Source organism: Triticum dicoccoides, chromosome 6B, assembly GCF_002162155.2.
Source record: "Triticum dicoccoides isolate Atlit2015 ecotype Zavitan chromosome 6B, WEW_v2.0, whole genome shotgun sequence".
Lineage (NCBI taxonomy): Eukaryota > Viridiplantae > Streptophyta > Magnoliopsida > Poales > Poaceae > Triticum > Triticum dicoccoides.
The window spans coordinates 580,919,537-581,063,715 of record NC_041391.1 but is presented as its reverse complement, the minus strand read 5'-3'; the positions used below and the strand labels follow the sequence as shown (position 1 = coordinate 581,063,715).

At 47.7% G+C, this 144,179-nt stretch overlaps 1 protein-coding gene across 1 annotated transcript; it reads left to right on the top strand.

Moving 5' to 3' along the window:
- The first annotated feature begins 26,095 nt into the window (after positions 1 to 26,095).
- LOC119326220 (probable trehalose-phosphate phosphatase 4) lies at positions 26,096 to 29,040 on the top strand. Its single transcript, XM_037599912.1, has 9 exons — positions 26,096 to 26,573; positions 26,694 to 26,834; positions 26,968 to 27,039; positions 27,164 to 27,241; positions 27,341 to 27,394; positions 27,530 to 27,631; positions 27,786 to 27,863; positions 27,977 to 28,046; positions 28,221 to 29,040. Exons 1-9 carry the CDS (start codon positions 26,307 to 26,309, stop codon positions 28,460 to 28,462), a joined length of 1,104 nt encoding a protein of 367 aa, XP_037455809.1. The 5' UTR covers positions 26,096 to 26,306; the 3' UTR covers positions 28,463 to 29,040.
- The last annotated feature ends 115,139 nt before the right edge of the window (positions 29,041 to 144,179 follow it).

The following is a 144,179-nucleotide window of genomic DNA, read 5'->3' as shown; positions in this document are numbered from 1 at the left end:
AAGGTGAAGATGGACAAAAGGAGGACAGAGTTGGGATGAATGTGGAGCACATGGAGGCCATAATGTTGGAGAACAGCATAGAAGAAGCGGGAGAAGGGAGGAATCATCCCTAAGCAGACGCTGTGTAGGAAGAAGTGACAAAAGGTACTGTTTGCGTATCTGGCACGGCGGAGGCGACCCGGAGCATCGTCTTCCCCCATTCGCTGTCATCGCTCGCCATTAGGAGAAGCGCGGTCTGGAGCTTCTCCTCGGTAACGGAGAGTGTGATCAGCGCTGGCTCAAACAAGGCGAGGCCGGCAGCCAGGGCTGGTGAGGGAGTCTTTGATTAAGGAGTCCTCGGGCGTCCGGATTATGTGACATGGGCCGGGCTGATGGGCTATGAAGATACAAGACAGAAGACTTCTTCCCGTGTCCGGATGGGACTCTACTTGGCGTGGAAGGCAAGCTTGGCATTCGGATATGAAGATTCCTTTCTCTTTAACCGACTTTGTACAACCCTAGTCCCCTCCGGTGTCTATATAAACCGGAGGGTTTAGTCTGTAGGACATCATCATAATCATACATGCTAGACTTCTAGGGTTTTAGCCATTACAATCTCATGGTAGATCAACTCTTGTAATACTCATATTCATTAAGATCAATCAAGCAGGAAGTAGGGTATTACCTCCATAGAGAGGGCCCGAACCTGGGTAAACATCGTGTCCCCCGTCTCCTGTTACCATCAACCTTAGACGCACAGTTCGGGACCCCCTACCCGAGGTCCGCCGGTTTTGACACCGGCATTGGTGCTTTCGTTGAGAGTTCTGCTGCGTCTTCACCAGAAGGTTTGATGGCTCTATCAATCATCTACAACAATACAGCCCAGGGGGAGATTTTCCTCCCCGAACAGATCTTCGTATTCGGCGGCTTCACACTATGGGCCAACTTGCTTGGCCATCTAGAGCAGATCGACAGCTATGCCCTTGGCCATCAGGTCAGGTTTGGAAGCTTCAATTATGTTGCTGATATCCGCGGGGACTTGATCTTCGATGGATTCGAGCTAGTGACGGACGCTCCCTGCCACCACAATGAACATGACTTAAATCTGTCATCGGACCATGCTCAGGAGATAGCGCATGTAACTGCTCTGCCTCTAGACCCGGAGCAGATTGCGCTGTCTGAGGACGGGAAGCTCAATCCCACCATGGAAGCTGCAGACTTAGCGGCATTGGAGTCGCACACAGACCCAACCTCGAGCGGGGCCTGTGTCACCGGAACCTCGGATTCGTCTCCGGCCATAGGTTCCAGACTGTGTGCATCCGCGCCCATCGAACCTGATTGGGCGCTGATCTTCGAGTTCAGCTCCGCGGACATCTTCTGGTACTCACCTCTAGGCGATGTATTAAACTCATTAAAATCCCTCTCCTTGTCAGAGGACTCTTAGCCGAACTATGTCCGGCTTAAATTGGAAGTGGATGACGAAAAATTCCGCTTCATAGCCACTATTGAAGATTTAAACGATCTACTTGACTACGCCTCCGAAGACTTCGAAGGGATGGACCTCTAAGCCGGAGAAAATATAGACCAAAACCCACCCGTAATAGAGCGATGGACGGCTACGTCCTCATATGATATATATATGGTGGACACACTTAAAGAGAAGGAGGCCGACGATGATAATCATAAGCCCGTCGATGAACCTCCCAAGCATTAGCGTCAGAAGCACCGGTCTCGATCCGGCAAGGGAAAAAATAGCAACATTGTCACTGACGATGGTGATAATCCGGACCAAGCCGAAGACCCTCTAGATCCAGCGATTGAGCGGGAAAAGCGATAGGACGGCGAGCACAGTCCGGGGCCGTTGTCCGACCACAGCGACGCCGAAGATAACAATTATCAACCTGTCTCCGAAGAGGAGATCAGCTTGGGCGACGATGAATTCTTCATCCCAGAAGAACCCTTAGAACAAGAACACCTCCATCGAAGGCTCATCGCCACCGCAAGGAACCTGAAGAAGCAAAAGCAGCGGCTTAAAGCCGCACAGGATACGCTCAATGATAAATGGAACAAAGTGCTAGATGCTGAGGAAAAATATGGCTGTAATCGCCAAACAAAGGGCTATCCTAAGCATAAACTGCTGCTCGAATTCACTGATGAGGCTATTGCGCCCATACCACCGAAGAACAATACCGCTGACAAGATGGGCCGACCACCTCATGGACGGGACAGAGTGGCTAGCAATGGCGTACACAAGCCCGCACCCCCTCCCCGTAAATGAAGAGAGGCCGCGGCTTAGGGCCACAAACACGATCTACGTGAGGACCTGAACGAAAAGGCTGGCAAGGCCAGATCCATCTACAGAATCCAGGGACCATGCCCCCACGCGGGACTGTGGTTATCAAGCCAAATATGCCGGTCATATACCAGTTCGGAGCCGATACCGAACATCACAACCATCGGACTCACGCCACGACACAGCCAAATACAGGGGTGCCTCACAGCCCCTGTCCTTCACCGATGAGGTGCTGGAACACAAATTTCTAGAAGGGTTTAAACCCGTAAATATCGAGGCATATGATGGAACAAGGGACCCTGCAGTCTGGATAGAATACTTTATTCTTCACATCCACATGGCTCGCGGAGATGATCTCCACGCCATCAAATACTTAACCCTTAAGCTGAAAGGACTAGCTCGGCACTGGCTGAAAAGCCTCCCTGAAAACTCCACTGGAAGCTGGGAAGAACTTGAGGATGCTTTTCAGGCCAATTTTCATGGGACCTATGTCCGGCCCCCGGATGCGAATGATCTAAGTCACATAATCCAACAACTCGGGGAATCAACCCATAAGCTTTGGAATCGGTTTCTCACTAAGAAGAACCAAATCGTTGATTGTCCGGACGCCGAAGCCTTAGAAGCCTTCAAGCACAGTGTCCGGGATGAATGGCTAGCTAGACACCTCGGCCAGGAAAATCCAAGGACAATGGAAGCCCTAACTACACTCATGGCCCATTTTTGCGCGGGTGAGGACAGCTGGTTAGCCCGTAGCATCACTAGCGATCCTGGCACATACGAACTCAGGGATGGCAATGGAAATCCATGACGCAAGAAAAACAAACGTTGAAACAATGAAGGAAGCCCAGATGATATAGCGGTAAACGCCGGATTCAGTGGCCCCATACCTTGTCAATGGAAGAAGCCATTTAAAGGCAATAAAGACGGTCCATCCAGCCTGGACAAAATTTTAGACAGGCCCTGTCAGATCCATGGCACCCCCACTAAACCTGCGAACCATACCAACCGCAGCTGTTGGGTCTTCAAGCAGGCCGGCAAACTCACCGCCGAACACAAGGGGAAGGGAACTTAGAGCAAAGACAAGGATGAATCTCGCCAACCAAACACTGGGGGACATAAGAAATTTCCACGGGAGATCAAAACAGTGAACATGATCTATGTCACTCACATCCCAAAGAGGGAGCGCAAACGCGCACTCCGGATGTCTATGCTGTTGAGCCCGTTGCCCCCAAATTCAACCCATGGTCGGCCTGTCTGATCACCTTTGATCGCAGGGATCATCCGACTAGTATCCTTCACGGGGGTTCGGCTGCCCTAGTGCTCGATCCAATAATTGATGGATACGACCTCACTCGAGTCCTTATGGACGGCGGCACCAGTCTCAATTTGATATATCAGGACACTGTCCGCAAGATGGGGATAGACCCGTCAAGAATCAAGCCAAGCAGCATGACCTTTAAAGGAGTTATACCGGGCATAGAAGCCTGCTGCACGGGCTCTTTAACATTGGAGGTCGTATTTGGCTCTCCCGATAACTTTCGAAGCAAAGAGCTAATCTTCGACATAGCTCCGTTCTGAAGTGGCTATCATGCACTACTCGGAAGAACAACCTTCGCCCACTTCAATGCAATCCCGCATTATGCTTATTTAAAGCTCAAACTGCCTGGACCGCGCTGCATCATCACGGTCAATGCAAATATGGAGCGCTCTCTTCGCACGGAGGAGTACACTGCGGCCCTAGCAGCCGAAGTCCAAAACGGCCTATTCAAGCCGAATAGCTCATCGGTCGTTAAGACCGCGGACACAGCTAAACGTGTTTGGCGCACGCCTCAGTGCGGTAGCTCAGATAAATCCAAGCTCGATTAGCAGTTACGCCCCCATCGACTGCCCCATAAGGTGATAGCATACGTGCCTCATGTACACGAGAATACCCTTAAAATTCCTTGGGTGGCGTTGGGGGCACACTACATACAAATAGTCCATAGTTTGGCTCGACCCTATTCGTACTCTAGAAATTATCTTTCAAGGTTCATCAAACGAACCAGCTCTATTTACGGCCACACTGGATTCCTTTTTATAGATTTTTTCTTTTTTATAGCTGGCCATCACAACCCCCCCCCCCTTTAAGGACACATCACAAAGGAGAAACGGTGCAGATGTGCAGCAGGGCCCCGCTCTAAGGTTTCTTTTTATATTAATTGTGTAAACCTTTTATCTCTTTTTGTTTTATACTTTTATGGCATGTAAAATGTCCAAATAAGCTATCGGCATTATTTGTAAGTAAACGGCTCGCCGTACTAGAAAGGGGTATTACAGAAGCAGCTTGGTTCACATTGTATTTGGAGTTCTATTCTCTCACCACCTCCGTTCTCTCCTCGTGTCACATTGCCACACGTGCCTTGATACCAGGGTCCATTACCAGGGGCTGTATTCAGCCCGGTATATGTTAAGAAGTCCAAACACCTATAGGGAGAGTTCGGCGTCACAAGTTTGGCCTTATATGCATCGGCTTCGAATCATGTCTTTGGTCAATAGTTGGGTTTCCCGGCTCCTATGCTTACTACCTTACATTCCGCTCAATTGGCTAGGGTAGTAAAGGGAGAACTGCTGCGATTGTGTCCTGGTTCATCCGGATGAGCACCTCAGTAGAGAAAGCCAAAAACTGACTGTCATGATGCGGCGAGAGCTGGTCAACCACTCGATGACTCAGCGGAATCTTTGCGATTCCTTCTGCATTAACGAATGACTGTTCTTCCGGTCACGTATGTAAACCCACCGTATTCAGATAACCGTGTATGTACCACGGGCTATATCGTAGACCCACCGTCAAACTCCTATGGCTAAGTGAAAGTGTTAAAGCCCTATAGTCCGATTGCCTGGTTCGCCGCATTGAAACCTCCTTAATGGACCAAGACGTCGGATCAAGAGTGATCAAATGCTTTTCCGAACACCCCCGTGTTATACGCGGGGGGGACGAAGCCGACAACTGGTAAACTTTCAGATTATACAAAAACAGCCGCACAGGAGGCACCAAAAACTTTTTAGGCAAAAGTATAAAAAACATAGCCTTAATATATATCATAATATTGTTTTTACAATTCCAGTACACTTCACTCGAACATAATATCTTTCGAGCACTGACCCTCTATCAAGCGGGCACCCTCTAGGACATCTTCAAAATAATGTTCTGGTGTGTGATGGTCCTTGCCCTCGGGTGACTTTTGTTGCAATATCGGTGGCCATCATCTTCGCCCCAGTACGTCTTGACATGGGCAAGGGCCATCCGCGCACCTTCTATGCACGTTGACCGCTTAACAGCGTCAATACACGGCGCCGTATCAACAAGTCGCCGCATCAAACCGAAATAACTATTTGGAATTGGCTCAGTCGGCCACAGACGGACTACGACGTCCTTCATGGCAGATCCGGATAGCTTGTGGAGCTCGGCCCACAGGGTCATCTGTTCGTTTAGCAACAATGGATGCTTTGGCATGCTGAATTGCGACCAGAAAAGCTTTTCTGTCGCATGTCCTTCTTGCGCTTAGAAAAACCATCGGAGACACTCTTCGGCAAGTCCAAAAATGCGTCTGGAGAACTCCACACCTGATTAAGCAGGGCATACTTCGGATCACTGAATTTAGTTTGCAATAAGAAGGGCTTACCAGCCGTGATCTCCCCAGCCTGTCGGATCTCCTCCCATGCTGCCTCCTGGAGCTTTAGCTTTCTCGGCAGCCATCGGGCGAAAGCTTGGTGGGGAGGATCGGCAGATCTGGAGGATTTTTTCGGTGTTGGGAGAAGGGGATCTGGAGCAAGACGAAGAGAAGGCAATGAAGGCTCGGCGGTAGGTGTCAGCCCTTTTATCAGGCGGAAACGGTTGTCAAGGCAGTGATAACCCACAAGTATAGGAGATCAATTGTAGCCTCTTCCGATAAGTAAGAGTGTCGAACCCAACGAGGAGCTAAAGGTAGAACAAATATTCCCTCAAGTTCTATCGACCATCGATACAACTCTACATACGCTTAACGTTCGCTATACCTAGAACAAGTATGAAACTAGAAGGACTTTGTAGGTGTTGTTGGATAGGTTTGCAAGAATATAAAGAGCACGTAAATAAAAAATAGGGGCTGTTTAGATAAAGAAGCAATAAAGTTAGTATAGCGAGTGTAGAAAAGTGGTGGTAGGAGTTGTGAAATTGTCCCTAAGCAATTGACTACTTTACTAGACCGATTGCAAGTTTTATGTGGGAGAGGCCACTACTAGCATGTCATCCCTGACTTGGAATTCTATGCACTTATGATTGGAACTAGTAGCAAGAATCTGCAACTACTAACATTCACTAAGGTAAAACCCAACCATAGCATTAAGATATATTAGTCCCCCTTCAATCCTGTATGCATCAATTTATATGATAGGCTGAAGCTTCTGTCACTCTTGCCCTCCAATACATAGTCCTATCAACATACAACTAACCCTATGGTGTGATCCACGCACACGCTCATATGATGGGAACCAAAGGACAACAACATAACCACAAGCAAATTAAACCAATCATAGCAATTCACCCATTACCGAAAGGACAACGAAAATCTACTCAGACATCATAGGATGGCAACACATCATTCGATAATAATATGAAGCATAAAGCACCATGTTCAAGTAGAGGGTACAACAGGTTGCGGGAGAGTGGACCGCTGAATATAGATGGGGGAAGGTGATGGAGATGTTGGTGAAGATGATAGTGGTGTTGGTGTAGATCACGGTGATGATGATCGCCCCCGGCGGCATTCCGGTGCCATCGGAAGCGAGGGGGAGAGATCCCCCTTCTTCTTCTTCTTCCTTGACCTTCTCCCTAGATGGGAGAAGGGTTTCCCCTCTGGTCCATGGTCTCTATGGCCTTCGAGGGGCGAGAGCTCCTCCGAGATTGGATCTGTCTCTCTGTCTCTCTTTCTATTTCTGCGTTCCTGATTCTGCCCTTTCATCATTTCTTACATATCCGGAGATCCGTAACTCCGATTGGATTGAAACCTTTGCCAAGATTTTTTTCCAAAAATTAGTTTTCTTGCGGCCAAAGAAGAGCAGCAACCGCCTTATGGGGTGCCCATGAGGGTCAGGGGCGTGCCCCCCTGCCTCGTGGCCCCCTCGGGCACCATCTCGCGTTGATTCTTCTTCCCAAATATCACAAATATTCCAAAAATATTCTCCGTCCATTTTTATCACGTTTGGACTTTGTTTGATATGGGGTTTCTGCGAAGCATAAAACATGCAACAAACAGGAACTGGCACTGGGCACTAGAACAATATGTTAGTCATAAAAATAGTATAAAAAGTTGCCAAAAGTATGTGAAAGTTGAATAATATTGGCATGAAACAATCAAAAATTATAGATAAGACGGAGACGTATCAGCATCCCCAAGCTTAATTCATGCTCGTCCTCGAGTAGGTAAATGATAAAAAAGATAATTTTTGATGTGGAATGCTACCTAGCATAATCTTGATCATGTAATCTAATCATGGCATGAATATTAAGACACGAGTGATTCAAGGCAATAATCTATCATTTGACATAAAAACAATAATACTTCGGGCATCCCAACAAACAATCATGTCTTTCAAAATACCAATGCTTCAGAACATTATCCCTACAAAATCATATAGTCTTGTATGCTCCCTTTTCGTAACACAAGGTATCCCTCATGCTTATCCCAGTGTCAGCCAAGCAATTGGTTCATACTTTTTAACGCGCTTCAGCTTTTTCAACCCTCACACAATACATGAGCGCAAGCCATGGATATAGCACTATAGGTGGAATAGAGTATGATGGTGGAGGTTTATGTGGAGAAGACAAAAAGGGAGAAAGTCTCACATCGACGCGGCTAATCAACGGGCTATGGAGATGCCCATCAATTGATGTCAATGCGAGGAGTAGGGATTACCATGCAACGGATGCACTAGAGCTATAAGTGTATGAAAGCTCAAACTGAAAACTAGGTGGGTGTGCATCCAACTTGCTTGCTCATGAATACCTCAGGCATTTGAGGAAGCCCATCATCAGAATATACAAGCCAAGTTCTATAATGAAAATTCCCGCTAGTATATGAAAGTGATAATATATGAGACTCTCTATATGAAGAACATGGTGCTATTTGAAGACGCATCCCTACTTGAGGGGTAATCATAGTCTCCATCGTCCTTTCCTCACTGGGGCAATGCTCTAATAATGATGACCATCACACTTTTATTTACTTACAACTCAATATTACAACTCGATACTAGAACAAAAATATGACTCTATATGAATGCCTCCGGCGGTGTACCGGGATGTGCAATGATCTAGTGTAGCAAAGATATCAAAAAATGGACAAGCCATGAAAACATCATGCTAGCTATCTTACGATCATGCAAAGCAATATGACAATGAATGCTCAAGTCATGTATACGATGATGATGGAAGTTGCATGGCAATATATCTCGGAATGGCTATGGAAATGCCATAATAGGTAGGTATGGTGGCTATTTTGAGGAAGATATAAGGAGGCTTATGTGTGATAGAGCGTATCGTATCACGGGGTTTGGATGCACTGGCGAAGTTTGCACCAACTCTCGAGGTGAGAAAGGGCAATGCACGGTACCGAAGAGGCTAGCAATGATGGAAGGGTGAGAGTGCGTATAATCCATGGACTCACATTAGTCATAAATAACTCATATACTTATTGCAAAAGTTTATTAGCCCTCGAAGCAAAGTACTACTACGCATGCTCCTAGGGGGGAGGTTGGTAGGAGTTAACCATCGTGCGCCCCGTCCTTCACGCAAAGATAAACAATCAAAATACAATGCGCACCAATTTGGTTACATAGTTAGGAGACCATACGTGCATGCTTCGGGAATCACAAACCTTAACACCAATATCCTTACTAGACACAACCATTTACTAGTACCTCCCACATATTATCATCTCTATACCGCAAAACTATTGCAAGGAATCAAACATATCATATTCAGTGATGTACAAGTTTTATGTAGGATTTTATGACTAACCATGTGAATGACCAATTCCTGCCATCTCTCTAAATTGATATAAGTGAAGTAAGAGAGTTTAATTATTTCTACAAAAGATATGCCCACGCTCTAACAAATATAAGTGAAGCAAAAGAGCATTCTACAAATGGCGGTTTTCTATGTGAAGAGAAACAGGCAATCCAAACTTCAAATGATATAAGTGAAGAACATGAAGCATTCTATAAAGCCATACTCAAAAGATTTAAGAGAATCAGAATTGTTTGATGTTCCAGTAAAAAATGTAAAATCGCGCACTACAGCCAATGTTTCTGCCCTGCACCGCACAAACCAACAAGCATTGTAAACATCCTAAAGGCAAACCTTGGAACATTATTTCTACAATACAATCGAATTGTACAAGGGGATAATTATTTTTGATGAAAAGTTTCTCTAATTAAGATTCACAAAGTTTCCGTGAGCATGAACAAAGTTCAAGGAGCTCCCCCACTTCAATAATGCTTGTCTTTCTCACTTTCACTTTCCTATTTGAAAAATTTTGGGTTCCCCTCTTTATTTTTTTGTGTTTAAACTTTATGAAAGCACAAAACAGAAATAATGACTCTCTAAAACTTCTGGATTGTCTCCCTGGCAGCACTTTCTTTAAAGCCATTAATCTAGGCATATAGTGCTCAAGTAATGAATCCACCTGGATCCCAGGGTATATCAAAGCCAATTTTAATTAACAATGATTTGTGATTTAGTGGTGAGCACAAAGTAACATATATCATGCAACAATGAAGTCTAACTCTCTTCCTATGCATCGGCATGTCATAAAAGAACAATTCATGCACACCAAGTAAAGGCCAATGCATAGTATAAGCAATTGCTTGCAATTCTATCGTGTTGGAAACATAAAGAGGCAGAGATATAGTTCCTCTCTCATAATAATTGCAAGTAGGAGCAGCAAGAACATGCATATTACATTCATCAAAATTATCATGTGCAACGATAAAAGGCAACCCATCAGTATAATCCTTAATAAGCACAAACTTCTCCGATATAGTGTGGTTTGGAGAATTCAAAAAGATAATAGGACTATCATGCGTGGGTGCAATAGAAACAATTTTGTCGGCGTTCTGGGAATGGGGGTCCCCAGACTTGCCTGCCTGCGGCCCGCAGCGTGGCTCAATCGGTGGCCCTGTGCGGCCCATCTCCATCAACCAAATCACTCAAGACCCTCGCGAGGGGCCAAGCCTCGTGGGGCGGATGGCACAAGGCCTCCTCAGGAGTGGCCTCACCAGGCAGGCTCACGAGGAGGCGGAGAGATCAAGGCAATGGGTACCTCGCGAGGTGCCCATGATGCAAGCCATGACGATCAAGGCCAGGCGGGCATCAGGCGGGCGCCTGCCCGCGCACTGTCCTTGTTTCCCCTTTGGTGCAAAGGGGGCAAGCGCAGGCGCGGAGTACCGAGGCATCAGGAAAAGGTTTCCATATCGGTGCAACGAGACCAAGACCAGCAGAGCGGCAGGATGGAGGTCACTGTGGAGCCCAAGATGGCGTCAGCACCAGCAACTTTGGCAGATGAAGACCACCTTTAGTCAGGATAGCTTGTACTAGTTGTCCCTTTCGAAATGGCCGTTGTTGGATCCCTTCCCGCTCCATATTTGGGAAGAGGACCAGGGCCTCTATAAATAGGGCTAGACACCATAGCAGGAAGGGGGGATCCTTCCCAAGCAGAACAACACACCACCACAAGAACACCTCTCCTCGCGAGGCTGTTCTTCCCCTGTACTGTTCATCATCAGCCCAAGAGGCAATCCACCACACCACACTAGAGTAGGGTATTACACCACGATAGTGGCCCGAACCTGTATAAATCTTGTGTCTCTTGTGCTGTGAGTTCATCGATCTAGTTTAGGAATCGCGGCGAGGCTGGTGGCATGAATCGGTAGGAGGAGATCTTCATACGCACCCCAGAGTTTGAACCTTAAGGGTTTTTCCGGAACCCAATATCCGACATTTGGCGCACCAGGTAGTGGGGCGCCAAAATCTTCCTTCCGCCGATCTGCGTTCCACCGCTTCACCGCATCCATGTCCGGCGACCCGGCAGCTAACACCGACTGCTGGGCGGCACGGCCAGCCCGTGCCATGTCGCCTGCCTAGGGTGACCTCAATCCCGCACCATAGGCAGCCCGTGCACCGCAAAACACTATGGGGCGCGAGCGACGCGGTCAAGCGCCGCCTGCCCTTACTCTGCGGCAGGTGCGATCAGCCGCAAGGGCCTCAAGCCATGCCGCAGCCACGGCGCCGCACACCCGGCGAGAGCAAGCGAATATGAGGGCCGCCCTCACTGTGGCTCGGGAGCTGCTGCAGTGCAGGTTGCAGGAGGGCGACCGAGACGTGTTGCTGGAGCGCGTTGCTGAGCTACTGGATGCCGCGGCCTCGGGGGCGCCGCCCTTCTACTTCCAGCTTCCACCCCAGGCCCCGGCCGAACCACGCAGCGAAACCCTCCGCGCTCGCGCGCCATCAAGCGCACCACAAGGCTTCATTGACATCAGCTCAGCCATCGGCGCCGGGCGTCAAGCTGCACCAGCACCACCTCCGATGAGTGAGGGCATGCGCATCGCCGCCTACGGCCCAGGCGGGCCGTTGCCCTACCATCCTCAAGATGGCATTGGGGCGGACCACATGGAGCGTGGGGCACTATGGCGAGGTCTTCGAGGCGGCGACCTTGGAGGCTTATGTACCCTGCATGGTGGATCGAGAGTACGCGTTGGAAGACGACCCTGGCTCGTTCCTCGGACCAGGCTGGGAGGAGGAGACGCCAGAGGTCGAGCCTTTTCAGGAGCATCAAGGAAGCCTCACCAACCGCGCAGGCAGCAGCAGCTACCGAGTATCGCTAATTCCTCAAGAGCAAGCTTATGCTAACCATGGGTCGTAGGAGGTTTAGGTCACTGCAGCGGAAGGCTGCCCCAGCTCAGCAGCCTCCCTTCCGCCGGGAGGAGTGCACTAGGGGCTGTAGGAGAGGGGCCGGGAGCCAGGCCCCTCCCCACGGTGCATGGAGCAAGGCATTCCTCAGAGGTAGGCCCTCTACCGGGGAGGTGCTGCAAAGCCTACCCCCGGTAGAGGACCCGTGGTCGCCGAGGGAACCGCTGGCGTCCCCTTTGCCCCATTGGCGTCGTCCTTGGTCTCGGCCACCGTCAATGGTGGTCGAGGGTGGCGCAAGGCGGGGCCCTCATCTGGCGATATGAAGCAAGGCCCGGTGCCTGTGAAGAAGGCCCAGTGCCTGTGAAGCTCGCCACCCGTGACACTCTCACGTAATAATGAGTTGGGGATGTACACGCCCCGGAGTCTCCGGAGAGCCGCCCTCGGGCCTCGGGGGCTCCCTCCCACGACCAGTGGCAGCACTTAGCTCCGCGCTGGTGAGAAGACGTCAAAGACTAGACTAGGTGCCGGATGCAGCCTTTTGCTTTTTGCCTCCTTTTCCGTGGTTGAGCTTCCTTGATTTGGATTTAAGTTGAAATTGAGTTTGAATTTGCGTGTGGGGGGTGTTTTGTCTCGCTCGTGTGATTTCTTGTGTTCTTGTTTCTGCCTTAGTTTGGAGTTCGCACTAGCCGCCTCCCCCTCAAGAGCCTCTCACGGACGGGGCTGGGCGAAACGCACGCGTGCTGCTCGCATGCCGTCCCACGGCCGGCACTCGCTCTCGCGAGGCTCTCACAACCTGGTCAACAGGCCCCTCAGGGGACCCTCAAAGGCTCACGGCCTCGCGAGCCCATTCAAGACTCATCCTGGCTAAAGGTAAACCATAACAACAAGCTCGCCTCAGGGCCCATAGGATCATGGAGGCACATGTTCAGCATCATTCCTAAAAGCATATGGGCGGTAATCTTTTTACATGAGGGGCTTCCCCTCTCAAAATGCTCTTACAACCTTTGGGGCCACGCCCGAGATTTTGTATGCAGGATACACAGCAAAGAAACACAAGATCAGTCAGATATATCGCTCACCGCACCCTCCTGGTCGCCTTCAGAAGCATCACTGCCGCCGCTGTCATTATCACTGGCATCACCATCACCATCATTGGCGCTGCCGCCACCACCATTGACCACGTCGCCACCATCTGCCGCAACTACCACCCCGTCATTATCGGAAGCGAAGGCCCTAACAAGCGCATCCACGTTGTCCTCCACCCACCATGCCAGGTCACCTCGGATGGCCTCGAGCACCGGGGCGATGACGGCGTTGAAGTCAAAGTGGCGGTCGATGTTCTAGAGATGGCTGAAGATGCAGGGAAATGCACGCCCAAGCAGGGTGCGACTCCTCTCTTCGACAAGTTGGCGAGCCCTCTTAGAGCGGTTCTCCAGGCGCGTCACCACATCAGTGAAGGAGCGGAGATGACTGGCATAGTTGGTCACGTGAGGATGCGGGGCGTCCACGTCATAGATATGGCCCAGGGCCGTGTTGGCCCTGTTCCTGAGCTCTTGGAGCATGGGGCCATGCATGTGCTCCAGCGTCTGCCGTTCAAGAACTTCCTCTTTGTTCTGTCGCGCAATGGAATCGGCGTCTTCGACCCGCTGTCGAAGAAGAAGCAACTTGGCACGGGTGGAGGACAACTCAGTCTGTGCCGAAACCAAGGTGGCTGCGGTGGCCTCCGTGCACTGCTCCGTTTTAGTCAACTTGGACCTAAGGGCGGCAGTCCTGCCCGCAGCCTCGACCTCAACCATCTCCAGCTTCAAGTCATACCTTCTCACGAGATCCACGCAAGCCCTACCACGCATTGGCCAACCTCCTCTTGGATCCGAACCTCGCGCGTGCCAACATCTTCCTCCGCCTGGGTGACCTGGTGCTCCCTCGTCTCCAACCGCTCAAGGTCAAGATTGCGCTCAGCGGCCTCCAGCGTCAGCGCATCCTCACACCTCCGGAGCTCCTCCTTCTCGACAGGCGTCCCCTTCAGCGATGCAAGGGTGGCCTAGCGTAGCTCCACTTGCTTCTCCAGGGAGGCGCTCCAGGCTTGGAGCTCCCACGCGCGCTTCTCCGCGATCTCGTGATGATAATTTGCTTCCCGAGCATCCTTCAGAGCGCAGGAGCAGGCCTCTCATGAGGCTATAAGGGATGCCTCGGCCTTCACGTTATCAAGCTCGTGCTGGTGGCGCGCGAGGTTGATGGCCACCTTCAGCTTGCGTCATTCCTCGATCAGTCGCAGGCCCTCAGCTTCAAGGTGCGTCCACATCGTCAAGCTCTCCACCAAGCTGACCCATCACGTCCATCGCCTTTCAAAAGAACTCGTGGCGGACAATGCTTCGTTCGCGCGTGAGCTTGAGCGCGCTGCTGATGTCGTCCTCCGTTGCTGGCGCCATCGGTGGGCCCAGAGACGATTCGCCCCCTCGTGACAGGGGGCTGGGGGCTGGCACCCCCACGATCGCTGGTCGGGCCTCGCAAGAGACCCAAACCAGCGCAGGCTCACCCCTTGAAGAGGAGCCCAGGGTGGATGCCAACCAGCTATCGTCCATGATCAAAGGAGGAGCCCTGGGCAGGCTGGCCATGCTCCAAGCAGGCTCGCGAAGGAAAGGCGGCAAGGGTACGGGCTCAAGACACCTTGCGGGCACACGTGCATCTCCAGCTGGCCCCGCGTCGGGGGCAGCATGCAGGCTCGGGGCGCTCAAGACCAGCGATGAAGGCAAGACCGGATGGGGTCGCTTCTTAGACTCCGCAGGCTTGACAGGGGGGATCCTGAAGAGTCACAATCAGGAAAGGGAGCAGCAAGTGCAGAATTACAAGGTTGAGGTACTTACTCGTCTATGGCGAAGTACTTCCTATGCTTCAATGGTCGGAAAGTGCAGCCACAGCAACTCGAAGACTCCTTCCTATTACGGAGTGCGGCGAAGTCCACGCGGAATCGACCCAGGCGCTTGACATGAGGACTAGCGTATGGCGCGGATGGAGAAGCACCCAGGCAGCCGACCTCAGGAGCGCCAAGCTGGGAGGAGCAATCAGGCGCCACCCCCTGATGGCATGTCGGGGCCTCAGGAGCTTCGGCATCAGGAGCCACGGGCTGCATTCTCCCATCGGCAACCACCTCAAGGCGGGCTTCACGAGCCCCAAAAGACGAGCTTCAAGAGCCCCATGCGGCGTCGGCGCCACGACACCCGAGCCTCCAGTCTCGTGCGATGCTTGCCCCCCTGCGCCCACTCTTGGGGCAAGGTCTATGCTGGCAGCGAGGAAGGGAGCCACGGCGATAGGATTCTAACGAGGCCCCACGAGGCCAAGCGGGTGCAACCCCCATTCGTCGAAGAGAGGCATTTGTCCCGCGAACTCAGCCCTGTTCGAGCAGAGATACAAGAGGCTACCCCCGTGCCAAATATCGCCCGGCGAGGGGTCGCCAGTCAGGACCTCAAGCACCGTCCTCAGCATTTCGGGTGCAAGTTCTGTCTCCTGAAGCCTCATGCGGTCCCGGTCGCCGGTCAGGGCCCACATCGGTCGGGAATGGCGCTGGAGAGGAGCAATGCGACATTGGAGGAACTCCTTCACCACCCGGGGCGTAGTCACACTGAGATCTCTCAACCTCCTCAGTTGGTACCAGACAAAGGAGAGCTGAGGGCTCATGAATCTCTCGTGGCCCCAGCCGGGATTGGGGACAACGGGCAATTACGGAGGAGATAGCATAGGGCTAAGCACTCCGACATCCACATAAAGCCACCGCGTTTGGAACCCGCTCGTGGACGACGGGAGGCTAAAATCAATCCCCAAGGCGGCTGTCTCTGCCACGGCCTAGAAGCTCACGCACCCCGAGCACTACAAGGGGTCGGTCAAGCACAGCGAGAAAAAGTGGCGCCAGAGGGCGACGGAAGAAGCGATGCCCACCATGGCTTCGCAAACAAAGGCGAAGACGGCGAGAAGGGCAACAGATTGGGGATCGAGATGCATCATATGGATCTGATAATGGGAAAGCACTGCATTGAAGAAGGCGGAGAAAGGGGGAACCAGGCCAGCCCACAGGGCGTCAGCAAAGAATCGAACCTCAGTGACTGTCCTGTCAATGTACGTGTGGGACGCGGGCCAAGCCTTCGTCTTTCCACACTCGTTGAAGCTGGAGGCGAGCGCATGATAGACCTTGCCCATGGCCTCTAGATTGAGCACCAGCGACCGGTCGATGGCGGGCTCGATTGCCGGGGCGAATTCGTTGAAGATAGAGGCTTCTTCCCTTTCTGTTTGCTAGTTGGCACCATGGCAATGGAGGGAGTAAAGCTCAGGTCAGGATGGGAGCGGAAGAAGGGGGAATAGGGAGCACGCTGCTAGCAGGGAGGAAATAACTATGTAAGGCGACGTGGCCGCCTAGCCAGGCGGATATTGGGGCAGCGTAGGGAAGAGAAGACGCCCACGTCCAATCAGTCGCCATGCGTCGATGAAGGCCGTGGGCTGTTGGGGATCGCGGCGCTCCGCACTTCCCTTTGGCTTCGTCGTTAAGCCAAGTCCGAGCATGCCTTGGGCCCGGGGGCTACTGTCGGCGTTCTAGGAACGGGGTTCCCTAGACTTGCCTCAATCGGTGGCCCAGTGCGGCCCATCTCCATCAACCAAAGCACTCAAGACCCTCGCGAGGGGCCAAGCCTCGCGGGGTGGACGACACAAGGCCTCCTCAGGACTAGCCTCACCAGGCAGGCTCGCGAGAAGGCAGAGAGATTAAGGCAAGGGGTACCTCGAGAGGTGCCCATGACGCAAGCCATGATGATCAAGGCCAGGCAGGCGTCAGGCGGGCACCTGCCCGCGTAGTGTCCTCGTTTCCCCTTTGTTGCAAAGGGGGCAAGCGCAGGCACGGAGTACTGAGGCATCACGCAAAGGTTTCCATATCGGTTCAACGAGACCAAGACCAGCAGAGCGGCAGGACGGAAGTCACCGTGGAGCCCAAGACGGCGTCATCTCCAGCACCTTTGGCAGATGAAGACCACCTTTAGTAAGGATAGCTTGTACTAGCTGTCCCCTTTCAAAATGGCCGTTGTTGGATCCCTTCCCGCTCAATATTTGGGAAGAGGACCAGGGCCTCTATAAATAGGGTTAGACACCATAGCAGGAACGGGGGATCCTTCCCAAGCAGAACAACACACCACCACAAGAACACCTCTCCTCGCGAGGCTGTTCTTTCCTTATACTGTTCATCATCAGCCAAAGAGGCAATCCACCACACCACACTGGAGTAGGGTATTACACCACGACGGTGGCCCGAACCAGTATAAGTCTTGTGTCTCTTGTGCTGTGAGTTCATCGATCTAGTTTAGGAATCGCGGTGAGGCTGAGGGCGTGAATCGGTAGGAGGAGATCTTCGTACGCACCCCAGAGTTTGAACCTTAAGGGTTTTGCCGGAAACCGATATCCGACAAACTTCATGTTTAACATAAGGAACTATAGCAAGTTCATCTCCATAAGCATAATTCATATTGGCATCTTGTCCACAAGCATAGCAAGCATAATTAAAAAGGGATATTTCAAGAGAATCAATGGGATTATAACAATCATCATAGCAATCATCCTTCGGTAAGGACGAAGGGAAATTAAACAATGTATGAGTTGAAGAGTTACTCTCATTAGAAGGTGGGCACGAGTAGCTAATCTGCTCTTCCTCCTTTTGTTCTTCGCTCTCCTCACCATCTTTTTCATCCAATCAGCTCACAGTTTCATCAATTCCTTCTTCCATAGACTCCTGCAAAATATTAGTCTCTTCTTGGACAGCGGAGACTTTCTCAATAAATGCATCAATATCGGAATTGTATTCAAAATTCTCATAACAATATTTAAGTATAACAAAATTTTCAGGTCTGTAAACAGCATCATTAAGATTTTCACACTCTTTAAACAAAGATTCAATTTCATAAGCACCCATAAGAGCAACGGATTCTTCTATTTGTTCCACATCATAGTAGTCATAGATAGCATTATCATAAGAATCCAAGGTTTCATCATCATTAAATTTGCATGAAAAGGGAAGGTGTGGAACCTTCATCCTAGAGCAACAAGTATAATCATATCTCAAGCATAGTTACCTAGCATACCAATGCAACATATCAATTTGATCCCATAATAGTTTCCCTTTTTGAGTCAAGCGATAATCCCTAAAGTATTCACGTTGATCCAACGTGTCTCCCATAACATAATTGAATGGGGTTTTCTCAGGATTATCAAAGTATACATAATATTTTTCACATAACCAACATCGAGGGTTTTAGGAGGTTCCCCATCTCCATGAGTAGCAAGTACACCTAATTTTTTTTGGTATTTTGTGTTCCATATCCATAACTAAAGATAGAGAACAACTTAGAACAACAAATAAAATCTACTTAGTGATAAAGCAAACAAGCACACACGAGAATATTCACCCCACGCTATGACTCCCCGGCAACGCCGCCAGAAAAAGATCTTGATAACCCACAAGTATAGGGGATCAATTGTAGCCTCTTTCGATAAGTAAGAGTGTCGAACCCAACGAGGAGCTAAAGGTAGAACAAATATTCCCTCAAGTTCTATCGACCATCGATACAACTCTACGTACGCTTAACGTTTGCTTTACCTAGAACAAGTATGGAACTAGAAGGACTTTGTAGGTGTTGTTGGATAGGTTTGCAAGAATATAAAGAGCACGTAAATAAAAACTAGGGGTTGTTTAGATAAAGAAGCAATAAAGTTAGTATAGCGAGTGTGGAAAAGTGGTGGTAGGAGTTGACAAATTGTCCGTAAGCAATTGGCAACTTTACTAGACCGATAACAAGTTTTATGTGGGAGAGGCCACTGCTAGCATGTCATCCCTGACTTGGAATTCTATGCACTTATGATTGGAACTATTAGCAAGCATCCACAACTACTAACATTCATTAAGGTAAAACCCAACCATAACATTAAGATATATTGGTCCCCCTTCAATCCCGTATTTATCAATTTCTATGCTAGGCTGAAGCTTCTGTCACTCTTGCCCTCCAATACATAGTCCTATCAACATACAACTAACCATATGGTGTGATCCACGTGCGCGCTCATATGATGGGCACCAAAGGACAGCAACATAACCACAAGCTAATTAGACCAATTATAGCAATTCACCAATTACCGAAAGGACAACGCAAATCTACTCAGACATCATAGGATGGCAACACATCATTGGATAATAATATGAAGCATAAAGCACCATGTTCAAGTAGAGGGTACATTGGGTTGCGGGAGAGTGGACCGCTGAATATAGATGGGGGAGATGATGGAGATGTTGGTGAAGATGACGGCGGTGTTGGTGTAGATCGCGGTGATGATGATGGCCCCCGGCGGCGTCCGGTGCCACCGGAAGCGAGGGGGAGAGAGCCCCCCCTTCTTATTCTTCTTCCTTGACCTTCTCCCTAGATGGGAGAAGGGTTTACCCTCTAGTCCATGGTCTCCATGGCGTGGGAGGGGCGAGAGCCCCTCTGAGATTGGATCTGTCTCTCTGTCTCTCTTTGTTTCTACGTTCCTGATTCTGCCCTTTCACCGTTTCTTATATATCCGAAGATCCGTAACTCCGATTGGATTGAAACCTTCGCCAAGATTTTTTTTCCTTAAAATTAGCTTTCTTGCGGCCAAAGAAGAGCAGCAACTGCCTTACGAGGTGCCCACGAGGATCAGGGGCATGCCCCCTGCCTCGTGGCCCCCTCGGGCACCGTCTCGCGTTGATTCTTCTTCCCAAATATCACAAATATTCCAAAAAATATTCTCCGTCCGTTTTTATCCCATTTGGACTTCGTTTAATATGGGGTTTCTGCAAAACATAAAACATGCAACAAATAGGAACTGGCACTGGGCACTGGATCAATATGTTAGTCCCAAAAATAGTATAAAAGTTGCCCAAAGTATGTGAAAGTTGAATAATATTGGCATGGAACAATCAAAAATTATAGATATGATGGAGACGTATCAGGCAGCGTGGGGAAGTGGAGACACCCATGTCCCATCATTCGCCATGCTCGTTCAAGGCTGCATGCGGTTAGGGCCCGCGGCGCTCCGCACTTGCCCCTTGGCTTCGCCTAAAAGCCAAGTCCGAGCGTGCCTTGGGCCCGGGGGCTACTGTAGGAGATCGAGATGCATCATATGGATGTGATAATGGGAAAGCACTGCATTGAAGAAGGCGGAGAAAGGGGGAACCAGGCCAGCCCACAGGGCGTCGGCAAAGAATCGAACCTCAGTGACGGTCATACCAATGGAGGCGTGGGACATGGGCCAATCCATCGTCTTTCCACAGTCGTTGAACCTGGAGGCGAGCGCAGGAGAGACCTTGCCCATGACCTCCAGATTGAGCACCAGCAATCGACCGACGGCGGGCTCGATTGCCGGGTGCGAATTGGTTGAAGACAGAGGCTTCTTCCCTTTCTCTTCGCTAGTTGGCGCCATGGCAATGGAGGGAGTAAAGCTCAGGTTAGGATGGGAGCAGAAGCAGAAACTCGAGGAAGAAGGTGGAATAGGGAGCACGCTGTCGGCCGAAAGGAAATAACTGTGTAAGGCGAAGTGGCCGCCTAGCTAGGCAGATATTGGGGCAGCGTGGGGAAGCAGAGACGCCCATGTCCAATCAGTCGCCATGCGTCGATCAAGGCCGCAGGCTGTTAAGGCCTGTGGTGCTCCGCACTTGCCCTTGGGCTTCGCCGTTAAGCCAAGTCCGAGCACGCCTTGGGCTCGGGGGCTACTGTCGGTGTTCTAAGAACGGGGGTCCCCAGACTTGCCTGCCTGCGGCCTGTAGTGTGGCTCAATAGGTGGCCCAGTGCGGCCCATCTCCATCAACCAAAGCACTCAAGACCCTCGCGAGGGGCCAAGCCTCACCGGGCGGACGACACAAGGCCTCCTCAGGAGTGGCCTCACTAGGCAGGCTCGCGAGGAAGCGGAGAGATCAAGGCAAGGGGTACCTCGCGAGGTGCCCATGACGCAAGCCATGACGATCAAGGCCAGGCGGGCGTCAGGCGGGCGCCTGCCCGCGCAGTGTGCTCGTTTCCCCTTTGGTGCAAAGGGGGCAAGCGCAGGCGCGGAGTACCAAGGCATCAGGCAAAGGTTTCCATATCGGTGCAACGAGACCAAGACCAGCAGAGCGGCGGGACAGAGGTCACCGTGGAGCCCACCATCACCAGCACCTTTGGCAGACGAAGACCACCTGTAGTTAGGATAGCTTGTACTAGTTGTCCCCTTTCGAAATGGTTGTTGTTGGATCCCTTCCCGCTCATTATTTGGGAAGAGGACCAGGGCCTCTATAAATAGGGCTAGCCACCATAGCAGGAAGGGGTGATCCTTCCCAAGCAGAACAACACACCACCACAAGAACACCTCTCCTCGCGAGGCTGTTCTTTCCTTATACTGTTCATCATCAGCCCAAGAGGCAATCCACCACACCACACTGGAGTAGGGTATTACACCACGACGGTGGCCCGAACCAGTATAAGTCTTGTGTCGCTTGTGCTGTGAGTTCATCGATCTAGTTTAGGAATCACGGCGAGGCTGAGGGCATGAATCGGTAGGAGGAGATCTTCGTACGCAGCCCAGAGTTCTAACCTTAAGGGTTTTGCCGGAACCCGATACCCGACAAATTTCATGTTTAACATAAGGAACTATAGCAAGTTCATCTCCATAAGCATAATTCATATTGGCATCTTGGCCACAAGCATAGCAAGCATCATCAAAAAGGGATATTTCAAGAGAATCAACGGGATTATAACAATCATCATAGCAATCATCTTTCGGTAAGCACGAAGGGAAATTAAACAATGTAGTAGTTGAAGAGTTACTCTCATTAGAAGGTGGGCACGGGTAGCTAATCCGCTCTTCCTCCTTTTGTTCTTCGCTCTCCTCATCATCTTTTTCATCCAATGAGCTCACAGTTTCATCAATTCCTTCTTCCATAGACTCCTGCAAAATATTAGTCGCTTCTTGGACAGCGGGGACTTTCTCAATAAATGCATCAATATCGGAATTGTATTCAAAATTCTCATAACAATATTTAAGTATAACAAAATTTTCAGGTCTGTAAACATTATCATCAAGATTTTCACACACTTTAAACAAAGATTCAATTTCATAAGCACCCATAAGAGCAACGAATTCTTCTATTTGTTCCACATTATAGTAATCATAGATATCATTAGCATAAGAATCCAAGGTTTTATCATCATTAAATTTGCATGAAAAGGGAAGGTGTGGAACCTTCATCCTAGAGCAACAAGTATAATCATATCTCAAGCATAGTGGCCTAGCATACCAATGCAACATATCAATTTGGTCCCATAATAGTTTCCCTTTTTGAGTGAAGGGATAATCCCTAAAGTATTCACGTTGATCCAACGTGTCTCCCATAACATAATTGAATGGGGTTTTCTCAGGATTATCAAAGTATACATAATATTTTTCACATAACCAACATCGAGGGTTTTAGGAGGTTCCCCATCTCCGTGAGTAGCAAGTACACCTAATTTTTTTGGTTTTTTGTGTTCCATATCCATAACTAAAGATAGAGAACAACTTAGAACAGCAAATAAAATCTACTTAGTGATAAAGCAAACAAGCACACACGAGAATATTCACCCCACGCTATGACTCACCGGCAACGGTGCGAGAAAAAGGTCTTGATAACCCACAAGTATAGGGATCAATTGTAGCCTCTTTCAATAAGTAAGAGTGTCGAACCCAACGAGGAGCTAAAGGTAGAACAAATATTCCCGATACAACTCTACGTATGCTTACCGTTCGCTTTACCTAGAACAAGTATGAAACTAGAAGGACTTTGTAGGTGTTGTTGGATAGGTTTGCAACTATATAAAGAGCACGTAAATAAAAACTAGGGGCTGTTTAGATAAAGAAGCAATAAAGTTAGTATAGAGAGTGTGGAAAAGTGGTGGTAGGAGTTGAGAAATTGTCCCTAAGCAATTGACTACTTTACTAGACCGATAGCAAGTTTTATGTGGGACAGGCCACTGCTAGCATGTCATCCCTGACTTGGAATTTTATGCACTTATGATTGGAACTATTAGCAAGCATCGGCAACTACTAACGTTCATTAAGGTAAAAGCCAACCATAACATTAAGATATATTGGTCCCCCTTCATTCCCGTATGCATCAATTTCTATGCTCGGCTGAAGCTTCTGTCACTCTTGCCCTCCAATACATAGTCCTATCAACATACAACTAACCCTATGGTGTGATCCACGCGCGCGCTCATATGATGGGCACCAAAGGACAGCAACATAACCACAAGCAAATTAAACCAATCATAGCAATTCACCAATTACCGAAAGGACAACGCAAATCTACTCAGACATCATAGGATGACAACACATCATTGGATAATAATATGAAGCATAAAGCACATGTTCAAGTAGAGGGTACTGCGGGTTGCGGGATAGTGGACCGCTGAATATAGATGGGGGAAGGTGATGGAGATGTTGGTGAAGATGACGGCGGTGTTGGTGTAGATCGCGGTGATGATGATGGCCCCCGGCGGCGTTCCGGTGCCACCGGAAGCGAGGGGGAGAGAGCCCCCCTTCTTCTTCTTCTTCCTTGGCCTTCTCCCTAGATGGGAGAAGGGTTTCCTCTCTGGTCCATGATCTCCATGGCGTGAGAGGGGCGAGAGCCCCTCCGAGATTGGATCTGTCTCTCTATCTCTCTGTCTCTCTCTGTTTCTACGTTCCTGATTCTGCCCTTTCACCGTTTCTTATATATCCGTAGATCCGTAACTCCAATTGGATTGAAACCTTCACCAAGATTTTTTTTCCGAAAATTAGCTTTCTTGCGATCAAAGAAGAGTAGCAACCGCCTGACGAGGTGCCCACGAGGGTCAGGGGCGCGCCCACCCCCCTGGGGTGCGCCCTCTGCCTCGTGGCCCCCTCGGGCACCGTCTCGTGTTGATTCTTCTTCGCAAATATCACAAATATTCCAAAAATATTCTCCTTCCGTTTTTATCCCATTTGGACTTCGTTTAATATGGGGTTTCTGCAAAACATAAAACATGCAACAAACAGGAACTGGCACTGGGCACTGGATCAGTATGTTAGTCCTAAAAATAGTATAAAAAGTTGCCCAAAGTATGTGAAAGTTGAATAATATTGGCATGAAACAATCAAAAATTATAGATACGGCGGAGACGTATCAGGCAACGTGAGGAAGTGGAGACGCCCATGTCCCATCAATCGCCACACTCGTTCAAGGCCGCAGGCGGTTAGGGCCCGCGGCGCTCCGCACTTGCCCCTTGGCTTCGCCTAGAAGCCAAGTCCGAGCGCGCCTTGGGCCCGGGGGCTACTATCGGCGTTTTGTATATGGGGGTACCCAGACTTGCATGCCTACGGCCCACTGCGTGGCTCCATCGACGGCCTGGTACGGCTCAGCTTCAGCAGCAGCAGCTCAAGACCCTTGCGAGGCGGACGACACCAAGACCTCTAAGGGGATCAACCTCCTCAGGCTGGCTCCCGAGGAGCAGAGACTTCTATGCAAGGTGCACCTCACGAGGCTCAGCTGACATGGGCCATGACGACCAAGGCCAGGCGGGCGCCATCGGGCGCAGAGTACCAGTTTCCTCTTTGGTGTAAAGGAGGCAAGCAACAGGTGCGGAGTCCCGAAGGATCAGCTAATGGTTTCTATTATCGTGCAACAACACCAAGACCGCCAGGACGGCAGGACGGATGTCATCGCCGAGCCTACCGCAGCGTCACGACCAGAGGCTTTTGCAGGCGAAGACCAGTTTAGTCAGGATATGGTGTACTTCTTGTCCCCCTTCAAATCTTCCCGTTGTGGGATCTCTTTCCGCCAATATTTCGGAAGAGGAACAAGCCACTATAAATAGGACTTAGCCACCACCAAAGAAGAGGACGGATCCGAACGGAGCGAAGCCATTCCTCCTTCATCAGCTCACCCGAGCTCAAGAACACCTCATCTCTTGAGGCTGTTCATCCACTGTACTAGTTCATCCTCAGCCCCTCGAGGCAATCCACCAAAAGGCTGGAGTAGGGTATTACACCGCAAGGTGGCCCGAACCAGGATAAACTGTTGTGTCTCTCTGTCTCTTTGAGCTCACGCGCTAGGCTGTGAGGATCGCGAGTAGGCAGGCTGGGTAGGTTGAGATCTCCACACGCACCCGAGTGTTCGAACCTCTGAAGGGTTTGCGGAACACGAAATCCGACAGTACGTGTTGAGTTCATAGGGATGAGTGTATGTGAGCATCTACATTTGCACTGATACTAAAAAAATACACAAGTTAGTTTTTGCGTATGCCCTAACAAAACAATTAGATAGAAACTTAATTAGCCCTACATGTGTAAAAATATAAAATTTTAAAAACTTGTAGCCGTGGATTTTCTGTCCCGTGTTTGGTTACAGCGGGCCCGGGGCCCGTAATCAGATTACGATTTCCCAACCTTTATATCCCTTCTTTTTACTGTCACCCGTGTCGAAATTTCACCAACCTTCACTGCATCAATCATGGACGCCTTCTGCTTTCCAAAAATCGGCCTAAACTGCGTGTCGATGATATAACATGCTAGTTCAAAGATTCTCCCTTCACTTTGCGTACACGTACACTTCACAATTTTGGTGCCAAAAAGACTCCCGTCGCCTCTTTTGGCCCAACGACGGCACAGGCCTCGGCTGCGCATGTGAGGAAAGCACGAAAACCACCATGGACCCGGCGCACACGGACCTTTCCACGGCATGGAGAACGATCGTCGGGCAGGCGGCGCCACACGTAGGCTCCGCATGGGATCCCACGGGCAGGCCCCACGTGCCCCTACCGCGCCCGCCCCTCGAGCTATAAGTACCCGCGCTTATCCCACTCCGGTTCCACCCACCTTAAGCTCTGAGAAGCTACCACACACACACACACACGCACCGCGCACGAACGCACGCGCGCACCCCCTGAAGGCCAGCTGCTTGTGCCCGTGCGCCGTCTCGCCGGAGCTTGGCGTTGGAACGAGACCGGGAGCTTGCGGGCTTCGCGTACGTTACACGAGCTCTCAGCTGGTTCTCCGGCCGGGCTTGCTTGTTTGGCCGTGCGCAGCGCGCCGAGTGACATGACGACGAGCCAGGACGTGGTTGTTTCGGAGATGGGCATTGGGCCGGGTGGGGCGGCCATGCCGGGCTCCGGCGCCGCGGGCCTCTTCGCGTGCCGCAGCGCCGCCAGCGCCGGAGCCATGTCCATGGGGCAGACGTACCGCGACCTCGCCGCCGCCGCCTCGCGCTCCGCGAACTGCACATGGGCCGAGCTCGAGGCCATGCGCGCCGCCTCGCCCACCCGCTCCCGCCCCGGCACCGACGTCGACGAGCTCACGGCCTGGATGGTCAGTCCTGCTCATCCCTCCTGCCTCCACGGCGCGCGTCGTTTTTTCACGGTGCATGGCTGTTGCCTCCAGGCCGGTGGTGATTCTAACCTTTCTTTGGTTCTCTTGTGCTCTGAGCAGAGGAAGCACCCGTCGGCGCTAGGCAAGTTCGAGCAAATCGCCAGCGCGTCCAAGGGGAAGAAGATCGTCATGTTCCTGGACTACGACGGCACCCTCTCGCCCATCGTCGCCAACCCCGACGCCGCCTACATGAGCGACGCGGTAAGTCACTCCCCGCCCCTGCAACATACAACGTTTCCACGGCCGTCCGGCCAGCCTGAAAGAAAAATAAAACCAAGGCTATGTTTGCTGATCGATGTCGTCTCCCCGGCCTCGTGGTGCTGTATTTGTGCAGATGAGGGAGGCGGTGCGCGACGTTGCCAAGCACTTCCCGACGGCGATCGTGAGCGGGCGGTGCCGCGACAAGGTACATTCCCCGGGCCACTTCACCTCTCTCTCTCTCTCTCTCTCTCTCTCTCTGCCGAATCAAGCGACTAGCCCGTGAGTGCGCGTGATGATTGAACTCTGGCTTTGTTCTCGCGGCGGTGCAGGTGCACAACTTCGTCGGCCTCTCCGAGCTGTACTACGCCGGCAGCCACGGCATGGACATCAAGGGGCCAGGCTCCAATGTATGCCCATTCCCCCTTCATCGCCGTATATAACATCTACTCTCTACGACGATCCTTAATTAACCCTTTTGATTAATCTCACCTCATGCCAATCTGCAGCCGGAGTCTGTGCTGTGCCAACCTGCAAGCGAGTTCCTCCCCATGATCGATGAGGTACTTAATTACACTAGCAGCCACTTGAATCAATTTACCTTACAAATGAGGAGAAGAACACATGTCCATTCGTGTTTATCTAGCCGGTGGTGCACGAGGAGGCTAGCTAATGATGGTGAATCACATTTTTGTCAGGTGTACAAGGTGCTTGTGGAAAAGACGAAGTCCACACCTGGAGCCAAGGTGGAGAACAACAAGTTCTGCCTGTCCGTCCACTTCAGATGTGTGGATGAAAAGGTAGGCGAGCCTTACTCTACCTTGGGAAACCCAACCACTTCGCCACTTAATTAACAGGCATGCCGCATCATGTGCGGTTAGTTTAGTTACCATCCGTCCTCGATCGTCGTCTCGTCTGAAGTCTGAACTAACCACTCTCCTCCCCTGCATGCAGAGATGGAACTTCTTGGCTGAGCAGGTCAAGGCCGTGATCAAGGACTACCCCATGCTGAAGCTCACCCAAGGGAGGAAGGTGAGTTATTGTTTAATGCCTTGCTGCCGATGAACTCGGCCATGACCACAGCATTAGTTGACCTTTCCCTCGTGAAGATCTTGATCAAGATTGGGACCTCCATTTGTTTACAGGTCTTCGAGCTCCGGCCCAGCATTATGTGGGACAAGGGCAAGGCGCTGGAGTTCTTGCTTGAATCGCTAGGTACGCACGCAACGACGACTCCACATACTTATATATCTTCCGTTCGTGTCAGTGTCACGACAGTCGTTTTCGGTCCCGGTTTCTTTCTGTTCACTTGCGTTTCACACCACTGTCGTTTCGTAAATTTTTTAAAAGAAACCGTGCGCTGACAGACACCCTGCCCCATCTCTCCAGGATTCGCCAGCTGCAGCGACGTCCTGCCGGTGTACATCGGCGACGACCGCACCGACGAGGACGCCTTCAAGGTGCTGAGGAAGAGGGGCCAGGGCGTGGGGATCCTGGTGTCCAAGTGCGCCAAGGAGACCAGCGCGTCCTACTCGCTGCAGGACCCGGCGGAGGTCATGGAGTTCCTGCTCCGGCTGGTGGACTGGAAGCGGAGGTCGTCGGCGCCGCCCATGGTCCGGCCGCGGGTGTAACCCCGGCCGGCCCACCAGCTATAGCCTAGCACAGATCCAAGACGCCGGTCGGGTCGACCACCGGTCAATCCAGCTCGTCGCGATCGGTGTCCCGTCATGCCAACACTACCCCACCCCCACCCCACCCCACCCCGCCCAAGTTTTCTCTGATGGTTCTCTGGTGGCCTCCGGAGCAGACCCTGCGGTGGTTACGTGCATGTTCTTCGGTCGAGCCCCCGTGGAAAACGATCGGAGGCCCACGCAGCTCGCTCGCTCGCTTGCTCCCGAACTGCACGCCTTGTGCTGGGGGCTGCAGCAGCTACAATATAACACAGTGACCGACCGACCGTGTCTACCTAGGCACTACTGCTGGTCTACTAGTACTCTACTGTACTCCCTTGTTGTTTTTTGTCCCACGGGCTCGGAAGGCACATGCAAAGCTACCTGCCGTTCCCAGACCCGGCCGGCCTTGACGAGAAAGAAGGTTCTCCGTGTTATTCACCCATGTAACTAGCTAGGATCGCCCTCTGTCCAGCGTTCAATTGTCATCTCTGTAAAATGCAGTAATGGAATCAGTTAACAGTGATTATTTCCTACTACATCATGTGCATGCATGGGTGTCAGCTTGTCTAATCTCTCGCTTTGAATATGATCTCGTTCGTTCGCTGCGGTAAAGATATAAACTACACGTCTACACACATACGTACGTACACTGATGGATGTGACCATGAGCGAACGGTAAGAAAAAGAAAGGTTGCACCGTACAGCGTACAACACCCTCTCCAGGAGGCATGTGAAGGGCCTGTTGCGTGATCTCCCTGCAGGATCACCTGCCGCTTCTTACCGCGACAGGCGGCTCCGGTTAATCTCGTAGAATACTTTTCCAATATGGCTCCTGATTCGTGTCAAGCTGCCAGCCGTGCTTAGTGGCCGCGCATAACCGCATTGCTTGTGCGAGCTCGTGATGCTACTGTACAGCTAGCTAGCAGGGGAGAGCTTGTGTTTGTTTTTTCAGCCTGTATTGTACTGTACTACGGGAACAGCGAATAAAGATGGTCATTTGTACTATAAATACTATACAAGTACTGTGTATCAGATGATGAGATCTACACGCAGCCACATATACAAACTCGTGCTGTGGATTCGTCCATGATTCCGTGATCGGGACAAACCATAGGCGGCCGGCCGGCCGGCTCGTCCAGCCATGCACGCCGATGCTGTGGTCCTGGCTACCTAGCAGCTTAGCTTTGCTGCTTGCTGCTCAGTGACAGTGTGCACGCGAGTATTGTATACACCATGAATGCATCTTTGAATATTCAGGGCAAGTTCTAGAGATGATCAGATTGGCCGGTAACCTGGCACGCTATTAGGCGCATCCGTAATTAACAATCCCTGTAGCTTGTGGACTTGATTAGGCCGCAACTCGCCTTGGGCGATCACTCATTAGTATAGCTCAATCATGATTAATCAATCACTTAAGTCAGTGATGAAGCCATCCTCTAGCTAGCTGCTCCCTGCCCAGATGATTCCTCATGCACAATGATTCGGTGCATATTCTCATGTGGCCGCACGGCCGTATAGTACATTTCCAGAGCACTATAGCTCATGTTCTGGCGCTGAAAAGGGCCGCTAGCTAGGACTACTGCTGCTGCTCGAAATGTTTGCCTTTTTATTAGTATAGGAAATCATATGGATGCAAAGCCAAGAGAGTTGACTGTTGGGGACCGCCGGCATATCATTGGTGCGGTGTTACTGACAGGCATCCATCAACTTTTTTTCCCTGCCCCAAAAGAAGGTTTCTATGACACCAAAGGAGCAAATGCAGCTGCAAATCGAAGCACTGCCAATCGGACGCGCACAATAATGCGCCTTCTCTGGGTCTGGGTCTCGGCTGATATTATTTGTAGGGTTCCTCACCTGTTTGTCCTCCTGCATGCATGCGTAGCACATAGTACATACATATATGACTGTATCAGTGACTCTGCACACAATAGAGTACTATACAGTAGTGCTGCTGGAGCCAGCAAGGCCATTAGTGGTTACTGCTCTACATATACATTCTGATGGATGCAGTTTATGGTTGGCCGCCACTGTGGTCTGCATCTTTTTTGCGTTTTTAAATGAAATTCAGTTGGCAGTTCAGCGCATCTGATACTACTGTAGCTAGAAACATCCACCAACAACCGATCGAAACACTTGGAATTGAATACTGCATCGCTATCAAGCCCGCGGTCACCGCAGCCAACCAGAAAGCACCTACGCATCCCCTCTCCCTCCCATCGAACGAGCCGCAGAAACCCATCGTGCTCGATCTGCAGTCTTTGATGGTCACAGCAGCTAGCTCAAGGGTATAGTGGCACTGTGGCAGTAGGGTTTGGACCCCCGCCTTTGATCCTAAGAAAAGCTGTTCCGAGTGGCCTCGTCAGTCGTACTTTACTATGTCTTATTTTTGCCTTAATAATTGGGAGGATGCACCCCATTGGCTCGGCTCAGCAGCACAAGTGTATTTTCCTAGCTGCTCTAAAACCAGCAGGTGATAAAAATATGCTACTGGCTACTGCTGCTGGTATCCTGCACCGACGACAGCGAGGAGAGCTGCTGCATTGCGACGGCGATGTTGATGCGTATGCATATGGCGTTTTCGGTGTCGTGTTCATCATACATATGACCGAGCCATTGTTACTGCGCTGTCACCATCTTATCTCTCCCTGCAGCTAGCTAGCTATATATATATATATATAGGAAAAATGCATCCTACTACCGGGTGTAGATACACCCATTTCTCATATACTATCATGTGGTAGTATATACTATACTTTATTATTTTTAGTATGTTCATATACTATATCTAAGATACTCCAAAGTGAGTCATGTGAAAAAATTGCAAGTGAGCTCATGGTTTATTGTATTTGTGAAATACATACATATTTATACGCGAAAGAGAGTATTCATAAAATATGATACATACTACCAAAAAAGTAGCATGTATACCACATAAACATTCTTATATACTATATACTACGCCTACATACTCTCTAATATGATAGATACTACCTAAAACGTATGATACACCCGGTAGTAGGATGCATTTTCCCTATATATATATATATATATATATATATATATATATATATATATATATATATATAGAGAGAGAGAGAGAGAGAGAGAGAGAGAGAGAGAGAGAGAGCATGATGTCCAAAAAAAGCTACCTATATAGCAAAAAAGAAGAAGAAAATGCAAGCGGTGGGAGTAACAGAAAATGCCCAAAGAGCGACTAATCTCAGGTCCCTGCGCGCATGCATGATGATCGATCCACGACTGATCACGAGGTATACAGCTAATTGCCCACGCTGTTTCCTATGTTCCTACACTACAACCCAAGCCAACATGCCACTACTAAACCCACATAAACACATTGAGATCCCCCATTTAGCCCAAAACCCCACGGCTAAGTTAACAAGAGGGAGGATCGGCGCCAATAGAATACGGGATGCAACCATTATAGGGTGCAGGGAAACAATGCTAGTTTATACGGATCCAAGCTGCTTTGCGTGGACGTATATTTTACGCGCGCCAAAGGCCTTGGAGGAGAAAGCTGGCTGCTGCCCTTGAACGGAGGGACATCGGCGAGCCCCACATGGCTCCCAGGTGGAGAGGAGAGATCTCTACCCGGTAGTACCTGCCTGCCTGCTGCTATTCGCCTAATTAAACAATCTTGTAGTACACTTCATATCATGGGCACCAGCACGCTATATAGTTTCACAAGCTTCAGTATATATTGTTGCACTACGCCTACGCCAGCTGGTTAATTACATGGACTGCTTCGGTAGTTGAGTGAGCTTGTCAACTGTAGCGGAGTTCCATGCAAAAAAAAAAACTATAGTGGAGTTGAGTAAGTGCGTTTAGATCACTATTACAGAGGGAATAATTATTAATTTCCACACTTCGGAGGTTAATTTACATGTGTTGTTTGTGTTGCTACTAGTATCCTTTTGCAACGTTTCAATTCCACAATGGAGTTGGAGTGTGGAAGTAAGATCTTGTTGGCAAGAAAAAGGGTTGAAAGCAAGATCACAGACGAGAACAAAGGGAGTCGAGAAAAAGGAGCAATTTATGTTTGAGTGATACTGCCCTACTACTACTAATATGCCTTTTTTAGGTAGATCAAAAGGAGGGTGGTGACTGGCGATCGAGGCACAAATTATGTGTAAAGGAATCTGATGGTTGAGAAGGGAGTTGGAATCCATTAAAGGCACGGTGCTTTTTCTCTTCTCTGCAGCAACACCTGCGGGCTAAGTCTATATAGACTAGAGACATTTGACAAGTGTCCCCCCAGCTCACACTAATTTTGCCTCCTTTCCTATGTGGAAAGCTGCAGAGTCCACTGTGCTTTATAGCTCATGATTGGTGGATGCCTAATCCCCGTATAAAAATAACTAACCCTAGATGGCCCTCATTATTGGTGCATATGCCGCCTGGCCCTCGCGCCTGGCAGTAGTAGTACGTTCGAGTAATCGGGTTGAGTTACGCTTGACGAGTCAGTCCATTGCTTCCTTGAGCTTCAACTCAACCTACTAACTCTGTCCTGGTTTATTAGTCCTCCTCTAGTTTGAATCAAATTTTGACCTCTGATTTAACTATCAAAAAACAAGTTATATACCTTAAAAATAACATTATTGAAAATCTCTTTCAAATATGAATCCAACAATATAAGTTTTGTGACATACAAGTTATAATTTGTTAGCCAAATCTACGGTCAAAGTTTTACACATAATACGAAGGTCATTTGTTAGCCAATAAACCCGGACGGAAGAAGTACAGTAGGCAAGAATGCATGCAATGCAAGCACAGCGCCCGAGAATCTAGTGGCTGCCAATGATGGACCTAATCTACGTACGTAGCCAGGTGTTCCCGCCAATGCCAGATCTTTTTATCCCCATGCTCGCGTGCCGGCAGCCTTCTGCATTACTACTATACTAGCTTATGCTACCAACTTGCTCCAAAAGCTTTGGCAAACGTACAAACCCAGGCTCGGCCCCGGTCTATAGCCTTGCATAAGTTGATACTCCATACCGGTTAGCTAGCTAGCTATAGCAAGCTAGCCCCACTGTACGTGGCAATGTAGCATAGCATGCATAGATCAAATCTTGCATATATGCAAGAGTGATAGTGGATAGTGTATCGAACCTAGATGAAATGATGCGTGGATTATTATAGTTGGCTTTGGCTAGTGGTATAAAATTACCACGCGCGTGCGTTTGCATTGGTTCCTCTCGTGCGTGCGTTGCTTGCAAGCCTCTCGAACTGTCCATCTACCGGAGAAAGAAAGGAAGAAAAGTGGCAGCGGCGTGCATGGGCTTGAGTTGACGACAACTACTGTGCCCGCGGCTTTGGCGCCGGCGTGCCGGCCCTGAACTCACGCGCGGGAGCGCAGCTTTTGGTTGGGAGGGGGGCCGTGCGGCGTCAGATGTGTCGCGCGCTCGCATCGCATGTGGCCGCGGCCTGCATGCAGGGGCCTCGCATCGCATCGCATCGAGTTAATTGCACAGAAGTACCACAATTCGGGCATCACATGTAGATTGGTACCACGATTGCTAATTTTTACGTGTCAGTATCAACATTCGTCCAATTTTTTACAAATTAGACTAAAACGCGTATTTATACGTATTGACAGTGTATCTGACCGTTGGGGCCCGTCAGGTGCCGACGTGGCATATTTTTTGCAGAAAACCCCTTGGCTTTATATTTCGCATAAATGCCCAATTTTTCGCAGGAAAACCGCCATTGAGAGGGACTTTTATTTCGTTCGCGAGTTTTTCGCGGACTTGTTCGAAAGTTTCCGGCGAATTGAACAAATAAATATCCGGAACGAAAAATCAGGTGCCGACGTGGCATATTTTTTGCAGAAAACCCCTTGGTTTTATATTTCGCATAAATGCCCAATTTTTCGCAGGAAAACCGCCATTGAGAGGGACTTTTATTTCGTTCGCGAGTTTTTCGCGGACTTGTTCGAAAGTTTCCAGCGAATTGAACAAATAAATATCCGGAACGAAAAAACGGGCGCGCGCGCGATTCGAACCCGCGACCTGCAGGTGTGCCGCCGGGCACGCTAGCCACTACGCCACAGCGACGCTGCTGACTTGATACAGGCGAAAGTTTTATTATACTAGCACACACACGCTGGGCCGGCAGCCGGGCCAAGCAAAGCCTGCAATATTTTATGAAAATCCATCATGTCTAAGAAAATGTTCACCATAAATTACAAGAAATTCACCTTGCATTATGTCAAATATATTCATCATATCTTTAGAAAATTGTTCAACGTATTTAAAAAAATGTTCAGCATAAACAAATAAAATGAAGGAAAAATGCACATCATCAGCAGGTTTCGAACCTGCGACCAGCAACACGCAAGCGGAGAGCTCTAGCCACCAGGCCACAGGTGTGCTCTCTTTCAAAGGCGGGCAGTACCTCTTTATACAAACAATAAGACGCTGGACCGGTGGTTGGGCCAACCGAGGCCTGTAATAATTTTTGCGTTTTGCTGGGGCTCGTTCGTTGCCCAGGTTTCTTTTCGTTTCTTCATCTTTTTTCATTCAATGAAATTGATCATTTTTGTAATATATGTTGAACAATTTTCTTAATATATGTTACCAAAATTATTCAACATATATTAAGATTTTTTAACTTATATTGATCATTTTTGTAATAAATATTCACCGTGCATTATGTAAAAAAATTAATAGATGCAAAATGATCATAACATTTTTTAAGTTTATAGTGAACTTTTTATTCTGCGATATTTTTTTGTAAATAAACACTAAACATTGAACATTTTTTTATATACAATGATTTTATATAAATATTCGATGAACTTTTTTTGTATTATAAAACCATTTGTCACCTATATACTGAACTTTTTTAAAACGATGAAAGTTTCAATCTCGGGTTCATATTTCTATTTGTCAAAAAATAACACATGTAGTAATCTGCATGTTTACCAAACTAATATTTTTCTCAAAGATAATGCTATTAATACAGCCTGTGTAAAAATAAGAAAAAATGATCATTTTGCATCTATTAAAAAAATGATCATTTTGCATCTACTAAATTATTTGTAAAATAATATTGCAGGCTTTGCTTGGCCCAGCTGCCGGCCCAGCGTGGGTGTGCTAGTATAATAAACATTTCGCCTGTATATGGTTAACAGTGTTGCTGTGGCGTAGTGTCTAGCGCGCCCGGCGGCAGACCTGCAGGTCGCGGGTTCGAATTGCGCGCGGGCCTGTTTTTTCGTTCCGGTTATTTATTTGTTCAATTCGCCGGAAACTTTCGAACAAGTCCGCGAAAAACTCGCGAACGAAAAAATAATCCCTCTCACTGGCGGTTCTCCTGCGGAAAAATGGGCATTTATGTGATTACATATAAAGCCAAGGGGTTTTCTGTAAAAAATATGCCACGTCGGCACCTGACGAACGGGCCCCAACGGTCAGATACACTGTCAATACGTATGAATACGTGTTTTAGTCTAATTTGCAAAAATTTAGACGAATGTTGGTACTGACACGCAAAAATAAGCAATCGTGGTACCAATCTGCATATGATGCCCGAATTGTGGTATTTCTGTGCAATTAACTCCATCGCATCGCATGCATGGCTTTTTCCGCGCGCGGGGGAAAGCTAGGAGAGAGTCGACACGGACGTCGGGTCGACCACCGATTGATCGGCTTATTAGGCTAGGCCCCGGCGCGCGGTGCTGGCTGGCCGGCCGGGTCCAAAAGCTAGCGGCCGCGCGGCATGGGGAGGACACGGTCGGTCGTCACGTACGTACGCCGACGCGTGGCGTGTCGCCGGCGGGGGCCTCCACACGGTCGACTCGTACGTGTCGTCTCGGCCGTGGCGGCTGCGGGTGGGCACCTGACCGTGACTGATGCGTCCGCCGCCCCAACCACGAGGTGGTAAGGTCGGACGCCGGCCGCGGTTTGCCGGGGCGTACCGGTGGTTTTCTCTGAGCCGAGCACGAGCAGCCAGGGTTGCATGATGGGTCGCTCACCCTCTTGCCTGTTCTTTTCCTGGGAGATCTTCGCGTCGTATACTAGTAAACTTAAGCGGTTGACTCATTGACTGGTAGTCTAGCTAGTAAACTCGATGGGCGACGAGCACGGCCGGCAGGCTGCATGCGCGCGAGCATGTGCGTGATCCGGTTGTCTCTCCAACGCGATCGGTTGTGCGCGCGCCGTGCGTACGTGAAGATTCGTCGTGTGAATTTGTTTATGCGCGCGCGCAGATAGGGGCGGCGTGCTCGCACAGATCGACGCGCGTACGTGTTGGCTCGCCATAGGGGCCGTAGCATTAGCATGCATGTGACTACTCCACAGGTTTATCCATCTGATGAGCCATCCTAGCTGATAATTGTGCGTACAGTACGTGCCTCCGCCTGATGGTACCCGCCCGAGTCCTACCTGTGTGCTTGTCTTGCCCTAGTTTCTGCTTCCTAGCTAATCGCCCAAATATAGATAGGATTCTGGTGTACAATCGACCATTTTTCTTATAGTACACACCCAAAGTCATGTGGGGTGTCGTTTAAAAAGAATTTTCCCTACTGCACGATCATGTGTAGTGGACAGGTCACATGAGTTGTTGATATTGGCTTCCTTTTTTTTTTTGCGAAGAGATATTGGAAAAACATGCAATTGTAATCTCTGTTGGTGACTATTGGAAACTAGCACACGCTTAATGATGATCTGAAACACTGAAGCGAAAATGTAGTAACTTTAGCACCACCCTCTATATACTAATTAACTCACGGGTTGTTGCTCAATCATGGAAGGAAACATATGCAGCTGCATATCTGGAGTAAGTTTTCCTAGACAAAACTTAATACTTGTCTTCAGTTTCTCCAGCGCCGCGATGCACTTCAAACATCCGTCTCAGAGGTGTATGGTGCCAAGCGAAATCACACATAACAGCAGCAGAAAATTAGCAGAGATGAACACCTGTATTTTTATATGGAAAACCCTCCAACTTAGGCTAAAAAAACACGGGCCTGTCAGTGTTGGAGATATGCCCTAGAGGCAATAACAAAGTGGTTATTATTATATTTCCTTGTTCATGATAATCATTTATTATCCATGCTATAATTGTATTGACCGAAAACTCAAATACATGTGTGGATACATAGACAACAACATGTCCCTAGTAAGCCTCTACCGGACTAGCTCGTTGATCAAAGATGACTATGGTTTCCTAGCCATGGACATGAGTTGTCATTTGATAACGGGATCACATCATTAGGGAATGATGTGATGGACAAGACCCAAACTATGAACGTAGCATATGATCGTGTCAAGTTTATTGCTATTGTTTTTTGCATGTCAAGTATATGTTCCTATGACCATGAGATCATGCAACTCACTGACATCGTAGGAGTACCTTATGTGTACCAAACGTCGCAATGTAACTGGGTGACTATAAAGGTGCTCTACAGGTATCTCCGAGGATGTTTGTTGAGTTGGCAAGGATTAAGACTGGGATTTGTCACTACGTATGACGGAGAGGTATCTCAAGGCCCACTCGGTAATACAGCAACACAATGAGCTTGCAAGCCATGTGACCAATGAGTTAGTCACGGGATCTTGTATTACAGAACGAGTAAAGAGACTTGCCGGTAACGAGATTGAACTAGGTATGGAGATACTGACGATTGAATCTCGGGCAAGTAACATAATGATAGACAAAGGAAACTACATACGGGATTAGCTGAATCCTTGACATCGAGGTTCGACCGATAAGATCTTCGTAGAATATATAGGAACCAATATGGGCATCCAGGTCTCGCTATTGGTTATTGACCGTAAAGGTGTCTCGGTCATGTCTGCATAGTTCTGGAATCCACAGGGTCTACACACTTAACGTTTGGTGACGATATAAATATAGTTTAGTCATTATGGTGGTTACCGAAGTTTGTTTGGAGTCCCAGATGAGATCCCGGACATAGCGAGGAACTCCAGAATGGCCCGGAGGTGAAGATTGATATATTGGATGAAGGGTATTGAAGTCCGGAATTGTTCCGGGGGTACCGGGTGATGACCAGCATGACCGAAAGAGGTTTCGGGGGCCTCAACAAGTGTTGGGGGCCTCATGGGCCTAGAAGAGGGGGCACACCAGCCCACTAAATGGCTGAGCACCCCCCTCACCCCATCTCATGTAACCAGGAGGGGTGGGGGCGCCCCCTAGGGCTGCCCACCACTTTGGCTTGGGGGCCAAGTCTCCTAGGGGGAAAACCCATCTAGGGTTTCCCTGTTGTGGCCGCCGGCCCTAGATGGGATCCACTAGGGGCGCCCCTCTCCCCCTTCCTTCTATATATATATAGAGAGAGAGAGGTAGAGAGAGGGTAGTCACACACTTCCACGCCACGGCGCTGCCCCTCCTCTCCCTCATAGCCCTCTTCCTCTCTGAAGCGCTTAGCGAAGCTCTCCTGAGATTCCACCACCACCACCGCCACCACGTCGTCGTGCTACCGGAGGACTCGAGCTACTACTTCACCATCACTCGCTGGATCGATGAAGTGAAGGCGTCATCAAGCCGTATGTGTGTTGAACATGGAGGTGCCATTCGTTCGGCACTTGGATTGGAGTTTGCGGGACGGGCCATAATTGGATCGCGAAGACGTTCGACTACATCAACCGCGTTTCTTAACGCTTCCGCTTAGCGCTCTACAAGGGTATGTAGATCCAATCTCTCCTCTCGTAGACGGTCATCTCCTAGATTGGATCTTGGTGACCGTAGGAAATTTTTTGTTTCCCATGCAACGTTCCCTAAAAGTGGCATCGTGAGCTAGGTCTATGCGTAGATGACATCACGGGTAGAACACAAAGGAGTTTGCGGGCGTTCATATTCAATTGCTTCCTTCCTTGGTATTTTCCTGATTCGGCGGTATTGTGGGATGAAGCGGCCCGGTGCAACTTTACATGTCCACGTACATGAGACCGGTTCCATCCACAGACATGTGACTTTGTTGCATAAAGATGGCTGGCGGGTGTCTGTCTCTCCCACATTAGTTGAATCGGATTTGACAAAGGCGGTCCTTGTAGAAGGTTAAATAGCAACTTGCATATCACCTTGTGGCTTTGCGTAGGTAAGAATCATTCTTGCTAGATACCCATAGCAGCCACGTAAAACATGCAACAACAATTAGAGGATGTCTAACTTGTTTTTGCATGGTATGTTGTGATATGATATGGCCAAAGACATGATAAAATGTATTTGATGTATGAGATGATCATGTTTGTAATAGTTTATATCGACTTGCATGTCCATGCATACGGCAACCGGCAGGAGCCATAGGGTTCTTTTTAATTATTGTATGACCTGCATGTTAATCATTAAGCGCTATGTGATGCTTTACTTTATCGCTAAGCGGTAGCAATAGTAGTAGTAGCATGGTTGTCCTGACAACCCCGACGGCGACACGATGATGGAGATCATGTAGGTGCTTTGGAGATGGAGATCAAAAGCACGAGTTGATGGCCATATCATGTCACTTATGATTTGCTTGTGATGTTAATCCTTTTATGCATCTTATTTTTCTTAAGATGATGGTAGCATTATAACGCGACCCCTCACAAAAATTTCAAGATAAAATTGTGTTCTCCCCAAGTGTGCACCGTTGCGGAAGTTCGTCGTTTCAAAGCACTGCGTGCTGATCGGGTGTGATAGACTCTACGTTCGCATACAATGGTGCAAGCCAGTTTTACACATGCAGAACACTTGGGTTAAACTTGACGAGCCTAGCATGTATAGACATGGCCTCGGAACACAAGAGACTGAAAGGTCAAACATGATTCATATAGTTGATATGATCAACATGGAGATGTTCACCATTGAAACCACCTCATCTCACGTGATGATCGGACTTGGGTTGGTGAATTTGGATCGTGTTACACTCGGACAACCGGAGGGATGTTGATTTGAGTGGGAGTTCTTAGGTAATATGATTAATTGAACTCATTTATCATGAACAATAGTCTAAGTTATCTTTGCAAATTTATGTTGTAGATCAATGGCCCGCGAAGTAGCTCCCCTGTATTTTAATCTGTCCCTAGAGAAAGCTAAGCTGAAAGATGATGGAAGTAACTTGGTGGGCTGGGCCCGTAATATGAGGATTATCCTCACGGCTGCCCAAAAGGCTTATGTCCTTAATGCATCGCTTGGTGCGCCACCCCCTTCAGCGACTGTGGGTGTTGTGAACGCCTGGCAGTCGTGTGTTGATGACTACTCAATAGTTCAGTGTGCCATGTTGTATGGCTTAGAGCCGGGAATTCAAAGGAGTTCTGAACGTCATGGAGCATATGAGATGTTCCAGGAGTTGAAGTTTATCTTTGAGAAGAATGCCCGGATCGAGAGGTATGAGACCTCCGATAAGTTCTATGTCTGCAAGATGGAGGAGAACAACTCTGTTAGTGAGCACATACTCAGAATGTTTGGGTACTACAACCGTCTGGCTGAGTTGGGAGTTGAGCTCCCTCCAGAGGCTGTCAGGGACAGAGTTCTTCAATCGCTACCACCTAGCTACAAGAGCTTTATGTTGAACTATAACATGCAAGGGATGAACAAGTCAGTCTCCGAGCTGTTCGCGGTGCTAAAATTCGCTGAGTCAGACATCCAGAAGGAGCATCAAGTGTTGATAGTGAATAAAACCACTAGTTTCAAGAAAGGCAAGGGAAAGAAGGGAAACTTCAAGAAAGGTGGCAAAGCACTTTCTCCTCCCATGAAGACACCCAAGGCTGGACCCAAGCCGGAGACTGAGTGCTTCTATTGCAAGGAAACTAGTCAGTGTAAGCAGAACTGCCTCAAGTATTTGGCTGACAAGAAGGGGGCCAATGTCAACAAAGGTATACATGATATACATGTTATTGATGTGTACCTTACCAACTCTCGTTGTAGTGCCTGGGTATTTGATACCAGTTCAGTTGCTCACATTTGCAACTCAAAGCAGGAACTACGGAATAGAAAGAGGCTAGTGAAGGACGAAGTGACGATGCACGTGGGAAATGTTTCCAAGGTTGATGTGATAGTCGTCGGCATGCTCGCTCTTTGATTACCATCGGGATTAGTGATGAACCTTAATAATTGTTATTTAGTGCCTGCATTGAGCATGGACATTATATCTGGGTCTTGTTTAATGCAAGACGGTCACTCATTTAAATCAAAGAATAATGGTTGTTCTATTTATATGGGTAATATCTTTTATGGTCATGCACCCATTGTAAGGGGTTTATACTTATTGAATCTCAATAGTGATGATACACATGTTCATAACATTGATGCCAAAAGATGTAGAGTTGATAATGATAGTACCACTTTCTTGTGGCACTGCCGCTTGGGGTCATATTGGTGTAAAGCGCATGAAGAAACTCCATGCTGATGGACTTTTGGAGTCACTTGATTTTGAATCACTTGACACATGCGAACCATGCCTCATGGGCAAGATGACTAAGACCCCCTTTCCGGAACAATGGAACGGGCAAGTGACTTGTTGGAAATCATACATACTGATGTGTGTGGTCCAATGACCATTGAAGCGCATGGTGGATATCGTTACTTTCTCACCTTCACCGATGACTTGAGTAGATATGGGTATATTTACTTAATGAAGCATAAGTCTGAAATGTTTGAAAACTTCAAGCAATTTCAGAGTGAAGTTGAGAATCATCATAACAAGAAGATCAAGATCCTAGGATATGATCAAGGGGAGAGTATCTGAGTTATGAGTTTGGTAATCACTTAAGACAATGTGGAATCGTTTCATAGTTGATGCCACCTAGAACACCACAGCGTAATGGTGTGTACGAACGTCGTAATCGAACCTTATTGGATATGGTGCATTCTATGCTGTCTCTTGCCGATCTGCCACTATCGTTTTGGGGTTATGTGTTAGAGACAGCTGCATTCACTTTAAGTAGGGCACCATCTAAGTCCGTGGAGACGAAACCGTATGAATTGTGGTTTGGCAAGAAACATAAGTTGTCATTTCTTAAGGTTTGGGGTTGTGATGCTTATGTCAGAAGGCTTCAGCCGAAAAAGCTCGAACCCAAAGCGGACAAATGTGTCTTCATAGGATACGCAAAAGAGACAGTTGGGTATACCTTCTATCTCAGATCCGAAGGCAAAGTGTTTGTCGCTAAGAGCTGGTCCTTTCTCGAGAAGGAGTTTCTCTCGAAAGAATTGAGTGGGAGGGAGATAGAACTTGATGAGGTTGTTGAACCTTTACTTCAACCAGTGAGTAGTGCAGCGCAGAAAGATGTTTCTGTCACACCTACATCAGTTGATGAGGAAGCTAATGATAGTGATCATGAAGTTTCAGATCAAGTTACTATCAAATCGTAGGTCGACAAGGGTACGTACAGCTCCTGAGTGGTATGGTAACCCTGTCTTAGAGGTCATGTTGTTGGACAACGATGAACCTACGAGCTATGGAGAAGCGATGGTAGTCCCGGATTCCGACAAATGATTAGAGGCCATGAAATCCGAGATGTGATCAATGTATGAAAATAAAGTATGGACTTTGGAAGTATTACCCGAAGGGCGAAAGGCCATTCAGTTCTAAGCGGAGCAGCGTGACAGGATCTACAGGTGAAGTGGAGTACACGCTGCTTCGGAAGCAGCGCATGAAGTGAAGGAAATATGCCCTAGAGGCAACAATAAAGTTGTTATTTATATTTCCTTATATCATGATAAATGTTTATTATTCATGCTAGAATTGTATTAACCGGAAACTTAGTACATGTGTGAATACATAGACAAAACATAGTGTCTCTAGTATGCCTCTACTTGACTAGCTCGTTAATCAAAGATGGTTATGTTTCCTAACTATAGACATGTTTTGTGATTTGATGAACAAGATCACATCATTAGGAGAATGATGTGATGGACAATACCCATCCGTTAGCTTAGCATTATGATTGTTACAGTTTCATTGCTACTGCTTTCTTCATGACTTATACATGTTCCTCAGACTATGAGATTATGCAACTCCCCAATACCGGAGGAACACCTTGTGTGCTATCAAACGTTACAACGTAACTGGGTGATTATAAAGATGCTCTACAGGTTTCTCCGAAGGTTTTTGTTGGGTTGGCATAGATCGAGATTATGATTTGTCACTCCGTGTTTCGGAGAGATATCTCTGGGCCCTATCGGTAATGCTCATCACTATAAGCCCTCCAAGCAATGTAACTAATGAGTTAGTTGCAGGATGAAGTATTACAGAATGAGTAAAGAGACTTGCCGGTAATGAGATTAAACTAGGTATGATGATACCAACGATCGAATCTCGGGCAAGTAACATACCGATGACAAAGGGAACAACGTATGTTGTTATGCGGTTTGACTGATAAAGATATTCATAGAATATGGAGGAGCCAATATGATCATCCAGGTTCCGCTATTGGTTATTGATCAGAGGTGTTTCTCGATCATGTCTACATAGTTCTCAAACCCGTAGGGTCCGCATGCTTAACGTTCGATAACGATTGTATTATGAGTTATGTGTTTTTGATGACCGAAGTTTGTTCGGAGTCCCGGATGATATCACGGACATGACGAGGAGTCTCGAAATGGTCTAGACATAAAGATTGATATATTGGAAGGCTATGTTTGGACACCAGAAAGGTTTTGAAAGAGTTCGGCCATTTTTCGGAGTACCGGGAGGTTACCGGAACCCGCCGGGGGATTAATGGGCCTTATGGGCTTTAGTGGAAAAAGGAGAGGAGGGCCGCAGGGTGGCCGCACGCCCCCCCATGGCTGGTCCAAATTGGACTAGGAGGGGCGGCGCCCCCCCCCCCTCTTTCCTTCTCCCTCTCCACTTCTTTCCCTCTCTCCCTCTCTTGGAAAAGGAAGGGGACTCCAACTAGGATTGGGAATCCTAGTTGGACTCCCCCTATAGGCGCGCCCCTCCTAGGCCGGCCTCCTCCTCCTCCCTCTTTTATATACGGTGGCTGGGGGGCACCCCAAAGCACAACAGTTGTTCTCTTAGCCGTGTCTGGTGCCCCCGTCCATAGTTTAACACCTCGGTCATAACGTTGTAGTGCTTAGGCAAAGCCCTGCGCCGGTAACATCATCAACACCGTCACCATACCATCGTGCTGACAGGACTCTCCCTCGTCCTCAACTGGATCAAGAGCTCGAGGGACGTCATCATGCTGAACGTGTGCTGAACACGGAGGTGCTGTGCGTTTGGTACTTGGATTGGTTGGATTGTGAAGACGTTTGACTACATCAACCACGTTACTAAATGCTTCCGCTTTCGGTATATGAGGGTACATGGACACAATCTCCCATCTTGTTGCTATGCATCTCCTAGATAGATCTTGCGTGATCGTAGGAAATATTTTGAATTACTACGTTCCCCAACAGTGGCATCCGAGCCAGGTCTATGCGTAGATGATATATGCACGAGTAGAACACATAGAGTTGTGGGCGATAATAGACATACTGCTTACCACCAACGTCTTACTTTGATTCGGCGGTATTGTTGGATGAGCGGCCCGGACCCACATTACATGACCACGTTTGTGAGACTGGTCCTACCGATGTGCTTCACACACAGATGGCTGGCGGGTGTCTGTTTCTCCAACTTTAGTTGAATCAAGTTTGATTATGGCCAATCCTTGTTGAAGGTTAAAATAGCACACTTGACGAAAAATCATTGTGGTTTTGATGCACAGGTAAGAACGGTTCTTGCTAGAAGCCCGCAGGAGCCACGTAAAACTTACAACAACAAAGTAGAGGACGTCTAACTTGTTTTTGCAGGGCATGTTGTGATGTGGTCAAGACATGATGTGATATACGTTATTGTATGAGATGATCATGTTTCGTAGAAGTTATCGGCAACTGGACAGAGCCTTAAGCCGGTGATGATGGAGATCATGACGGTGCTTTGTAGATGGAGATCAAAGGCACAAGATGATAATGGCCATATCATGTCACATATTTTGTTTCATGTGATGTTTATCTTTTATGCTTTTTATTTTGCTTAGTGCGGTAGCATTATAAGATGATCCCTTACTAAAATTTCAAGGTATAAGTGTTCTCATTGAGTATGCACTGTTGCGACAGTTCTTCGTGCCGAGGCACCAGATGATGATCGGGTGTGATAGGCTCTACGTTCACATACAATGGGTGCAAGCCAGTTTTGCATATGCAGAATACTCGGGTTAAACTTGACGAGCCTAGCATATGCAGATATGGCCTCGGAACACTGGAGACCGAAGGTCGAGCGTGAATCATATAGTAGATATGATCAACATAGAGATGTTCACCATTGAAAACTACTCCATCTCACGTGATGATCAGACATGGTTTAGTTGATATGGATCACGTGATCATTTAGATGACTAGAGGGATGCCTATATAAGTGGTAGTTCTTAAGTAATATGATTAATTGAACTTTAGTTTATCATGAACTTAGTCCTGATAGTATTTTGCAAATTATGTTGTAGATCAATAGCTCGCATTGTAGCTTCCCTATGTTTTTTTATATGTTCCTAGAGAAAACAAAGTTGAAACATGATAGTAGCAATGATGCAGACTGGGTCCGTGATCTGAGGTTTATCCTCATTGCTGCACAAAAGAATTATGTCCTTGATGCACCGCTAGGTGACAGACCTATTGCAGGAGCAGATGCATATGTTATGAATGTTTGGCTAGCTCAATATGATGACTACTTGATAGTTTAGTGCACCATGCTTTACGGCTTAGAACCGGAACTTCAAAAATGTTTTGAACGCCATGGATCATATGAGATGTTCCAAGAGCTGAAATTGGTATTTCAGACTCATGCCCGAATTGAGAGGTATGAGACCTCTAACAAGTACTTTGCCTAAAAGATGGAGGAGAATTTTTCAGCTAGTGAGCATGTACTCGGGATGTCCGGGTACTACAATCGCTTGAATCAAGTGGGAGTTAATCTTCCAGATAAGATAGTGATTGACAGAGTTCTCTAGTCACCATCACCAGATATTGGAACTTCGTGATGAACTATAATATGCAAGGGATGACGGAAGCAATTCCCGAGCTCTTCGTGATGCTAAAATCGACGAAGGTAGAAATCAAGAAAAGGCATCAAGTGTTGATGATTAAACAAGACCACTAGTTTCAAGAAAAGGGCAAACGGAAAGAAAGGGAACTTCAAGAAGAATGGCAAGCAAGTTGTCACTCCTGTGAAGAAGCCAAAGTTGGACCTAAGCCTGAAACTGAGTGCTTCTACTGCAAATAAAATGGTCACTTGAAGCAGAACTTGTTGGGGATATAACTATTTGTATGACCCGCCCAGGAGGGGCCGGGTTATACTTACAAATATTATTGAAGCCCAAGACCCAGGATAGAGATGGCGGTTCAGTTAAGGGCCCAAAGCCCGGAGGCGACTTAAGGCCTGTAGTGATAAACCGCCATGTATACATGACTTGTATTGTAAGGCAAGGATAGTTAAGAGACCGAGCCGGTCACTGTTTATGAGTCGACCGGGACTCTGTAGAGCCGTTGGGCATCGACCTCTGTATATAAAGGGACGACCCGGCGGCAGTTTAGGGAAAGTAACATCAACTCGAGAGCTTGGTCAAGCGATTCGCTCCCTGGTTATCGAGACATAAGTAATGCCACTCAAAACTGGATCGTAGGCTTTTACCTTCACCGTAAGGGGCCGAACCAGTATAAACCTCGTGTCCTTTGTCCCGATTAACCCCTTTAAGCTTCCTAGTTGCGATGGCTCCACGACTAAGTCCTTTCACTAGGACATCTGCCGTGACAATTCCACGACAGTTGGCGCCCACCATGGGGCCAGCGCACGGTGGATTTGATTTCTTGAAGGGCAGCTTTGAAGGGCTCAAGGGATACGCTGTGGGCCGGATGACCAAGAGTCATCGCGGAAAGCTCTACATCGACGACTCGGGCTGGGGCCCTGACGCCGGCTCAATTGAGTACGGGTACCGGGTCCCCTTCGGCGGAACTCACGTCTTCATCGGCAAGATCAGCGAGCCGGGCCCTGAGCCGGACATCTGCACCGACCTCGTCGAAACGGCTCATCGTGCGAGACCCGCCCGGGCTCCGCCTGCTGTGAAGCGTGCCTTCGTGGGATGCATCCACAGAGGGCTCTCTGAAGGATCTGCATCTGACGGTGCGACGGCCATCTACTCTGATGGAGAGTCATCCACATGTGAGACAGATTCATTGTATCAACTGCAAGATGGCGGGCTTGGGGGCTGTTCCGATGGCAGCAATATTCCGGATTGCCTCGAGCCGCCGAGCAAGGTTGGAATCTTCATGGCCGACACATAACCTATCCAAGACTCCACAACTGCGGCGACCATGACCTTCGGGTCAGCAGCAGCCGGGGCAGGAGGCCCTATGCGCTCGTCAACTCAGGTGTTGATGGATCTCACAGATAAGCTGACTGCTCTGTTAACCGCTGTGGTCAACCTGGCGGATCAAGATCGACATGATGCGGAAGTGGCACAGTTAAAATTGGATATGGTGCAGGCTAAGGAAGACCTAGCAGCGGAAGATGCCAGGTTAACCGCAGAGCGGGCGGCTCTGGATGCTCAGGCTCAGTGGATTTAGGCACAGACTTTCCGGCTCACGCAAGATCAGAACGTGTCTAATGAGGTCATGAGGAGAAGACATCAGAAGACTCAGTCTCGACTCCCTTCGGTTTATGATCCTAGAAACCTCTTTCACACACCTGGTGCAGGGCCCAGTAACCCGCCGTGGCTCTCCCCGCGTACTAAGGCAGACCGGGTTGCAACACCCGTGGTCGGGGCGCCGGTTCAGCCACAGGTGATGGGGCCTCCCCGCGTGAACAGTGCTCCACCTCAGTATGTACCAACACCTCTAGGTCACTATTCTAACCCATTGGAGAATATGACAGCGGCGACGACACGGCTGGCGGCTCTCCCAATTGATAGCGACTCTCCGGCGGCGGTTGAAACCCGCCGGGTCATATAACTTCTTCAGATGGCCTTAACATAACGGGAGGCATACTCATACAGCCGGGACATGATCCATTCAACCACTCGTCCAAGCCGAAGCCCGAGTTATAGCAGGAACATGGTCTCAGCGGTTGTCTCAAGCAACGTCCGGCATCGTAACCAGCCAGGCGGGCATGACCCGGCGCGCCATGGAGCCTTTAACTTGGTAGATCAAGATAGAATACGTCAAGAGGCTGAGCGGGCGGCTCAGCAGGTGGCTAAGCTGACGGCTTACCAGCTGTATCCGGCTTATCCGACGACTTCTATCGAGGCAGGTGTGGCCACCAGGACCGGAGGAGTCCCCTGTCTAGTGCCGGCTCTACGTAATGAGCGTTTGCCCAAGGATTTTAAGGGACTTAGGAAAGTGCCGAACTACACGGCCGACTTACAGCCCGGGGCATGGATTGAAAGTTACGAGATGGCTATGGAATTATTGGAGGTTAGTGATGCTGCGATGGCCAAGTACTTCACCATGATGTTGGATGGGACCGCCCGCACTTGGTTGAAAGGCCTACCACCTAATTCAATCAGTTCATGGGCGGAGCTAAAAGCCCGGTTCGTCCAGAATTTCAAGGATAAGTGCAAGCAGCCTATGTCAATTGTGGATTTGACGAATTGCAAGCAGGAAGAGGGCGAATCTACAACCCATTGGGTGCGCCGGGTTAAAGCCATAATACATTCATCCGATAAGATGGATGCCGGCTTTGTAGTCTTAATGCTGGAGAAAAATTGCCGTTTTTTGCCTCTGAAACAAAAGCTGAGGCGGCTCAAGCGCGATTGTAATTATATGGGCACGCTGATGGCGACTCTGGTCAAGTACGCCGACTCTGATAGTACAAAGGATCCCGAGTCTGATGATGAAAATATAGGGAAGGGAAAGAAGAACGGCAACGGCAAGGGCCCTCAGCATAACCCGGCAAATCAAGGAGGTAATAAACATAAGGCTGATGGTAGTTTGGATTTTCTGGCTAACACTGGTGCGCAGGGCAACAACCAACGGCATAAGGGGAGACCACCTCCCCGGTCTGGCGGGTCAGGCCCCACACTTGAGCAGTTATTGAACAAGCCCTGTCCAAGGCACGACACTCAGCAGAAGCCGGCTACCCATCTATGGAAGGACTGTACGATCATGGAGGCCTTCAAAAATTCCAACATGTTCGATGGTAACAATGGGTAGAGAGGCGGCTCAGGTGGCGGCGGTTTTCATGGCCCGGGCGGCGGTTCAAACCCCAATTTTTAAAATTCTCAAGGCAATTAAGGTGGATATAACCAACAATCTGGCCAGGGTGGTCAGCAACAGCAGCAAGGTGAATACCACAGCCATCCGAAGCAGCTGAATAGTGGGCAATATCATGTGTTTACCACCAATTTATGCAAACGAGACCAGAAGCTTCATAAGAGGGCTGTGAATGCTGTTGAGCCGGCAGTTCCTCATTATTTGAGATGGTCTGAGCAACCTATTCTATGGAGTAGGGAAGATCACCCTCCCCAGGTTGATAATCCGGGTCACTTAGCCTTGGTGGTGGCCCCTCAGGTGGGTGGATATAAATTCACCAAGGTACTCATGGATGGAGGCAGCAGCATCAACATCCTCTATTATGAGACCTTCCATCGCATGGGGCTAACTGATAAAAAGCCTTAAGCAGTCCAACACTATCTTCCATGGCGTCGTGCTCGGTAAATCGGCATATCCAGTCGGTAAGATCGAATTGGAGGTAACCTTTGAGGATGAATATGACTCCAGGGCCGAGAAATTGACGTTTGAAGTAGTCAAGATCAAGAGCCCATATCATGCTCTGTTTGGGCGGTCGGCTTATGCCAAGTTCATGGCACGACCGTGTTATGTGTATTTAGAGCTCAAGATGCCGGGTCATAAGGGAACCATCACGGTGCACGGAAGCCGGAAGGTAGCCTTGGAATGTGAAGAAGGCGACGCGGCCTATGCTGAGTCGGTTTGGGCAACAGAAGAGTTAAAATTCTACAAGGACAATGTTGATCCGGCGGATATGACGTCTTTGAAAAAGCCAACCACAGAGCATGAGCCGGTCATGTAGTTTAAGTCGGCCGATGATACTAAGCTTGTTGACTTTGTTCTAGGCGACTCATCCAAGCAGTTCAGTATCAGTGCTAATTTGGATCCCAAATGGGAAAGCGCGCTCATCGAGTTCATCCTTGAGAACCAGGACATCTTTGCGGTGGAAACCTTCTGACATGCCAGGTGTACCTAGTGAACTCGCTGAGCACACTCTTAATATTGATCCAAAGTTTAAGCCGGTTAAGCAGTTTCTTCGGCGGTTCATTGGGGAGAGGCGGAAGGCCATTGGTGAGGAGGTAGCCTGACTCTTAGCAGCTGGGTTCATCATTGAAGTTTTTCATCCAGAGTGGTTGGCTAACCCGGTTCTTGTGCTTAAGAAAAACGGCACTTGGCGTATGTGTGTGGATTACACAAATTTAAACAAGGCTTGTCCAGCTGATCCCTTCGCTCTCCCTCGTACTGATCAAATCATTGATGCTACGGCAGGTTGTGAGCGTTTGAGTTTTTTGGATGCTTACTTTGGTTATCATCAGATCAAGATGGCAGTTAAGGACCAGAAGAAGACGGCGTTCATTGCTCCGTTCGGAGCTTTCTGCTATGTATCAATGCCTTTTGGGCTCAAGAGTGCCCAGGCGACTTACCAGCGGTGTGTGCAGAATTGTCTTCATAATCAAATTGGGCGCAATGTTCATGCTTATGTGGATGACATAGTAGTGAAATCCAGAGAGAAGGAGACCTTGATAGATGATCTAAAGGAAACCTTTGACAATCTTCGGGTTTACAAGATGATGCTTAACCCGGCTAAGTGTGTTCTTGGTGTGCCTGCAGGCAAGCTTTTAGGTTTTCTGGTTTCTAATAGGGGCATCGAGGCTAACCCGGAGAAGATAAAGGCCATCACCTCTCTGGCTAAACCGGCGTGTATTAATGATGTTCAGCGTTTGGCGGGGCGTATCGCTGCTTTAAGCTGATTCATAAGACGGCTAGGCGAGAAGGCAATATGCTACGTCTTGAGCTTGCGTTGGTTTTCCTTGAAGAGGAAAGGGTGATGCAGCAATAGTAGCGTAAGTATTTCCCTCAGTTTTTGAGAACCAAGGTATCAATCCAGTAGGAGGCTCCTCAAAAGTCCCACGCACCTACACAAACAAACAAAGAACTCGCAACCAACGCAATAAAGGGGTTGTCAATCCCTTCACGGCCACTTGCGAAAGTGAGATCTGATAGAGATAGTATGATAAGATAAATATATTTTTGGTATTTTATAATATAGATTGGAAAAGTAAAGATGCAAATAAAAGTAGATTGAAAGCTTATATGATAAAAGATAGACCCGGGGGTTATAGGTTTCACTAGTGGCTTCTCTCAAGATAGCATAAGTATTACGGTGGGTGAACAAATTATTGTCGAGCAATTGATAGAAAAGCGAATAATTATGAGATATTCTAGGCATGATCATGTATATAGGCATCACGTCTGCGACAAGTAGACCGACTCCTGCCTGCATCTACTACTATTACTCCACACATCTACCGCTATCTAGCATGCATCTAGAGTATTAAGTTCATAAGAATAGAGTAACACATTAAGAAAGATGACATGATGTAGAGGGATAAACTCATGCAATATGATATAAACCCCATCTTTTTATCCTCGATGGCAACAATACAATACATGCCTTGCTACCCCTATTGTCACTGGGTAAGGACACCGCAAGATTGAACCCAAAGCTAAGCACTTCTCCCATTGCAAGAAAGATCAATCTAGTAGGCCAAACCAAACTGATAATTCAAAGAGACTTGCAAAGATAACTCAATCATACATAAGAGAATTCAGAGGAGATTCAAATATTTCTCATAGATAAACTTGATCATAAACCCACAATTCATCAGATATCGACAAACACACCGCAAAAAGAGTTACATCGAATAGATCTCCAAGAAGATCGAGGATAAGATGGTATTGAGATCCAAAAAGAGAGAAGAAGCCATCTAGCTAATAAATATGGACCCGAAGGTCTGTGGTAAACTACTCACAACTCATCGGAGGGGCTATGGTGTTGATGTAGAAGCCCTCCATGGTTGATTCCCCCTCCGGTGGAGCGCCGATGAAGGCTCCAAGATGGGATCTCGTAGATATAGAAGGTTACGGCGGTGGAATTAGTTTTTCATTGGCTCCCTGGATGTTCTCGGGGTACGTGGGTACATATAGGAGGAAGAAGTAGGTCGGTGGCTTCCCGAGGGGCCCACGAGATAGGGGGGCACCCTGTAGGGGTGGGCGCGCCCTCCACCCTCGTGGCCACCTCAGCTGCTTCTTGACTTGCACTCCAAGTCCTTTGGATCACGTTCGTTCCAAAAATCACGCTCCCGAAGGTTTCATTCCGTTTGGTCTCCGTTTGATATTCCTTTTCTTCGAAATACTGAAATAGGCAAAAAAACCAGCAATACGGGCTGGGCCTCCGGTTAGTAGGTTAGTCCCAAAAATGATATAGATGTGTAAAATAAAGCCCATAAACATCCAAAATGGGTAATATAATAGCATGGAACAATCAAAAATTATAGATACGTTGGAGACGTATCACCATACCACTGTATCAAATGATGAAGAAGACGGATAACTTCGTGTGGAGTGACGCTGCCAACACTGCTTTTGAAGATTTGAAGAGGCAGCTGGCTGAGCCGCCGGTTCTTGCTGCTCTCATAGATAAAGAGCCCTTATTATTATATGTGGCTGCTAACACGCGTGCTGTCAGCGTGGCCATTGTGGTGGAACGCAAGGAGGCAGGCAAGGAACACCCGGTTCAGCGGCCGGTTTACTACATTAGCGAAGTGCTTATTGAGTCCAAGCAGCAGTATCCGCATTGGCAGAAGCTCGTTTATGGGGTGTTCTTGGCAAGTTGGAAGCTTAAGCAATATTTCCTGGGCCACCCCATCACTGTGGTTAGTTCTGCTCCTTTGGGGCATATCATTCAAAACAGAGAGGCCACAGGACGAGTTGCCAAGTGGGCCATTGAACTTGGACCTCATGGTTTAAAGTATGTGCCACACATTGCTATCAAATCTCAAGCGCTAGTGGATTTCATCAATGATTGGACAGAGCTGCAGATGCGTGAAGAAAAGCCGGACAACACATATTGGACTATTCATTTTGACGGGTCCAGGCAATTGGAGGGCTCGGGGGTTGGAGTCGTTTTAGCTTCCCCTCGAGGTGACAAATTTTGTTATGTGCTATGGTTGATGTTTCCCTGCACTAACAATGCAGCTGAGTACGAAGCCTTACTCCATGGTCTCCGGATGGCTAAGGAGATGAGCTTAAGCCGGGTAAGGTGTTTCGGCGACTCGGATTTGGTGGCTCAGCAGGTATTAGGCAAGTGGGATTCTAAGGATCCTCTCATGGCGGCTTATCGCCGTGAAGTTGACGCCATTGCTGGACACTTCAAAGGTTATCAAGTGGAGCACATTGACCGTAGAAAGAATGAGGCGGCTGATGCTTTAAGCCAGCTGGGCTCTCAGCATAAGCCGGTGCTGCCTAATACTTTCTTGGATATTCTGCATAACCCTTTTGTCAAGTTACCTATAGAGGAGGACTCGGCTGTTCCTGACCCGGAAGCACAATTGGTGGCGGCTCTTCATGTCATTCTAGAGTGGACGGTGCCATAATTGGCTTATATGACCTGGGGCGAGTTGCCTGAGGATGAAACCTTGGCCAGACAGATAACCCGACGGTCTAAGTCAATGACGATTATCAGTGGCGAGATGCATCATCGCAGCGTGACAGGGGCATTTCAGCATTGTGTATCCCCTGAAGAAGGCCAAGAAATTCTACATGAGATTCACGAAGGGGATTGTGGTCACCATGCCGGGTCAAAATCACTTGTGGCTAAGGCTTTTCGCCATGGATTCTATTGGCTGATGGCTCATGCTAATGCGGAGGACCTGGTCAGTAAATGTGACGGCTGTCAGAAGTTCTCAAGACGGGCTCATGTGCCGGCTCAAGAATTAAGGATGCTTCCAATTACTTGGCCATTTGCAGTCTGGGGGCTTGACATGGTTGGGCCTTTCAAAAGGTCAAAAGATAAAAAGACCCACCTCTTGGTGGCAGTTGATAAATTTACAAAGTGGGTTGAGGCAGAGCCAGTCAGTAAGTGTGATGCAGCTACGGTGGTTCAGTTCATGAAGAAGGTGATATTTCGCTTCGGCTTTCCACACAACATTAGAACTGACAATGGCACTAATCTGTCTAAAGGCGCCGTGGAAGAATTTTGTCAACGTGAGCATATTTGGCTTGATGTTTCATCAGTGGCTCACCCCCAATCCAATGGTCAAGCTGAGAGAGCCAATCAGGAGATCTTGAAAGGCATCAAGCTCCGGCTTTTGGTCCCCCTGCAGTGGAGCCGGGTTGTTGGGTTGAGGAGTTACCCTCTGTGTTATGGAGCATCAACACTACTCCTAACAGATCTATGGGTTATACGCCTTTCTTCATGGTCTACGGAGCTGAGGCGGTTCTCCCTAGTGACATTCGTCATGACTCACCTCACGTGGCGGCTTATGTGGAGGCGGACAATGAACATGCGCGTCAGGATGCTCTTGACTTGTTAGATGAACAATGGGACTTGGCAGCAGCTTGTTCGATGATTTACCAACAGGACTTGTGCCGTTATCATAGCCATCGGGTTAAGTCCAAAGCCTTTCAGGAAGGTGATTTGATGCTCCGACTCATCCAGGATCAAACTGATGCGCACAAGTTATCCCCACCTTGGAAAGGGCCCTTTGTGGCCAGCAAGAACTTGACCAATGAGTCATATTACCTTATCGATGTTCGAGAGCACAAAGACTTACGTAAGTTGGAGGAGACCCGCCGACCATGGAATATCACTCATCTTCGGCCTTACTACACTTGAGCCATCGGCTCTCCTAGTGTACATATTTTGACAATGTATATATTATGATAAATAATAAAGCATGACCTATGTCCTTTTTTCCTTCCTTAAAGGTAAATTTGTCATTGTTATTATCATTATTATCTGACATGATCACTTGGGGGCTGATCATATTTGATCCTGCTTAACCCGCTTGATCCGGCTTACGATCGTATTTGAATCTAGCCGTTAAAAATTATGATCACTAGGGGGCTTCCTGTTCAAACATAGGTCGTATTCGAACCAAAGAGAACATAGCTGTCGGTACCCTTTTGATTGGCACACTGCCGAGCTCACTAGGGGGCTTCTTGATCGTATTCGAATCATAGCTTAACCCCTTTTGGGAACCGACTTTGATCATATTCGAATCAGAGTCATTAAAAAAACTCTCAAGGTCATTAGGGGGCTTCCTGTTCAAACATAGGTCGTATTCGAACCAAAGAGAACACAACTGTCGGTACCCTATTGATCGGCGCAACGCCAAAGCCATTGGGGGCTACATGATCGTATCCGAATCCTAGCTTAACCCCTTTGGAACAGTTTACTGATCGTATTCGAATCAGCAGCCTTGAATTTTTTTCTATTTTGGTTTAAGTTTTCTTTGGAAGCACCCTTTATTTGAGACTTTTATGAGGTTTACAAGTATAACTGTGGGTATTTTCTAACCCGGCTTAATATTGACTGATGAGTCGCCGATATATAAGTATCACTATACCTTTGAAATTTCGGGTGCGCGAAGACTGGGTTATCACCATTACCGACCGGGTCATATGAACCGGCGGTGCAAATTTAAAAAGGTCGCAGGTGTAAGATCATAGTTGTGTTTTTTACAACAAACTTATCTGTGACTCTTTTATATTAAGTTATTTTTACCCGCCTGGTGGTAAGCCGCCAAGGGATCTTGTGGTGTATTTTCATATGCAGGATAGTTAATAGGTCTGGTCAAGCATACGGTAAGCAGATGAAAAGTAACACGGGTGGATATATAACACGGCAGCTTAATGATAATAAGAATTAAAACGTGCACGATGGCACGGCCAAAATAAAGTTATTTCTATTCTATTACATGACTCCTTGAGTCCAAATGAGTCCGATTGTTTTTCAGTGTGTCACAGGTATGAGCCGCCACGACAGGTTAGCCTTCATGATTGGCCTAAAGCATCCGGGTTAGCCCTCTCCGCGTCTTCGTCCTGCTCCCTTTCCTGGAGGGTTGACGATGACCAGTCAATGTTGTTCAAATCTTCAAATTCAGCTTCATCATCAACTAGGCTGGCCGGGTCAACTTCAGGGGCGAAGGTGTGCTTACGGAGTGGGGGAATCAGACTGGTCACTTCATAGTGAGGTGTTGGAATTCTCCGGTTCTCTTCATCATAACCCGCCTGGTACTTGGTAAGATCTACTTCATTTGCTATCAGGGTAGCCACGGGGCGTATCTCCTTTACGCAAGCGGTAAAATCTGCCTCTTCAAAGGAGTGCCATCTTCCTACAAGCTTGGATAGCCGGTGGCAATGTCGGCCGGGTCTAATTCTGGTAACCAAGCCTTGGCCCGGCTTAAAGCATTTACCGCTCCGGCTCTTGCAGCTGACCATCTCAGTTCATTGAACCGTTGGGGTAGCACAAACAACTTCTTCAAGACCTCTACCAGGAGGGTAGGCACTTCATTTGATAAAGCCACCATGGCTAATGCGCGTTGAGACCCGGTGTACAATTGCTCCAACAGTGTGTATACTGCCTTCAGTTTGATCAGCATGTCTTGGTTCAAATTGGAGCTTCTAGGGCCTGCATAAACATGATCAAGTGAGTCAATTCCAAATTATATGATCAACCGAAAGGATCAAATGTTTAAATGCTTGTAGGGCGACTTACCAAAGATCGTTGTCGGCGTTCTGGGAACGGGGATCCCCAGACTTGCCTGCCTGCGGCCTGCGGTGTGGCTCAAAGGGTGGCCCAGTACGGCCCATCTTCATCAACTCAAGCTCAAGACCCTCGCGAGGGGCCAAGCCTCGCGGGGCGGATGATGCAAGGCTTCCTCAAGAATGGCCTCACCAGGCAGGCTCGCGAGGAGGCGGAGAGATCAAGGCAGGGGTACCTCGCGAGGTGCTCGTGACGCAAGCCATGACGATCGAGACCAGGCGGGCACCAGGCGGGCGCGGGCCTGCACAGTGTCCTTGTTTCCTATTTGGTGCAAAAGGGGCAAGCACAGGCGCGGAGTACCGAGGCATCAGGCAAAGGTTACCATTTCGGTGCAACAAGACCAAGATCAGCAGAGCGGCAGGATGAAGGTCACCATGGATCCCAAGATGGCGTCATCGCCAGTGCCTTTGGCAGCCGAAGACCAACTTTAGTCAGGACAACTTGTACTAGATGTTCCCCTTCAAAATGGCCATTGTTGGCTCCCTTCCCGCTCAATATTTGGGAAGAGGACCAGGGCCTCTATATATGGAGATAGCCACTGATGTCTACTACACAACCTTCTTCTTGTAGACGTTGTTGGGCCTGCAAGTGCACAGGTTTGTAGGATAGTAGCAAATTTTCCTCAAGTGGATGACCTAAGGTTTATCAATCCGAAGGAGGCGTAGGATGAAGATGGTCTCTCTCAAACAACCTTGCAACCAAATAACAAAGAGTCTCTTGTGTCCCCAACACACCCAATACAATGGTAAATTGTATAGGTGCACTAGTTCGGCGAAGAGATGGTGATACAAGTGCAATATGGATAGTAGATAAAGGTATATGTAATCTGAAATTATAAAAACAGCAAGGTAACTAATGATAAAAGTGAGCGTAAACGGTATTGCAATGATAGGAAACAAGGCCTAGGGTTCATACTTTCACTAGTGCAAGTTCTCTCAACAATAATAACATAGATAGATCATATAACAATCCCTCAACATGCAACAAAGAGTCACTCCAAAGACACTAATAACGGAGAACAAACGAAGAGATTATGGTAGGGTATGAAACCACCTCAAAGTTATTCTTTTGGATCAATCTATTCAAGAGTTTGTACTAGAATAACACCTTAAGACACAAATCAACCAAAACCCTAATGTCACCTAGATACTCCATTGTCACCTCGAGTATCCGTGGGCACGATTATACGATATGCATCACACAATCTCAGATTCATCTATTCAACCAACACAAAGTACTTCAAAGAGTGCCCCAAAGTTTCTACCGGAGAGTCAAGAACGTGTGCCAACCCCTAGTGTGCCAACCCCTATGCATAGGTTCATGGGTGGAACCCGCAAGTTGGTCACCAAAGCATACATAAAGAGGCACATGATATCCCATTGTCACCACAGATAAGCACAGCAAGACATACATCAAGTGTTCTCATAAAAGACTCAATCCGGTAAGATAACTTCAAGAGGGGAAACTCAATTCATCACAAGAGAGTAGAGGGGGAGAAACATCATAAGACCCAACTACAATAGCAAAGCTCGGGATACATCAAGATCGTGCCATAGAGGGAACACGAGAGAGAACATGAGAGAGAGAGAGATCAAACACATAGCTACTGGTACATACGCTCAGCCCCGAGGGCAAACTACTCCCTCCTCGTCATTGAGAGCGCCGGGATGATGAAGATGGCCACCGGTGATGGGATCCCCCCCTCCGGCAGGGTGCCAGGAAGGGCTCCTGAGAGGTTTTTGGTGGCTACAGAGGCTTGCGGCGGCGGAACTCCCGATCTATCTTGATTTTCAATGTTTTTAGGGTACGTAGGCTTATATAGGCGAAAGAAGTCGGTCGGGAGGTGCTCGAGGGGTCCACGAGATAGGGGGGCGCGCCCAGTAGGGGGGGCGCCCTCCTATCTCGTGGCCTCCTCGAGGCTCTTCTGACGTGAACTCCAAGTCTCCTGGGTGATAATCTTCCCAAAAATAACGCTGCCGAAGGTTTCATTCCGTTTGGACTCCGTTTGATATTCCTTTTCTTCGAAATACTAAAACAACCAATAAAACAGCAATATGGGCTGGGCTTCCGGTTAATAGGTTAGTCCCAAAAGTAATAAAAACGTGTATAATAAAGCCCATAATCATTCAAAACAGATAATAAAATAGCATGAATGCTTCATAAATTATAGATATGTTTGAGACGTATCAAGCATCCCCAAGCTTAATTCCTACTCGTCCTCAAGTAGGTAAATGATAAAATAAAGAATTTATGAAGTGTGAATGCTAGAGGGTGCACAAGTTTGATCAACGATAATTTCAATCACCCTTTCTAGCATGATAATATGTCATAACAGTAGTTCATCTCATAAAACTTTTCACGATAACGTAACAAGCAATTCACATGTTGAAGCATAGACCATAAACTTCTTGAAAACTAGCAAACTTCATTCTTAGTCATCAAAACAATTGCAATTCATCTTACTTTCAGGAAGAGTCTTTGTCAGAGCTTTGATTTAGCAAACTTCACATACTCAACTATCATATAGTCTTCTACAATTGCTAACACTCACGCAATACTTGTAGTTATGAAGTTTTAATCAGACACAGAGAAAGATTGGGGCTTATAATGTTGCCTCCAAACGTATTCACCTTTGGGTGATGTCAACAATAATAGTTCATGCTAACGTACATCCAATTGGATATATATATCAGGATCACCCTAACACAAAGTGCTTGCCAAAGGATAAAATGAAAAAGGGAAAGGTGAAGCTCACCTTGACTCTTGCATAAAAGTAAAAGCATAAAGTAAAAGATAGGCCCTTCGTAGAGGGAAGCAGAGGTTGCCATGCGCTTTTAGGGTTGGATACACAAAATCTTAATGCGAAAGAACGTCACTTTATATTGCCCCTTGTATATGGACATTTATTATGCAGTCTGTCGCTTTTATTGCTTCCATAACAAGTTCGTACAAAGCTTATTTTCTCCACACTAATAAGTCATGCATATTTAGAGAGCAATTTTTATTGCTTGCACCGATGACAATTTACTTGAAGGATATTACTCAATCCATAGGTAGGTATGGTGGACTCTCATGGAAAAAACTGGGTTTAAGGATATTTGGAAGCACAAGTAGTATCTCTACTTGGTGCTAGGAATTTTTGGCTAGCATGAGGGGGAAAGGCAAACTCAACATGTTTGAATGATCCATGACAATATACTTTAACTGAGATGCGAGAAAACATAAACCATTACGTTGTCTTCCTTTTCCAACATCAACTCTTTAGCATGTCATACGTAATGAGTGCTCACAATTATAAAAGATGTCTATGATAATATATTTATATGTGAAATCTCCCTTCCTTCAATATTCTTTCATGAATTGTTCAAATGACTAATACAATGCTTGCTAACCGTCAATAAATTTACGACATCTACTTCTTAGATGTGAAGTCATTACTCCCCATGAAATAAGCAAATGAGGCATATATAATTTCAGATTTATGATAATCAACTCATTCAACAATTTACTCATAGGATATAAGTGAAGCACACGAGTAAATGAAAAGCTACTCCAAAAAGATATAAGTGAAGATCAATGAGTAGCTAAATAATTATGCAACTATGTGAAGACTCTCTCTCATTAAAGAATTTCAGATCTTGGTATTGTATTCAAGAAGCAAGAAAAACAAAATAAAATGACATTGCAAGGATAGCACAACTCATGTGAAGAAGCAAAAACTTAGGTTCAATCGATACTAACCGATAGTTGTCGAAGAAGAAAGGTGGGATGCCTACCGGGGCATCCCCAAGCTTAGATGCTTGAGACTTCTTGAAATATTATCTTGGGGTGCCTTTGGCATCCCCAAGCTTGAGCTTTTATGTCTCCTTAATCCCTCTCATATCATGGTTTCTCTTCTTTTTATCAAAAGCTTCATTCACAACAAACTCAACAAGAACTCTTGAGATCGGTTAGTATAAACCAATGCAAAACCTTATCACTTTCTACTGTAACAAATCACTAAAATTATTATTCAACATTGCATACTAAATGCCTCTGCATATTTAATACTCCTATCCTCAAATAGAATCATTAAACAAGCAAGCATATGCAAACAATGCAAACATAACAGCAATCTGCCAAAACAGTACAGTCTGTAAAGAATGCAAGAGTAACAATACTTACCTGAATCCGAAAATTATGAACTAATATTACCACTGTAATAAATTTATCAGATCTTAATATGCAAAAAGATTCAACATTAGATCATGCTCTGAATTTTCTAGGGAATTTTTGCAACAGCGGTAAACTTTCTGTTTTCAAACAGCAACATGAATACTAGCAAAACAAGCATGGTAAAGGCTATCCTTGACTTTTTTATTGAAACTAAAGATGTAAAACATTATTTTAACTAACAGAAAGCAAAAACTAGAAAAATAAAATGACGCTCCAAGCAAAACACATATCATGTGGCGAATAAAAATATAGCTCCAAGTAAAGTTACCGATGAACGAAGACGAAAGAGGGGATGCCATCCAGGGCATCCCCAAGCTTAGGCTCTTGGTTGTCCTTGCATATTACCTTGGGGTTACTTGGACATCCCCAAGATTAGGCTCTTTCCACTCCTTATTCCATAGTCCATCGAATGTTTACCCAAAACTTGAAAACTTCAACCACACAAAACTCAAAACAAAACTCGTAAGCTCCGTTATTTTAAGAAAATAAAACCACCACTTAGGTAATGTGATAAACTCATTGTAAATTCATATTGGTGTAATATCTACTGTATTCTAACTTCTCTATGGTTCATACCACTTAATACTAGCCATAGATGCATCAAAATTAGCAAACAACACAATGAAAACAGAATCTGTCAAAAACAGAACAGTCTGTAGTAATCTGTATAAAACGTATACTTATGGAACTCCAAAAATTATGAACTAAACTGCTCGACCTGAGGAATTTGTCTATTAATCATCTTAAAAAAGAATCAACATAAAAGAACTCTTATGTAAAAAATGGCAGCTAATCTCGTGAGCGCTAAAGTTTCTGCTTTTTACAGCAAGATCATAAAGACTTCACCCAAGTCTTCCCAAAGGCTCTACTTGGCACTTTATTGAAAAAAAAGCTGTAAAACATGATTACTACAGTAGCATAATCATGTGGACACACAAAAACAGTAAGGATAAATATTGGGTTGTCTCCCAACAAGCGCTTTTCTTTAATGCCTTTCTAGCTAGGCATGATGATGGCAATGGTGCTCACATAAAAGGTAAGAATTGAAACATAACGGGAGCATCATGAAGCATATTACTAGCACATTTAGGTCTAACCCAATTACTATTCATAGGGATTTTGTGAGCAAACAACTTATGGGAACAATAATCAACTAGTATAGGAAGGCAAAACAAGCATAACTTCAAGATTTTAAGCACATAGAGAGGAAACTTGATATTATTGCAATTCCTACAAGCATATGTTCCTCCCTCATAATAATTTTCAGTAGCATCATGAATGAATTCAACAATATAACCAGCACCTAAAGCATTCTTTTCATGATCTACTAGCATAGGAAATTTACTACTCTCCACACAAGCAAAATTCTTCTCATTCGGAATAGTGGGAGTATCATAAGAGACTTGAACACTAAAAATTGTTTCCACATTAAAAGAGTAATGTTCAGAGAAAGGGTAATCATAATCATGACAAGATTTGTAAATATAATCATCACTACTTTTTATAGCATAAGTTTCATCACAATAGTCATCATAAGTAGCAACTTCGTTCTCATCATAATCCATTGAAGCCTCTCCCAAGATAGTGGAATCATCACTAAATAAAGTTGACACTCTTCCAAATCCACTTTCATATTCATCATAATAAAATTCAACATCCTCCAAAATATTGGGATCACTACTTCCTAAAGTTGACACTCCTCCGAACCCACTTTCATCAATATAATTATCATAAGTAGGAGGCATGCTATCATCATAACAACTTTGCATATCAAAACTTGGGATGCTAAAAATATCATATTCATTAAACATAGCATCCCCAAGATTGGGACAATCATTAATTTCAGCAAATATATTCTCAAATATTTCATCCTCATCAAACATAGCTTCCCCAAGCTTGGGCCCTTTCATATCATAAGCATAATCACTCTCATCATTAAAAATATGGATAGCACCAATAGTAAAGCAATTATCATCATCACAATGAGTAGTAGGAGGAACATCATTTGGGAGGGATACCTTTCTACCTTTGTTGCTCCTTCTTTTATTTTTCTTCTTCACATTATGTGTAGGTTCAACCTTCCTCTTCGAGCTCCTTATTGATGAGATTGGTTGAATAGAAAGCTCCTCCTTGTTACCTGATTCATCATGAGAAATAATAGGAGGATATTGGGAAGTCTCTTCCATTTCATTAGTATTCTCATCATATTCTATTTGCTTTCTTTTCTTTATGTAATTGGCAATATAAGGATTTTCAATGCAATTCACCGCACAAAACATAAAAATCTTTTCTAGATCAATATCAAGGAAATGCTTAAGATTAAATTCTGTAATAGGCTTAGTTAAACGTTTCAACTCTTCATAACCCAAAAGCAATCTAAGTTCATTGTAATGAGAAAGGGAGATCAAATCATCACAATTTTTGGACACAATCCGATCATGAAACAATTTGCATTGGAGATGTAAATGATCTTCTTTATTGCAAAATTCACAATGGGAAAGATATCTTAAATTCTCCGCACTCTTATCTAGCCTTTCTTGCAACCTCTTAGTTTCTAAATACTTATGCTTCTTGCAATATATATCTTCTCTATTTGGTGTGTTCATGCAGACATGCACTCCACAAAAGTTGACATGCTCATAAGATATATTCTCATCATGACTAGAGCAATCATCATTAGTACTGTGGATATTCAAGGAGTTTATACTAACAACATTGCAATCATGCTCATCATTCAGAGATTTAGTACCAAGCATTTTAAAGGAATCTTCTTCTAGCACTTGAGCAAAATTTTCCTTTCCATCAAACTCACGAAAGATATTAAAAATATGAAGCGCATGAGACAAACTTAACTCCATTTTTTTTGTAATTTTCTTTTATAAACTAAACTAGTGATAAAACAAGAAACAAAAAGATTCGATTGCAAGATCTAAAGATATACCTTCAAGCACTCACCTCCCCGGCAACGGTGCCAGAAAAGAGCTTGATGTCTACTACATAACCTTCTTCTTGTAGACATTGTTGGGCCTGCAAGTGCACAGGTTTGTAGGACAGTAGCAAATTTCCCTCAAGTGGATGACCTAAGGTTTATCACTCCGTAGGAGGCGTAGGATGAAGATGGTCTCTCTCAAACAACCCTGCAACCAAATAACAAAGAGTCTCCTGTGTCCCCAACACACCCAATACAATGGTAAATTGTATAGGTGCACTAGTTCGGCAAAGAGATGGTGTTACAAGTGCAATATGGATAGTAGATAAAGGTATTTGTAATCTGAAATTATAAAAACAGCAAGGTAACTAATGATAAAAGTGAGCGTAAACGGTATTGCAATGATAGGAAACAAGGCCTAGGGTTCATACTTTCACTAGTGCAAGTTCTCTCAACAGTAATAACATAGATAGATCATATAACAATCCCTCAACATGCAACAAAGAGTCACTCCAAAGACACTAATAGCGGAGAACAAATGAAGAGATTATGGTAGGGTACGAAACCACCTCAAACTTATTCTTTCGGATCAATTTATTCAAGAGTTCGTACTAGAATAACACCTTAAGACACAAATCAACCAAAACCCTAATGTCACCTGGATATTCCATTGTCACCTCAAGTATCCGTGGGCATGATTATACGATATGCATCACACAATCTCAGATTCATCTATTCAACCAACACAAAGTACTTCAAAGAGTGCCCCAAAGTTTCTACCGGAGAGTCAAGAACGTGTGCCAACCCCTATGCATAGGTTCATGGGCGGAACCCACAAGTTGGTCACCAAAACATACATCAAGAGGCACATGATATCCCATTGTCACCACAGATAAGCTCGGCAAGACATACATCAAGTGTTCTCATAAAAGACTCAATCCGATAAGATAACTTCAAGAGGGGAAACTCAATTCATCACAAGAGAGTAGAGGGGGAGAAACATCATAAGATCCAACTACAATAGCAAAGCTCGGGATACATCAAGATTGTGCCATAGAGGGAACACGAGAGAGAACACGAGAGAGAGAGATCAAACACATAGCTACTGGTACATACCCTCAGCCCCGAGGGTGAACTACTCCCTCTTTGTCATCGAGAGCGCCGGGATGATGAAGATGGCCACCGGTAATGGGATCCCCCCCTCCGGCAGGGTGCCGGGAAGGGCTCCCGAGAGGTTTTTGGTGGCTACAGAGGCTTGAGGCTGCGGAAATCCCGATCTATCTGGATTTTCGATGTTTTTAGGGTACGTAGGCTCATATAGGCGAAAGAATTCGGTCGGGGGGTGCTCGAGGGGTCCACGAGACAGGGGCACGCCCAGTAGGGGGGGGGGCTCCTATCTCGTGGCTTCCCGAGGCTCTTCTAACGTGAACTCCAAGTCTCCTGGGTGATAATGTTCCCAAAATAACTCTGCCGAAGGTTTCATTCCGTTTGGACTCCGTTTGATATTCCTTTTCTTCGAAATACTAAAACAGGCAATAAAACAACAATATGGGCTGGGCCTCCAGTTAATAGGTTAGTCCCAAAAGTAATAAAAAAGTGTATAATAAAGCACATAATCATTCAAAACAGATAATAAAATAGCATGAATGCTTCATAAATTATAGATACGTTGGAGACGTATCAGCCACCACCAAAGAGAGGGGGATCACATCATTGAGAGCCTAGAGAAATCCACCTAGGCAGAACACCGCACCAGCCCAAGAACACCTCTCGCGAGGCTGTTCTTCCCTTGTACTGTTCATCATCAACCCCTGAGGCAATCCACCACACCACACACTGGAGTAGGGTATTACACCACAACGGTGGCCCGAACCAGTATAAACCTTGTGTCCCTTGTGCTATTCATCGTGTAGCTTAGATTCATAGCGAGGCGTTAGGATGTGGATCAGTAGGGGGAAGATCTTCGCACGCACCCCAGAATTCGAACCTTAAGGGTTTTGCCGGAACCCTATATCCGACATTTTGGCACGCCAGGTAGGGGTGTGCCAGAATCTTTCTTCCGTCGTCCCGCGTTCCACCGCTTCGTCGCCTCCATGTCCAGCGACCCGATGCCCAACATTGACCGCTGGGCAGCATGGCCTGCCCACACCGCGCCGCCTGCCCAAGGTGACCTCAACCCCGCGCCTCAGGCAGCCCGCGCTCCATAGAACGCTGCGGGGCGTGGGCGATGCGGCCAAGCGCCTCCTGCCCTCGCACTGCGGTAGGTACGATCAGTAGCAAAGGCCTCAAACCACGCAACGGCCACAGCACCGCACACCCGATGGGAGCAGGCGAACATGAAGGCCGCGCTCACGGTGGCTTGAGAATTGCTACGGTGCAGGCTCTAAGAAAGCGGCCATGACGTGCTGCTAGAGCGCGTCGCTGAGCTCCTGGATGCCGCTGCTTCAGGGGCACCTCCGTTCTGCGTCCAGCCTCCAACCCAGGCCCCGGGCGGATCACGTGGCGGGCCAATCCGTGCCCGCACGCCTCCGGGCGTACCTCAAGGCTTCATCAACACCAGCTTGGCCGTCAGCGCCGGGCGACAAGCCGCACCGGCACCTCCCCTGGTAAGCGAAGGCATGCGCATCGCTGCCTACGGCCCGGGCGGGCCGCCACCCTACCACCCCCAAGATGGTGCTTCAAGCCAAACTGCATGGAGCATGGGGCACTACGGCGAGGCCTTTGGGGCGGCGACCCCGGTGGCTTCTGTATCCCACATGGTGGATCGGGAGTACGTGATATGTCTCGAACATATCTATAATATTTGATTGTTCCATGCTATAATATTACCTGTTTTGGATGTTCATGGGCTTTATTTTACACATTTATATCATTTTTGGGACTAACCTACTAACCAGAGGCACAGCCTGTATTGCTGTTTTTTTGCCTATTTCGGTATTTCGAAGAAAATGAATATCAAACGGAGTCCAAACGGAATGAAACCTTCGGGAGCGTGATTTTTGGAACGAACGTGATCCGGAGAACTTGGAGTGCAAGCCAAGAAGCAGCCGAGGCTGCCACGAGATAGGAGGGTGCGCCCCCTGTCTCGTGGGCCCCTGGGGCGGCCACCGACATACTTCTTACTCCTATATAAGCCTACATACCCCGAAAACATCCAGGTAGCCACCGAAGAAATATTTCCGCCACGGTAACCTTCTGTATCCACAAGATCCCATCTTGGAGCCGTCGCCCGCGTTCTGCCGGAGGGGGAATCCACCACGGAGGGCTTCTACATCAACACCATAGCCCCTCCGATGAGTTGTGAGTAGTTTACCACAGACCTTCGGGTCCATAGTTATTATCTAGATGGCTTCTTCTCTCTTTTTGGATCTCAATACAATGATCTCCCCCTCTCTTGTGGAGATCTATTCGATGTAAACTCTTTTTGTGGTGTGTTTGTCGAGATCCGATGAATTGTGGGTTTATGATCAAGTTTATCTATGAATAATATTTGAATCTTCTCTAAATTCTTTTATGTATGATTGAGTTATCTTTGCAAGTCTCTTCGAATTATCGGTTTGGTTTGGCCTACTAGATTGATCTTTCTTGCCATGGGAGAAGTGCTTAGCTTTGGGTTCAATCTTGTGGTGTTCTTACCCAGTGACAGAAAGGGTTGCAAGACACGTATTGTATTGTTGCCATTGAGGATAAAAAGATGGGGTTTATATCATATTGCTTGAGTTTATCGCTCTACATCATGTCATCTTGCTTAATGCGTTACTCTGTTCTTATGAACTTAATACTCTAGATGCATGCTGGATAGCGGTCGATGTGTGGAGTAATAGTAATAGATGCAGACAGGAGTCGGTCTACTTGTTGCGGACGTGATGCCTATATACATGATCATGCATAGATAATCTCATAATTATTCACTTTTCTATCAATTGCTCGACAGTAATTTGTTCACCCACCGTAATACTTATGCTATCTTGAGAGAAGCCTCTAGTGAAACCTATGCCCCCTGGGTCTATCTTCTATCGTATTTGCTTTCAATCTACTTTTATTTGCATCTTTACTTTTTGCATCTATATTATAAAATACCAAAAATATATTTATCTTATCATACTATCTCTATCAGATCTCACTGTCGCAAGTGGCCGTGAAGGGATTGAGAACCCCTTTATCGCGTTGGTTGCGAGTTCTTTGTTTGTTTGTGTAGGTTCGTGGGACTTCTGAGGAGCCTCCTACTGGATTGATACCTTGGTTCTCAAAAACTAAGGGAAATACTTACGCTACTATGCTGCATCACCCTTTCCTCTTCAAGGAAAACCAACGCAAGCTCAAGACGTAGCAAGAAGGATTTCTAGCGCCGTTGCTGGGGAGGTCTTCGCTCAAGTCAAGACATACCAAGTATCTATCACAAACTCATCCCCCTCGCATTTACATTATTTGCCATTTGCCTCTCGTTTTCCTCACCCCCACTTCACCCTTGCCGTTTTATTCGCCCTCTCTTTCCCAATCTCCTCTCTCTTTCACTTGCCTTTTTGTTTGCTTGTGTCTCCATGTGCCTTCTATGTGCTTGCATCTTTGTTTGCTAAAAATATATTGTCTCCTCTTGGCTGGCTTCTTTGTGACCTTACTCATGGCACGAAGGGCCCTCTCCGGTTTGTCTTGAGTTTTTGACGATTTGTCTTGAGTTTTTCTCTTCCAAAAAGGATCTTTGGCCTGTAAGAATACACAAAGGGTTATCAGAATAGTGTTAAATCGGAGACGGATCAAAAAGACAGAAGGATAAAATGCTTACCGCTGGCGGTTTGTTGGAGGCATAAAAGGGGCGTAGCCCGGTTTTGCTGCATTCAGTGATCGGTTCGTCCAGCATCTTCTTGACAGACTCAGTGACTTCATCATCAGTTATCTCTATTCATGGTACCGTTGAGGGTCCTTGATGTCCCCGGTATACTCATGCATCAACCTGGTGCGGCGGCTTAAAGGCAGGATACCCCATGAAACCCAACAACGAACAAGGTCAATGTCGGTTAAGCCATTTGCTAGGAAAGCTCGGAGCTTAGCAAGTTGAGGTGCATAAGTCTGTCGTTCTTTAGCAGAGAGCCGTTGAGGCAGTGGATGGCTATTACTGAGCCGGTGAGCACGGTAACCCGACAGAGGGTTTTCATCAGCAGGGGCGGTGTTTTGACAATAGAACCATGTTTGATTCCAGTCTTTAGGGTGGCTGTGATGTTTGGCATGAGGGAAATCGACTTCCTCTTCTGAATCGACACTGCACCAAGTTCAGTATTGGGGCCGTCAGAGAATTCAGTTTGGTGGTTTAAGTGGAAGAAGTCTCGGAAGAGCTCAACAGTTGGTTCTTCTTGAAGGTAAACTTCACAGAACACTTGAAAATTGCATATGTTGGACATAGAGTTTGGTCCAATATCTTGAGGATGGAGTTGGAAGCTAGCAAGTACATCCCGGAAAAACTTTGATCCGGGAGGGCTAAACCCCCGGTCTAGATGCTTGTCAGTGTCAAAACCGGCGGATCTCGGGTAGGGGGTCCCGAACTGTGCATCTAGGCGGATGGTAACAGGAGACAAGGGACACGATGTTTTACCCAGGTTCGGGCCCTCTTGATGGAGGTAAAACCCTACGTCCTGCTTGATTGATATTGATGATGTGGGTATTACAAGAGTAGATCTACCACGAGATCAAGGAGGCTAAACCCTAGAAGCTAGCCTATGGTATGGTTGTTGTTATTGTTGTTGTCCTACGGACTAAAACCATCCGGTTTATATAGACGCCGGAGAGGGCTAGGGTTACACAGAGTCGGTTACAATGGTAGGAGATCTACATATCCGTATCACCAAGCTTGCCTTCCACGCCAAGGAAAGTCCCAACCGGACACGGGACAAAGTCTTCAATCTTGTATCTTCATAGTCTTGGAGTCCGGCCGATGATGATAGTTTGGCTATCCGGACACCCCCTAGTCCAGGACTCCCTCAGTAGCCCCTGAACCAGGCTTCAATGACGACGAGTCCGACGCGCATATTGTCTTCGGCATTGCAAGGCGGGTTCCTTCTCCGAATAATTTGTAGAAGATTGTGAACACCAGGATAGTGTCCGGCTCTGCAAAATAAGTTCCACATTCCACCGTAGAGAGAATAATTTTTACACAAGTTCAATCTGCTGACGTATTTCGTGGCGCGACGTCACACTACAACCAAGCCTTTACTTGAATCGTTTTTATTATACCGCCTCAGCGTGTTTAGCGAAGCGGTTTCCTTGGTACGTCTTGTCGAAGCAGAGATCGTGCTCCCCTTATTCCGGGATTCTCATCAATACGGACGTGGGTAACCCAACCGCGCCATTGATTGCGGTGCTTGGGAGAAAAGCGAGTTTTACCAGGCCGGTGGGGACGCATAGTTTCGTCTGCCCATATATAAGGGGATAAGGATCCACCCCTTTACCTGCGCCTTCTTCCTCCTTCGCTTATCCATCTCCGCGCACTCGAGCTCCAGCGCCCAAGTCCGCACATCTCGCCTCGACCTTCTCCAGCCATGTCCGGAGCGGGAGGAAAGTGGATGGCCTCCTCCGTTACGGAGGGGCACATCGAGAGGCTGCGCGGCGCCGGATACCTGTCCAACGACATCGCGCACCGGCTCCCCAACAAGGGGTAGCTCATCCCCACCCCCAGGCCCCATGAGAGGGTGGTATTCCTTCCCCATTTCCTCCGCGGACTGGGCTTCCCACTTCACCCCTTTGTCCGGGGGCTCATGTTCTACTACGGCTTGGATTTCCATGATCTGGCCCCGAATTTCATCCTCAACATCTCGGTGTTTATTGTCGTGTGCGAGGCTTTCCTCTGCATCCAGCCCCACTTCGGCTTGTGGCTCAAGATCTTCAATGTCAAGCCGAAGGTCGTGAAGGGGAACCAAGCGGAATGCGGAGGCACCATGGTGGGCAAGATACCCAACGTTACTTGGCTCGAGGGTGCCTTCGTGGAAACCATCAAGGGGTGGCAATCGGGGTGGTTCTACATCACCGAGCCGCATGACCCTAAATGGCAACAGCCCCCGAATTCAGATCTGGCATCCCCACATGGCTCACCTCTTGGAAGGAGAGTGGCCTGACTTGGGGCAATTCGGAGGAGCTGACCGGACTCCAAGCCTGTATCTAGAAGCTGGTGGACAAGAAGCTCAAGCTTGTCAACGTAGTCCAGGTCATGCTCATCCGCCGGATCCTCCCGTGCCAACAACGGGCCTTTAAACTGTGGGAGTTCGATCCGGCTCAGCACCGAACCTTGAGCGGGCTCTTAGACACTAGGTACGAAGATGCCTGGAAGGTGCTTTTTAAGGGCGCCGAGGCCCCCGCATCCGCTACCGAAGATCGCGGATTCCGCTCGCAGCGTCAGGCTGACGAGGTAAATGATTTTACCCTTTAAGGGATACTTGTTTTTCATAGTTTGACTCTATGCGGGATCTAAACTCCCTTTCCTTTGACAGGACTGGCTAAGGCCGAGCAGATTAACTGTCCGGCCCCCTTGCCAGAAGACCCAGTGGATGCCCATCTGGCGGGGCTGCTGGTTCCGGCACCCCATGTGGTGCCGGAGAAGAAAGCCAAGAAGGAGGCCATGGGTACTCGAAAGAGTTTCCGTTTTCAGGTGTCCGATGACTCCGAGGCGGACTCCTCCCCCGAGGACGAGGAGAAGAAGAAAAGGGCCTCTCCCCCAGCGGGGGGAGGGAAGAAAAGGAGGGCCTCCCCAACGAGGGAGGCCGAAGGGTCCAAGAAGGGAAGAACTCTTCCCCCGGACTGTTCTGCCAACGCCGGTGATGACAACAAGGATTGGCCTCCGAGGGCCAAGCCCCTGGTGAGACCGTAAGTATCCGGACTCCCGAATGACTTCATGATTTTTATTTTTGCCACTTGGTGTCTTTCTAACGCCGCATACAACCCTGCAGTCCGCCCAAGGACGATCTTCCCACTTCGTCGAGCGGGTCCTTGGGTTCGTCGGATGTGAACAGCACTTCACTTCCAACCTCCTCTTCTCCCCGCGACGCTGATGACATCGAGATGGGATCCCAGAGAGGGACCCATCCTGAGGAGGAGGACCCGGAGGTAGCGCAGGGCGACCTCCCGGACTTCGTGCCAGACTCCGCGCCGGAACCTGCAGTGGTTCCGGAGTCCGGCAGGCGGCCCCTTCGCAAGAAGGGCAAGACCATGGCACCGGCGGCCTCCGTCCAACCGGAGGCGCCGGATAACTTGCTGGAGGCGCTCAACAGTGCTTCCATCAAGGAGGAACACCGCACTGTCATGAGTGCGGTGATTCAGAAGGTCCAGCTCGCCAAAAGCGCGCTGACCGAAGCCTGCAGTAGCCTTCTATCAGGCTTTGAGGTAAAAACATTAATATATGTAAAATAGTACTGCATAGACAGAAGCCCCTGATGCTCGGTTCGGTGTTCGGAAAGAAAAGCCGGACTGAGGATCTAAAAAGATATACGCAGGAGTCATAAAAAGTATGTCGATATGGGATTGCAGGCTACCCTGCTGACCTCTGCCGCACTGACTGCGGAGGTCAATGCTTTGAAGCAAAACCTCGAGCGGTCCGAGAACGAGCTCGGCCGTGCCAAGAAGCAACTCGAGGACAAAGAAGGTGAGTAGCACCTTATTAAATTTGTACCTTACAGAAAAGGATTTGGTTGCAAAAAGAATGACGAGGATAACATGGGTATTGCAGGGGCCACAAACGAGGTGGCAACCCTGAAGGAGGCAGTGTCCGTGGCCGATCGTAATGCGGCCGCGGAGCGCGCCAAGCGAGAGAAGCAGGAGGCGCGGGTGGCGGAGGTACGGCAAGAGCTCCAGGCTCTCGTGGAAAAACATGAGAGTTTGGAGCGTGACTCGAAGATTCGAGAGTCCGAGCTTGCATCGGCTCTTGAGAGTGCCAAAGCCGCTAAGGCCGAAGCCTACAATGCCCTCCAGGAAATCGAGGCGTTGAAGAAAATAGCATCGGGTAAGGCATTTTTCATGCAAAGCAAGCATGTGGATGTGGATTACGTGTTACTTACCCGAATTTGGAGCTCTCCAGGAGCGTTCGCAGATCTGCCCCACAGCGTGTCCAATGCTGCCGCTTTCTACAGGGCCAAGGAGGGGAGCTCAACGGAGAAGGTCTTCTGATCTTAGTATGCTGAGGCCAGACATCCGGTTCCCCTTAGCGACCAGCTGAAGCAGCTGGTCGAGCTCCACAAGGTGTCCGAACAGGCCATGAAGGGCCTCATAGTTCGGCTGTGGCCCAATGAGGCCATGCCTGGGAGCTACTTCAGCCTGGTGCGGCGTCTGGTGGATGCATGTCCATGGGTTGAGGTCATCAAGCGATCCGCCTTTATTGAAGGTGCCCGTCGGGCCCTTGCCCGTGCTAAGGTGCACTGGGGCAAGATGGATGCTGAGAAGCTTGTGACGGACGCGCCACCGCCGGGCAAGGAGTATCGCACGCCCGAGATGTATTACAAGAGTGTCCTGAAGGGTGCCCGCACTATTGCGGGTGAGTGCTCCAATAATGTAATATTTGAGTAAACTCGCATTTTGTTCTCCTGTGCGCAGAAAACTTTGTTCATATGCGCTAAGCAACGCTTGTTGATTTAAAATATTACCTTCTGTGCGGCTGTTTATCAAATCTGAGAGATGGCAAGTCGTCGGCTTCAGCCCCCATGCCACGAGTGCTGGGGTGTTCGGTATAAATTTGAGCACTCTTGTTCCCATATTTGGGTCCATCTAGGGAGGCGCTCAACACGACGAACTAGGCAACCGGACTTATAATGCTTGAACACTCTCACTTAGCCATAGAATTCTATAATTTTAAATTTCGGCGAAGCCCCTAGTGTTCGAAAGACCGAATTCAGGGCGCTATCCACGCCTGGGCCGGACAAAGCCGGTTCCTCGCTCTAAGCAGCATAAGTCTTTAGGGACTCGAAAAAACCTCTCGAAGAGCGACCGGCTCTCGCCTCATCATGACGGTCAGTTTTAGCTTTCTCCACTGAGGCGTTAACCCAGCTCAACTGGGGCGCAATCGCAGTGGTTCTCCCAGTGCTACCTTAGCCGATACAACGGAACGTAAGGTACCAAAACATGGGAGCCGGGCAAACCCAACTATTGACCCAAGACATGATTCGGAGCTGATGGATATAATGCTATAAGTTCAGAGTGCTGCACTTGTGAAAGTGTTCGGACTTATCACACCATGATGTGGGGAACATAAGCCCCTGGTGTTTTTAGCCGTACCAAAGTGTACGGATGCAACATGTCGCAAATGAACATATGTATAAGAAAGAAATGCAATTATAAGCAAAAGGTGTTGCATTGTTTTATTCAAGAAGTACTGCTATGAATGCAGAACGATACAAATAGTGCGATAAGCAAGGGACGGGACTATTAAACATGTCCCCCTCCAGGGGTAGGCTGCGGAGTGGTGTATAAAACAGATTTAATGCTCGTAAGGGAGACCACCTGGATATTCGTCGCGGCCTTTCTCCTTCCCTGGCTGTTGCATCGTGAGTTCGGCCGGTCTACTGCCGGACAGGGCCTCTGGTAAACGGAGTCCTATGGGTAAGAAAAGAAAAAGGAAAAATAAAAAAAGAAATGACACACTTGGGAGCCCCTGATGTGGTTGAGCCGCATTCTGGGCCTGTCGTGGTCGTGCCCCTTCCCCTATGCCCATGCTATCTCCAGAGCGTAATGATGTACGCGAAGGACCAGTCTTGCGATCTTGCGAGGGCTGGGGTTGAGGTCGCATTGCTACGCGTGCTCGGAACGCGCCAGGTGGTCTTGTTGTAGGTTACTTCGGGCGCGTTTGGCCGTGTCCGGTCGCTTAACGGCCGGACTCGAGAATTTCCTTAAGAGGCTGCATTGTACTTCTGTCGCGAGAGCTGCTGTATGTTCCTCCATTCGGAGGGAGCGCTTGGTGTTTCCGTTGACCGTGATGACTCCTCGAGGGCCTGGCATCTTGAGCTTGAGGTATGCGTAGTGCGGCACCACGTTGAACTTTGCAAACGCGGTCCGTCAGAGCAGAGCATGATAGCCGTTGCGGAACGGAACTATGTCGAAGATTAACTCCTCGCTTCAGAAGTTATCCGGTGATCCGAAGACCACTTCCAGTGTGACTGAGCCCGTACAATTGGCCTCTACACCTGGTATGACGCCTTTGAAGGTCGTCTTTGTGGGTTTAATCCTTGAGGGGTCTATGCCCATCTTGCGCACTGTGTCCTAATAAAGCAGGTTCAGGCTGCTGCCGCCGTCCATCAGGACTCTGTTGAGGTGAAATCTATCGACGATTGGGTCTAAAACCAATGCGGCGAATCCGCCGTGGCGGATGCTGGTGGGGTGGTCCCTTCGATCAAAAGTGATCGGACAGGAGGACCATGGGTTGAACTTCGGGGCGACTGGCTCCATCGCGTATACGTCCCTGAGTGCATGCTTCCGCTCCCTCTTGGGTATGTGGGTTGCGTATATCATATTCACCGTCCGCACTTGTGGGGGAAAACCCTTCTGTCCTCTGTTGTTCGGCGGTCGGGTCTCTTCTTCGTCATCGCTATGCAGCCCCTTGTCATTGTTTTCGGCAATTAGCTTGCCTGCCTGCTTGAAAGCCCAATAGTCCCTGTTGGTGTGGTTGGCTGGCTTTTCGGGGGTGCCGTGTATCTGGCACGAGCGATCGAGTATTCGGTCCAAATTGGACGGACCCGTAGTAGTTCTTTTGAATGGCTTCTTCCGCTGACCGGGTTTCGAGCCTCTGAATCCGGCGTTGCCTGCCGTATCCTCATTATTGTCGCCATTAATGTGGCGTTTATTCTTGTTGCGATGTGACCTGCCATTGCGATCCTTGGTATCCGGACTGCCGGAATTTTTGCTAAGGTTGTTGCTGCGAGCTAGCCAGCTGTCCTCTCCCGCGCAAAAGCGGGTCATGAGTGATGTGAGGGCTGCCATGGATTTCGGCTTTTCCTGTCCCAGGTGCCGGGCAAGACACTCGTCGCGGATGTTATGTTTGAAGGCTGCGAGGGCCTCCGCATCTGGACAGTCGACGATTTGATTTTTCTTAGTTAAGAACCGTGTCTAGAATTGTCTGGCCGATTCGTCTGGCTGCTGAATTATGTGGCTTAGGTCGTCAGGGTCTGGTGGTCGCACATACGTGCCCTGGAAGTTATCAAGGAATGCGGCTTCCAGGTCCTCCCAACATCCAATTGATTCTGCTGGCAAGCTGTTAAGCCAATGCCGAGCTGGTCCTTTAAGCTTGAGTGGGAGGTATTTGATGGCGTGAAGATCATCACCATGGGCCATGTGGATATGAAGGAGATAGTCTTCGATCCAAACCGCGGGGTCTGTTGTGCCGTCATAGGATTCGATATTCACGGGTTTAAACCCTTCGGGGATTTGATGATCCATTACTTTGTCTGTGAAGCATAGTGGGTGTGCGGTGCCTCTGTATTCGGAGCTTTGTCTATTGTGTTTGGCCCGGCCGGACTTACTTTGTCCGGCGCGACAGTTGTCGTCACGTATCATGGGGCGCCCACGCGATCCGTAGATCGATCTTGATTGTCTTGCCTTATCCTCCAATATATCTCGCAAGTCCGGAGCACTCCCCTGTGGCCTTGTGCTGTTCGAGCGGTGCCGGGGTACGGTTCTAGTGAAGGGCCTAGAGGCCCCTCTGTCGCGGCCACGAGGTGGCCGGTCAGCCGTATTGTGCTCTGGTGATGCAGGTTTATATGCCTCCTCCTCTTATCGGGGGAGCAACTTGCGTTTAGGGTAGCTTTTGGAGGGGCGTTCGAGCTCATGCTCTTCGGCCGCCAGGACTTCCGTCCATCTGTCGGCTAGCAGATCCTGATCAGCTCTAAGCTGTTGCTGCTTTTTCTTGAGGCTGTTTGCCGTGGCCATAAGCCTGCGTTTGAAACGCTCTTGTTCGACGGGATCCTCAGGCACGACAAATTCGTCGTCTTTGAGGCTTGCCTCGTCTCCAGAGGGAGGCATGTAAATATCTTCCTCTACCTCTTCGTCTGCCGCCCTCTTGTGAGGGCTGGCATCCCCGTCCTCCTGCGCTGAATCTTGCTGGAGGGGGTTGTCTTCGGCACTGTCTGGGGTATTATTATCTCCAGTGCCGGAATCGCCATTCTTGCTGTGGCGGGATTTAGAGCGGCGCCGCTGACGCTGGCGCTTGGGCTGTTTCTTGGAGGGGTCTTCCTCCACTGTTCCTTCGCCATTCCCGTCCTTTGGGATATCCACCATGTATTGTCGTATGATGAGGTGGCTTTCCAGTGCCCAGTAGGCGCTGGTACTTGGTCGTCTCCGGCATCATCGTCCATACCGTCGATGTCTTTGGAGTCGAAGTCTAGCATGTCGGTTAGATCATCGATAGCGGCTACTAAGTGGGTGGTGGGTGGGTCTTGAATTTCTTCGTCGTCCGCATCCCAACCGTCCTGACCGCAGTCCGGCCAGGGCTCTCCTGATAACGAGAGATATTTTAGCGAGCCCAAAATGTCGCCAAAAGGTGAGTGTTGAAAGATGTCTGCGGCGGCGAACTCCATGATCGGCGCCCAATAGGATTCGATTGGTGGGGGCGCGGGAGGTTCGGAGTCCCGCAAGGAGTCCGGCACCTTGGAGTCACGAGCTTCAGAAGGGACAAAGTCAGTATTCGGCTCTATCGCCATAGAGGTTGAAGCCCCCGAGGCGGTGTCTAACCACCCGTCCTCGATCTGCACAGCCGGCTCCGAATCGAAGGTCGGAGCGGACTCGTGTGCGGCCTCCAGGGCACTGTTCGGCAACAGAGCTAAATCATGCCCATCGTGACAGTGCGGCACGCTCAGCTATGGCTCGAATCCATTGAAGATCAAGTCTCCGCGGATGTCAGCCGTGAAGTTCAGACTTCCAAATCTGATCTGACGGCCAGGGGCATAGCTTTCGATCTGCTCCAGATGGCCAACCGAGTTGACCCACAGTGCAAAGCCGCCGAATACGAAGATCTGTCCGGGGAGAAAAGTCTCACCCTGGACCGCGTCGTTGTTGATGATCGAAGGGGCCATCGAGCCTATCGGTGACGACACAAAGGAACTCTCAATGAAAGCACCAATGTTGGTGTCAAAACCGGCGGATCTCGGGTAGGGGGTCCCGAACTGTGCGTCTAGGCGGATGGTAACAGGAGACAAGGGACACGATGTTTTACCCAGGTTCGGGCCCTCTTGATGGAGGTAAAACCCTACGTCCTGCTTGATTGATATTGATGATGTGGGTATTACAAGAGTAGATCTACCACGAGATCAAGGAGGCTAAACCCTAGAAGCTAGCCTATGGTATGGTTGTTGTTATTGTTGTTGTCCTACGGACTAAAACTATCCAGTTTATATAGACACCGAAGAGGGCTAGGGTTACACAGAGTCAGTTACAATGGTAGGAGATCTACATATCCGTAGTGCCAAGCTTGCCTTCCACGCCAAGGAAAGTCCCATCCGGACACAGGACAAAGTCTTCAATCTTGTATCTTCATAGTCTTGGAGTCCGGCCGATGATGATAGTTCGGCTATCCGGACACCCCCTAGTCCAGGACTCCCTCAATGCTGCATAAATACAACCACTTCTCCATCTTGAGGTATAGGAGGACACTCAGGGCTAGGGACTCGCCAGTGAAGGACATCTTTCTTGGCCAAAGCACTAGTTAGAACATATCCATTGAGTTGCGTTTCTATGATCCGGGAAGGAACCCAGTTGCAAGAGGCGAATTGTTTGGCCATTTCGGAAGACAAACTGTAAAAGAGGTGCAAAAGTCAGTTTACGGTTAATGGGTTGATGTGCACAAACCGGTGTTAAACCGAAGGATTTAATTAAAGCATATACTCAAGTTAAGCTGGATACTGCTACTCAAGTCAAGATGGAGGTTTAAGTGAGGGCTAATGGTACCAGGCGGATTATGATTTTCTACAAAGTTAAACCGCCTATATTGGAAGCAGCAGAGCTGAAATTTGTTAAGTGCTGAGGAAACAGGTTTCACAAGATGATGTTATAATTTTGGATCTACCGTGGCCTAGTAAAGGAAATTTTCTGAACCCTAAAATGGCGACATCAGAGTAAAGAGGATCCATATGGATTTGTTCGTGGTTCTAAAGATACTACGATGAGCCAAAAACAAGATTGTAGCTTCGGCCGCAGGAGGAAAAAGCTAGATTGGTCTGGATTCAACAAGATAGTAAAAAAAAGTAAGGACGAAGTAATAAAGCTCGAATGAACACTGATGAATACAGCCAAGTACCGAAAACCTAATGCAGATCTAGGGTTGAGGGAGAAGGGCTTACCAGATTCTTAGGAGCGGCGGAGGAGAGCCGTGGATCTCTGGTGTGTTCAGGTTGATGCAGCGGTCAGGGATGAGGCAGAGCTTTGAGGTCGATGGCGGCGGCGCAGCTGTCAGGCTTAAGCAATGAGAGGAAGAAGAAGAAGCGTGGAAGGGGAAAAGAGAAAGACCCCGGAGCCTATTTATAAGGCGAGTGGATAAAGCAGGCGAGTGCGAGAATCGAGGAGCTGAAGCGGTAAAATGGGGCACAGCTATCGCCTCGATCTTCGGAAGATAATTAAGGAAGGGAATCTTTATAATCTTTTTATACAGAGATGACGTCATGATGATTTACTGCAATTTCAGAAGATGATTTCATGGCGGTTTACCAAATTTTGCAGGAAGAAGACATATCATGGCGGTTTACGAGAACCATAAGAAGATGTTCACAGAATTTTTCTAAGTATTGAAGATTGACATGAACTGGTTCAAATCAACCTGGGGCCTAATGTTGGGGATATAAATACTGAGTGTAAATCGCCCAGGAGGGGCCAGTTCACGCTCAACTATATTGAAGCCCATGAAGACAAAGAATATGGCGCTTTACTGATAAAGCTTAGAGGCCCAGAGCCCAAAGGCGGATTAGGGCCCATAGAGGTAAACCACCATAGTTGTATAACTTGTATTGTAAGTTAGGGAGGCAGAGACCGTGCCAGACACTTGTATGAGCCGGCCTCGGGACTCTGTAAACTGGCCGGGCGTCAATCTGTGTATATATAGGGACTACCTGGCGGCGGTTCAGGGACAAGAAACAACAACTCGAGAGCCAGGCATAGCGTGTTTGCTCCCTGGCAATCGAAACCCCAATAATTCCATCACAACTAGACGTAGGCTTTTACCTTCATCGTAAGGGCCGAACTAGTATAAAACTCTCGTTTCCTTGGTCCAGTTTAACCCCTCTAAGCTAACCCGTCACGATGGCTCCACGACTAAGTCCTTTCACTAGGACATCTGACGTGTTAATTCCACGATAGTTATGGATCCACTTAAAGTGTTCTACTTGGATCATCTTCAATCCTTATGCGCTCGTGCTGAAACCCCAACTAGCCTAGTTGATGGGAAATCTTTAGATGAGCATGCTCATTTTGTGCGTCACCATTTGTCTGAAAAAGGGAGACTCTTATGGGATCAAATAAACGAATTGATGTGTTATGCTTGGAGTCTTTGTGAAATTTGTGATTTTACTTGTTGCTCTAAGAACCCTAAAAACACCTTCCCTACCTACGTGAGTTTAATGAAAATGAAATCTTATCATCTTATGCAAAGGGTGTTCATAGTTACTATGATATCGAACAAATTGAAGAATTTGTTGCTTTTAAGGGTGCTTATGAAGTTGCTTCTTTGATTGAAAAGTATGATATTACTCTCTACGAATCTGAAAATTTTGACATACTTAAATATTGCTATGAAAACTATGCTCATAATGTCTATGTCAAAGAATTTATTGAGAGAATGACTGTTGCTTTGGAAGAAAATAATGATATGCATGAATCTGTAGATAATGATGATTCCGATGATTTGATTGAAATATCCCTTGATGAACATGATGCTTGCTATTCTTGTGGCCATGATGCCAATATTTATGAAGATGAATTTGCTATAGTTCCTTATGTTAAACATGAGATCATTGCTATTGCACCCATACTTGGTAGTTCCTTCGATGAAAAGTTTGATTGCAATGATTTTACTATAAATTCTCTTGATGTCAATTGTGCTAATAATATGCAAAACCCTAAGCTTGGGGATGCTAGTTTTGCTATGTTTACTACTTGTTGCAATGATCATGATTGGGGTGATTCTTCTTGTGTTCTTGAAAATTTATTTAAGCCCCATGATGAATATGAGATTGATAATAGTGTTTGCAATATTGAAAGTGGGTTTGGAAGAGTGTCAACTTTAGATCCCACATATTTGTAGAATGTTCAATCTTATGAATTTTTTGAGAAAAGTGGGTTTGGAGAGGTCATGACTTTAGTTAATGTTAATCCCACTATCTTGGAAGAGTGTCAACTTTGCATGCATGTGGATCGTGTTGAAAATATGTTATCTGATAGCTATTTTGTTGAATTTTCTTATGACCCTACATGTAATTATTATGAGAGAGTAGAATATGGTTGTAGAAATTTTCATGTTACTAAATTACCTCTTGTCATGTTGAGATTGCTATCGTCTCTTTCTTCTTCCTTGCATATACTAGTTTTTGCTTGCCTTGCAAATTTGTTTGCTTATAATATGCCTATGCATAGGAAGTATGTTAGACTTAGATGTGTTTGTCACGTGTTTTATGATGCTCTCTTTGTGCTTCAATTCTTGTCTTTCATGTGAGCATCATTGAAATCTCAATGCCTAGCTAGGGGCGTTAAACGATAGCGCTAGTTGGGAGGCAACCCAATTTTATTTGTATTTTTTGTTTTTGTTCCTGTTTAGTAATAAATTTTGCATATACCTTCTGTTTAGATGTGTTTTTATCTTTTAATTAGTGTTTGTGCCAAGTAGAACCTATAGGATAACCTATGATGATAGTTGATTTGATTCTGCTGAAAAACAGAAACTTTGTGCTCACGAGAAACAATTAAATAAATCACAGGAACGAGATTTTGCATTGATTCGTTTTTATGCTGTTCAATAAACAAATTTTTTAGGACGTCCTATTTTGGTAGGATTCGTAAGTTTCCAGAAGTTTGCGTTAGCTACAGATTGCTACAGACTGTTCTGTTTTTGACAGATTCTGTTTTTCGTGTGTTGTTTGCTTATTTTGGTGCATCTATGGCTAGTATGTAAGGGTATGAACCATGGAGAACTTGGAATACAGTAGGTTTAACACGAAAATAAATAAAGAATGAGTTCATTACAGTACCTTATGTGGTGGTTTTGTTTTCTTTCACTAACGGAGCTTATAAGATTTCCTGTTGAGTTTTGTGTTGTGAAGTTTTCAAGTTTTGGGTAAAGCTTTTATGGACTATGGAATAAGGAGTGGCAAGAGCCTAAGCTTGGGGATGCTTATGGCACCCCAAGATATTCAAGAATAGCCAAAAGCCTAAGCTTGGGGATGCCCCCGGAAGGCATCCCCTCTTTCGTCTTTGTTCATTGGTAACTTTACTTGGAGCTATATTTTTATTCGCCACATGATATGTGTTTTGCTTGGAGCGTCGTGTGTTATATTAGTCTTTGCTTTTTAGTCTACCACAATCATCCTTGCTGCACACACCTTTTGGTATAAGCCTACTTGATTCAAATTTATTAGAATATGCTATGTGCTTCGCTTATATCTTTTGAGCTAGATAGTTTTTGCGCTAGTGCTTCACTTATATCTTTTAGAGCACGGCGGTGGATTAATTTTGAAGAAACTTTTAGTCTCTCATGCTTCACTTATATTATTTTGAGAGTCTTTTAGAACAGCATGATATTTGCTATGGTTACAAATTTTGTCCTAGAATGATGAGCATCCAAGTTGGGTATAATAAAAACTATCATAGGAAGTGAATTGGATGCTATGATCAATTTGTTGCTTGATAATTGTTTTGAGATATAAAGGTAGTAATGTTAGGGTCATGCTAGTGGATAATTATGAAATTGAGAAATACTTTTGTTGAAGTTGGCAAGTCCCGTAGCATGCACGTATGGTAAAAGTTGTGTGACAAATTTGTTGCATGAGGTGCTCTTTTGATTGTCTTGCTTATGACTGGCAGTCGGGGACGAGCGATGGTCTTTTCCTACCAATCTATCCCTCTTGGGGAATGCATAGTAGTACTTTGCTTCGAGGGCTAAGTAGACTTTTGCAATAAGTATATGAGTTCTTTATGACTAATGTGAGTCCATGGATATACGCACACACATCCTTCCACTTTGCTAGCCTCTATTATGCCGCGCAATTTTCGCCGGTATCATGCACCCATTATTTACCTTCCTCAAAAAAGCCACCATACCTACCTATTATGGCATTTCCATAGACATTCCGAGATATATTGCCATGCAACTTTCCACTGTTCCATTTATTATGACACGTTTCATCATTGTCATATTGCTCTTTGCATGATCATGTAGTTGACATCGTATTTGTGGCAAAGCCACCTTCATAATTTTCATACATGTCGCTCTTGATTCATGGCATATCCTGGTACACCGCCGGAGGCATTCATATAGAGTCATATATTTGTTCTAGCTTTGAGTTGTAATTCTTGAGTTGTAAATCCATAAAAGTGTGATGATCTTCATTATTAGAGCATTGTCCCAGTGAAGAAAGGATGATGAAGACTATGATTCCCCCACAAGTCGGGATGAGACTTCGGACTTTATAAAAATAAAAGAGGCCAAAGAAGCCCACCAAAAATAAAAAGAAAAAGAAAAAAATAAAAGAAAAGAAAAAGAAAAAGGAAAAAAAATAAAAAAATAAAATGAGAGAGATGGGACAATTGCTACTATCTCTTTTCCACACTTGTGCTTCAAAATAGCACCATGATCTTCATGATAGAGAGTCTCCTATGTTGTCACTTTCATATACTAGTGGGAATTTTTCATTATAGAACTTGGCTTGTATATTCCAATGACGGGCTTCCTCAAAATGCCCTAGGTCTTCGTGAGCAAGCGAGTTGGATGCACACCCACTTAGTTTCTTTTGTTGAGCTTTCATATATTTATAGCTCTAGTGCATCCGTTGCATGGTAATCCCTACTCACTCACATTGATATCTATTGATGGGCATCTCCATAGCCCGTTGATACACCTAGTTGATGTGAGACTATCTTCTCCCACTTTTTGTCCTCACAACCACCAACATATACCACCATAGTGCTATGTCCATGGCTTGCGCTCATGTATTGCGTAAGAGTTGAAAAAGCTGAAGCGCGTTAAAAAGTATGAAACAATTGCTAGGCTCATCATCGGGGTTGTGCATGATGGGAGTATTTTGTGTAATGAAAATGAAGCATGGCCTAACTATATGATTTTGTAGGGATACACTTTCTTTGGCTATGCTATTTTGATAGGACATGATTATTTGTTAGTATGCTTTGAAGCATTATTATTTTTATGTTTTATAAGATTTTATCTTGAATCATTTGGATCTGAACATTCATGCCACAATAAAGAAAAATACATTGAGAATTATGCTAGGTAGCATTCCACATCAAAAATTGTGTCTTTATCATTTACCTACTCGAGGACGAGCAGGAATTAAGCTTGGGGATGCTTGATACATCTCCAACGTATCTATAATTTTTGATTGTTCCATGCTATTATATTACCTGTTTTGGATGTTCGTGGACTTTATTTTACACATTTATATCATTTTTGGGACTAACCTACTAACCGGAGGCCCAGCCCGTATTGCTGTTTTTTTGCCTATTTCAGTATTTCGAAGAAAAGGAATATCAAACGGAGTCCAACCGGAATTAAACCTTCGGGAGCGTGAGTTTTGGAACGAACGTGATCCGGAGAACTTGGAGTGCAAGCCAAGAAGCAGCCGAGGCGTCCACGAGATAGGAGGGCGCGCCCCCTGTCTCGTGGGCCCCTCGGGCGGCCACCAACGTACTTCTTCCTCCTATATAAGCCTACATACCCCAAAAACATCCAGGGAGCCACCGAAGAAATATTTCCGCCACCGTAACCTTATGTATCCGCGAGATCCCATCTTGGAGCCGTCGTCGGTGTTCTGCCGGAGGGGGAATTCACCATGGAGGGCTTCTACATCAGCACCATAGCCCCTCCAATGAGTTGTGAGTAGTTTACCACAGACCTTCGGGTCCATAGTTATTAGCTAGATGGATTCTTCTCTATTTTTGTATCTCAATACAATGATCTCCCCCTCTCTTGTGGAGATCTATTCGATGTAAACTCTTTTTGCGGTGTGTTTGTCGAGATCCGATGAATTATGGGTTTATAATCAAGTTTATCTATGAATAATATTTGAATCTTCTCTGAATTCTTTTATGTATGATTGAGTTATCCTTGCAAGTCTCTTCGAATTATCGGTTTGGTTTGGCCTACTAGATTGATCTTTCTTGCCATGGGAGAAGTGCTTAGCTTTGGGTTCAATCTTGCGGTGATCTTACCTAGTGACAAAAAGGGTTGCAAGACACGTATTGTATTGTTGCCATCGAGGATAAAAAGATGGGGTTTATATCATATTGCTTGAGTTTATCCCTCTACATCATGCCATCTTGCTTAATGCGTTACTCTGTTCTTATGAACTTAATACTCTAGATGCATGCTGGATAGCGGTCGATGTGTGGAGTAATAGTAGTAGATGCAGGCAGGAGTCGGTCTACTTGTTGCGGACATGATGCCTATATACATGATCATGCCTACATAATCTCATAACTATTCGCTTTTCTATCAATTGCTCGACATTAATTTGTTCACCCACCGTAATACTTATGCTATCTTGAGAGAAGCCTCTAGTGAATCCTATCGCCCCCGGGTCTATCTTCTATCGTATTTGCTTTCAATCTACTTTTATTTGCATCTTTACTTTTTGCATCTATATTATAAAATACCAAAAATATATTTATCTTATCATACTATCTCTATCAGATCTCACTTTTGCAAGTGGCCGTGAAGGGATTGACAACCCCTTTATCGAGTTGGTTGCGAGTTCTTTGTTTGTTTGTGTAGGTTCATGGGACTTGTGAGGAGCCTCCTATAGGATTGATACCTTGGTTCTCAAAAACTGAGGGAAATACTTACGCTACTGTGCTGCGTCACCCTTTCCTCTTCAAGGAAAACCAACGCAAGCTCAATACGTAGCAGTACGCACTAGAAGAAGACCACGGCTCGTTCCTCGAGCCAGGCTGGGAGGAAGAGACGCCAGAAGCCGAGCCCTTTCAGGAGCCTCAAGGAAGCCTCGCCAACCGCACCGGTGGCAGCAGTTATCGGGTACCGCTAATTCCATGGATCGCAGGAAGTCCAGGTCGCTGCAGCGGATGGCTGCCCCAGTGCAGCAGCCACCATCCCCTCAGGAGGAGGGCACTGGGGGCTGCAGGAGAGGGGCTGGGAGCCAGGCCCCTCCCACGGCGTGCAAAGCAAGGTGTTCCTCGGAGGTAGGACCTCTGCTGGGGAGGTGCCGCAAGGCCTGCCCTCGACAGAGGACCCATGGTCGTCGGGGAACCGCTGGCGTCCCCTTTTCCCCATTGGCGTCATCTTGGTTTCCGATCGCCATCAATGGTGGTCAAGGGTGGCGCAAAGCGGGGCCCTCATCTGGCGATATGAAGCAAGGCCGGTACCTGTGAAGAAGGCCTAGTGCCTGTGAAGCTCGCCGCCTGTGACACTCTCACATAATAATGAGTTGGGGCTGTACACGCCCCGGAGTCTCCGGAGAGCCGCCCTCGGGCCTCGGGGGCTCCCTCCCACGCCCAGTGGCAGCACTTAGCTCCGCGCTGGTGAGAAGATGTCGAAGACTAGACTAGGTGCCGGACGCGGCCTTTTGCTTTTGCTTCCTTTTGTGTGGTCGAGCTTTCTCGTTTCGAATCTAAAGTTGAAGTTGAATTTGTGTTTACGTATGCGGGGAGGGGTGTCTTGTCTTGTTCACGTGCTTTCTCGTGTTCTGGTTTCTGCTCAAGTTGGAATTCGCACTAGCTACCTCCCTCTCATGAGCCCCTCACAGGCAGGGCCAGGCCCAGCACACACGCACATGCCGTCCCACGGTTGGCGCTCGCTCTCGCCAGGCTCTCGCCACATGGTCAACAGGTCTCCCGAGGGACCCTCGGAGAGTCGCCGCAAGCCTACTCGAAGCTCGCCAAGATACAGGTAAAATCATAGCAACCAACTCATCACAGGGCCCATAACATCATACGGGAGCCCATTCGGTGCCGACCTTAACGACGCGTGGAAAACAATCCTTTTTACATGAGGGGCTTCCCCTCCCAAAATGCTCTTACAACCTTCAGGGCCATGCCCGAGCTTTTTCTGCGCAGGATAAACAGTAGGGGAGTGTATGATCAATCAGACATGTCGCTCACCGCATCCTCTTGGTCGTCTCCAGAGGTGTCGCTGGCACCACTTTCGCCGTCGCTGGCCTGACCCTCGTCGTTGTTGGCACCGTATTCGCCGTCATTCACCACGTCGCCTTCATCAGCAGTGACAACCACCCCGTCATCGTCAGAGGTGAAGGCTCGGACAAGTGCGTCCATGTTGTCCTCCACCCACTGCGCCAGGTCGCCTCGGATGGCCTTGGGCACCAGGGCGATGGCGGCGTCAAAGTCATAGAGGGGGTCGATGTTCTGAAGATGGCTGAAGACACGGGAGAATGCCCGTGCGAGCAGGCCGCGGCTCCGCTCCTCGACAAGCTGGCGAGCCCTCTCAGAGTGATTCTCCAAATGCGTCACCACGTCCGTCAAGAATCAGAGATTATCGGCGTAGTTGGTCATGTGAGGCTCCTCAGCGGCCGCTTCACAGATGTTGCCCAAGGCCGCGTTGGCCCTTTCCCTGAGTGTTCAGAGCATGGGGCCATGCATATGCTCCAGCGTCTGCCATTGGCGAATCTCATCTTCGTTCCGCCGCGCAACGGACTCGGCGTTGTCAACCCTCCGTTGGAGGAGAAGTAGCTCGGCGCGGGAGGAGGCCAGCTTAGCCTGCGCCGTGCCTAAGGCAGTTGCGGTAGCCTCAGCGTGCTGCGTTGCTTTGGTTAGCTTGGTCCTAGGAGCGGGAGTCCTACTAGCAGCCTCGGCCTTGATCAGATCCAACCTCTCTTCATACTCGCGCTCAAGACCCGCACAAGCTTCCGCCATGCGGCGGTCAATCTCTTCTTGGATTTGGACCTCCCGCGCGCAAACATCATCCTCTGCTAGGTTAACCTGGCGCTCCCTCGTCTCCAACCATTGAAGATCGAGGTTGCGCTCGGCAGCCTCCAGCGTCAGCGCTTCCTCGCGTTTTTGGAGCTCCACCTCTTCGACGGGAGCCCCTTTCAGTGATGCAAGGGCAGCTTGGAGCAGCTCCACTTGCTGCTCTAGGGAATTGCACTAGGCTTGGAGCTCCCACGCGCGCTCCTCCGCGATCTCGCGTCGTCAGTCTGCCTCCTGTGCCTCCTCGATGGCTCGAGAGCAGGCCTTTCGCGAGGCCACAAGGAATGCTTCTGCCTTCGCGTTGTCAAGATCACGCTGATGTCGTGCAAGGCCGACGACCACCTTCAGCCTGCGCCGTTCCTCAGCTAGCCGCAGGCCCTCAGCTTTAAGACGTGCATCCTCGCCCGCAAGCTCTACAACAAGCTGGCTCACCGCATCTGTCGCCTTCTGGAGAAACTCTCAGCGGACGACGCTGTGCTCCCACGCACGCCTGAGCACGTCGTCAATGTCGTCCTCCGCCGTTGGCAGAGGCGGAGGGCTCTAAAGTGGCTCGCCCCCTCTCGGCAGAGGGTTGGGGGCTGGCGCCCCCACAATCACTGGACGGGCCCCACAAGGGACCCAGCCTGGCGCTGATCCATCCCCTGAAGAGGAGCCGAAGATCGACTTCAACCATTCGCCATCCATGATCAGGGGAGGAGCATGGGGCAAGCTGGTTGTGCCCCGGGAAAGCTCGTGGAGGAAGAGCGGCATGCACACAGGCTCAAGGCACACCGCGGGTCGGCCTACCTCTCCAGCCGAACTTGGGTCAGGGGTGGCGCACATGCTTGGGACGCTCGAGGTCGGCGATGAAGATGAAGCCCGAGGAGGTGGCTCCTTGGCCGGCTCCGCGGGCTCGACAGGAGGGATCCTGAAAGACCACAGTCAGCGAAGGGAACGACAAACAAGAAGTTACAAGAAGGAGGAACTTACTCGTCCATGGCGAAGTACTTCTTGTTCTTCAACTGGCGGCAAGGGCGATCATTGCCACCCGAAGCTTCCTTCCTCTTGCGGAGGGCGTCAAAGTCTATGCGGAACCGACCCAAGCTCTCGACGTGAGGGCCAGCGTGTGGCATGGACAAAGAAGCATCAAGGTGATTTGCATCAAGGGCGCTAGGCTGGGAGGAGCAATCAGGTACCACCTCTTGGTGGCCTGCCGAGGCCTCGAGAGTTTCGGCCTCGGGAGCCGCAGGTCGCGTCTCCCCATTGGCTACCACCTCAGGATGAGCTTCGTAAGCTCCGGAGGATGACGCCTCGGGAGCCCCGCGACATCGGCGTCTCGACATCAGACCCCCCAGCTCCCAGCGATGCTTGCCTCCCTGCACCACCTTCTGAGGCAGGATCGATGTGGGCGACGGGGGGAGGAGCCACGGCAACTGGATTCTCATGGGGCCCCACGAGGTCAGCTAGGTGCAACCCCCATTCTTCGAAGCGGGGCATCTACCTCACGAGCTCGGCCATGCTTGAGAAGATTTACAAGAGGGCGCCCCCATGCCGGACAGTGCCCGAAGAGGGGTCGCTCATCAAGACTTCCAACACCTTCCTCAGTGTTTCAGGCACAAGATCCCCCTCCTGGAGCCTCATGTGGTCTTGTTGCCCAGCAAAAGTCCACATCGGACGGGAGTGGCGCTGGAGAGGAGCGATGCAGCAATGGAGGAACTCCTTCACCACCTGGGGCGCTGTCATGCCAAGCATCCTCAACCTCTCAAAGCGGCACCAGATAAAAGTGAGTCGGGGGCTCGTGAGCTTCTCATGACCTCAGCCTGGATTTGGGATAGCAGGCAATGTCGTGTGCGCGAGCAGGGGGCTGGGCACCCCGACATCCACGTACAGCCACCACTCCCGGAACCCACTCGCGGAAGGGGAAGGACAAAATCAATCCCCGAGGCGTCCGTCTCTGGCACGGCCTGGAAGCTCACGCACCCCGAGCACTGTGATGGGTCGGTCAAGCACAGGGAGAAGAAGTGGCGGAGAAGAGCAACGGAAGGGGGGATGCCCACCATAGCCTCGCAGACGAAGGAAAAAACAGCAAGAAGAGTAATGGATTGGGGACCGAGATGCATCATATGGGTCTGGTAATGGGAAAGCAGAGAAGGGGGGAACCAGGCCCGCCCACAGGGCGTCGGCGAAGAATCAGACCTCCGTGACGATCTTGTCGAAGGAGGCATGGGACGCGGGCCAAGCCATCGTCCTTCCACACTCGTTGAAGCTGGAGGCGAGGGCGGAACGGACCTTGTCCAAGGCTTCCAGATTGAGTATGAGCGACTGGTTGACAGCGGGCGCAGCTGCCGGAAGCGACCTGGCCGGAGGCACGGACTTCTTCCCTTTCTCCCTTTTTGTTGGTGCCATGGCAACGGGAGGGGGGCAGAGCTCAAGTCGGATTGGAGGCAGAAACAGAGGCTCAAGGAAGGAAGGGGGACAGGAAGCTCATGGGCAGCAAGGAGGGAATAACCGTGTACAGTTTCGTGGCCGCCTAGCCAGGTGGATATTGGGGGAGCGTGGGGAAGCAGAGATGCCCACGTCCAATCAACTGCCACGCGGCGCCCAAGGCTGCAGGCTGTTGGGGCCCGCGGTGCTCCGCACTTGCCCCTTCGCTTCTCTGCTAAGCCAAGTCCGAGCGCGCCTTGGGCCCGGGTGCTACTCTCGGCGTTCTTGGAATGGGGGTCCCCAGAGTTTCCTGCCTGCGGTGTGGCTCAAAGGGTGGCCCAACATGGCCCATCTTCATCAACTCAAGCTCAAGACCCTCGCGAGGGGCCAAGCCTCGCGGGGCGGACGACGCAAGGCATCCTCAGGAACAACCTCACCAGGCAGGCTCGCGAGGAGGCGGAGAGATCAAGGCAGGGGTACCTCGCGAGGTGCTCGTGATGCAAGCCATGACGATCGAGACCAGGAGGGCACCAGGCGGGCGCCGGCCTGCACAGTGTCCTTGTTTCCTCTTTGGTGCAAAGGGGGCAAGCACAGCCGCAGAGTACCGAGGCATCAGGCAAAGGTTACCATTTCGGTGCAACGAGACCAAGACCAGCAGAGCGGCAGGACGAAGGTCACCGTGGAGCCCAAGACGGCGTCATCGCGAGTGCCTTTGGCAGCTGAAGACCAACATTAGTCACGACAACTTGTACTAGATGTTCCCCTTCAAAATGGACGTTGTTGGCTCCGTTCCCGCTCAATATTTGGGAAGAGGACTAGGGCCTCTCTATATAGAGATAGCCACCACCAAAGAGAGGGGGATCACATCATTGAGAGCCTAGAGAAATCCACCCACGCGGAACACCGCACCAGCCCAAGAACACCTCTCGCGAGGCTGTTCTTCCCTTGTACTGTTCATCATCAGCCCCTAAGGCAATCCACCACACCACACACTGGAGTAGGGTATTACACCACAATGGTGACCCGAACTAGTATAAACCTTATGTCCCTTGTGTTGTTCATCGTGTAGCTTAGATTCATAGCGAGGCGTTAGGACGTGGATTGGTAGGGGGAAGATCTTTGCGCGCACCCTAGAGTTCGAACCTTAAGGGTTTTGCCGGAACCCTATATCTGACAATCGGCGAGACCATCTGAGAGACATGGCGCTTTAAGCCGGTTAGTTCATTGGTTGCTTCTTCTAGAGCCGCCTCTGCTTTCTCAGCTCGGCTGATCAATGCAGTTTTCTCATCAGCCCAGGATTTCTTTTCGGTTTCAAATTATTTCTTCAATTTTTCTTGCTTAGAAATGCCGAATTTGAATTTGGTGTCGGCCTTTTGGAGTTTCGTCTCTTGGGACTCCAGGCGGCTCTTCATATCAGTCACCTCTGATTCGAGTTGACTTGTGGAGGCCTATACGGGTCAAAATCAAGCCAATTTTAGTACAATGTTAAAGTCCCAAGCCTTTTGCAAGCACTTGGGGGCTCAAGTTTACCGAAGAAATTCTGTTTTTAGTGGCGGTTCATAACATGGTGGTTCATAACATGGCAGTTCATAACAGTTAGTCCCAAGCATTTTGCAAGTAATAATACTTGGCACTTGGGGGCTAATGCGTATTGTTGTTCAAAGCTATGTAAGTGTTTTTCATCTATATTTTAAGAACTGACACAACCATGTGGTTAAGCCGCCCCTTGGGGACTACAGAGTAAGCTAGATTTCTTCCATGTTTTGTCCATCTATGCTACTAATGTCGCTAAATTTGTGTCTAAGTCTACAACTTATTAATCATAAGCAATAGACTTGGGGGATGGCACAGTAAATTTAAATGAATACAGAGAAAGTATTGTACCTCAAATTTCTGGTGCATTTGCTTCACCATGCCAACTTCAAGGTTCCGGCTGCTGTGCACTTGACTCATGTAGCCAGAAAAGATGTCCCCGATGCTCATGTGGGCATAATTCGCAACATCAAGCTTGACCCGGCGGTGGTCCAGAAGTTCTTCCTTGGCAGGACACTTAGCCAATACAGTCGGCCTTCCCAGCTCAACAAAGCCGGTTCTGGTAATCTCAATGTCAGTATTTTGAGGGTCATCAGTCCTGACCTGGCTAGGGACTTCTGGATTTTCTGATTCATTGATGGCTCGTTCAGCGAGCAGGTCAGTACTGGGAGTTGGTAAGTCTTGAGCTGGCTCAGATGGCGGCTCATGAGTTGACGAGTCTAGCACAACTGTTTCAGCAACCGGCTCAGTCACGACCGTGTCTTCAGCTGGCTTGTTTTTCCTAACCCGTTTGCTGGTCTTGGCTTGGCCACTGCATGAAAATAAAGGTTAGTACAGAGGCAAGGGGTTAAAGTAAAAATGATAAGCAGATTATTATACACTGGAGCAGTCCTGAAAGCTGGCAGGTTGGACTGCATTGAGTCACCAGAGGAAGGAGAAGTGTCCTGCTAATCCGAGTCAGAAGAATTGAGCCGTTGACGAGTAAGACCCGCCAAGGGATAAAAGGTATTTAAAATAGACGTGACCTCATTCCGGCGCTTCCTTGGGGTGTTTGGTAAGCCAAAGGAGAGCTCCGCATCCTTGCTGGTCCGGGTCTACCTCCGGCTCTCATGAATCTGCCACTTCAAAAGAAATTGAGGATTGTGATGAGCTAAAGGATGGGAAAACCTTACTTTCCGGGTCACTCTGCGGATTTTCCGTCTTGGCAAAGGCTCGGAGTCGGGGGAAAGGATAGTTACCTCATCAGCCTTGCTGCGGCTTGCTCCTGTGTCCTCATGCTGATAATCAGTGTCAATAAGATGGTTAAAAAATGAGCCAAGGGAGTCAAGGGCTACCTTCGACTCAAAAGAGTCTGCTAGCTGAAGCAAGTCAGAGGCGGTGGCCTTTTTGCCTTTTCTCTTGGCAGCCTCCATCCTGGCAACTTTCTTATCCTTTCTGGCTTTCTAGGCAGCCTCATGGTCATATTTGACCTTCCAAAATTTATCACCTGCCTATAGGAAATTAGCAAAGGTATAGATATGGGTGAAGCCATGGAAAAATCATAGTAATTAATTCATATGGGCGGCTTACCTTTGGCTCCGGGTTAGCCTTGCAGAAAGGGGCTAAACCCACTCTACTACAGTCTGCCAGGCTCTCGTTCAAAAGAGACTTCATCATATCGTCAATGACGTCTTCTGGCAAGTCATCAGGGCTATGACGTAGAGGGTCATCCTTCGCGCCTATATAATCACACATCAAACCGGGGTGGCGGCTCAATGGAATAACCCACCAGGCGAGCCAAACCCGGACATGGTCGATGCCTGTTAGCCCGTTCCCCAAAAGAGCCTTGATCTTGGCCAAAGTGGGGGCGAGTGATTTGCTTTCGGTGGCTGTAATCTTGTCAGGCAAATGATGGTTGGGCCCGAGACGAAGAGCGGAAAGCCGGGCAGAGGGTTTTCGCCAGCCGGAGAGGTGTCTTGACAGTAAAACCACGTCATATTCCAATCTTTGGGGTGGCTTGCTTTCTTATCCTGGCAACTTTCTTATCCTTTCTACGATGCTTTGTGGTGGCTTTCTTCCTACGATGCTGGATAAGAGGTGTCTTGACAGTAAAACCGTGTCTAATCCTGGCAACTTTCTTATCTTTTCTGGCTTTCTTGGCAGCCTCATGGTCATATTCAAGATGGAGGCTTACGAAGGGGCCTAATGGTATAAGGATAATTATGTCATGGTTATTTAAGCTGCTATAGGTTCTATAAGCCGTCAGGATTATTTAAAACGGTTGTGGGTGATCAGAATTGTCTTTTGAGCATGGTCTCTTTAAAAGTCGGTAATTAGAGTCGCCATGGCTAGATAAATCTAACAGGTGCCGATTTTGCCTAAGTGTTGCATAAATAGGTTTCACAAACTGAAGCTATTATTTTGGATCAAACAGATGTTCAGAAAAGGAAAAATTCTAGACCTAAAAATATGGTGCAGAGAAGTTCATGCGTTCTACTCAGGATTCTTACAAAGAAAGAAGATCTGCTAGTACTCAAAATGGATGCGGAGCAACTACCGCACGAGATCTACGCTATCGTTGGATCAAACAAGCTACAACAGAAGCAAATGTGAAGAACTAGGATGAAGGAGGAACTGTACAGAAGAACATACTAGCCCTAGCACGGATCTACGGTGTAGAAAGGGGAAAACTTACTGCGGAAGATCTGCGGGGGAGGGGCACTGCCGTTCTCTAGTCAAGTTCAGGTCGATGCAGCGGCCAAGCTTGACGGAGACGAGATGCGCTGTGGCGGCGGCGGCGGAGCTCCAGTGAAAGATGGGGGCGAGAGGAAGAAGATGCGGAATGGGAAGAATGAGGATGACCTAGTCGGGTCTATTTATAAGGAAGGGCCACTAAAAGAGCGCGAAAAATGAGGAGGCTGAAAATATAAGTTATCCAACGACGGGGGTGCCTCGATTTTTGGGATGGTCATCAAGACAGAGATCCGTTGGGATACATTGAAGAAAATCTTCTTTTATGGCACGTGACGTCATGGCGGGTTACCACAAATCCAGATGATGATGTCATGGCGGGTTACAAATTTTTTATAAGAGCAGAAGATTTTTCTTAAGTGTCGAAGATTGACATGAACGAGTTCAAATCAATCTGGGGCCTAATGTTGGGGATATAACTATTGGTATGACCCGCCTAGGAGGGTCCGGGTTATACTTACAAATATTATTGAAGCCAAAGACCCAGGATAGAGATGGCCGTTCAGTTAAGGGCCCAAAGCCCGGAGGCGCCTTAAGGCCCGTAGTGATAAACCGCCATGTATGCATGACTTGTATTGTAAGGCAAGAATAGTTAAGAGACAGAGCTAGACACTGTTTATGAGCCGGCCGGGACTCTGTAGAGCCACTGGGCATCGACCTCTGTATATAAAGGGACGACCCGGCGGTGGTTCAGGGCAAGTAACATCAACTCGAGAGCTAGGTCAAGCGATTCGCTCCCTGGTTATCGAGACATAAGTAATCCCACTCAAAACTGGATCGTAGGCTTTTACCTTCACAGTAAGGGGCTGAACCAGTATAAACCTCGTGTCCTTTGTCCCGATTAACCCCTTTAAGCTTCCTAGTTGCGATGGCTCCACGACTAAGTCCTTTCACTAGGACATCTACCGTGACAATTCCACGACAAAACTTGTTGGGGATATAACTACTGAGTGTAAACCGCCCAGGAGGGGCCGGTTCACCTTCAACTACACTGAAGCCCATGAAGACCTGGAAGATGGCGCTTACTGATGAAGCTAGAGGCCCAAAGCCCAAAGGCGGATTAGGGCCCATAGTGGTAAACCGCCATAGTTGTATAACTTTTATTGTAAGTTAGGGACGTAGAGACCGAGCCTGACACTTGTATGAGCCGGCCTCGGAACTCTGTAAACCGGCCGGGCGTCAACCCATGTATATAAAGGGACGACCCGGCGGCGGTTCAGGGACAAGAAACAACAACTCGAAAGCAAGGCATAGCGTGTTTGCTCCCTGGTAAATCGAAACCCCAATAATCCCATCACAACTAGACGTAGGCTTTTACCTTCATCGTAAGGGGCCGAACTAGTATAAAACTCCTGTGTCCTTTGTCCGGTTTAACCCCTCTAAGCTAACCCGTCACGATGGCTCCACGACTAAGTCCTTTCACAAGGACATCTGACGTGAAATTTCCACGACAGTTGGCGCCCACCGTGGGGTTATCGCATGATGGTTTCGAGTTCTTGAAGGGTAACTTTGAAGGACTCAAAGGGTACGCGGTTGGCCGGATGACCAAGAGTCATCGTGGCAAGCTCTACATCGACGATGCAGGGTGGGGCCCCGAGGCCGGCTCAATTGAGTACGGCTACCGGGTCCCCTTTTGCAGAATTCACGTTTTCATCGGCAAGATCGGCGAACCGGGCCCTGAGCCGGACATCTCCACCGACCTCGTCGAGACGGCTCAGCGTGCAAGCCCCGCTCGGATTCAGCCCGCCATGAAGCGTGCGTTCGTAGGATGTGTCCACGGGATTGGATGTGAACCGGTGTTCGAAGGTGAGAAGGTCGCTTATTCCAACGGCGAATCATCCACTGGCGAAACCGAGTCCTTGTACCAAGTTCATGACGGTGTGTTCGAAGGGTATTCCGATGGCACCAGTATTCCGGAATTTCTTGAACCGCAGAACCGAGTCACAATCTTCATGGCCGGAACACAACCAACTTTGCAAAATTCTACTGCGGCGACATCCGGACCAGCAGCTGGGGCAGGAGGCCCCGCGCGCCGGCCGGCTCAAGTTCTATCCGGTTTGTTGGATGCCTGGACGACCTTATTGGCCACAACAGTTACCTCGGAGACTCAAGATCGACATAACGCAAAGGTCGCTAAGTTACGGGATCAGATAACTCAGGCCAAAGAGGACTTGGCGGCTGAGGAGAACAGGATGGCTGAGGAACGAGTCGCTTTAGATGCCTAGGCGCAGAGGATTCAAGCCGATAATTATCGACTTTTGCTGGATCAAAACGCCTCAAACGAAGTGTTGAGGAGCAGACATCGGTCTCGCCTGCCGGCGGATTATAATGCAACGAACCTCTTTAGTACACCAGGAGCCGGAACCAGCAACCCGGCAGCAGTAAACCGGACTGTCGTGCCAAGGACCGAAGCGCCGAATCAACCTCAGATGATGGGTCCACCTCGACGGACAGACAACCCTCCGCGGTATACCACACCCCTGCCGGGTCACTTTTCTACCCCTTTGGATAATATGATAGCAGTAGCATCCCGGTTGGCAGCTATCCCGATGGAGGGTGAATCGCCAGCGGCGGTTGAGACATAGCGGGCCAGGGATCTTCTTCAAACTGCTATGGCGCAGCAGCAGGCTTACTCATATAGCCGAGACAGGATTCATATAACCCCACGTCCGAGCAAAAGCTATAGCAGGCATATAGATGAACCGAAGGTGTCCAGCAGTGCGCGGCGCCGTACTGTCCCTCAAGGACCCAATCCGGCGCGTGGTGAAGTGAACGCTCAGGATGTGGTGGATAATGGCAGAGCATGAAGGGAGGCCGCTTTAGCAGCACAATATGCGGGTCGTTATCAACCCGCCCCGGTTCAGCCAGCAGCGTCAGTAGACCGAGGCACTGGGCTTGCCTTCAGTTCCTGGGGAGTACCGTGTCTCATTCCGGCTCTCTGTAATGTGCGGCTGCCTATGGATTTCATGTGTCCACGGAAGGTGCCTAATTACACTGTCGATCAGCCACCTGAGGCGTGGGTTGAAAGTTATGAGATGGCGATGGAGTTGCTGGATGTGGATGAAGCAGCTTGTGCAAAATACTTCACAATGATGTTGGAAGGGACGGTCCGTACATGGTTGAAGAACCTGCCAGCTAACTCCATCGAGTCATGGGACCAATTGAAGGCCCAGTTTATAGCAAATTTCAAAGATACATGCAAACAACCTATGTCCATTGTGGATCTGGATGCCTGTGTTTAAGGTGAGAACGAGTCAACAACTCATTGGGTGCGTCGGGTTTCAGAAGTTTTGCACTCGTCAGACCGGATTAACGCTGGCCAGGCAATCATAACATTGGAGCATAATTGCCGGTTTAAGTCACTGAAGATGAATTGGGACGGCTTAAGCGCCACTGCAATGACATGGTAACACTTATGGCAGCCTTGGTTAAGTATGCCGATTCTGATAATACCAAGGATCCCGATTCTGATGAGGAGAAACCGGAGAAGGGAAAGAAGAACGGTGGTGCAAAGGGACCGTAGCACAACCAAGGGGCCATGGGAATAATGGTAAGTGCAAAGCGGATAATTCAGATTTTGTGGCTAACGCTAATGTGCAGCGTCATAAAGGTAAACTGCCCCAGCGCGGTGGCGGTATGAATCTGGAACGACTATTAAACCAACCCTGCCCAAAGCATGGGACCAAGGAGGTTCCAACAACACATCTTTGGAAGGATTGTTTCATCATGAAGGAGTTCAAAAACTCTAATCTCTTCTGGTATGATCAGGGCCCGTCGGGCGGTTCAGGTCCAGGCTTTGGTGGTGGCGGCGGTTCAAACTCTGGATTTCAGAATAATCAGGGTAACCAGAACAACCAAGGCAGTAATAACCAACAGAATAATCAGGGGAGTCATCAGCAATCAGGTTTTCAAAGTCATCCAAAGCAGTTGAATGGTGGGCAGTATCATGTGTTCACTACTAGTTTGTGCAAGCGCGGCGAGAAGCTTCACAAGAGGGCAGTTAATGCTGTTGAACCGACAGTGCCACGTTATTTGCGGTGGTCCGAGCAGCCCATCGTGTGAAGCAGAGAGGATCATCCGCCCCGGGTTGACAATCCGGGTCATCTGGCTTTGGTGGTGGCACCTCAGGTGGGAGGTTACAAATTTACCAAGGTATTGATGGATGGAGGGAGCAGTATCAACATCCTGTATTATGAGACCTTCCACCGCATGGGGCTGACAGACAAGAGTCTTAAACCGTCAAACGTTGTTTTTTATGGTGTAGTACCAGGTAAATCGGCATATCATGTTGGCAAGATCGCTTTGGAGGTTGTGTTTGGAGATGAGCACGATTCCAGGTCTGAAACATTGAGCTTTGAAGTGGTGAAAATCCATAGCCCGTATCATGCACTGTTTGGACGGCCAGCTTATGCAAAGTTCATGGCAATGCCTTGTTATATTTATTTGCAGCTCAAGATGCAAGGTCATAAGGGGACCATCACAGTTCATGAAAGTCATAAGATCGCTTTGGATTGCAAGGAAGGTGATCTGGCCTATGGTGAGTTGGTTTGTGCTACACAGGAGTTGAAGTTTTATAAGGACAATGTTGATCCAGCAGCCATGTCCCCTCTGAAGAAGCCCACCATTGAGCATGACCCGACTCTGAAGTTCAAACTGGCTGATGAGACTAAACTTTTTGACTTTGTTCCTGGCGATTCATCCAAACAGTTTAGCATCAGCACCAATCTGGATCCGAAATAGGAAAGCGCGCTCATCGAGTTCATCCATGAGAACCGGGACATTTTTGCATGGAAGCCTTCTGACATGCTAGGTGTACCGAGGGAACTCGCTGAGCACACTCTCAATATTGATCCCAAGTTTAAACCGGTCAAGCAGTTCCTTCGCCGCTTTAAGGAGGAAAGACGCAAGTCCATTGGTGAGGAGGTAGCCCGGCTGTTGGCTGCTGGATTTATCATTTAAGTATTTCACCCTGAGTGGTTGGTTAATCCGGTGCTGGTTCTTAAGAAAAACGGCACTTGGCGCAAATGTGAGGACTACACAGATCTGAACAAAGCTTGTCCGACGGATCTTTTTGCTCTCCCGCGTATTGATCAGATCATTGATGCGACGGCGGGTTGTGAGTGTTTGAGTTTCCTGGATGCTTATTCAGGCTATCATCAGATCAAAATGGCAGTTAAGGATCACGAGAAGACAGCCTTCATCACTCCTTTTGGAGCCTTCTGCTATGTTTCTATGCCTTTTGGGCTCAAGAGTGCCCAGGCAACTTACCAGCGTTGTGTGCAAAGTTGTCTTCACACACAGATTGGGTGCAATGTTCATGCCTATGTGGATGACATTGTAGTAAAATCCAGGAAGAAGGAGACATTGATAGACGATCTCAAGGAAAACTTTGACAATCTTCGGGTTTATAAGATGATGCTTAATCCGGACAAGTGTGTTTTTGGTGTTCCAGCAGGCAAGCTTCTAGGTGTTTTGGTGTCCAACAGAGGCATCGAGGCTAATCCGGAGAAGATCAAAGCGATTACATCTTTGGCTAAACCGGCATGCATTAATGATTTTCAACGTCTGCTAGGTCGAATTGCAGCCCTAAGCCGGTTTATCAGCCGCTTAGGAGAGAAGGCGATCCCTCTATATCAGATGTTGAAGAAAACATACACTTTTGTCTGGAGTAATGCGGCTGATGCGGCGTTTGAAGACTTGAAGCGGAAATTGGCTGAACCGCCGGTCCTTGTTGCTCTGATTGACAAGGATCCCTTGTTATTGTACGTGGCTGCTAATGCCCGTGCTGTCAGTGTGGCAATTGTGGTTGAGCGCAAGGAGGCTGGAAAGGAATATCCGGTTCAACGACCGGTTTACTATATCAGTGAGGTACTCATCGAGTCAAAGCAACGATATCCGCATTGCCAGAAGCTTGTATATGGGGTTTTTGTGGTGAGTCAGAAGCTCAAGCAATACTTTCAAGGCCATCCCATCATAGTGGTCAGTTCTGCTCCTTTGGGCGATATAATTCAGAATAGGGAGGCAACTGGCCGGGTTGCAAAGTGGGCAATTGAGCTTGGTACACATGGATTGAAGTATATGCCTCGAACGACCATCAAATCTCAGGCGCTTGTTGACTTCATCAATGATTGGACCGAGTTACAGGCACCAGAGGACAAACCGGATAACACATACTAGACTATTCACTTTGATGGATCCAGGCAACTGGAGGGCTCGGGGGCTGGAGTTGTCCTTACTTCCCCTCGAGGTGATAAAATTCGTTATGTTCTCCGCTTAATGTTTCCTTGTACTAACAATGCAGCTGAGTATGAAGCGTTACTCCATGGTCTCCGTGTAGCCAAGGAAATGAATTTAAGCCGAGTACGATGCTTTGGAGATTCTGATCTGGTGGCCAAACAAGTTTCTGGCACTTGGGATTCTAAGGATCCACTCATGGCGGCTTACAGACGTGAGGTGGATATTGTGGCAGGTCACTTCAAATGTTATCAGGTTGAGCACATTGACCGGTGCAAAAACGAGGCAACAGATGCTTTAAGCCGGCTGGGATCTCAACGTAAACTGGTACCACCCAATACCTTTTTAGATATCTTGCATAACCCGTCTGTTAAGTTGCCTACAGAGGAGGATTTAGCTGTTTCTAATCCGAATGCCCAGTTGGTAGCTGCTTTACATGTAATTCCGGATTGGACGGTTCCATATTTGGCGTATATGAACCGGGGCGAGCTACCGGACGATGAGGTTCTAGCCAGACAAATAGTCTGGCATTCAAAATCCATGGTTATTCACAATGGCGAGTTACACCACTGTAGTGTTTTAGGCGTATTCCAGCGTTGTCTTTCTCCTGAAGAAGGCCAAGAGATTCTACGTGAGATCCATGAAGGGGATTGTGGTCACCATGCCGGTTCAAAGTCCCTGGTGGCCAAAGCTTTTCTTCATGGTTTCTATTGGTTAACAGCTCATGCTGATGCTGAGGATCTGGTAAAGCGGTGTGACGCTTGTCAGAAGTTTTCCCGCCGAGCTCATGTTCCGGCTCAAGAGCTACGGATGATTCCCATCACTTGGCCGTTTGCTACTTGGGGGCTTTATATGGTGGGACATTTTAAGCGATCCAAGGATAAGAAGACCCACCTATTGGTGGCGGTTGACAAGTTCACTAAGTGGGTTGAAGCGGAGCCAGTAAGCAAGTGTGATGCGACCACGGCGGTTCAGTTTATTAAAAAGATTATCTTCCGCTTTGGTTTTCCACACAGTATCATCACGGATAATGGCACAAACCTTTCTAAAGGTGAGATGGAGGACTTCTGTCAGAGAGCGCACATCCGGCTTGATATAGCATCCGTGGCGCACCCCTAGTCCAATGGTCAAGCTAAGAGAGCCAATCAAGAAATCTTGAAGGGTATCAAGCCCCGACTAATGGTTCCTTTAAAGCGGACGCTGGGTTGTTGGGTGGAAGAACTACCTTCTGTGTTATGGAGCATCAACACCACCCCAACAGGTCAACGGGTTACACACCTTTCTTCATGGTTTATGTGGCAGAGGCCGTCCTCCCAAGTGATATTCGTCATGATTCGCCTCGGGTTGCCAATTATGTTGAAGCGGACAATGAGCAAGCACGCCAGGAGGCGTTGGACTTGTTAGATGAAAAACAGGACATGGCTTTGGCTCGTTCGGCGGTTTATCAGCAAGACCTGTGGCGTTATCACAGCCGCCGGGTTAAAACAAGAACCTTTCAAGAATGCGACTTGGTGCTCCGGCTCATCCAGGATCAAACCGATATGCATAAGTTATCCCCACCTTGGGAAGGGCCCTTTGTGGTCAGCAAGAATCTTCACAACGGATCATACTACCTCATTGAGACAACTCACGCAGTTCTGAGGAGGAGACCCGACGGCCGTGGAACATAGCTCTCCTTCATCCTTACTATACTTGAGCCATAGGCTTCTCTTATGTACATATTTCGACAATGTATATATCATGATCAATATAATAAACCGGCATCCTTGCTATAAGTAGGGTCTCTGCTATTTTTTCTCAAATATATTTTGAGTTACATGGGGGCTTCAGCTAACAAAGCAGAGTACTACCTGTTAAACCGGCTATCATGCCACAATACAGCTTGGGAGCTTCACACCCAGGGGGCCAAAGAGAGTCTGGATGTTATGCACAACTCAAACATAGGCACCCAATGAGCACAGCTCACAAAGTTACTTGGGGGCTCTTTGTGCACTGCAACAAAGAGTTTGAAAGGACCCTTGTAATACGCTATCAAGCACGGCTTGGAAGCCTGGTGTATTCACCTAAAACCTTGGGTTAACCTGCCTTCATCAAGTAAGCCACTCCTATCCAGGTAATCCTGGCACGACCCGCCGAACGTTTGACAAGTCAATCTTATACAGACCCTGAACTTGTCAAAGTTAAAATGACGATTGGTTAGTTGGAGGTCCATCTTAAAAGGCTTTGCAAAATGATTTAACTCAGTGGCCTGGCAGCCCATGAAAAGCCTCGAATTTGGGCCTGGCAGCCCTTGAAAAGCCTCGACTACATGGTTTTATTTCTTTTTGCCAAGTTTTTCACTTCTGTTGAAATTTATGTTAAACCGGTGTCAGTTGATCCGGTATGACTTTTCAGTCGCTATAATAACCCGGTGTTTGTTAACCCGGCTTGGCTTTCAACTACAAGTTGTCTGACCATGTTAAGTATCAAACCGGCGTTACAACACCCGGTCTGGCTTTGACTATATGTCGCCAGGTTGATCATCTAGTGTTCATCGTAACCCGGGATGAATCATTACACACCAGTATAGTATGGTGAGAATTATGAATACTCAAGATTTGGGTTTTCACCCTTACTACATTCAACATTGGTAAACCAACTTAGTGATTTAATATCACAGGTATGATTTCTTTCATATTTTAATAATTATTCAGCCCTGGTAATCAACCAGGCTTTGTCTTGGGCATTGTGACCCGTCTGGCGGTAAACCGCCCGGGCAATTTTTTGTATGCAGACATGAGGATCGCAAGAAATTATCAAAGTATAATCAAGCACAACAAATATCATGCCGGATCAACAAAGTCATGCATCAGTACTATAGATCAAAGTATTTTAACTAGCCTATTACAAGGCGCTTTGAGGCCCAAAATAATGATTGTTTTTACAGAACAAAGTCTGTGACAATAACCAGATTGCCGGATCAAGATTCATCGCCGGGTTGACGTGATGTTGATGGATCTTTAGGCGTCGGTTCAACCTCCTCCTCTCCACCCAGTGGCTGGAAATCAACGGTGGTCCAGTCAATCCGGGTTAAAGCTTGAAAGACAACCTCTTCACTTATAAGGTTTGACAGTTCAACGCCAGGAGCATAAGTGTGCTTACGAATTGGCAGAATAAGATTCTGCACTTCCTTCATAGCAGTGTCAACTCGATGGTTGTTGGCATCATAGAAGGACCGATGCGAAGTCAAATTCACCTCTTCAGCCAACTGACTTGCTACCGGACGCATCTCCTTGGTCAGGGCCTTGAGGGCTTCATTATCGAATGCTGATCCGTTTTCTTGTTCATCCGGATAGCCCTTGGCGATATCAACTGGATCCAGGTCAGCTATCCATGATTTGGCACGAGTCAGCGCTAGCAAAGCGCCCGCTCTGGCAACCGATCGCTTCAACTCCTCTATCTGAGCAGGAGTCATTAAGGGTCTGGCCAAGGTATCCTTGATCAAGGTGGGTGCCGGTTTGTTGTACGAAGCTGCAGAGATGACTCGTTGTGCACCAGTATACAATTGCTCAATCAATGTGTATGCTGCCTTCAACTTCATCCGCATATCCACGCCTAGATGAGCAATGCGATTACCTGAAACGGTTTTGAAACTTAAATGTTAAACCGGCAGAGTTGAAGATAATTTAGAACAAGATATTATAAAGTACTTACCAAAAACTGCAGCTGTCATGGCATTCACTTGATGTTTCAGCCCAGTCATCTCTTCTTCCACCGGTTTAAGAGCTACTTCGGCGTCTTCAACCCGCTTCAACAAAGCAGCCCTTTCGGTTTCCCAGTTGGTGCGTTCAGTTTTGAAGCCATCTTTCAGTTGTTCCATGGTTGTCAAAGCTCCCTTTAGCTCCTCTTTGGCTTTAGAGGTTTCTTCTTGCTGGGACTTGATGTTTTCTTGAAGATCGGCGAGTTGAGACTCTTTGGTATTTATATCAGTCTGCAAAAATTAGAAGAGGAAGCTGTTAAACTTTCTCTCAAAGTCCCAAGCACATAACAAGTTATACAGTTGGCACTTGGGGGCTAATGCGGATTGCTTCTTAAAACAGAGATCTTAAAGTCCCAAGGCTCAAAACAAAGTATTAAGCTTGGCACTTGGGGGCTAATGCACTATTGATCTGTTAAGTACACAGTACAAACATTTAATAAGGATAGAAAGTCCCGGTTCATCTTATTAAGGTAAACCGACCCTTGGAGGCTACTCTGTTGAAATGTTCTTGCTCTTTAAAGTCCCGGTTCATCTTGCTTAGATAAACCGGCCCTTGGGGACTATTCAGTTGAAGTATTCTTAAATATTACAAGACCCGGTTTGTCTTCAAGAGATAAACCGACCCTTGGGGGCTAAGTGTTTTGAAGATTACCTCATAGCGTTCCTTCATTAAGTTCACCAAACCGGCCTCATAATCCCGGCTTGTGTATAAGCGGTTTAAGTATCCGGAATGGAGTTCGTCGGTACCAAGGTTCATGAAGCTGGATAAATCTGCCTTCCCTTTCCCCTTGCTCATAGCAGAAAATTCCTCCTTGGCAGTGTGCTTTGACAAGGCAACTGGGTTGCCAGGGGTAGTGAAACCATGACCAGTGATAAGAACATCATCATCGCCACCTTTTGAGGGGGTTGGCGGATTGACAGTATCCTGGCCGGGCTTGGCACGTCGTCGCCCTTGGCTGGGCTTGGAGGATCAGCATGCGGACTGGCCGGATTGATTTCTGGCGCTTCAACATATGTATCCCGACTTTGAGGTACATGATCATCAATGGCAATGTCAGCTTCTTTATCAGCGCCTTCTGAAATTCTGTCCGGTTCAACTTCTTCAGTAGGGACAGTGGCCTTTGCTTTCTTGCTCAGATGAGCTTTGGCGCTGTGATATTAAAACAAGTTGGTAAACCGGTGCAAGAAGACAAAGCTAAAGACAATATCCTTACCCAGGGACGGTCTTGAGGGGAGGCATTTGAGTGGTTGATGAACCGCCAGATGATGCATTGGAAGACACGTGGTAATTTGGATCAGACGGATTAAGTGGCTATCGGAAGCAACCCTTCAAGGGATAAATTTTTTCGGGAGAACAAGAAACCTCCAGATGAACCGCCAGATGATGCATTGGAAGACACGTGGTAATTTGGATCAGACGGATTAAGTGGCTATCGGATGCTTCCAGGTTGGTGTATCTGGTAAACCGGAGGAAGTGACTTGCTGACCACTGTGCCGGGTTGTACGACGACCTTCAGTTTGTTGTGTCTTCAAAGAAAATTGCAGATCCAAATGAGCAAGAGGGTGAAAGCATTTTACTTTCCGAACGGCACGGCGAAATCTTTGAACCGACACAAGGTCAGAATCGGAGGAAAGAGAGATTACCTCTACATGGTCCGCATGGCTGGCCTCCGCATCATCCTGGGAATAGCCATTGTCAATAAGGCGTATGAAAAATGAACAAAGGGAGTCAAGTTCTACCTCTGGATCAGACTCATCAACATCTTCAGGCGGATCAGAAGACTCGGCGGTTTTCTTCTTGGCCGCTTTCTTTATGACTTTGCTTTTTGGATGAGGAGCCCTCACCGGTTTGTCTAAAGTTTTTCTCTTCCAGAAAGAATCTCTGGCCTGTAAAAACAAACAAGGGTTTATCAGAATAATGTTAAAGCAGAGACGGATCAATAAAGGCAAAAAAGGGAGATTTCTTATGGCTGGCGGTTTGTTGGAGGCATAAAAAGGAGCCAATCCGGTCTTGCTGCATTGAGCGATCGGTTCATCCAACATCTTCTTCACGGCTTCAGTAACTTCCTCATCATCTTTTCTATCTCATGAGGCCGTTGAGGGTCTTTGACGTTGCCGGTATACTCATACATCAAACCGGAGTGGCGGCTTAAGGGAAGGATACCCCATGAAACCCAGCATCGAACAAGGTCGATGCAGGTTAAGCCATTGGCTAGAAGGGCCCGGAGCTTAGCAAGTTGAGGTGCGTAACATTGTCGTTCTTTGGCTGTGAGCCGTGAGGGCAGAGGATGGCTGTTGCTGAGCCGGTGAGCATGGTAACCCGACAGAGGGTTTTCATCAGCAGGTGCAGTGTTCAGGCAGTAAAACCAGGTTTGATTCCAGTCCTTTGGATGGTTGTGGTGTTTTGCATGAGGGAAGTCAACTTCTTTCCTTTTCTAAATTGATACACCGCCAAGTTCAGTGTTGGGGCCGTTAGAGAATTCGGTCCGGCGGTTTAAATGAAAAAAGTCTCTAAAGAGCTCAACAGTTGGTTCTTCTTGAAGGTAAACTTCGCAGAACACTTGAAAGTTACATATATTGGACACAAAATTTGGTCCAATGTCTTGAGGATGGAGTTGGAAGCTGGCAAGCACATCCCGGAAAAACTTTGAACCGGGAGGGCTAAAACCCCGGTCTAGATGCTGCATGAACACAATCACTTCCCCGACTTGAGGTACTGGAGGGCACTCTGGGCCAGGAACTCGCCAATGGAGGACGTGTTTCTTGGCCAAAGCGCCAGTCAAAACATATCCATTGAGCTGCATTTCGGTGATCCGAGAAGTAACCCAGTTGCATGCGGCGAATTGCTTGGTCATATTGGAAAGTAAACTGAAAAAAGCATGAAGGCCGATTTACGATTCAAAGTTGATGTATACCAACCAGAGTTAAACCGGGTAATTATGCATGTTAAACCGGCTATTGCTACTCAAGTTATATGGCGGTTTAAGTGAGGGCTAATGGTACCAGGCGGATTATGATTTTCTACAAGTTAAACCGCCTATGAGGGAAGCAACAGAGCTGAAATTCGCTAAGTGTTGCATAAACAAGTTTCACACAATGATGATATAATTTTGGATCTACCGTGATTCAGTAAAGAAAACTTTCTACGTCCTACAATGGCGTTAAGCAGAACAGAAGAAGGTTCAGACGGTATTTTTCAGAAACAGCAAGATACTGCAGTATGGTAGATTAAAACTATGGATCTAGCCGCAAAAGGAAACTATCAAGCCTAGCTAAGTTCAGTAAAAAGGCCAAGGGAAAGGCAGAGAAGCACTGACGAACACAGATTAACACAAATGAACGCAGATGAACAGGACGTCCTAATGGAGATCTAGGGTTAAGGGAAGAAACTCACCGGGTTTTCTGGAGCAGCAGAGGAGAGTGCGGATCTCTGGAGCATTTCAGGTTGATGTAGCGACCTGGTCGATGCAGAGTTGAAGGTTGACAGCAGCGGCGGCGCTTGAGTTCATCGGGTCGCGAGGAGGAAGACGAGGCGAAGAGGCAAGGGGAGAGAATGGAAAGACCCCCGGGCCTTATTTATAAAGAAAGGTGATAAGTGTCAGGCGCGAGAATCGAGGAGCCTAAAGCGGCAAAAGAGGGCGCAACTGTCGCCTTGATCTTCGGGATACCATTAATGAAGGGAATCTTTTTAATCATTTTATACAGAGATGACATCATGATGATCTGCTGCTGTGTCCAAAGGATGACGTCATGGAGGTTTAACAAAGTTTACAGGAGAAGACATCATGGCGGTTTACAAAATGTCTAAGAAGATGTTCACAGAGTTTTTCTAAGTATTGAAGATTGACATGAACTGGTTCAAATCAATCTGGGGCCTAATGTTGGGGATATAACTACTGAGTGTAAACCGCCTAGGAAGGGCCGGTTCACCTTCAACTACACTGAAGCCCATGAAGACCTGGAAGATGGCGCTTACTGATGAAGCTAGAGGCCCAAAGCCCAAAGGTGGATTAGGGCCCATAGTGGTAAACCGCCGTAGTTGTATAACTTCTATTGTAAGTTAGGGAGGTAGAGACCGAGCCGGGCACTTGTATGAGCCAGCCTCAGAACTCTGTAAACCGTCCGCGCGTCAACCCATGTATATAAAGGGACGACCTGGCGGCGGTTCAGGGACAAGAAACAACAACTCGAAAGCCAGGCATAGCGTGTTTGCTCCCTGGTAACCGAAACCCCAATAATCCCATCACAACTAGACGTAGGCTTTTACCTTCATCGTAAGGGGCCGAACTAGTATAAAACTCCCGTGTCCTTTGTTTGGTTTAACCCCTTTAAGCTAACCCATCGCGATGGCTCCACGACTAAGTCCTTTCACAAGGACATCTGACGTGATATTTCCACGACAGAACTGCCCCCAAACATTTGGCGGATAAGAAGGATGGCAAAGTGAACAAAGGTATATTTGATATACATGTTATTGATGTGTAATACTAGTATTCATAGTAGCCCCTGGATATTTGATACTTGTTCGGTTGCTAAGATTAGTAACTCGAAATAGGAGTTACAGAATAAACAGAGACTAGTTGAGGGTGAAGTGACGATGTATCTTGGTAGTGGTTCCAAGATTGGTATGATCATCATCGCACAACCCTATACTTTTGGGATTAGAGTTGAACCCAAATAAATGTTATTTGGTGTTTGCGTTAAAGCATGAATATGATTAGATCATGTTTATTGCAATACGGTTATTCATTTAAGACAGAGAATAATTGTTATTCTATTTACGTGAATAAAACCTTCTATGGTCATACACCCAATGTCGATGGTTTATTGAATCTCGATCGTAGTGATACACATATTCATAAGGTTGATGCCAAAAGATGCAAAGTTGATAATGATAGTGCAACTTATTTGTGGCATTGCCGTGTGGGTCATATCGGTGTAAAGCGCATGAAGAAACTCCATAAAGATGGACTTTTGGAATCACTTGATTATGAATCATTTGATACTTGCGAACCGTGCCTTATGGGAAGATGACTAAAACTCCGTTCTCCGGAACAATGGAACGTGCTAATGGCTTATTTGTTGGGGATATAACTACTGAGTATAAACCGCCCAGGAGGGGTCGGGTTATACTCATAAGGAATCATCTGCATTGAAGCCCATGAAGACAAGGAGTATGACGCTTTACTGTTGAGATTCAAAGGCCCAAGGCCCAAAGGCGGGTTAGGGCATGTGGGCATAAACCGCCCTGTACTATGTTACTTGTGTTGTAAGATAGGAAAGAGTAGAAACTGAGCCAGACACATGTATGAGCCAGCCTCGGGATTCTGTAAACCACTGAGTGTCAACCTGTGTATATAAAGGGACGACCCGGCGACGGTTCAAGGACAAAAACAACAAATCGAGAGATAGGTAAAGCGGAATCGCTCCCTGCTCATCGAGACCCCATCAATTCCACCACAACTGGATAGTAGGCTTTTACCTTCACTGCAAGGGGCCGAACCAGTATAAACTCCCTGTGTCCTTTGTTTGGTTTAACCCCTTTTAGCTAATCTCATTGTGATGGCTCCATGACTAAGTCCTCACACTAAGACATCTGACGTGATAATTCCACGATAGTGGGCATCCACCGTGGGCTATCGCACGGTGGTTTCAAGATCTTATAGGGCAACTTCGAAGGGCTCAAGGGATACATCATGGGCCGGATGACCAAGAGTCGTTGTGGCAAGCTCTACATCGATGATGCAGGCTGGGGCCCCGAGGCCGGCTCAATCGAGTACGGGTACCGGGTCCCCTTTGGAGGAATTCACGTCTTCATCGACAAGATTGGCGAACCGGGCCCTGAGCCGGACATCTGTACCGACCTCATCGAGACGGCTCAGCGTGCAAGCCCTGCCCGGGTTCAGCCTACCATGAAGCATGTGTTCGTAGGATTAATCAATGGTGCGGAGTCTGAATCGGTGTCCGATGGTGAGACAGTTGTTTACTCAGATGGCGAATCATCCATCGATGAGACCGAGTCCCTGTACCCACTGTAGGATGGCCGGTTTGGGGGTTGTTTTGATGGCGACAGTATTCTGGACCCCCTTGAACTGCCGAACCGGGTTGCGATCTTCATGGTCGGTACGCAGCCCACATGGCAATCCTCAATTGCAGTAGCAATGATTTCCGGATCGACAGCCGGGGCAGGAGGCCCCGCGCGCCGGCTGGCTCAAGTTCTGTCTGGTTTATTGGATGACTGGACGACATTGTTGACCATAGAGGTTACCCCGGAAAATCAAGATCAGCATAACGCAGAGGTCACAAAGCTGCAAGATCAGATAGCTCAGGCCAAGGAGGACTTGGCAGCTGAGGAAACCAGGATGGCTGATGAGTGGGCCTCTTTAGATGCTCAGGCGCAGCGGATTCAAGCAGAAAATTACTGGCTCATGTTGGATCAGAACGCTTCAAACAACGTGTTGAGGAGGATTCACCGATCTCGTCTACCACCCGTTTATGAAGCAATGAATCTTTTCAACACACCAGGAGCAGGAACCAGTAATCCGGCGGCAGCAAACCAGATCGAAGCACCTGGGACAGGAGTGCAGGATCAGCCCCGGGCAATGGACCCGCCTCATCGGAACCTTGACCTGCCTCAGTACATGCCAACACCACCAGGTCACTTCTCCACCCCTTTGGATAACATGATCACTGCGGCATCACGATTGGCAGCTATTCCAATGGAGGGCGAGTCTCCAGTGGCGGTTGAGACACGACACGCCAGAGATCTTCTTCAAACGGCTATGGTTCAGCAGCAGGCCTATTCATATAGTCGAGATAGAATTCATTCAACCCCTCGCCCGAGCAGGAGTTACAGCAGGCACATTGATGAACCGGCTGTGTCAAGGAGTGCGCAGAACCATGACGCCCCTCGAGGGCCTAATCCAGCATGTGGTGGTGCAAATGATCAGGAAGTGGTGGATAATGGTAGAGCGCGTCGAGAAGCCGAGTTAGCAGCACAGCTTACTCTGGTTCGTCCGACGACATCAGTGGAATGAGGTATTGCTTTCACTTCTTGGGGGGTGTCGTGTCTCACCCCGGCTCTACACAACGTGCGGTTGCCCAAGGATTTCAAGGGTCCGCTTAAGGTGCCCAATTACACCGCGGATTTACCCCTTGAGTCATGGGTCGAAAGTTATGAGATGGCAATGGAGATGCTGGATGTGGATGAAGCGTCATGCGTGAAATACTTCACCATGATGTTGGATGGAACGGCTCACACTTGGCTGAAAAGTTTGCCGGCTAACTCCATTGGGTCATGGGCCGAGTTAAAAGCCCGATTTGTAATGAATTTCAAGGACACGTGCAAGCAACCCATGTCAATTATGGACCTAGCCGCCTGTGTTAAAGAAGAAGGCGAATCAACAACCCATTGGGTGCGCCGGGTTTCGGAGATCTTGCATTCATCGGACCGCATCAATGCCGATTCGGCAGTCATAACGTTGGAGGACAATTGCCGGTTTAAGCCTCTGAAGTTGAAGTTGGGACGGCTCAAGCGTCACTGCAATGACATGGGAATACTTATGGCAGCTCTGGTTAAGTATGCCGATTCTGATAGTACCAAGGATCCCGAGTCTGACGATGAGAAGCCGGGGAAGGGAAAGAAGAATGGCGGCGCGAAAGGGCAGCAACATAACCAGACGGGTCATGGGAACAATGGTAATCGTAAAGCGGATAGTAATTCACATTTTGTGGCTAACACCAATGCGCAGGATAATGGCCAGCATCATAAGGGTAGACCGCCCCCATGGAGTGGAAGATCAGGTGTCAATCTTGAGCGCTTGTTAAATCAGCCTTGCCCAAGGCACGGGACATGAGAAAATCCAGCTACGCATCTCTGGAAGGATTGCTTTATTATGAGGGAGTTCAAAAACTCGGGTCTCTTCCGGTATGATCATGGACCGTCCGGCGGTTCAGGACCCGGGTCTCAGGGGCCGGGTTATGGTGGAGGCAATTCTGGTTCAGGTTTTCAAGGTAATCAAGGTGGACATGGCAATCCAGGCAATCAGGGCAACCAGTGTGGTTATAATCAACAGGGAGGTCAGCAGCAGCAACAGTCGGGTTACCAGAGCCACCCGATGCAGTTGAATAGTGGGCAGTATCATGTCTTCACCACTGGCCTATGCAAGCGCGATCAGAAGCTTTATAAAAGGGCAGTGAACTCCGTTGAACCGGCGGTGCCCCGTTACTTGCACTGGTCTGAACAGCCCATTGTGTGGAGTCGAGAGGATCATCCGCCCCGGGTACATAATCCGGGTCACCTAGCGTTGGTAGTGGCACCTCAGGTCGGAGGTTATAAGTTCACCAAGGTGCTCATGGATGGAGGGAGCAATATCAACATCTTGTATTATTAAACCTTCCGTCACATGCGGTTGACAGATAAGAATCTTAAACCGTCAAACACCATTTTTCATGGTGTGGTACCTGGTAAATCGGCTTATCCTGTTGGTAAGATAGCTCTGGAGGTTGTTTTTGGAGATGATCATGGTTCAAGATCAGAGACATTGACTTTTGAAGTGGTGAAAATCCGGAGCCCGTACCATGCCCTGTTTTGACGGCCGGCTTATGCTAAGTTCATGGCAAGGCCCTGTTATGTTTATCTGCAGCTCAAGATGTCGGGTCATAAGGGGACCATCACTGTGCATGGAAGCCGAAAGATCGCTTTGGAATGTGAGGAAGGTGATGTGGCTTATGCTGAGTCGGTTTGTGCAACAGAGGAGTTGAAGTTCTATAAGGACAATGTTGATCCAGTAGATATGACTTCTTTGAAAAAACCAACTACAGAGCATGATCCGGCTTTGAAGTTTAAATCGGCTAATGAGACTAAGCTGGTTGATTTTTTTCCTGGCGATTCATCCAAGCAATTTAGCATCAGCGCTAACCTGGATCCGAAATACGAAAGCGCTCATCGAGTTCATCCATGAGAACCGGGACATCTTTGCATGGAAACCTTCTGACATGTCAGGTGTACCGAGGGAACTAGCTGAGCACACCCTTAATATCGATCCCAAATTTAAACCGGTCAAGCAGTTTCTCTACCGCTTCAATGAAGAGAGACGCAAGGCCATTGGTGAGGAGGTAGCCCGGCTCTTGGCAGCAGGGTTTATTGTGGAGGTTTTTCATCCTGAGTGGTTGGCTAACCCGGTGCTAGTACTCAAGAAGAACGACACTTGGCGTATGTGTGTGGATTACACACATTTGAACAAGGCTTGTCCAGCTGATCCCTTTGCTCTCCCTCGTATTGATCAAATTATTTATGCTATGGTGGATTGTGAGCGCTTGAGCTTTCTGGATGCTTATTCGGGCTATCATCAGATCAAAGTGGCAGTTAAGGACCAGGAGAAGACAACTTTTATAACTCCATTTGGAGCCTTCTGTTATGTGTCTATGCCTTTTGGGCTCAAGAGTGCCCAGACAACTTATCAGCGGTGTGTGCAGAATTGTCTTCATAATCAGATTGGGCGCAATGTTCATGCATATGTGGATGATATCGTGGTGAAATCCAGGAAAGCAGAAACGCTAATAGCTGATTTGAAGGAAACTTTCGATAATCTTAGGGTTTATAAGATGATGCTTAATCCGGCTAAGTGTGTTTTTGGTGTACCGGCAGGCAAGCTCTTGGGTTTTCTGGTGTCTAATAGGGGCATTGAAGATAATCCGGAAAAGATCAAGGCTATCACGTCCCTAGCTAAACCGGCGTGTATCAACGATGTTCAACGCCTGGCGGGTCATATTGCAGCACTAAGCCGGTTTATCAGCCGATTGGGAGAGAAGGCGATCCCTCTATATCAGATGATGAAAAAGACAGACAACTTTGTCTGGAGTGATGCTGCTAATGCGGCGTTTGAGGATCTGAAGAAGCAGTTAGCCGAGCCGCCTATTCTTGCTGCCCCCATTGATAAAGAACCATTGCTATCATATGTGGCTGCTACAGGCTGTTAGTGTGGCTATTGTGGTGGAGCGCAAGGAGGCAGGTAAGGAGTATCCGGTTCAGCAGTCGGTTTATTATATTGGTGAGGTGCTTATTGAGTCAAAGCAGAGATATCCACATTGGCAGAAGCTGGTGTATGGGGTTTTCATGACAAGCTGAAAGCTTAAGCAATATTTTCAGGGCCATCCCATCACCGTGGTCAGTTCCGCTCCTTTGGGAGATATCATCCAGAACAGGGAGGCAACTGGCTGGGTTGTTAAGTGGGCTATTGATCTTGGACCTCACGGGTTAAAATATATGCCTCGTACGGCCATCAAGTCTCAGGCGCTCGTGGATTTCATCAACGACTGGACAGAGTTGCAGGCGTCAAAGGATAAACCGGATAACACATACTGGACTATTCACTTCGACGGGTCCAGACAATTGGAGGGCTCTGGGGCTGGAGTGGTTCTTACTTCCCCTCGAGGTGACAAATTTTGTTATGTTCTCTGCTTGATGTTTCCTTGTACTAACAATGCAGCTGAGTATGAGGCCTTGCTCCATGGTCTTCGTATGGCTAAGGAGATGAACTTAATCCGGGTACGTTGTTTCGGCGACTCCGATTTAGTGGCTCAGCAAGTGTCTGGTACTTGGGATTCTAAGGATCCACTCATGGCGGCTTATCAACGTGAGGTAGATATCATTGTTGGTCACTTCAAGGGTTACCAGGTCGAGCACATTGATCGGCGCAAGAATGAAGCGGCGGATGCTTTAAGCCGGCTCGGGTCTCAGCATCAACCGGTGCCGCGCAATGTCTTTCTTGACATTTTGCATAACCCGTCGGTCAAGATACTAACGGAGGAGGATCTGGTTGTTCCCGACCCGGAGGCTCAATTGGTGGCGGTTCTTCATGCTATCCCTGACTGGACGGTGCCCTACTTGGCGTATATGACCCGGGGAAAGTTACCCAAGGATGAAGTTTTGGCCAGACAGATAATCCGGCGATCCAAGTCCATGACTATTGTCAATGGCGAGTTACATCACTGCAGTGTCTCGGGGGTGTTTCAGCATTGCGTTTCTCCTGAAGAAGGCTGTGAGATCTTGCGTGAAATCCATGAAGGGGATTGCGGTCATCATGGCAGTTCAAAATCCCTTGTGGCTAAGGCTTTCCGACACGGTTTTTACTGGTTAACAACTCATGCTGATGCTGAGGATCTGGTCAGGAAGTGTGATGGTTGTCAGAAATTTTCACGCCGAGCCCATGTTCCGGCCCAGGAATTGAGGATGATTCCAATCACCTGGTCGTTTGCAACTTGGGGGCTGGATATGGTTGGGCCTTTTAAGAGGTCCAAGGATAAGAAGACCCACCTTCTGGTGGCTGTTGATAAATTCACCAAGTGGGTGGAAGCAGAGGCAGTCAGCAAGTGTGATGCAGCCACGGCGGTTCAATTCATGAAAAAGGTGATTTTCCGTTTTGGTTTTCCACACAACATTATAACAGATAATGACACGAATCTTTCCAAGGGTGCTATGGAAGAGTTATGTCAACGTGAGCACATCCGGCTTGATGTGTCATTAGTGGCTCACCCCAGTCTAATGCTCAAGCGGAGAGAGCTAATCAAGAAATCCTGAAGGGTATCAAGCCCCGGCTTATGGTCCCTTTGCAGAGGATGCCGGGTTGTTGGGTGGAAGAATTGCCTTCTGTGTTATGGAGCATTAATACCACCCCAATAGGTCCACAGGTTATTGATAACCCACAAGTGTAGGGGATCGCACCTGTTTTTGATAAGTAAGAGTGTCGAACCCAACAAGGAGCTAAAGGTAGAATAAATATTCCCTCAAGTTCTATCGACCACCGATACAACTCTACGCACGCTTGACGTTCGCTTTACCTAGAACAAGTATGAAACTAGAAGTACTTTGTAGGTGTGATAGGATAGGTTTGCAAGATAATAAAGAACACATAAATATAAACTAGGGCTATTTAGATAAAAATCAATAAAGTAAATATAGCGAGTGTGGAAAAGTGGTGGTAGGAGTTGTGAAATTGTCCCTAAGCAACTGACTACTTTACTAGACCGGTAATCACTATTGCAATTCTATTTGAGGGAGAGGCATAAGCTAACATACTTTCTCTTCTTGGATCATATGCACTTATGATTGGAACTCTAGCAAGCATACACAACTACTAAAGATCATTAAGGTAAAACCCAACCATAGCATTAAAGTATCAAGTTCCCTTTATCCCATACGCAAACAACCTACTTACTCGGGTCTGTGCTTCTGTCACTCACGCCACCCACCATAAGCAAATCATGAACATATTGCAAACCCTACAACGGGAATCCCTCACGCTTGCGCGACACGGAGGGCACAATAGGACAACTACAATAATAAAACATGCAATTCAAACCAATCATAGCAATTCATCAATCACCGATTGGACAACGAAAATCTACTCAGACATCATAGGATGGCAACACATCATTGGATAATAATATGAAGCATAAAGCACCATGTTCAAGTAGAGGGTACAACGGGTTGCGGGAGAGTGGACCACTGAATATAGATGGGGGAAGGTGATGGAGATGTTGGTGAAGATGGCGGAGGTGTTGGTGAAGATCGCGGTGATGATGATGGCCCCCGGCAGCGTTCCGGCGCCACCGGAAGCAAGGGGGAGAGAGCCCCCCTTCTTCTTCTTATTCTTCTTCCTTGACCTTCTCCCTAGATGGGAGAAGGGTTTCCCCTCTGGTCCTTGGCTCCCATGGCGTGTGAGGCGCGGGAGCCCCTCCGAGATCGGATATGTCTCTTTGTCTCTCTCTGTTTCCGCGTTCTCAGATTCTGCCCCTTCACCGTTTCTTTTATATTCGGATATCCGTAACTCCGATTGGATTCAAACCTTCGCCCAGATCTTTTTCCAAAAAATTAGCTTTCTTGCGGCCAAAGAAGGGAATCAACCGCCTTGCGAGGGGCCCATGAGGGTGGGGGCGCGCCAAGCTGGAGTGTGCGTGGGACCCTATCTCGTGGCCACCTCGGGCATTGTCTTGCGTTGATTTTACTTCCCAAAAATCACAAATATTCCAAAATAATTCTCCGTCCGTTTTTATCCCGTTTGGACTTTGTTTGATATTGGTTTCTGCAAAACATAAAACATGCAACAAACAGGAACTGGCACTGGGCACTGGATCAATATGTTAGTCCCAAAAAATAGTATAAAAAGTTGCAAATAGTATATGAAAGTTGAATAATATTGGCATGGAACAATCAAAAATTATAGATACGACGAAGACGTATCAGTTATACACCCTTATTCATGGTTTATGGAGCAGAAGCAGTTCTCCCAAGCGATATTCGCCATGACTTGCCCCGAGTGGTAGCTTATGTTGAAGAGGACAATGAAAGAGCACGCCAAGATGCATTGGACCTGTTAGATAAAAAACGGGACATAGCGGCAGCTCGTTCGGCGATTTATCAGCAAGACCTACGGTGTTATTGCAGCCGCCGGGTTAAAACCAAAGCTTTTCAAGAAGGTGACTTAGTGCTCCGGCTTATCCAAGATCAGACTGACACACACAAGTTATCCCCACCTTGGGAATGGTCCTTTGTGGTCAGCAAGAATATGAACAACGGGTCATACTACCTTATCGATGTTTGAGAGCACAAAGACTCACGCAAGTAGGAGGAGGAGACCCGCTGGTCATGGAATATTGCTCATCTTCGGCCTTACTACACCTGAGCCATAGGCTCCTATCATGTACATATTCTTGACAATGTATATATTATGATCAATATAATAAACTGGCATCCTTGCTAAAGCGGGGCCTCTGCTGTTCGTCTTTAAGATTTTTCTTGGTTACATGGGGGATTCTGCTTATAAAGCGGAGCTATGTTTATCCATTAATCCGGCTTATAAGCTACAAAAAAAGAGAGCTTCGGGGCTACATACCCAATATCATAAGGAGCCAAAGAGAGTTTATTGCAAAGCATAACTCAAACATAGGTGCCCACTGAGCATAGCTCAAAATGTTGCTTAGGGGATCTTTGCTTCTACAAGAAGAAAGAATCTACACCTTGCAATAGGCTATAAAATCCAGGCTTGGAAGCTAAGTGTATTCAACTAAAACCCCGGGTTAACCTGCCTTCATCAAGTAAGTCACTCCGTCGAGGTAATCCTGGTATGACCCGCTGAATGTTTGACAAGTCAATCTTATACAGACCCTGAACTTGTCAAAGTTAAAATGACGATTGGTTAATGTGAGGTCCATCTTAAAAGGCTTTGTAAAATGGTTTAACTCAGTGGCCTGGCAGCCCATGAAAAGCCTCGCCTTTTTGCATATTTTCTCTGCAAATCTTTCTTTTTGATGTTTATTTCGATGAGATTTATATTTAAACCAGTACTTGTTAAACCGGTCTGGCTTTTGAGTTGCCCAACATAAACTTACAAAGATGACCGATGTCAATTGACCCGGCTTGGCTTTCAACTATAAGTTGTTAGTACACGATCAATTATAAACCGCAGTTTGTTAAACCGGTCTGGCTTTGACTATAAGTCGCCAGTATGGTCATTCGGTGTTTATTATAACCCGACATGATTTCATTAAAAACCAGCACATCATGGTGTGAGTTATCAGCACTCAAGATTCGGGTTATCACCCTTACTACAATGAAGTTGATAAATCAATAATGTGATTCAATGTCATAGGTATGATATATTTCATATTTATATATTCTTGAAAATACAGCCTTGGTTATAAACCCTGGCTTTATATTGGGCGTTATGACCCGTCCGGCGGTAAACTGCCAGGACAATTTTAAGTTCATGACATGTAGAAACAGGATTGCATCAAGCTGCTAAGGATTATAAGCAGACATAGCACTATCATGACATATTAACAGTATCAGGCAAAGTGAATATGCATGATGGCATAGCAGACCAAGTGTTCAAACTAGCCTATTACAAGGCGACTTGATGCCCCAAAAGGATAATTGTTTATCACAAATTGCAGTGTGCGGGAGCTAAACCGGCCGCCGGATTACGATTCTTCACCAGGCTGACTTGAAGGCTGTGGATTATCCTGCGCCGGTTCACCCTCCTCCTCTCCACCCAGTGGCTGGAAGTCAACGGTTGACCAGTCAATCCCAGTTAAAGCCTGGAAGACAGCTTCATCGCTTATAAGATCGGACGGTTCAACATCGGGGGCATAAGTATGCTTACAGATTGGCGGGATAAGATTTTTCACATCGTCTACAGATGCATCAACCCGTCTGTTGTCTGTGTCATAAATCGACCAGTGGAAAGACAAATCAGTCTCTTCAGCCAGTTTACTCGCAAGTGGACGCATTTCCTTCATTAAAGCCCTGAGGGCATCATTGTTAAAGTCTGACCCATCTTATTTTTGGCTGGGATAGCCGTTTCCAATGTCTTCCAGATCAAGATCAGATATCCAGGCATTGGCCCGAGACAGTGCAGACAGAGCTTCGGCCCTTGCAGCAGTTCTCTTCAACTCCTCGAGCTGGGCAGGTGTCATGGATTACTTTGCCAATGTTTCCTTGATTAAAGTTGGAGGCGGTTTGTTATATGAAGCTGTGCAGATAACCCGTTGAACGCCGGTATATAACTGCTCTATCAATGTATACTCAGTTTCTTGCGCATATCTGAGCCAAGATGAGTAACACGGCTACCTGCAATGGTTAAAATATTACTATTAAACCGGCAATTTTAAGGATGTTGTTCAAATATAGCTTATGAAGAGGGTATTTACCAAATACATCAGAGGACATAGCGTTGATTTGCCGCTTTAGGTCAGTCAGCTCTTCTGTCACCGGTTTAAGGGCTGCTTCAGCATCCTCCGGCCGCTTTAGCAAAGTTGCTCTTTCAGCTTCCTAGTCCGATCGTTCGCCTTTAAAGCCGTCCTTCAGTTTTTCCATGGCTGTTAAAGCGCCAGTCAACTCTTCTTTAGCCTTGGAAGTTGCTGCTTGCTGGGACTTAATATTTTCTTGAAGGTCCGTGATTTGAGATTCCTTGTTGTTCAGATCAGCCTGCAAGAGGCAGTTAATGAGTTGGTCGTGCGTCTTTGAAGTCCCAAGCACATAACAAGTTATACACTTGGCACTTGGGGGCTAATGCAGATTTGTTTTTATCAACTGACAATTTAAAGTCCCAAGCATACAACAAGTTATATACTTGGCACTTGGGGGCTAATGCATATCGAATCAATTCAAAGTTATGGAGTTTTGCCTAGTAAATCGGATTACAGGAAAGATGATTATCAGAAATTTTTAAACCTTCATGACAGGAAAGGTACCAGTTCATCCTAAAGGTATAAACCGGCCCTTGGGGGATACGCAAGCAAAGATCAATATTATTCTACTACCAATCCCGGTTCACATTAGTAATATGAACCGACACTTGGGGGCTACTAGAGTTGATAATTTAAGCCAGTTCTAAGGAAAAAGAACTTGTGCAAAGTAATTACCTCATATTGCTCCTTCATCAGACCTACTAACCCGGCTTCATAGTCGCGGCTTGTGTACAGGCGGTTTAAATATCCAGAATGGATGTCTTGGGCGCTGAGATGAGCATAGCTTGATAAATCTATTATCCACTTGCCCTTATCCATAGCAGAAAACTCTTCCTTGGCATTATGCTTTGATAAAGCGACAGGGTTGCCAGGAGCAGTATGACCAAAACCGGTAATCATAACATCATCTGTGGTGTCATCAGTAGCTTTGGCTGGGCTTGGCGGATTAACAGTTGTTTTTGCTGGGCTTGGTGGATCAATAGCTGGGCTTGGCGGAGCAGCAGATTGGCTCGTCGGATTTATATCTGCCGGTTCAACAAAAGTGTCCTGAACCTGAGGTACCAGATCATCCAGGATGGTATCAGCATTCGATTCAAAAGTCTCTGGGGTCGTCTCTGGTCTAGTGACCAGATTATCATCGGTCGGTTTATTCAGCTTGGTTTTCTTGCTAAGTCTGGCTTTGGCACTGAAAAGAACAGATGCAAAGGTTAGTATAGTAAACCAATACAAGACATAAAGGGTTAAGTATAATATGCTTACCCAGGAACAGTCTTGAGGGGAGGGATTTGTGTGGCCGATGACTTGCCGGAGGATGAATGGGAGGTTCCCTGATAATTTGAATCAGACGGATTAAGAGGATATCGGAAATAACCTTCCCTGGGATAAAGTGTATTAGAAGTACAAGAGACCTCTTGACGGCATTTGCGAACCGGAGAGTTCGGTAAATCGGAGGAGGTAACCACTTGGCCACTATGCCGGGTTGTGCGGCAAGCTTCATGCTGTTGTGTCTTCAAAGAAAGTGCGGATCCGAATAAGCAGAAGGGCGTGAAAATTTTACTTTCCGGACTGCTCGACGGAGTTTTGGTACTGTCACATGATTTGAGTCAGAAGATAGAACAATTACCTCTGCATCACTAGCGCGGCTAGCTTCTGCATCATCCTGATAATAATCATTGTCAATGAGGTGTATGAAAAAAGAACCAAGAGAGTCAAGTTCTACCTCTAACTCCAGGTCATCAAGCTCTTCATCATTGGGCAGGTCAGAGGCCTCAGAGATTTTCTTCTTCGCTGGCTTCTTTGTAACCCTAGTTTTGATGCGAGGCGCTCTTGCCGGTTTATCCTGCAGTTTCCTCTTCCAGAATGGATCATCACCCTGTGCAGATGGACAACAAGTTATAAAGGAATGTTTAAGTGGGGATAGATTAAGACAAAAATAAGGCAATTCTTACAGCTGGCGGTTTGTTGGAAGTACAGAAGGGACTAAGCCATACTTTGCTGCATACAACCACCAGTTCATCAAGCATTTTATTGGCAGATTCAGTGACTTCATCATCAGTGAGTTGGATGTTAATATGACGCTGAGGGTCTTTTAGATCCCCTGTGTATTCACACATTAAACCGGGGCGCCGGCTTAAAGGCATAATGCTCCAAGAAACCCAGCACCGAACAAAGTCAACGCTTGTCAGACCATTTGCAACAAAGGCTCTGAGTTTTGATAGCTGAGGGGCGTATTTTGATCGTTCCTTGGTAGTCAGTCGCTGAGGAACTGGATGCTCTCTGGTAAGCCGGTGTGCACGATAACCCGACAAAGCGTTCTCATCAGGTGGAGATTTATCACGGTAGTAAAACCAAGTCTTATTCCAGTCCTTGGGATGACTATGATGCCTGGCGTGAGGGAAGCTGACATCTTTTCTCTTCTGGATTGAAACCCCGCCCAACTCAGTGTTAGGTCCATTTGTGAACTCGGTATGGCGGTTCAAATAGAAGTAGTCTCTGAACAGCTCAACAGTGGGTTCTTCTTGCAGATAAGCCTCACAAAAGACTTGAAAGTTACAAATATTGGACACGGAGTTAGGCCCAATATCTTGAGGGCGGATCTGGAAGCTGGCAAGAACGTCACGGAAGAACTTTGAACCGGGCGGGCTAAACCCTCGACCCAGATGGTTAGCAAAAATAACTATCTCTCCATCCTTGGGCTCAGGAGGATTTTCTGGACCGGGAACTCTCCAGTGTATGACTTCCTTCTTTGCTAAAACGCCGGTGGCAACAAGCCCAGTTAACTGTTCTTCAGTAACCCGGGAGGGGACCCAATTGCAAGCACATAATTGTTTGGCCATTTCAAATGACAAGCTGGAAAAGAGGATCAATGTCGGTTTAAGATTTATGAATAATACGGATAAACTAGCGTACGGACAGAGGGAGAAGATAATGAAACATATGTATATGATAAGCTGGATGCTGACGTTAAGATTGAGTTGTGGTTTACGAGAGGGCTAATGGTACCTGGCGGGTTATCATTTTCTAAAGGTTAAACCGCCTATAATGGTGTGAAAGTTACAGATCTGAAAAATTCCTAAGTATTGCACAAACATGTTTTACAGGTTGGTATTATAATTTTGGATCTACCGCAGTTCTAAAAAGGAGAAAATTCCAAAGCCCTAAATGGTGACAGCGGAACAGTTAAAAACTAGATGAGATCTGTTTACTGAAAAAGAGATGCCATGATAAGGAAAATGGATTATAGCTACGGTCGTACAGGGGGGATATCAAGTTCTTATGTGGCAGCAAGGTGCAACAATGAACACCGACGAACACTGAAGAACACCTAAGAACACTGAAACCCTAATGGTAGATCTGAGGTGAAGAGGAAGAAGGCTTACAGAGGTTGAGGGAGTAGCGGAGAGGCGCCGCGTTTCTCTAGTCAAATCAGGTTGATGCAGCGGCCGTTGTTGGAGCAGAGGCGAAGGTCGGTGGCGGCGGCTGTGCTCGAGCACTGAGGCGACGTGAGGTGGAAGAAAGACAAAGAGGCAAGGGGAGAAAAAGAAAGGGACCCTTAGCCCTATTTATAAGACGAAGGGATAAGCAATAGGCACGGGAATTGAGGAGCCCAAAAAATGGATATGTGACAGAGCTGTCGCCTCGATTTTCGGAGGCTTGTTAATAAAAGGGAAGTATATACGGTTTTAATAAGCAGATGACATCATGGCAGTTTATTACAATCTTGGAAGATGACGTCATGGCGGTTTACAAAGTTCATATGAAGATGATGTCATGGCGGTTTACAAGGTTCACATGAAGATGTTCAAGAAGAAATTTTCCTAAGTGTTGAAGATTGACTCCCGCAAAAAAAAAAGATTGACATGAACAGGTTCAAATCAATCTGGGGCCTAATGTTGGGGATATAACAACTGAGTATAAACCGCCCAGGAGGGGCCGGGTTATACTCATAAGGAATCATCCGCATTGAAGCCCATGAAGACAAGGAGTATGACGCTTTACTGTTGAGATTCAAAGGCCCAAGGCTCAAAGGTGGGTTAGGGCCCGTGGACATAAACTGCCCTGTACTATGTAACTTGTGTTGTAAGATAAGAAAGAGTAGAAACTGAGCCGGACACGTGTATGAGTCAGCCACGGGATTCTGTAAACTGCCGGGTGTCAACCTGTGTATATAAAGGGACGACCCGGCGGTGGTTCAAGGACAAGAAACAACAACTCGACAGATAGGTAAAGCGGAATCGCTCCCTGCTCATTGAGGCCCCATCAATTCCACCACAACTGGATCGTAGGCTTTTACCTTCACCGCAAGGGGCTGAACCAGTATAAACTCCCTGTGTCCTTTGTCCGATTTAACCCCTTTTAGCTAATCTCGTTGCAATGGCTCCACGACTAAGTCCTCACACTAGGACATCTGACGTGATGATTCCACGACATTATTGGAAATAATATATACCAATGTATGCAATTTGATGAATGTTGAGGCTCATGGCAGGTACCATTAGTTTCTGACCTTCACAGATGATTTGAGCAGATATGGGTATATCTACTTAATGAAACACAAGTCTGAAACATTTGAAAAGTTCAAAGAACTTCAGAGTGAAGTGGAGAATCATCATAACAAGAAAATATAATTTCTACGATCTGATCATGGAGGAGAATATTTGAGTTACGAGTTTGGACTTCATTTAAAACAATGTGGAATAGTTTCAGAGCTCACGTCACCTGGAACACCACAGCATAATGGTGTGTCCGAACGTCATAACCATACTTTATTGGATATGGTGCGGTCTATGATGTCTCTTACCGATTTACTACTATCATTTGGGGTTCTGCATTAGAGACAGTTGTATTCACTTTAAATAGGGCACCGTCAAAATCCGTTGAGACGACACGGTATGAACTGTGGTTTGGCAACAAACCTAATCTGTCGTTTCTTAAAGTTTGGGGCTGCGATGCTTATGTGAAAAAGCTTCAACCTAATAAGCTTGAACCCAAATCGGAGAAATGCGTCTTCATAGGACACCCAAAGGAAACTGTTGGGTACACCTTCTATCACAGAACCGAAGGCAAGATATTTGTTGCTAAAGAATGGATCCTTTCTAGAGAAGGAGTTTCTCTCGAAAGAAGTGAGTGGGAGGAAAGTAGAACTTGATGAGGTAATTGTCCTTCTCCCAAATTGGAAAGTACTTTATCACAGAATTAGTTCCAGTGATTCCTACACCAATTAGTGAGGAAGCTAATGATGATGATCATGAAACTTCAGATCAAGTTACTACCGAACCTTGTAGGTCTTCCAAAGTACGATCCACACCAGAGTGGTATGGCAATCCTGTTCTAGAAGTCATGTTACTAGACCATGATGAACCTACGAACTATGAGGAAGCGATGATGAGCCCAGATTCGGCAAAATGGCTTGAGGCCATGAAATCTTAGATATGACTCATGTATGAGAACAAAGTGTGGACTTTGGTGGACTTTCCCAATGATCGGCAAGCCATTGAGAATAAATGGATCTTCAAGAGGAAGTCAGACGCTGATAGTAGTGTTACTATCTACAAAGCTCAACTTGTCGCAAAAGGGTTTTCGACAAGTTTAAGGTGTTGACTACAATGAGATTTTGTTAACTATAGCGATGCTTAAATCCGTCCGACTCATGTTAGCAATTGCCATATTTTATGAAATCTAGCAAATGGATGTCAAAAACTTCATTCCTTAAATGGATATTTCTTAAAGAAGAGTTGTATATGATGCAACCAAAAGTTTTTGTCGATCCTAAAGGTACTAACAAGGCGTGCAAACTCCAGTGATCCATCTATGGACTGGTGTAAGCTTCTCAGAGATTGGAATATATGCTTTGATGAGTTGATCAAAGCATATAGTTTTATACAGACTTGCAGTGAAGCCTGTATTTATAAGAAAGTGAGTGGGAGCACTACATCATTTCTGATAAGTATATGTGAATGACATATAGTTATCAGAAATGATGTAGGATTTTCTGGAAAGCATACAGGAGAGTTTGAAATGAGATTTTCAAAGAAAGACCTCGGTGAAGCTGCTGACATATTGGGCATCAAGATATATAGAGATAGATCAATACGCTTGATAAGATTTTTTCAATAATTACATACCTTGACAAGATTTTGAAAGTGTTCAAAATGGATCAGTCAAAGAAGGAGTTCTTGCCTATATTACAAGGTGTAAAGGAGTAAGACTCAAAGCCCGACCACGACAGAAAATAGAAAGAGAATGACAGTCATTCCCTATGCCTCAGCCATAGGTTCTATAAAGTATGCTATGATGTGTACCAAACCTATTGTGTACCTTATCATGAATTTGGCAAGGGGGTACGATGGTGATCTAGGAGTGGATCACTGGACAGCGGTCAAAGTTATCCTTAACTACCTAAGAGGACTAAGGAAATATTTCTCGGTATGGAAGTGATAAAGATTTCATTGTAAAGAGTTACATCGATGCAAGCTTTTACACCGATCCAGATGACTTTGAGTCTCAATCTGGATACATATTGAAAGTGGGACCAATTAGCTAAAGTAGCTCCATGCAGAGCATTGTATACATAGAATATTTGCAAAATACATACTACTCTGAATGTGACAGACCCGTTGCCTAAACTTCTCTCACGAGCAAAACATGATCACACCTTAGTACTCTTTGGGTGTTAATCACATAGTGAGGTGAACTAGATTATTAACTCTAGTAAATCCTTTGGGTATTGGTCACATGGCACTATGAACTATGGGTGTTAATCACATATAGATGTGAACTATTGGTGTTAAATCACATGGCGATGTGAACTAAATTATTGACTCTAGTGCAAGTGGGAGACTGAAGGAAATATGCCCTAGAGGCAATAATAAAGTTGTTATTATATTTCCTTATATCATGATAAATGTTTATTATTCATGCTACAATTGTATTAACCGGAAACTTAGTACATGTGTGAATACATAGACAAAACATAGTGTCCCTAGTATGCCTCTACTTGACTAGCTCGTTAATCAAAGATGGTTATGTTTCCTAACCATAGACATGTGTTGTCATTTGATGAACGGGATCACATAATTAGGAGAATGATGTGATGAACAAGACCCATCCATTAGGTTAGCATTATGATCGTTACAGTTTCATTGCTACTGCTTTCTTCATGACTTATACATGTTCCTCGGACTATGTGATTATGCAACTCCCAAATGCAGGAGGAACACCTTGTGTGCTATCAAACGTCACAATGTAACTGGGTGCTTATAAAGATGCTCTACAGGTGTCTCCGAAGGTGTTTGTTGGGTTGGCATAGATCGAGATTAGGATTTGTCACTCCGTTTTTCGGAGAGGTATCTCTGGGGCCTCTCGGTAACTCTCATCACTATAAGACTTGCAAGCAATGTGACTAATGAGTTAGTTGCGGGATGAAGTATTACGAAACGAGTAAAGAGACTTCCCGGTAACAAGATTGAACTAGGTATGATGATATCGATGATAGAATATCAGGCAAGTAACATACCGATGACAAAGGGAACAACGTATGTTGTTATGTAGTTTTACCGATAAAGATCTTCGTAGAATATGTAGGAGTCAATATGAGCATCCAGGTTCCGCTATTGGTTATTTATCGGAGATGTGTCTCGTTCATATCTACATAGTTCTCTAACCCGTAGGGTCCGCACGCTTAACGTTCGATGATGATTGAATTATGAGTTATGTGTTTTTGATGACCGAAGTTTATTCGGAGTCCCGGATGAGATCACGGACATGACGAGGAGTTTCGAAATGGTTGATACAAAAAGATTGATATATTGGAAGGCTATGTTTGGACACCGGAAAGGTTTCAAAAGAGTTCGGGCATTTTTCGGAGTACCGGGAGGTTACCGGAACCCCCAAGGGGATTAATGGGCCTTATGGGATTTAGTGGAAAAGGAGAGGAGGGCCGCAGGGTGGCCGCGTCCCCCCCCCTCCATGGCAGGTCCAAATTGGACTAGGAGGGGGCGGTGCCCCCCCCCCTCTTTCCTTCTCCCTCTCCACCTCTTTCCCTCTCTCCCTCTCTTGGGAAAGGAAGGGGACTCCAACTAGGATTGGGAATCCTAGTTGGACTCCCCATATAGGCACGCCCCTCCTAGGCCGGCCTCCTCTCCTCCCTCCTTTATATATGAGGGCAGGGGGCACCCCAAAGCACAACAGTTGTCTCTTAGCTGTGTGCGGTGCCCCCGCCACAGTTTAACACCTCGGTCACATCGTCGTAGTGCTTAGGCGAAGCCCTGTGCCGGTAACATCATCGACACCGTTGCCACGCCATCGTGCTGATGGAACTCTCCCTCGTCCTTAACTGGATCAAGAGCTCGAGGGACATCATCATGCTGAACGTGTGCTGAACACGGAGGTGCCGTACGTTCGGTACTTGGATCGGTTGGATCGTGAAGACGTTCGACTACATCAACCGCTTTACTTAATGCTTCCACTTTCGGTCTACGAGGTACATGGACACACTCTCCTGTCTCGTTGCTATGCATCTCCTAGATAGATCTTGCGTGAGGAATTTTTTTGAATTACTATGTTCCCCAACCTGAAGGAGTCTGGATGAAGGAGTTCATATCTGATCTGGGTGTAATTCCCAGTGCATCGGGTCCAATGACATTCTTTTGTGACAACACTGGAGCAATTACCATAGGCGAAGTTTCACAGGAGAACCAAACATATCAAGCGACGCTTCAACTCCATTCGTGAAAAAGTCAAGGATGGAGACATAGAAATTTGCAAAGTACATACGGATATGAATGTGGCAGACCCGTTGACTAAAACTCTTCAACGAGAAAATATGATCAGCACCAAGAATCCATGGGTGTTAGATTCATTACTATGTAATCTAGATTATTGACTCTAGTGCAAGTGGGAGAGTGTTGGAAATATGCATCAGAGGCAATAATAAAGTGGTTATTATTATATTTCCTTAATCATGATGAAGGTTTATTATTCATGCTATAATTGTATCGATCAGAAACTTAAGTACATGTATGAATACATAATCAAATACGAAGTCCCTTGTAAGCCTCTACTAGACTAGTTTGTTGATCAAAATATGGTTAAGGTTTCCTCACCATAGACATGAGTTGTCGTTTGATAACGGGATCACGTCATGAGGAGAATGATGTGATGGACATGACCCATCAGTTAGCATAGCATATGATTGTTCAGTTTATTGCTACTGCTTTCTTAAATATAAAATACATGTTCCTTCGACCATGAATTCATGCAACTCCTGGACTCCGGAGGAATACCTTGTGTGTATCAAACATCACTTCGTAGTTGGATGATCATGAAGGTGCTCTACAGGTATCTCCAAAGGTGTTTGTTGAGTTTCCATGGATCGAGATTAGGATTTTTCATTCCGTATGACGGACAGGTATCTCTGGGCCCTATCGGTAACACAACATCACAAGAAACTTGCAAGCAAAGTGACTAAGGAGTTAGTTACAAGATGATGTATTACATAACAAGTAAAGAGACTTGCCAGTAACGAGATTGAACTAGGTATGGAGACACCGATGATCGAATCTCGGGGAAGTAACAAACCGACGGACAAAGGGAACTATGTATGTTGTCATAAAGGTTCAACCGATGAAGATCTTCGTAGAATATGTAGGAACCAATATGGGCATCCTGGTCCCGCTATTGGTTATTGACTGGAAAAGCGTCTCGGTCATGTCTACATCATTCTTGAACTCGTAGGGTCCGCACGCTTAATGTTTGTTGACGATATAGTACTATATGAGTTATGTATGGTGGTGACTGAATATCGTTCAGAGCCCAGGATGAGATCACAAACATGACGAGCAGCTCCGAAATGGTCTAGAGGTAAAGATTGATATATAGGATGATAGTATTCGGTCTCCAGAAGGGTTTGGGAATAAACCGGATAATTATTGTCTCACCGGAAGGGGTTTTGGAAGGCCACGGGGAGTTGTTGGGCCTAACAGGCCAAAAGGAGGGGAGCACACCAGCCCACAAGTGGCTGGCGCACCCTACCTCCTGGCCGCCGGCCCTAGGAATGAAGGAGGAGGGGCTAGCTAAGGGAGTCCTGGACTAGGGGGTGTCCGGATAGCTGAACTATCATCATCGGCCGGACTCCAAGACTATGAAGATACAAGATTGAAGACTTCGTCCCGTGTCCGGATGGGACTTTCCTTGGCGTGGAAGGCAAGCTTGGCGATACGGATATGTAGATCTCCTACCATTGTAACCGACTCTGTGTAACCCTAGCCCTCTCCGGTGTCTATATAAACCGGATGGTTTTAGTCCATAGGACGAACAACAATCATACCATAGGCTAGCTTCTAGGATTTAGCCTCCTTGATCTCGTGGTAGATCTACTCTTGTAATACCCACATCATCAATATCAATCAAGCAGGACGTAGGGTTTTACCTCCATCAAGAGGGACCGAACCTGGGTAAAACATCGTGTCCCTTGTCTCCTGTTACCATCCGCCTAGACGCACAGTTCGGGACCCCCTACCTGAGATCCGCCGGTTTTGACACCGACATTGGTGCTTTCATTGAGAGTTCCTTTGTGTCGTCACCGATAGGCTCGATGGCTTCTTCGATCATCAACAACGACGCAGTCCAGGGTGAGACTTTTCTCCCCAGACAGATCTTCGTATTCGGCGGCATTGCACTGCGGGCCAATTCGCTTGGCCATCTGGAGCAGATCGAAAGCTACGCCCCTGGCCGCCAGGCCAGATTTGGAAGTTTGAACTTCACGGCTGACATCTGCGGAGACTTGATCTTCGATGGATTCGAGCCACAGGCGAGCGCGCCGCACTGTCACGATGGGCATGATTTAGCTCTGCAGCCGGACAGTGCCCTGGAGGCCGCACACGAGCCCGCTCCGACCCTCGATTCGGAGCCGGCTGCGCAGACCGAGGACGAGTGGCTAGACACCGCCTTGGGGGCTGCAACCTCTACGGCGCTGGAGCCGAATACTGACCTTATCCCTTGTGAAGCTCGTGACTCCGAGGTGCCGGACGCCTCGCCGGACTCCGAACCTCCCGCGCCCCCTCCAATCGAATCCGATTGGGCGCCGATCATGGAGTTTACCGCTACGGACATCTTTCAACACACACCTTTCGGCGACATCCTGAGTTCGCTAAAGTATCTCTCGTTATCAGGAGATCCCTGGCCGGACTGCGGTCAGGACGGTTGGGATGCGGACGACGAAGAAATTCAAAGCCCACCCACCACCCATTTAGTAGCCACTGTCGACGATCTAACCGACATGCTAGACTTCGACTCCGAAGACATCAACGGTATGGACGACGATGCCGGAGAAGACCAAGAACCAGCGCCTACTGGGCACTGGAAAGCCACCTCATCATATGACATATACATGGTGGATATCCCAAAGGATGGGAATGGCGAAGGAACAGCGGAGGATGACCCCTCCAAGAAACAGCCCAAGCGCCGGCGTCAGTGGTGCCGCTCTAAATCCCGCCACAGCAAGAATGGATACTCCAGCACCGGAGATAATAATACCCCAGACAGTGCCGAAGACAACCCCCTCCAGCAAGATTCAGCACAGGAGGACGGAGAAGCCAGCCCTCATGAGAGAGCGGCAAACAAAGAGGTAGAGGATGATAATTACATGCCTCCCTCCGGAGACGAGGCAAGCCTCGACGACAACGAATTTGTCGTGCCTGAGGATCCCGTCGAACAAGAGCGTTTTAAACGCAAGCTTATGGCCACGGCAAACAGCCTCAAGAAAAAGAAGCAACAACTTAGAGCTGATCAAGATCTGCTAGCCGACAGATGGACTGAAGTCCTTGCGGCCGAAGAGCATGAGCTCGAATGCCCCTCCAAAAGCTACCCCAAACGCAAGCTGCTCCCCCGATTAGAGGAGGAGATATATGAACCTGCATCACCAGCACACGATACGGCTGACCAACCACCCCGTGGCCGCGACAGAGAGGACTCTAGGCCCTCCACTAGAACCGTACCCCGGCATCGCTCGAAAAGCACAAGGCCACAGGGGAACGCTCTGGACTTGCGAGATATATTGGAGGATAAGGCAAGACAATCAAGATCGATCTACGGATCACGTGGGCGCCCCATGATACGTGACGACAACCGTTGCGCCGGACACAGCAAGTCCGGCCGGGCCGAACACAGTAGACAAAGCTCTTTTGAGCTCCGTCGTGATATAGCCCAATACAGAGGCGCCGCACACCCACTATGCTTCACAGATGAAGTAATGGATCATCAAATCCCCGAAGGGTTTAAACCCATGAATATTGAATCTTATGATGGCACAATAGACCCCGTGGTTTGGATCGAAGACTATCTCCTTCATATCCACATGGCCCGCGGTGATGATCTTCACGTCATCAAATACCTCCCACTCAAGCTTAAAGGACCAGCTCGGCATTGGCTTAACAACTTGCCAGCAGAATCAATTGGGAGTTGGGAGGACCTGGAAGCCGCATTCCTTGATAACTTCCAGGGCACGTATGTGCGACCACCAGACGCTGACAACCTAAGCCATATAATTTAGCAGCCAGACGAATCGGGCAGACAATTCTGGACACGGTTCTTAACTAAGAAAAATCAAATCGTTGACTGTCCGGATGCGGAGGCCCTCGCGGCCTTCAAACATAACGTCCGCGACGAGTGGCTTGCCCGGCACCTAGGACAGGAAAAGCCAAAATCCATGGCAGCCCTCACATCACTCATGACCCGCTTCTGCACGGGAGAGGACAGCTGGCTAGCCCGCAGCAACAACCTCAGCAAAAATTCTGGCAGTCCGGATATCAAGGACCGCAATGGCAAGTCGCGTCGCAACAAGAACAAACGCCGCATTAACGGCGACAATAATGAGGATACGACAGTCAATGCCGGATTCAGAGGCTCTAAACCCGGTCAGTGGAAAAAGCCCTTCAAACGAACTACTTCGAGTCCGTCCAATTTGGACCGAATATTCGATCGCTCGTGCCAGATACACGGCACCCCCGAAAAGCCAGCTAACCACACCAACAGGGACTGTTGGGTATTCAAGCAGGCAGGCAAGTTAATTGCCGAAAATAATGACAAGGGGCTGCATAGCGATGACGAGGAAGAGACCCGACCGCCGAACAATAGAGGACAGAAGGGTTTCCCCCCACAAGTGGGGACGGTGAACATGATATACGCAACCCACATACCCAAAAGGGAGCGGAAGCGTGCACTCAGGGATGTATACGCGATGGAGCCAGTCGCCCCGAAGTTCAACCCATGGTCCTCCTGTCCGATCACTTTTGATCGAAGGGACCACCCCACCAGCATCCGCCACGGCGAATTCGCCGCATTGGTTTTAGACCCAATCGTCGATGGATTTCACCTCACCAGAGTCTTGACGGACGGCGGCAGCAGCCTGAACCTGCTTTATCGGGATACAGTGCACAAAATGGGCATAGACGCCTCAAGGATTAAACCCACAAAGACGACCTTTAAAGGCGTCATACCAGGTGTAGAGGCCAATTGTACAGGCTCAGTTACACTGGAAGTGGTCTTTGGATCCCCGGAGAACTTCCGAAGCGAGGAGTTAATCTTCGACATAGTTCCGTTTCGCAGCGGCTATCATGCTCTGCTCGGACGTACCGCGTTTGCAAAGTTCAACGCGGTGCCGCACAACGCATACCTCAAGCTCAAGATGCCAGGCCCTCGAGGAGTTATCACGGTCAACAGAAACACTGAACGCTCTCTCCGAACGGAGGAACATACAGCGGCTCTCGCGGCAGAAGTACAGTGCAGCCTCTTAAGGCAATTCTCAAGTCCGGCCGTTAAGCGACCGGACACGGCTAAACGCGCCCGGAGTAACCTACAACAAGACCACCTGGCACGTTCCGAGCACGCGTAGCAATGCGGCCCCAACCCTAGCCCCGGCAAAACTGCAAGACTGGTCCTTCGCGTACATCATTACGCTTTGGAGATACCATGGGCATAGGGGGAGGGGCACGACCACGATAGGCCCAGAATGCGGCTTAACCACACCAGGGGCTCTCAAGTGTGTCGTTCTTTTTTTCTTTTTTTCTTTTTTTCTTACCCACAGGACTTCGTTCATCAGAGGCCCTGTCCGGCAGTAGACCTGCCGAACTCACGGTGCAACAGCCAGGGAAGGAGAAAGGCTACGACGAATATCCAGGTGGTCTCCATTACGAGCATTAAATCTGTTTTATACACCATTCTGCAGCCTACCCCTGGAGGGGGACATGTTTAATAGTCCCATCCCTTGCTTACCGCACTATTTGTATCGTTCTGCATTCACGGCAGTATTTCTTGAATAAACAATGCAGCACCTTTTTGCCTATAATTGCATTTCTTTCTTATACATATGTTCATTTATTACATGTTGCATCCGTACACTTTGGTACGGCTAAATACACCAGGGGCTTATGTTTCCCGCATCATGGTGTGATAAGTCCAAACACTTTCACAAGTGCGGCACCCCAAACTTATAGCATTATGCATCGGCTCCGAATCATGTCTTGGGTCAATAGTTGGGTTTGCCCGGCTCGCATGTTTTGGTACCTTACGTTCCGTTGTATCGGCTAAGGTAGCACTGGCAGAACCACTGCGATTGCGCCCCAGTTGAGCTGGGCGAGCGCCTCAGTGAGAAAGCTAAAATTGAACGTCATGATGAGGCGATAGCCGGTCGCTGTTCGAGAGGTTTTTTCGAGTCCCTAAAGACTTATGCCTCCTAGAGCGAGGAACCGGCTTTGTCCGGCCCAGGCATGGATAGCGCCCCAAATTCGGCCTTCCGAACACTAGGGGCTTTGCCGAAATTTAAAATTATAGAATTCTATGGCTAAGTGAGAGTGTTCAAGCATTATAAGTCTGGTTGCCTCGTTCGTTGTGTTGAGCGCCTCCCTAGATGGACCCAAAAATGGGAACAAGAGTGCTCAAATTTATACGGAACACCCCAGCACTCGTGGCATGGGGGCTGAAGCCGATGACTTGCCATCTCTCAGATTTGACAAACGGCCGCATAGAAGGTAATATTTTAAATTAACAAGCGTTGCTTAGCGCATATGAACAAAGTTTTCAGCGCACAGGATAACAAAATGCGAGTCTACTCAAATATTACATCTTTGGAGCACTCACCCGCAATAATGCGGGCACCCTTCAGGACACTTTTATAATACATCTCGGGCGTGCGATACTCCTTGCCCGGCGGTGGCGCGTCCGTCACAAGCTTCTCAGCATCCATCTTGCCCCATTGCACCTTTGCGCGGGCAAGGGCCCGACGGGCACCTTCAATACAGGTGGAGTGCTTGATGACTTCAACCCATGGACACGCATCCACCAGCCGCCGCACCAGGCCGAAGTAGCTCCCAGGCATGGCCTCCTTGGGCCACAGCCGAACTATGAGGCCCTTCATGGCCTGTTCGGCCACCTTGTGGAGCTCGACCAGCTGCTTCAGCTGGTCGCTAAGGGGCACCGGATGTCCGGCCTCAGCATACTGAGACCAGAAGACCTTCTCCGTCGAGCTCCCCTCCTTGGCCCTGTAGAAAGCGGCAGCATCGGACACGCTGCGGGGCAGAAATGCGAACGCTCCTGGAGAGCTCCGAATTCGGGTAAGTGATAGGTAATTCACACTCACATGCTTACTTTGCATGAAAAATGCCTTACCCGCCGCTATTTTCTTCAACGCCTCGATTTCCTGGAGGGCCTTGTAGGCTTCGGCCTTAGCGGCTTTGGCACTCTCAAGAGCCGATGCAAGCTCGGACTCTCGAGTCTTCGAGTCGCGCTCCAAACTCTCATGTTTTTCCATGAGAGCCTGGAGCTCTTGTTGTACCTCCGCCACCCGCGCCTCCTGCTTCTGTCGCTCGGTGCGCTCCGCAGGCGCATTGCGTTCGGCCGCAGACACTGCCTCCTTCAAGGTCGCCACCTCGTTCGTGGCCCCTGCAATACCCACGTTATCCTTGTCATTTTTCTTGCAACCGGATCCTTTTCTGTAAGGTACAATTTTAATAAGGTGTTACTCACCTTCCTTGTCGTCGAGCTGCTTCTTGGCACGGCCGAGCTTGTTCTCGGACCACTCGAGGCTTTGCTTCAAAGTATTGACCTCCGCAGTCAGTGCGGCAGAGGTCAGCAGCACGGCCTGCAATCCCATATTGACATATTTTTTATGACTCCTGCGTATATCTTTTTAGATCCTCAGTCCGGCTTTTCATTCTGAACACCGAACCGAGCATCAGGGGCTACTGTCTATGCAGTACTATTTTACATATATCAAAATTCTTACCTCAAAGCCTGTTAGAAGGCTGCTGCAGGCTTCGGTCAGCCCGCTCTTGGCGAGCTGAACCTTTTGAATCACTGCACCCATGATGGTGCGGTGTTCCTCTTTGATGGAAGCGTCGTTGAGCGCATCCAGCAAGCTATCCGGCGCCTCCGGTTGGACGGAGGCCGCTGGTGTCACGGTCTTGCCCTTCTTACGAAGGGGCCGCCCGCCGGACTCCGGAGCCACTACAGGTTCCGGTGCGGAGTCCGGTCCAAAGTCCGGGAGGTTGCCCTGCGGCACCTCCGGGGCCTCCTCCTCCTGGCGGGTCCCTTCCCGGTATCCCACCTCGACATCGTCCGCATCACAGGGGGAGGAGGCGGTCGGAAGGGAATCCACATCCGACACACCCAAGGACCCGCTCGACGAAGCGGGAAGATCATCTTGGGGCGGACTGCAGGGTTGTATGCGGCGTTAGAAAGACACCATGTGGCGAAAAGAAAAATCATGAAGTTATTTGGGAGTCTGGATACTTACGATCTCGCCAGGGGCTTGGCCCTTGAAGGCCAGTCCTCGTTGTCGTCACCGGCGTTGGCAGAGCAGTCCGGGGGAAGAGTCCTTCCCTTCTTGGACCCTTCGGCCTCCCTCGTGGGGGAGGCCTTCCTTTTCTTCCCTCCCCCCGCTGGGGGAGAGGCCTCTTTCTTCTCCTCCTTGCCTTCGTGGGAGGAGTCCGCCTCGGAGTCATCGTCCGAGGACACCTGAAAACGGGAACTCTTTCGAGTGCCCGTGGCCTTCTTCTTGGCCTTCTTCTCCGGCACCACATGGGGTGCCGGAACCAGCAGCCCCGTTAAGCAGGCGTCTGCTAGGTCTTCTGGCAAAGGGGCCGGATAGTTAGCCCGCTCGGCCTTCTTCAGCCAGTCCTGTCAAAGGAGAGGGAGTTTAGATCCCGCATAGAGTCAAACTATGGAAAACAAGTGTCCCGTGAAGGGTAAAATCTCTTACCTTGGTAGCCGGACGCTGCGAGCTGAATCCGCGATCTTAGGTAGCGGATGGGGGAGCCTCGGCGCCCTTAAACAGCACCCTCCAGGCCTCTTCGTACGTAGTGTCAAAGAGCCCGCTCAAAGTCTGGTGCTGCGCCGAATCGAACTCCCACATATTGAAGTCCCGTTGTTGGCACGGGAGAATCCGGCGGATGAGCATGACCTGGACTACGTTAACAAGCTTGAGCTTCTTGCTCACTAGCTTTTGGATGCAGGCTTGGAGTCTGGTTAGCTCCTCCGAATCACCACATGTCCGGCCACTCTCTCTCCAGGAGGTGAGCCGTATGGGGATGCTAGATCTGAATTCGGGGGCCGCTGCCCATTCAGGGTCACGCGGCTCGGTGATGTAGAACCACCCCGATTGCCACCCCTTAATGGTTTCCACGAAGGTGCCCTCGAGCCAAGTAACGTTGGGCATCTTGCCCACCATGGTGCCTCTGCACTCCGCTTGGCTGCCCTTCACAACCTTCGGCTTGACACTGAAGGTCTTGAGCCACAAGCCGAAGTGGGGCTGGATGCAGAGGAAGGCCTCACACACGACGATAAACGCCGAGATGTTGAGGATGAAATTCGGGGCCAGATCATGGAAATCCAGGCCGTAGTAGAACATGAGCCCCCGGACAAAGGGATGGAGTGGAAAGCCCAGTCCGCGGAGGAAATGGTAAAGGAATACTACCCTCTCATGGGGCCTAGGGGTGGGGATGAGCTCCCCCTCATCGGGGAGCCGGTGCGCGATGTCGCTGGACAGATATCCGGCGCTGCGCAGCTTCTGGATGTGCCCCTCCGTAACGGAGGAGGCCATCCAGTTGCCTCCCGCTCTGGACATAGTTGGAGAAGGTTGAGGTGAGATGTGCGGACTTGGGCGCTGGAGCTCGAGTTCGTGGAGATGGATAAGCAAAGGAGGAAGAAGGTGTAGGTAAAAGGGTGGATCTTTATCCCCTTATATGGGCAAACGAAACCTTGCGTCCCCACCGGCCTGATAAAACTCGCTTATCTCCCAAGCGCCACAATCAATGGCGCAGTTGGGTTACCCACGTCCGTATTGATGGGAATCCCGGAATAAGGAACACGATCTCTGCTTCGACAAGATGTGCCAAGGAAACTGCTTCGCTAAACACGCGGAGGTGGTATAATAAAAACGATTCGAGTAAAGGCTTGGTTGTGGTGTGACGTCACGCCACAAAATACGTCAGCAGATTGAACTTGTGTAAATATTATTCTCTCTACGGTGGTATGTGGAATTTATTTTGCAGAGCCGGACACTATCCTGGTGTTCACAATCTTCTATAAATTATTCGGAGGAGGAACCCGCCTTGCAATGCCGAAGACAATATGCGCGCCGGACTCGTCGTCATTGAAGCCTGGTTGAGGGGCTACTGAGGGAGTCCTGGACTAGTGGGTGTCCGGATAGCCGAACTATCATCATCGGCCGGACTCCAAGACTATGAAGATACAAGAATGAAACTTCGTCCCGTGTCTAGATGGGACTTTCCTTGGCGTGGAAGGCAAGCTTGGCGATACGGATATGTAGATCTCCTACCATTGTAACTGACTCTGTGTAACCCTAGCCCTCTCCGGTGTCTATATAAACCAGATGGTTTTAGTCCATAGGACGAACAACAATCATACCATAGGCTAGCTTCTGGGGTTTAGACTCCTTGATCTCGTGGTAGATCTACTCTTGTAATACCCACATCATCAATATCAATCAAGCAGGACGTAGGGTTTTACCTCCATCAAGAGGGCCCGAACCTGGGTAAAACATCGTGTCCCTTGTCTCCTGTTACCATCCGCCTAGACGCACAGTTCGGGACCCCCTACCCGAGATCCGCCGGTTTTGACACCGACACTAGCCATGTCCTGCTTTACTCCACGCAAGGAAGAAGGAAGGGGAGGCACACTAGGGGCCGCTTGCCCCCTTTCCTTCCCCCAAGTGCCAAGTATGGAAGGGGGCGCACCTTGGCAGGCGCCCTAGGGCAGTTGCCTGCCCCCCTTGGGGCACGCCCTAGGCTGCCTCCCCTCCCCCTCCATATATATATGAGAGGAGGGGAGGGGACGCCACACACCATGATTCACCAAGCCGTGTGCCGGCACCCCCTATCCCTCTAGTTCATCCTCCGTTCGTTGTGCTTGGCGAAGCCCTGCAGAAATAGTTTCACCACCACCATCACCAAGCCGTCATGCTGCCGGAACTCATCTACTACTTCGCCCCTCTAGCTGGATCAAGAAGGCGAGGACGTCATCGAGCTGAACGTGTGCTGAACGTGGAGGTGCCGTACTTTCGGTGCTTGATCGGAACGGATCATGAAGGTGTACGACTACATGAACTGAGTTGATAAATGCTTCTACTTAGCGATCTACAAGGGTAAGTAGATGCTCTTCCCCTCTCGTAGCTATGCATCTCCATTTAAAGATCTTGCGTCTGGGTATAATTTTTTTGTTTTCCATGCAACGTTTCCCAACAATATGCACTTATTGTTCTGGACCAGAGACCTGGAGGTTACAATAATTGGGGTGTCAAAGGGAATGACTGTAACTTGAGGATTACATGTATTTATTAAGTATTAATGCTTTGCTCTAGTGCTTTATAAAATGAGTGTTTTAATTATCCTCACTTTCCATTAGGACCCAACTGAAACAGGAGGGCAGGACAAAAGATGGTGTGCAGGTTCTTGTTATAAGCACGAACAACTACATACATAATGCATGCCTCCAAGTGTTGATGAATTTGGGCTAGAAACTTATCACCCTATGTTATCGCTACTACATAATTGATTCTAACCATGCAACCTCCCATTATACATCACCATGCATGTGTGATGTCTACTACACAACCTTCTTCTTGTAGATGTTGTTGGGCCTCCAAGTGCAGAGGTTTGTAGGACAGTAGCAAATTTCCCTCAAGTGGATGACCTAAGGTTTATCAATCCGTGGGAGGCATAGGATGAAGATGGTCTCTCTCAAACAACCCTGCAACCAAATAACAAAGAGTCTCTTGTGTCCCAAACACACCCAATACGATGGTAAATTGTATAGGTGCACTAGTTCGGTGAAGAGATGGTGATACAAGTCCAATATGGATGATAGATATAGGTTTTTGTAATCTGAAAATATAAAAACAGCAAGGTAACAAGCGATAAAAGTGAGCGTAAACGGTATTGCAATGCTAGGAAACAAGGCCTAAGGTTCATACTTTCACTAGTGCAAGCTCTCTCAACAATAATAACATAATTGGATCATATAACTATCCCTCAACATGCAACAAAGAGTCACTCCAAAGTCACTAATAGCGGAGAACAAACGAAGATTATTGTAGGGTACGAAACCAACTCAAAGTTATCCTTTCTGATCGATCTATTCAAGAGTCCGTAGTAAAATAACACGAAGCTATTCTTTCCGTTCGATCTATCATAGAGTTCGTACTAGGATAACACCTTAAGACACAAATCAACCAAAACCCTAATGTCACCTAGATACTCCAATGTCACCTCAAATATCTGTGGGCACGATTATACGATATGCATCACACAATCTCAGATTCATCTATTCAACCAACACAAAGTACTTCAAAGAGTGCCCCAAAGTTTCTACCGGAGAGTCAAGACGAAAACGTGTGCCAACCCCTATGCATAAGTTCACAAGGTCACTGAACCCGCAAGTTGAACACCAAAACATACATCAAGTGAATCACGTGATATCCCATTGTCGCCACAGATAAGCACATGCAAGACATACATCAAGTGTTCTCAAATCCTTAAAGACTTAATCCGATAAGATAACTTCAAAGGGGAAACTAAATCCATTACAAGAGAGTAGAGGGGGAGAAACATCATAAGATCCAACTATAATAGCAAAGCTCGCGATACATCAAGATCGTGCCAAATCAAGAACACGAGAGAAAGAGAGAGAGAGAGATCAAACACATAGCTACTGGTACATACCCTCAGCACCGAGGGTGAACTACTCCCTCCTTGTCATGGAGAGCGCTGGGATGATGAAGATGACCACCGGTGATGGATTCCCCCTCCGGCAGGGTGCCGGAACGGGCTCCCGAGAGGTTTTTGGTGGCTACAGAGGCTTGCGGCGGCGGAACTCCCGATCTAGGTTATTTTCCGGAGGTTTCCGTATTTATAGGAATTTTTGGCGTAGGGAACAAGTCAGGTGGGTCTCCGGGCTGTCCACGAGGCAGGGGGGTGCGCCCCACCCTCGTGGGCAGCCCGGGACTCTTCTGGCCCAACTCTTTCACTCCACGGGCTTCTTTTGGTCCACAAAAAATCATCAAAAATTGGCACGTCAATTGGACTCCGTTTGGTATTCTTTTTCTGTAAAACTCAAAAACAAGGAAAAAACAGAAACTGGCACCGTGCTCTAGTTTAATAGGTTAGTCCCAAAAATCATATAAAATAGCATATAAATGCATATAAAACATCCTAGATGGATAATATAATAGCATGGAACAATAAAAAATTATAGATACGTTGGAGACGTATCAATGTGTTTGGATCATTGTTGCTCTCTTGAAGATATTATGTACTCCCTTCGTCCCATATTAGTTGTCACTCAAACATGTGTATCTAGCAGTGAAATATGTCTGGATACATATGTTTGAGTGATAGTTCATATGGGACCGAGGGAGTATTTGGAAAATGATGGTATTGTTGCTTTCTGTTACTTTATTATAATAAAACTACAATCACTCTATTGCATATGCTACTAATAAATTCTCTCGAGGAAGTATTTGTTTCCAGGCGTGCTTAAATTGAAAACTCAACTGCTAAACCTTATAAATATCTTTGTTCTCCTTGTGTCGAATCAATAAATTTGGGTTCATGATACTTCCTATAGAAGATCATTGTGATTCCATACACTTGTGGGTTATCACTGACAGACCTGAGTGTTTCACACAATATTTTTGGTGGATATCTTGTTTCTACCAGAAAGTAGAAATTTGCAGATTGTAGGTTTGGCTGCAATCTGTTGGGCGATTTGGAAGCTTAGGAATAGGGTATGTTCCGAATTCAAACTTGTTAGATGTCTTGTTGAGTTCATATATTATGTCTACTCCTTCATGAACTATTAGGTAGGTCTACAAAATGATGTTGATCGTTCCATCTTGGAGCAAGGACCTGCTGCTTCGCAAAGGGTAGTGTTAGCGCAACATGATGAGGGGCGTGGAGAGCTTTGGTGCATTGATTTAACTATCACTAATGGGGTTGTAGATGTTTGGGTGAACCCCGAAGATGCGATGGAGGAGGATTAAATATCTTGAGCTATCTTTAACATGCTACTGGCGCAAGCTGGATACAGGTGTCTTTGGGAAACTGTGTGATCCCAATGGTTTTTGCTTGAGCTGATTTGGGCTGGGAGGTGGGTTGTCTAACCCCACCCCATGTAATATTCTGGATCTTGTTGCTTTAGAATTTCCACTAATTTCGCTAAATTGCCTTAGGAAGTGACATCTTGGTTCGTTCTTTTACTCATTTGTACCAGGATGCTTTCTTTTTTGCTTCTGTTTCATTTTCAATATGATAGTGGAATTCGGTCATTATTATGGGATCATAAGAAATAATAAACATTGTCATACAAATATGTCGGATGTCCGAATTAGAATCCCTTTTATCTATTCCCTCCTTTCCAAAATATAAGGCACGATTTGAATTTTCTGGTCTTCGTTACACAACTTTGACTATGATTTTCATGTATTGTGTGTCTATTAAATTAGTACACATACATATGAAATAAAAAATTGCAAGACAAAATACGATGATGCCATTTATACATGTTCAATCCATATACTTTGGTATATATATTAGTGGTCAAAGTCATGCATCAAAGACCATAAAAAGTCAATCACACCTTATATTTTGGGAAGGAGGGAATATCATCTTAATAACGAGATCTAAAAAATAGGAATAAGTTTGAA

What these genes read in the sequence shown, in the direction of transcription:
- LOC119326220 (XM_037599912.1), top strand. Translation starts at nt 26,307, where the DNA reads ATGACGACGAGCCAGGACGTGGTTGTTTCGGAGATGGGCATTGGGCCG. An exon ending in ACGAGCTCACGGCCTGGATG is followed by an intron (nt 26,574 to 26,693) that starts GTCAGTCCTGCT and finishes TGCTCTGAGCAG; the next exon opens with AGGAAGCACCCGTCGGCGCT. An exon ending in TCAGATGTGTGGATGAAAAG is followed by an intron (nt 27,632 to 27,785) that starts GTAGGCGAGCCT and finishes CCCTGCATGCAG; the next exon opens with AGATGGAACTTCTTGGCTGA.